The sequence below is a fragment of the Myripristis murdjan genome, chromosome 12, assembly GCF_902150065.1.
Source record: "Myripristis murdjan chromosome 12, fMyrMur1.1, whole genome shotgun sequence".
In the NCBI taxonomy this organism is placed as follows: Eukaryota; Metazoa; Chordata; class Actinopteri; order Holocentriformes; family Holocentridae; genus Myripristis; species Myripristis murdjan.
In genome coordinates this window covers 7865434-7979548 of record NC_043991.1, presented here as the reverse complement: position 1 = coordinate 7979548, position 114115 = coordinate 7865434, and the positions used below count along the sequence as shown (strand labels likewise).

Sequence of the window (114115 nt, the reverse complement as noted above, 5' to 3'; positions counted from 1 at the left end):
TTTATTTGGCCAGGAAGGTCCCACTGAGCTGCAAGATCTCTTCTTCCAGGGAGTCAGGCTGGCAGTAATTTTAATAAACAATCCATAAACAACACATTCAGTGCTTCTTACAGGCAAATACATCAATAAATCAATATTTCATTCTGAAAGGAATCATTTGTCACAATGACTATTTTGACTTGAATGTTTTACATCTATACTGTTATCTAAGTAACATTTTCAGTACAAGACTTTTACTTTAAAAGTAGTATTATTACTTAGTTTTCCACCACTGCTGGTGAATACAGGTAGGCCAGTCAGGGCTGTACTGGGGCTGCAGAGGTGTCTTGTCTGAAACTGCCTATTGGGTTTGTCGTGACAAGAAATGACTGTAATGTGCCGACATGAAACATTCATGAGCGTTAATTCCAAGAGTGAATTCGGTTCACTGCTCACCACATCACTAAATAAGTCAAGACAGAGCACATACAGTACATGCTTCTGTGCATGTATGCAGAGAGAGGAGCAGAAATTATTAATGTCTTCAAAAATAGAGGCGCTGAGGGAACTGGACAGGGAAAAACTGAAATATAGGTTATGTGACATGGGTGATGCAGGCAGCAGAATGACTTTATTACTCTGCCTCAGATGCACTGTGATGACACCCCTCTCCTGTGGCCTTGTGTACATTTTTTTTTTTTTTTTTTTTTTTAAGCCTGCTTACTCACTCAGTTTTTTTTTTTAAGGATCTGGAAATAAAAATAGTTTGCATTCACACACGAGTGCACCATCTCTGTTCCTCATACTCGTGGCTGTGTTTGGCGTTCGAGATGCACGGCTGAGACGGTGTAGTGACAGATTGGCTGCCATGGTTACTACTACCATCGCTGCCCTCGGGCACGTGCTGTTGTCACGGTAACTGCTGCTCTCACAACGGCACACGTGACTCATAGGTGAGAATCACTGATCTATAATCAAAACTACTTTAGTCATAAGCTATTGCATTATTACAATACAGACTAAATGACCATATTGTAGTGAGAATGCATTATTATGTACTATCATTATGTACTATTCATTGAATTTGAATTAGAAAAACATTGTGACCCATAATGTTATTGTGCACCTGCCCTGTCTACTACACCATGGTCCCGTCCTGGATGTCATGCCACCCCCACCCCCCACCCCCCCAAAAAAGCAAAAATGCTGATCTGATGTTTTTCTGTCCTGCCACCATAGTCCATAACCATATCTATATCACCTCCTAACTTGAGTTATATAGTGATTTTTCTTTTGCATTTTATTTCAGCTGAAGGATTTCATGCACCTCTCTGTGTTGGCAATGTTATACAACCCTCAGGCTGAGCTCAAAAAGAAAGAAAGAAAACAAGAGAAAGAAAGAGAGAGAGAAAGAAAGAGAGAAAGAGCATGTGATCTCTGAATGGGACAGAGCCATCTGTGTTTCTGTCTGTGTGTGTGGACACAACCTACTTTTGAAGTCAAGAACAACACAGAACACAAACTTCATAACAGCAATTATTCATATATTAAACGGTGATCTGATTAGATTTTGAGGCCCCTTGTTTAAATGCACAAATTAATGAAGAGAAGCTACTTTTTAAACTTCTAAAACTCCCTAATACTTCAAAAGTTACCCCACTCTAATTCTACTTATGCATGCCATTATAATTAATTGTCTCATTAGCATGACTGTTAATAACAGGCCTAGCAGGAAATTTGACAGCTCAAGTGCCTCTTAATTAATCCAGATTTCAGTGAGATTTAAATGGTGCTGTTTGCCCATTTAGTGTTACAGGTCAAATTTAAAGAGTTAGAGAGCACATTGGCTAAGTTTTACCTGACCTTTGTAATAGATAAATAAATAAAATTAAATAAAATTAAATAAAATAAAATTAAATTAATTTAAAAAAAAATAAAATAAAATAAAAACATTAAATTAAATTAAATTAAATTAAAAAGTCACATAAGAGTATATGTTTGAACAGATTTAATGCCCAATTTGTGATAAATGACATTTACACCTGTGAAATTTGGTTTATTGGCAAATGTAACATAAGGGGGATCAAGCATGTGAAAACCTTTGTTTTACACGTAGAAAAATATTTTGAACTGTAAATTTAAGTCAAAACAATGTGAAAGCAAAGTTTCCACCATGTGTTTTAAATCGACATGTGACTCCCAGGTGACTCCACTGGGAGGAGACTGGTGGGCCCACATAAAACTTCTTAACTCCAGTCTCACGAACCAGGTCTGCTGAGTAAAGGCCTATAATATGCAAATTTGTGCAAGAGGGCCCAGTGAGACCTCTGTGGTGCGCGGCCCCGAGGCGAGCCGTGCACGCACCTTTACAGGAGAGGACGCACGCCGAACAGTTGCAGCCTGTTTTACTCTTACAGGTGTTTTTGGTTTCGGACAGCCTGCACCTTTGCAGTGTGGAGGATTCTCACGGTTTAGAGTAACAGCGACACCACAGTCAATCCGCGAAAAAAAAAAAAAAAAAAAAAAAAAAGTGGTGCAATCAACGACAACTGAGTAGCAGGGGGAGGAGGAGGAGAAGGAGGAGGAGGTGATAAATACGCACACCACAAACGGCTATGTAAATGTACATTGCGGGCCTGTAGCGGCAGTGTTTAAAGGCGCTTTGTGCATCAGTAATCCTCTCTGATGTCACGGTGCGGAGGGAGGGGCTGAGCGCTCCGCTTTAATCCGTGCAAGTTGTCGGAGGGGGACACGCAGGGCTCAGGAGATGGAGATGTGGCTGTGGACTGCAGCAGAGCGACCCTCCCCTCTCCACTGACATGCAGGTAGGAGGAATATGTCTCCCCCCCCACTGTAGCGGGTACGGGACATTAATGCCAGGCAGGAGGGGTGGGCGAATTAAGACGCCGGGAGCCCGTTCGGTCGCCGTTTGGTCGGTCGCTTGTCACCGCGCTGGCGTGCTGATGGCGGATCCTGCACCTGCTGGGATTTAATCCCGATGGTTTCCCACTCAGGGCTCCTCCGGTGGTGAGACAGGTGACGGGCTGCGGTCTCGTTTCCTACCGTGTTTATCTCCCTGAATATTTGTGCAGGCCTACATTTTGCCCGCTTTACCACTGCGGCTGTCCCGCGTCGGAATAGGCTGACAGCGTGTAATTCCAAGGCTGTGGCTGTGTGCACATAATATTTAGTGAGTTACATGATAATTACTTGCGAAATAAGTAATTGTAAGGGGGAACGTGGAGGCTTGATCGGCGAATGATTGTGAATAACATCCTATAAGGGAGAGACTAATTGTTTTTTTGTTTTTTTTTTTAATTCTCTGTAACGTGTACAGGTCATTATATATATATATATATATATATATATATATATATATATATATATATATATATATATATATATATATATATATATATTGTCCTACCTCGAGGCACGTACCTTCAGAATAAAAGCATCGGCCGGCTTGACGTAGGGTAAATGTAAGCACTACACACATCTGAACACTGACCACGCCTGCTGAGCGGGTTTGAGTCACTGTGTGTGTGTGTGTGTGTGTGTGTGTGTGTGTGTGTGTGTGTGTGTGAATATGTGTGGGCGTGTGTGTGTGTGTGTGTGTGTGTGTGTGTGTGTGTATATGTCCTCTATGTATGTATAAAGTCCTACCCCCTGGCATGGACCTTCAGAATACACATCACATTACACACATCCGATCATGCCACGCCTGCAGAGCGGGTTTGAGTCACTGTGTGTGTGTGTGTGTGTGTGTGTGTGTGTGTGTGTGTCTAACTGTATTTACCGAGACCAAACACCCTCATAAGCACAGGCAGACAAAGACAACTCCCCCAAAAGTTATCTGGTTTCTGGGGCCTGTGTCAAGTTTAGATTGTGGCTTCTGTGTTTTGGATAGAATGAGGATTAGGATTAGGTTTAGGTTAGTGCTGTGGTTCTCAGCCTTGGTCAGACAGAAGAGGCCAGAGCCCTGCTGGTCGTCTATTTTATGTGGTAGCTGACTACATTCACCTGTTATCCCACATGCCATTCAGCTCCTGGGGGACTCTGAGTGGATAAAAGCACCAGGGAGAGCAGAAAACCAAAGACACAGAACCAAGTGGGACAGGATTAAAGTTAGGCATACAGTGGACAGGGCTTAGGTTTGGTGCAACACAGTGTGTGCCATGGTATCCAATCAGGGGTGATTGTGGAATTTATGTTATCGTGACATCCATAATAAACTGGCTTAGTGTAAAGAGACAATCTGAGGCCTCTTCCCTTCGCAAAATGTAACATTTGGGACGATTGCTGGAATAAACTTTGAGCTGCAAAGACAATGTTATTTTTTTAATTAAAAAAATGGACATGACTTTGCCACACCCGTTGCATCACTGAGGAGAAACAATTGGGCTATTGGTGAGAAACCTAAAAAATCAAGAAGTCAAAGAGTCGGGAATGATGCTTCTGATGGTATTGTTAGTGACGGCTCCGTAATTATCTTGTGTTTTAATCAGAGATCGCATTTACATTGAAACCCTCCTGCCACCGCCTCATTTAACATTTTAGTTTTTGAGTTGCAGCAGCTGACATATCGTGCCTTTCGACAGATGACTGTCGTAATCAAAGGTCCCGATGCCTTAATAATACAAACTTCTCTGTGTGTTTGTTGTTTTCTTGTATTTCCAGAATTACCAGCAACTAAATGTCCTCTCAAGAATAAAAAAGATGAACAAAATTCTCCAAAGGCAGCTTCTGAATTTGAAGAGGCTACTTTAAGTTTAAGACTTAAGAATTTAATGTTAGAATTAATTAAGTGTAGATTAAGTTAAGGTTGGTTTAGGACTTGGATTTTAGGGTTAGGGTTAGGATTACAGTAGATTTAGGGTGAGGGTTCAAGTCTAAGCATGTAGTGCAGACGGTTAATGTTGTTCTTAGAGTTTAGGGGATGAATCTAATCAATGACAGTCAACACAAGTATCCTCCAGCGATACAAACGTGTGTGAACGTCTCTCAGTGTGCGCTTGTGGCTCAGTGTGTGTGTTTGTCTGTCGGTGTAAGATCAGCGAGTTAATGGGCTAGTAAATCCTCCACCCTGTGGCTTTCACTGCAACTTGACAGATGGAGGTGCAGCACTCAGCTCACAGCTCTGAGAGGCCTGGTCCAGCTCTGATGCTCTGCCAGACCATCTGTGACCCGGGCAAACCCCCTCCCGCCACCGCGCCGCCCACCAACACCCCCGCGACCCCTTCCCCAGGCACTCACCCATTAAACGTCCAGTCTGCAGCCGCGGGCAGAGAGGGAAATTGGCTGCCCTCACTCTTTAAGCTCAGGTTACTAGTTGAAAATGCCAGACTACATTAACCTCTACCCTTTTCTGTGCTCTGAATCTCCATTTTACTCGAATTCAAAGTCTAGAATTGATTCATCTGCTCGTATTAGATGACAAAAACACGGAGAGATCAGAAACAATCGCAGACAGCAGGTGAGAAAACAGAACATTTATCTTGACATAATCTGTCAAAATAAACCAGGCGAGGTTTGCATATCTTCTGCTTCCTCCCATTTCGGCATCAAAAACATGTTCGATTCAAGATGAGACCCACTGAACTGCTGAATCGACACTTCCATGAGTTCCCCTGATTACTGAGGTCAAACAAATAACTTTCCCCAATGTAAGCAGCTTATACAAGGCATATGGGAAGGCCATAACAAACAAACCAAAAAAATAGCTTTTTAGCTTTTTTGCATAAACAATCTAAATGAACAGTACACCTATTTTCACTGAGCACCTCTACTTTTAGTATTTTTAATTGTCTTTGATGTGTCTTTGTCTTTGTGATACTGTATGGGCTGCGATATTTCGTTTTTTATGTACACAAGGACATAAGAAATGACAAATAAAGAAATCTCGAATCTTCTGCGAGTGATAATGAAAATACCGTAAGAACACATTGTGGTGTCCTTTTCAATTCACTGACCTCAGACACTGAAGTCTTTGAACAGGTGATAACTGATGGATTCTCTGATAGTCTTGTCATATTAAATACACATCAAAACTACACTTACAACTCAGAGAGGGCATTAAGCATTCAGATCGCTGCCCTATCCATCTCTCTGTGTCAGGTCTTATCTGATATCAGAGCCAAGTCCCTCCCTTTCCTTCTCCCCCAACCTCTTCTTCCTCCTCATCCTCCTCATCGTCTCTCTAACTCTCTCTCTCTCTCTCAATCCTTTTTACTCCTCCCATCCTGTGCCATCTGCCAGCTGCTGGAGGAAGCTGGTAGAGGGTGAATGCGGTGCAGATTAAAGTGCGCACCCAAATCAATCCCAGCGGATTTCAGTTTTGCTATTAGCAGTGTGGAGATACAGAGACCCTGGATTGATGCATTACGTATCTATAGCTATCATGTTTTCTCTCAGTGCTGCAGCATCCTTTTTGTGTGTGCATGTGTGCAAGTTGAATGTTGCGGGAGTGTGTGGCCGGATTTTAACGTTCAACTTGTGAACTTTCTAACTAAAGGACCCGCAATTTTGAAAAAAAAAAAATGAAAGCATCAACACTTCAGCAAGCACGGCTGTAAAAGCAGCCCCGCCAAAGTGGATGTTCATTCCACTAGAGGGATGGATTATCAAGTTAGTATTAATACTTGATGTTCACATTTTAAGTTTATGAATTGAAAAATGCAGCTTAGTCGACCTGGAACCGTCAGATCCCCTGTAATCGTTGTTATTATCGATCCAAAGCTGCACAAATTACTCATAAAACGGGGGACTTTGTGCTGATGTGTGCCTCGCTCGGCCAAATGCTGGCTTAATGTTGTTAACTTGTGAATGTTTTATAAGTTCCCCACTGACACACATTATGCCTGCTGTTATGCAAGACGTCATGTTTTCTGAGTAGAGGGAGGATACTGGCAGGACTGGCAGACAGGAGGATTCTGGGAAGATACCGACTCAGATGAAGATGATAAAACATCAGTTCTTTCAAATTTGTAACATAATGAAACCAATTCAGCTGATCTGTGTCCTCCAGTATCCAACTTCATACTACGGCCTTGTCCTGAGAAGCACGCGGTGCCCATCTCTACTGACAGTTTACACCAGAGCTAAATGTTTATATTGCTAATGGAGTGATCAGTTATTTCTTGGAGCATTCAATTCGTCATTTAGTCAATAATAATGTCAAAAATAATCACAAACGCTCGTTCCAAAGAGATGCCTTGGAGTTGCTACCTCAGGCCCGAGGTTACATGCAAATCTTTTTCATGTCATGTGGTTGCATGCAGCCGAGTTGTTTTGGAGTCCCATCCAATGAAAATCATGAACTGGGATTGCATCGTCATTTGGATTGTTCCATTTAAAAAAAAAAATAAATAAATAAATAATAATTACATCATGCAACAAATTGTGTGTAAGTCAGCAGAACATTTGGTATTATTACTTGATGAATAACTAAAATGATGAATTATCAAAATTGTAATTGATTAAGTTTCTGTTGACATGTTTTCTGTTTGTCTCTTATATGAAAGATATGAAATTGTCATTAAATACCATGGTGTCGTATTGTGTGGTTTGGCTTTACATTGTACAATATCACAAAATAAACAGTGACATTAATGTTATGCTGCCGCTTGCCCAGCTTGATGATCAGCTCTCATGCGTCCTCACGTTCATCCTTTGCTGGTTTGACCTATTTGACTTTTTCTGTTTACACCCCTGCCCTGTCTGTCCCAGGCGGTGCTGTGAGGGGGGGTTTCCTCGGAGATATGAGGAGCATGTTCTGAAACTCGGAGTCAGATTGCGCCCCAGCCATGAGCCACAAGTATCAGGGAGAAGGGTCGGGCGACGCATCGGAGGAACCGAAGGTGAGCTCAGCGCCTCCCCGGAGTCGGCAACCCAATGGGACTCCATCAGGAGACGCCCCTGCCAGACGGTCCTGGAGGCCCTGTCAGATGCTCAACCAGGACGGAGAGATGAATCCCCACCACCATCATCATCATCACCATCCTCACCATCATCATCACCCTCCTCACCACCACCACCACCAACCCACAGGTCGTGGAGCGCCAAGGCACCGCAGGCGGCCTCCCTCAGGTCATGGGCACAGTCAAAACCAGGGTCAGGGCCTGGTGCCGGTCCTGGTTGCATCCAGGCAGGAGCTGGGAGAAGGTCCAGACATGGAGCCTCGTCCCATTCAACATCCCCGCCCCGGTGTTACCCGCTATCGCCGCCAGGGTGACCCCAACCCCAGGCTCAGAGCTCACAGACAGAGGCAACCAATCGGAGAGATGCAGGATCCCTCTGCGCCTCAGCAGCGGTCGCCCGGTGCAGCTGAGAGAGAGGGTCCTGCCAAGGTGCAGCCACAGCAGCAGCAGCGTTCATCACCTGTTCCTGCGTCGGACCAATCAAAGGACAGAGAGTCTCCTGATGAGACTCCAGCTGCTGTTGTCGCCCCCGCAGAGCTGATGCCTGACACTCCCCCGCCTGACCTGCAGCCTCACCGTGAACACACTCCGTCTCCTGAGGCGGTGGAGAGCGAGGACAGGAACGTGGAGGAGGATGGAGAGGACGCTGAAGAAGAAGAAGAGGAGGAGGAGATACAGCAGCAAAAGGGAGACGTAGATTGTCAGTCAGCTGCAGGCCACTCTGACTGTAGTCATGGCAACATGCAGACAGGTGATGATGATGGAGGGGAGGAGCAAGCAGAAGGAGTGGAGGGGATGGAGGACGAGCGGGAGGAAGTGATGGATGATGGGGCTGAAGGGAACGTGGACGAGGGAGCTGAAGTCGTCGATCTGTGCTCCGACACCGAGAGCGCTGCGTCACTCAGCATGGACGGGCCCCTCCACAGCCCGCCGCCCCTCCAGTCGCCAACCCCCCCCTCCTCCCCAGACATACCCCCATTCCCCCAGCTGGACCAATTCAGTGAGGACCCCAGCACCAGCCCTCCGCCGCTTGACAGCGACCCGTTACCTGAAGACGATGAGGGCTGCTCTGATTCCTGCTCGCTGTCCTACTCCACATCCAACTCCGAATCTTACCCGAAAACCTATGCAGACTTTTATACAGAGTCCCACCAAAAGTCTTACCCAGAACCTCTCTGCGAGCCGAACCCTGAACCCAACACAAAATCCCATCCTAGCTCCTTTCCCGAGCCCCTAAAGGTATCCTACCCAGAGCTACACAGAGAACCTCGCAGAAGATCTGGCAGGAGGACTGAGCCCTGTGACGCCCACCAGGAGCCCTGCCAAGAGCCCTATTCCAGCCATAGACAGGAGAATGTACAAAAAGGGGCTCCAACCTCCCCTGCCAAGTGCTCCCCTCATGCCCCCCCTGCCCCGCATACCCCCTCTGCCCCCAGACCGGGCAGAGAGCGCGTTTCGCATCAGACCCCCGCCGGCCAAGTCCGCTCAGTCGGCTGCAGATTGCACCACTATGACGGTCAGTCTGACGGAGAGGGTGACAGCGCCAACGGAGGCCCCTGTTCGAGCCACGGGCAGGCAGCCAAGCATACGCACACAGACACCCAAGTGAAAAGCCCCTCATCTGGGCAGAGCAGCTCAGGCGAGGCCCAGGACAAGCAGGCCAGGATGGGTCTGTCCGGGGAGGAGAGCGCGAAGGGCTCAGGAGATGCCATCAGTCTGGCGATTAAAGACATCAAGGAGGCGATTGAGGAGGTGAAGACTAAGACGATACGCTCCCCCTACACCCCTGATCAGCCTGTGGAGCCTATTTGGGTGATGAGGCAGGAGGTCAGCCCCACAGAGGACGGATATCCGCAGCAGACGTCGGCCTGCCAGGTTAGTATGACTTCAATTTACTTTAATGGCATTTCTGCTTTTTGTTTTGTCACAGTAATGATACAATAACAGCAACTTTAACAAACGAGCATTAACAAAATATAACCCAGAACACTCATTATTTTATATTATATATCTTATATACTGGATAGCAGTGTTATGAATCTGCAGCACCAGAGACTGAAGTAGCAGTACCGCAGTTTTAGGACCGTAAGCAATGTGACGGACCATGTTGCTTCATGTCGGTGAACCATGTCCTTTTTCTGGTTTTGGTGCCTAAACCCAACCCAAGTGGTTGGTAGCGTCTGGAGCCTCTGGTGCTGCAGACAGATAATATTGCGCCCAAGAACACTCCCTTTATAATCAATGACGTTGTTTAGCTTGTGGAGCGATTTTTCTATTTTAATAGAAATAGCGATTTAATAGCGATTAAATTTCTATTTTTGATAGACTTATTAGCCGTTTCACTAATGCTCATGCAATTTGTTTTTGCTAAAGTCATATATCCCGAATCTTGCACTTATAATTTATTGGTACACAGTTTGTTTGCATTTTGATTTTACATGCAGACTTCATGTTTGCAGTGTAGACAGCATCAATCTGTCGGGAAAGTGCACAGATGCTGTCCGGACAAGGCGGTAGGGCAGTGTTGAGGTTGTGTCAGCAGTGTTGCAGTGATTACATTGAATTTTATTGATCTGTCTGAAGAAGCATCCAAACAGATTTACAACCCTGACTCTCTCTGTTGGCAGGATTATTGCCCAAAACATGCCTCTTCTACAACCTAGGTGGTGACTGTGTCTGACTGAATTGTGGAATATGTCTTTCAGATTAAAAAAAAAGTGATTTTTCTCATTTTCATTCTCTCTTCCTCCCTCAGTCTGTTCCTCAATCCCCCTCTCAGTCAGTGTCTGAGTCGCCGTCTTGCTACACCTCAGCTCCGGTCCGGGAGCCCGTCAGGAGTCCGGCGAGGGCCGAGTCGTCCAGAGCGCACCATCACCAACGCCAACACCAACACCAACACCATCCCCAACCGCAACAACACAAGCAGCAACACCAAGGCCACCAGTCCCAGAACAGGGACACCGCGAGGCTGCCGCAACCGTGTGCACAACCACAACCGTACGCGCACACGCTGCCCAATCAGCATCAGCACCAACAGCGTCAACATCAACATCAACATCCACATCAACATCAACATCAACATCAACATCAGCGTCAACATCAACAGCCGCCGTCTCAGCAGCCACGGCCACAAGCCCAACCACAGTCGCCTCCACAGCCGCAGCTGCCATCTGTCCAAGAGGTAAGCACATGCACTTTACTTGAGAATAATTTGTGTGTATAATAAGTATGTACCCGAACCCGAATACGATATTCGGAAGTACACAGATAATGCTTTGATCCCCAATAGTTTTTCTGTCCGAAGTTTCTCCTCGTTATTCAGGAGCTTTTTTCTAAAGAAAAAAATGTTTGGATGCGTGTTTTGAGCATGATTTTGAGCCAATTACACGGGATTAAAACAAAATGTAACAAAAAACATGTTGGTGCGTGTTTTGAGCCAATCACATCCATCATGTGATGCACTGTGGCCCAAAAAGCATTTTTCTCATAGACAATAACAGGAAAAGAAGTGGCTACAACCCCCGCGAAGCGACTCGTTTCACCAGCAGAATTTGATCCATTCAGTCCGATTACATTTGGAAAGTCTAGAAGAGCCGCACGATTCAATTATTTTATTCCCGTTCTAGTTAGCTGAGAGCTAAACCGGAAGTTAGCCGGCTAGCTCGGCGGAAGTCTCTAGTGCACCCACTTCCGGTTTCTTCCTGAATCCGAATAATGAATCTGAATTTTTTTTTCAAAGCCCGAATCCGAACCCGAATACAAATAGTGCAATGGCTGTACACCCCTCGTGTATAATGTGCACTCTAGTCGGCTTTAGTGTGTGACACAGGGAAAATGTCATAACTCCAATATGTAATGTTTTTACTTGAATCAACACTTTATATTGTTACTTGCAGCTCAAGCCTCTGAAACCCATTCAGCTTTAATAAAATAAAATAAAATAAAAAAAAATGCATGGTTGTCAATTTGAGAATAAACTTCCTTTACAAATCGGCCAGCAACTAAACAGCCGACAGCTAAAAAAACAAAAAAAAATGAAAAACACTGTTGGAGAAAAGGTTGCATATACGTCTATAAATATAAGGATGCTGATGTACTTTCCCTTTTATTTTCCTCTCCAGATGCGCAGATCTCTGCCTCCGTTTCCCACATATGTGGATGGTGAGTGGCTCTTACATAACAAACGGATACTTCAGTCCTCATCCTGACCTTTATATTATTCGTCTGATGAAATGCACTATTTCGAAAGTTGTGCCGTCTCACTGCCACTCTGTTTACATTTTACAATCTGTGTGTGTGTGTGTGTATTGTATTTGTGGGTGTGTGCATGCAGGTTCCACTCTCATATCAAATACACACTTTGTTATCTGATGAAATTCAATATTGTTGAATTTTAGGGTGTAGTAATATTACGCCACCACTTTTGCATAATCTGTATTTGTGCGTTTGTGTATTCATTCTCTGCAGTCCCTGGACCATGTGACCCTGAAGACTTGATTGACGGCATCATTTTTGCAGCGAGCTACCTTGGCTCCACCCACCTGCTGTCGGAGAGGACGCCCACGAAGAGCGCCCGCATGCAGCAGGCGCAGGAGGCCATGAGCCGCGTCAGGGTGAGAATACATTTCAGTGTTTTTTTTGTTTTTTTTTTGGTTTAGTGCTGTGTTCAGCTTGAATATATTCATGTGTTTAACTGATTCCAACATCCACATCCAAACCAACAAACTGATGTTTATTCATGAATTTAAAGTCAAGCATAAAGTCCTGTCAACAGTCCTGGTAGAAACCGAGATTGCTTAATTTGGAAACACAATGGCACACCAAAACTCAAATTTTTACAAATACGATTTTTCCATTTGGGACATTTTTCAGTCCTAATATGGAATCAGTACTTTTTCAAGTATTATTGATAGAGAGGGATTGAGACCCCTCTTCAAACTTAAGAATATATATATATATATAACTTACCTGGTTCAACCTTTTTCTTTTATTTTCAAATTCAAAATGCTATGAAAACATATGGTGTCCCTCCAGGGTCAAGCATACATTTTTTTAAACTTATGAAACACAAATGATAATTGAATGTAACTGATCATTAGGATTTTCTTTAACATGGACTCTTGGCCTCAGCTGATTGACTTGCACAATTCATAAATGTGGGCAAAACTGGAACCCAAAAAAGTGTCATTTGTCCTACGTCCAATCAGTGCTAGGACGCATTTTTGAGCATCTTCTCTTTCACTGGCAGCTCCTAGTTTCTGTAAATCCAACATGACATGAACAAGCACAAGAACGGCTAGAAAAGATTGTCTGATTTACATTTCCAGAATTTGTCAGATGCTTTCATCCAACGTGATGCATCTTCTGACGCAGCTGAACATGCCATCAGTGACACAACCCAGCTTGTGTGTTAACGCATCATCCGCAGATCATTGCTCTTGGTCTAAAGCCCAATGTACGAGTCTTTTCTTTCACTTGGGTGGATGTTTTGGAGACTGTGCTCTCACGCAGGCCTGTGATGTTCAGGACATCGGAGGCCCTGCAGAGAAACCTCATCAAACATGTCTTCATACTTGTGGCTTTAACATTTAACATTGACATATCAGACATTTATCGGATGATGTAATAGGTGCGACAGCAGAACAAGCCTGTTTCCTAAATCAAAAAAGGAGCCGAGCAGCCACAAGGATTTTCTTCTTCGTTAAGAGCAAACTACAAGCACAGGATTTTATACGTACAAAGATTTATGATTCAGTTGAGAAAAAGACATTTTGAGGTATTTGTTCACTCGCTGAGTTTTTGGCCGACAGTGAGACTCCGTCAGACTGTTCAAAGACGAGAGAGAGAAGATCTACGGGGAGAAAGAGAGCGATGGAAATCCTGGGCTGAAATCAAACCCAGGTCATTGTGTTCAGAATAATTGAGTGCAGATGGACCGATAACCAGATTATCAGGATTACAAGGAGGGAGGAGTTAAAGAGACAGCCTTGAACTGTTTACATCCATGTTTGTTTCCTACTGACCTGTGATTTTTTTTTCTTTTACTCTGCTCTTATCTTAATTAATTTTGATTTGATTTCATGAACTGTCTGTATTTGATCAAAGCTAGTAATTCCCCACCCGGCTCCCGGCTCACTGTAAGGTCTGTGAAGGTTCAGTTTAGTTCAGGAGGTTTTATTTTGTTCTCTAGAAACTGTGGACCTATGAACTTGAACTTGAACAGAATGAGATTAAAGCGTCGACTTAAGTGAAATTATTACCTACCGACAACATTGCAGGTGAATAGAAAATAACAGATGTAGCTTTAAAAAAAAAAAAAAAACCCTGAACTATCCCTTTAAGAGGTCTGTAGCGATGCAGTACATAGCGGAGTGCAGCATTTCGGACCGCGGCCAGGTGAACTGAGGCCACAGATGCCTCAGCAGCCGGGCCAAGCGATGAAGGAGGCAGTGGCTGATCTGACTGTGAGAGCCGACTGCAGGAGCCATAACTGAGAAGTGATGTCGGTGCTCTGTTTTGTAGAAACTGCAGTTTGTTTTTGAGTGATAAAGTCCTGTGGCTGCTGCGCTTTGCTGGATATCTCTGTTGGATGTGATGTCTGCAGAGCGGCACCATCTCTGATCGTGATTAACATGTTGCTGTAACTAATTATTTGATCAGCAAACCATCAAAATGAAGTCAACAGCAGCAACAACAACATCAATAATAATTATAGTAACAATAATATTCATTTGTCTAGCACTTTTCATACAAGAAATGCAGCTCAAAGTGCTTTACAATACAGACATGACATGCATCGAGTGATTCATGTGTAAATAAACTTTTCTTCAGTACTGTATCCTCATTTAACAACAAAATCTCTTAATGCATAAAATCAAAACATTAAAAAAAACATGCACCAGCAGTAAAAAGCTGCAGCAGCATCACAAGTCTCCACACTTTTAAAGGAAAACCCCGGAAGTATTTCACCTTGTAAACCCTTTTCCCGCCGTTTAAATAGCAAGAGTGGGCTTGGACACACCCTGAATGCACCGTGCTCTTCAGATTGTGCACTTAGATTGTTAATATACATCCCCACAGATTATTGTAGACTCGGAAGGGGCGTGACCTGCAGAGCGCCGACACACCAACATCAGCAGGCCTTCAGAGATCAGTAGAGTCTGCAAGATCGACGGGAGGAAACTACTTACTGTTGCTCCTGACTGGTGACTAGATGGACGAATATTGGAGAAGAAAAAGGAGTTAAATTGTTAAATTTGATTGATTTAAACAATACTAGTCTGCACTTTCTACCTACTTGCATTTGCAGCAGCACCAAATGGCCTATAAAATGATCTAAATTTTATTATCAGGCCTTCTTAGCTTGGAAATTATGTTAAATGCATAACTTTTCCCCACATAAAACTATCTTATGGAATAATGAAGACATTACTGTTTGAAAAAAAAATCTATATTCAAGCATTTTTTATTAGACTTTATTCTACAGAATACAAACAGAAATGCAATAATACAACTAAGACATTCACATACAAGCAAACAAAGACAAAAAGAGAGAGAAAAAAAAATGTAGTCGTGCATTCCTAACCCCTTCCTAAACCAAATTACAAATATAATCAACCTCTCGTGAACAGTTTCCCTCAAACAGCACCAGTCCAAAACAAAAAGAATTTCCATATTTTTCTTCACAGTGACATTAAAATGTTTCAGCAGACCGCCATGTTTCAGCAAATTCAAAGTTACTATCCTGTCGAAGAAAAAGTGAAATGTCCAGCTCGACTTGTCACCGGTTTTTCTTCGATGAATAAACCGGAGCTGCTCGTCAAACAAAATTTGTTAGCCATTATTTCCCCTCTTCTGCATTTTTAAGATATCACCTCCTCCTCTTTGCTCTTCTCCCGCCTCCTGAATCTATTTTATTTCATGCATCTCCTGCCTGGAGTGGCTGCTTCTCATGGCTTGTTTCCTGTGGATCTGTCTGACTAGGCGAGGCTTGAAAGTAATTTTGCGATCATCGAGACCCGCTGCCCTCTGGATAAATAATTTCACCAGCCAGTTTAATGTCTTAGCTGTCAAGTCCTTCTGTTTTTAGCAAGAAAAGACTGATTGGAGGCTCATCGGCTAACTGGCTCAAAGGGATGACAAACTTCCCAGGCACAGATAGCAGTTTTCATCCTTAGTAGTGAGCATGTAGAAAACCCTGATTTTGCAGCGGACAGAAAATTGTGAAAAATGTTGTGTTGATCATCGGCGAGGTAAGAATAGAGTCAAGGGCAGATTCATCACTGCACTTATAATTTATTTAATCCTTGACTTTTAATATTTTCAGTACTTTTTTAAACAGAATACTGATATTGTGCAGTTCAGGCTTTGGCAGAAAACTATATAAAAAATGATTATTATAGTGGCTGTTGGTGTTGTTTCGAACTTTTCAAAGCGCTTTGCAGAAAAACATAAAAAGAGAAACTGTGACCTTGGAATTATAAGATTCTATCTGACTGTTTTTTTTTTTCTTTTGATCCAGACTGAGTTATTCACATATTCATGATCTTTGAATGAACCCCCATCCTTGAGCGGTCGTTACTTGAAAAAGATAAACTTTTGGGGTTGAATAATTTCTGTTTAATGCCGTTTTTGATGCTCCAAATCAAAGACCTGCTCTCCTCACAGATACAAACTGAGGAGTCTGAGCTCACAAAGTAATAAAAACACTGCATGAAACAGAATGACAGAGTAACACAACAGCCAAATACAACAAATATTAAATAAGTATAATAAATTGCATTGTCTGTCAAAATGTGCTTTATAAAAGATTATACTGAAAAAATATACACAGGTTGTTTCAATAAAGTCCAGGAAAATAAAGATTTATTCACAATTAATCTTGACTTTAGACGTTGAAATGAACTTGAGGGTGTTGCTGATTATAAATACTGGTTGTAAAAAAGTGATATGTTGTACTTACATAAATAAAAGCATGTGCCAAAATTCAAAATAGTATTATAAGGCACAGAGACGAGTCAAAACTGAGAGTGACGCCGCAATTAAAGAACCACACCAGTGATTTTTGCACGTTTGAGCGTGATATCTACAAAATGTGTATTCTTTAATTTTCTGCTAAGCTCTGCCCAAAGCAAGCAGCATATTTTAAAACCCTGATGTCATTTTTCATTCCTTTTCTCCAGCCGTCGGTTTCCATTCATTCCACTACGATATGAAAATGAACCTCCAGAGACATCAAACTTTCTTCACACCAGTATTCAGTGCTATAATGAAGTTCTCCACATTAGTTTTCCTGAAAGCAGCAGCACTTGTAGTGTTTTGGTGACTTGAAATTGGGCGGAGTGATACGCTCCCTCCGCCGGGGAAAATAGTCCCCAGGGAAAGGTTTACTTCCACAGCCGGTCATCAGTTCTGTGGTTTTTGAATGTTGACGGCGATGTTTGCCACAGAAGCAGAATATTATAGAGTGCGTGTTTCAAGCAAAAATTGAAATTTGAATATGGAGGGATTAGGATTTTACACTGGGAAATCTTTTGTGAACCTGCATGATTTGCAAAATGGTTTGTTGCACTGGAAAATATCTGCAAATTTAACAAACATTCAAAATCACTGAGATGGTTTAACAGAAGGAGGGTGATAATGACGACGCCCAGCGCAGGTCGGTCAGACTGGACTCGACGTGGCTGCACGAGTCGCCCCTGGTGACACACAACAGGCATGAAACGGGACTCTATGAATAGCCAGACATGTTCGCTGCAGGCCCACGAGACGTGTCAGCCTGCGTCTCCAGAGTCCAGTGTTTCCCCCGGAATATTCTATATAAAAGGGTGTCTAATATAAAATGGTCTCTGAAACAGCCGTGGAAACCATGTGACACGTCTCCATTCAGCCACGTGCAAATCAAATGTGTTCAGGCAGGGTGACAGCTGCAGAGGTTGGAGTGGCCCCCGCTGCCTTTTTAGTTCGGAGCGGATGTAGTTTTGCACCATGCCTTGCTCAAAATGCAAGCTCCCCCCAAAAACCTCCAATCTGAGGACCAAGGAAAAATAAAGCTTGCACGAATCCTGCAGCAAACGTTGACGATGAATAGATTCAAACTGCCAGTGGACGTTCACCGGACGAATTAATTAGCACATTTTTCTGCCTCACCCGCCCTGAACCCTGTTAGGTGAATTTACGGCTCGGACAGGTCCTGTGGCAGCCCCCCCGGCAAGAGCAGGAGATTTATTATTTTGTCTCGGCGCACGAGGGGCCGTCTGCCAGTCAGCGAGCCAAACGCGACCTGAAGAGAGACAAACAGCATCCCCGCCACACATTCACCTCGTACCAACTCATCTTGAGACGCCTCTTTGGACCAAAACAGCGATAACAGCTGAGGTTACATGATTTGTGTGTGCAGGAACTTTTTTTTTGCAGCAGCGATGCGTGCCAGTGAGGAGGCATGAGAAGGCATTTTGGATCAAAGTGTCCGCTAAAAGGCAAAACTGTTTTGTTTCCATGCAGAGACAAATAACAGGCGCCATTTGAAGCAGTGACCCAAATGCATTATGATTGCATGTTTATTTAGTGACTATAAATAGCGTACACTAAGAGCACGAAATATTAGGGACACCTCTGCTTAAATTAAATAAAATACTGTATTGTACTGCATTGCATGCATGTAAAAAGCTATGATCCCTTTTGTATTTTTGCATGATAGAATAAATAATCTAATAATCACATTTTTTTTTTTTAAAGATGAAAGTGAGCAGACAGATTGAAGCCTGGCGACAACAGAGACATGATTTAACAAAAATATTCTGAAGATGTTCCTCTTTCATGGCGAGCACAAATACTGATTTGTAGTGCGACATCTGCCAATAAAACACACACACACACACACACACGCACACACACACACACACACACACAGAGTCTGTTTGTATCTCCAGGGTTATTTGTGTCACATTGATCAAGAAGAAACTTTTGATAATGTTTGATTCGTTCGGCCTCTGGCAGGGTACTTTTGTCAGATGTGATAGACAGTGAAACATCACTGCCCACCCACCCACACACACACACACACACACACACACACACACACACGCACGCACACACGCACCTTAAAGGTCCTTTGTCCCTTAATATGGCATTTGGAATGGAGACTGTCCACAGTGAGTGAGCCAATCCTGTTTCCTCCACCCACCCAAAAGCCAGTTTTGCCTCGTGTGTGTGAGTGTCGCCTTGATTGCCCTCTTCCTGAGTCTGATTTCTCTCTGATCACTGCAGGCGGCTCAAAAGCAGGCAAAGAACAGGAAAAAGGTAAGGTGCTTTCATCTGCTCTTTCCTTAGTCATAATTGCAAACATTTATGCAAAAAAAAGAAAATCTGCTCTCTGTATAGAAATGAGTATTTATATGTTGGTTAACATTAATCAGACTTTCTGTGAAGAATTCTTTGTGAAATGAATTCTTGCAATTCTTGCTTTAAACTCATGAACTTTCCCCTGCTGCTACAGCGTGTGTGTGTGTGTGTGTGTGTGTGTGTGTGTGTGTTGTTTCCTCATTAAGCTGATGTGTGTTTGTGCACTTGATGACTTAAGTGCTCATTATTCTAATTAAAAATATTGTTTCTCACAGCCATACACATAGTTACCAAACAGACCCAGACGCTTTTAGACAAAAACACCAAATTATTTACTTCGTACTTTAAGACAGCAGAAGATTATGGATTTTTGTAAGAAGGAACTAGTGCTGATTTTTAGAGAGATTATCAGATAATTTCATCATGATTCAGATAATTTTTTTTTTTTTTTTTTTTTTTTTTTTTTTGGAAAATACAGTTATTGGCTTAAGTTTGCTTGTTTGTAATTCATTATATTTTGGTGTGGATGTTTGATTTGGTCATTAGTGGTAGAGTCTATTTAAAGCTATCATAATGAATTAAGATTTTTCCAGATTAAAAAAAAAAAAAAAAAAAAAAATCTGAGCTCCTGAAATGTCAGTTCAGCTTTGTATTTCCATTTTGGTGAATTTTGATGTCATCACAGCACATGACTTTTTTTTCTTTTTTTTTTTAATGAAACTAATCAGGATCAATTAATGCTGCAGCTTGTACACAGAACTCTTTATGATTTTATCTGAGCTCAGAAACAAATCAACAAGCCACATAATCCAACCAAAGCACTAACCAAAAGGCTGAAACATGATTTCCATCAGATTTGTCAGAATTATTATAGAGAAATAGCATTTTGTGTGAGTCCTTTAAAGGAGTATGACACTGTAAAATCACCTTTTTTCCAGCTTTTAATCAACGTTAATGACACCTTTATGATGAATTTGGTGTTTCTTGGTCATAATCTTGACTTTATTTTCTTACTATTTCCACCCGGCAGCTGATGAACCTTTCACAGTCTAGCGTCCTTACGCTGCTCACCTTTTTCAAAATCAAACCGAATCCCTTGCTAAAGTTTCATTTCACACTGCAGAAGCGCCTCGGGCGTTTGAGAGCGACAGCTGCTGCCACTGTCACTGAAATGACTTACTTCCAACACCATGCAACCTAATTATCAGCCACATCCACCAATTACTGCTCAGTTAACCCTCGTTTTATTAACTAACCCATTAATTAGTCATCCTCTACTTTAAATAATGTTTAATAGGTTCTGCTCTCTGGATATTTCTCAGCTGTGGCTCACAGATTGTAACGAGAGGCCTGTGTTTTGATGAATTCAGCTTCTGAAAATCCCCTGTGGATATTTTTTGGTTGAGCTTTCCTCTGCTTTCTTTCTCTCTCTCTCACTTATTTTTGTGTTCTGTTTTGTTTTTGGTCCGGCTGCGTCTGTGCAGAGCCCTGACGGCGAGGCTCCGTCCACAGTGGAGGTGGATCTCTTCATGTCCACGCAGAGGATCAAAGTCCTCAATGCAGACACTCAGGTAAGGATCCCGAGGACGAGTTAATGATGTGCCTCTCACCTGGGCTCAACTCCAGCTGTTTAACCCTCTGTGGTCTTGACAGAGGATGTTTTACATGTTTTTATGATTAATTTCTTGCTTTAACGTCTTAGAGACGATTGATGAAACAGCATCGAGAGTGTAGATCTTCATCTTTTAAAGGCAGAACGAGTCGGGTTTGGTTGCGATTTGTAATTTGAACATTCAAAGTTGGCCCTTCTTCCTTGGATGTTTTCGTTTCCTAGGATGGTGATGGAAAGAAACAACTGGCGTACTGTAACGTCACCATCCTAGGAAAAAAATTTGGCACGCTCTTCATCCTCATCCTCATCCTTTTCCACTTGGCATTTCTCCTCGCTCTTTTTCCTTTTTTATGCCGTCTGCATTCGCGATTTTCGTAGCTTCCTATTGGATGTTGTGCATCAATCTGGCACTGTGCTGCGCTGTGATTGGCTGGGAGCTTCACGCCCACTGCATAAAGGCCGACCCCAGAAGAGTCCCGAGCTCAGCAAAACAAGAAAATCCAGGCAGAGAGCAGGGACTCTGCAGACACACACACACCAACACACACTGCTAGTGGCTCACAAGTGATGACTGAGAGGGATTAATTTTGTATGAGTCTACATAATATTTTTTAGGAGAATCTTACTCATTCTGCCTTTATTCAAGTGCTCATTGAAATCTGTAGATCAATTATCACTGGACAAACACAACAGGTTTTGCATGGAAAATCTCATTTTGGACAAATGGCAAACAGACTCCTACATTTATTTCCATCCATATTTTTATGCTCATGTGATGTGCAAAAAAAAAAAAAAAAAAAAAAAAAGCTGTGGAAGGTGTGGACTCTTTTACACCTTTAATGCATTCCCTATTCAAACCTACTGTTGGAAGTGGAGCTGCACACAAAGGGATCGATCAAATGAGAAGTTTGGGGTTCAAGCCGAAAAGCAGGAACGGGGGCAATGCAGAGCAAAATCACAAGAATGAGATTAGATCCCAAAGCGCTGAAAACTGCAGCTGAAAACTTTTTAATACTTAGGAGAGAAAAGAAGAAGAAGACGACGGTGGTTCAGTGACGCCTCCATCGCTCCCTTTAGGATTAATCAGGAGAGCCTCGTGTGTTTTTTTTTTTTTTTTCTTTTCTGCCAACAGGAGTCGATAATGGACCTGCCGCTGAGGACGATCTCCTACATCGCAGACATCGGCAACATGGTGGTGCTGATGGCCCGGGGCAAGATGGTGCGGTCCCGCAGCGCGCAGGACCAGCTGGACCGCACGGCCGAGCACCACACCACCATGAGCCACGACGACAGGCGCCTGTACAGGATGATCTGCCACGTCTTCGAGTCGGAGGATGTAAGTGTGTGAGCGTGTGTGTGTGTGTGTGATTCTGTCATCAGAGTAGTTTCCCTTTAAACACACTTGGTTTTGTTCACATTGCAAATGTCACAAAACACATGGAGTGTGTCCCTGAAGCCAAAGATCAGAGTCATTTATTGCCATTTCAGCGAGCGCCGATGGGAATTTGGACAATATAATTACAATTAGAAGACCTTGGACCTTAGTAAATAATAATAATAATAATAATAATAATAATAGCAAGCTTTATACAGGCAAGTCCCTTTGAGATCATATTCTCATTTTAAAACGAGATCTGAATACACTGCATCAACAAAAAATCATTTATAATGTTTAAGAGCAATTATGATAATTACAATAATGCCATAATAGTAACACAATAAGAATAAAAATCAAGATAATGATAATAAGGACAAAAAAATCACAGTAGTATAATAAGTCAATAATAAGTCACAGCCTGAGTCAGTCAGAGTTTTGAATCGATTTCTGAATTGACCCGTTGGAACCAGAGTCCATGTGTGTTAATGTGTGTTAATGTGTGTATTTAAAAAAAAAACAAAGTAAACAAACTGCACAGTAGCACGGTGAGTGTTAGGCCGTGGCTGAGTGCTGCTGTGAGCCGTTGGCAGGATGAGAAGGACGCTTTGTTATTTTTCAGATCCAGATCAGGCAGGAGTTATGGATTCCAGAGATGAACTTTGACTCCCGTCTGATAATCTTTTTCTTCTAAAATCTTTCCTGTCCTCAGCCGAAGAGTTGCACCACGCCCTGATAGAGACTGTAATCATTTAATAAGTAATAAATCTGTTGAATAAGTGTCCTTTGCCTCCAAAGACAATTTACAAAGACTTATTTTGGAGTATTTTAAACACGTATATGCATGTGTAATATTTCAGCCCTGTGCTCATGACCTGGTTTTCTTGGTGTGTGTTACAGCGCCCCTGGAGGTTAAAAACGACATTAACGATCTTTAAGTTACTACCAGTCCTCAGCTGTTTGCATACAAATTCATAGCATTCTGGAACTGGTATTAATTGTACAAATAATAAACAAACCACATTTTTCTGTATTTTTTTTTTTTTTTTTTATGCCCCTAGAATGTATAGTACTTTGGAATGAACCACATTTTGTGTGTGGGTGTGTGTGTGTGAGAGAGAGTGTGTGTGATAATGGGATTCAAATAACCCCTTGAACTAACTTTGCACTCAATCTGCTGAATAAATAATCCCTTAGAGAATAAAAGTTGCAGTTACTCATGTGCTGTGAAACATTCATGTCTCATTCCCCCATGTGCTATTGACCCACTCAACTCTTTCTCACCCCTTGTCTCCACACACACGCACACACACACATACATACACACACACACACACACGCAGGCCCAGCTGATAGCCCAGTCTATAGGCCAGTCTTTCAGCGTGGCCTACCAGGAGTTCCTCCGGGCCAACGGCATCGACCCTGACGACCTGAGCCAGAGGGAGTACAGCGACCTGCTCAACACTCAGGACATGTACAACGACGACCTCATACACTTCTCCAAGTCGGAGAACTGCAGAGATGTGAGTAAAGCAGCGGAGGGCGCCAAGGGTGACGGGGCGAAAAACAACAAACACAAAAATCACTTCCATCAGACGAGAACAAACAAAAAAACCTTCCTCTCACACTGATCATCATGTCTCTCGCTCTGGGAGGTTTTCTCTTGTCCACTAAGCTTAGGCAAGGTTATAATTTTAACATGCTATTTTTTTTTCTCACTGATTTTCTTTGTACACTTTGTCACAGCTTTTTGCATCCTTGATTACGACTTAGATCTGGGCTTTCTTATTCTCTGTAAAGTCATATGAGACGCTCTTTTGAGATGAAGGGCCATGCAAAATATACATGACTTGATATGAAAAAACAAACACAAACAAATAAAAAAGAGCCTCATGAAGTTTTCCTGTGATTGCAACATTAATGAAGGAATGCAGTAGTGCTTGACGTCCTCTGACAGGTTAAAGACGTCGACTGCTGCTAAGTCTCTGCCCTCTGTGGAAGAGCACGGCCTGTTTAACATGCCCCCCTTCGCTCGGCTGTGTTTCAGGTTTACATAGAGAAGCAGAAAGGGGAGATCCTCGGCGTGGTGATCGTGGAGTCGGGATGGGGTTCAATCCTCCCCACCGTCATCATCGCCAGCATGATGCACGCCGGGCCGGCGGAAAAGTCCGGGCGGCTCAACATCGGAGACCAGATCATGACCATCAACGGGACGAGCCTGGTCGGGCTGCCGCTCAACACCTGCCAGAGCATCATCAAGGTGCGCCGCAGCGGGACTGTCCCGACTCACAGTGTCTTCACAGTATTTTAATAAGACAATTCCACTGTTACCCAATAGTTCACCCTCCTGCAGTCCCCCAGTTTATTCATTCTATTGATTGTTCTTCTAACAGTTGGATTTTTTTTTGCCAATATCCAGTATTTCCAACTCTTTTGGCCAATGCTAATACCATATGCACATTTTTTTTTCCACCTAATTGCAGAGAACATCAAGTTTTATTATGCCTGCTCTTATTGTGAAGGCCCACTGGCAAAGGCAGACATAAAATTCATTACTTTTCAAAATGAACACATTCACTGGGCAAAATAAAGAAAGATAGTACAACTTAGGTTACGTAAAATTTTCACATTTGGGCCTGTCATATTGGCTGTAATTTTCATTTTGAGCCGATACCGATATTTGATTCTAAAGCTGATATCAGCCAATGTGTGCCAATATTATCGTGCATCCCCCCCCCCCCAAAAAAAAAAATTCCCATTCACTATTGCGATATATTTCCAGTGCATTTTTAAGACAATGTGTCTTCTTTTATTGTCATTGCAATGTCCAGTAACTGTTAAAAAAAGAAAAAGAAAAAAGAAAACATGACTCCTCGACAGGATGGTCCTCCTCGGCCATGAGAAGGGAACCATAGCGCTTTTCCCAATTCAGAGTTCCCTCAGTCGAATCAGTTTCAGCTGCTCAATACATCGAGTCAATTATTTCTGTCTTTAATTGTCTTTCTGGCAATCAGAAAACCGACCGGGACAACTTTCAACGTCCGTAGACCGCATTAACAATAATCAAAGCAGTCATAATCGCTCATAATAAGCCGTGCACCAGAGTCGTGCAAACATCGCCGAGCCTTTAAAAATCGAAACCAGCCGCATAAAGATTTTAATTGCCCGTTTGTTTGAGTTTGCGATGCAGCTTTGTTGGAATAATGAGACGGAATAATGAGAGCGCAGGAGGATGTGTCCGGTCAGATGAAGCTCTTTTTAAGTCACTGCTTTATTTCTTTATCTGTGTGTCACTGAAACAGAGAGGCTGCCCTCCGCCGAGCTACAGTTGTGGTCTCTTCACTTTTAATTAGCTGCTTTTCCTTTTCCTGCAAGAAGGAGAGAGCCTTGCTTATGAATGAAATGCATTTACTGATCCATAAGACACTCAGTAATATAGTAGATTTTATATTAATAAATCATAGCAACACATCATCTGACAAACACACCACCGTTTTACAAAATAGTTAATTGCAATTAAGTGAAATAGATAAAATGACTTAACCCTAGGCTTGGAAATAAGGACACTTATATATACTGGATCCTGTATATTTTATAGACATTGCATGAGACGCTGCACAGGAAGCCTTCATTAGACAGCAGCAGAGATGCAGCAGTATTTATGCACCAGAGACAAAAGGAGAGGAGGCATAGGCTGATTGCTGTTGATTGATGTGAAATATTTTGATTGCTTGTGTTTTGTTTTATTGTATTATGTTTGGGATTTTTGCACGCTGCACTGCGTCTTTTTGTTTTGTGATGGTGGATTGGTCGCGTCCAGGCGGGCTTGTTCTCTGTAAAGTCCTTCGAAACATGCTTTCTGATGAATTATATACGACTGGAAAACACTTGAGCTAAAAATTGAAGAGCGTCTCCGTAATCAGAATTTGATATTTTGAATAATCTCAATTTAAAGGGATACTTCAGTCGTAATTATTGATATTTGTAAGTATTCACCATGTGCTGCCTTGAATCCCTGACAAAGAGAGCCTTGTCAAGCTCATTTTCAAAAAATGCCAGCCATCTCTGATTCAGTGGAAAAAAAGAGGGCCCATGATTTTGAACAGCAAAACGAAATCAAAAATTCAGATTAAAAAGCTAACACTCATCATGCCGTATAATCCAGGTGTCTAATATCCAATTTTCCACCATTTGTGACTTCTTATTAGACATATTTTCAATTAGGAGCAGCAATTTTATTAGTAAAGTGAAAACGGTGAGCAAACGAATACAGACTACTGCCACCTGCTGGTATGGAGAGTTATCTCTTCTCTTCCAGGTTCAGAACTTAGAAATATCATTAATTATGGGTGGAGTATCATCTGTTGTCTTTGTGGTGAGTTCAAGTGCAACTTTTTGGCTCCAACTTTTTGGCATTTGTCGCCACTAGCTCTTTGATGCCAGTTTGGTGTGTCTAGGCCTTAAACAGTTGCACACACAGGCAAAATCCTCTGGTGTGTGGTCATGTGGTGTGTGTGGGAAGCAATTGACATAACGTCTTTTTCCACTGCATCAGAGATGGCTAGCGTTTTTTTGGAATATAAGTAACCATGCACGATATACATATCATGCATTATGGTTGGAGGACCTCTTTAAATAAACATGACTTTTGATGGAAATGTTGTGGCCCCCATAGACACTGAATGACAAATTTAAATTAAGGATGTTTCTCCATAATGGATATGTGGCACTTCTTATTGCACTGCATCTCTGTTTTTTTTTCACTGCTTTTTGTACGTTCAACCTCACTCTGTCCTCCCTCAGGGTCTCAAGTCCCAGTCCAGGATCAAGATGAACATTGTCAGGTGCCCGCCCGTCACCATGGTGCTCATCCGCAGGCCAGACCTCAGATACCAGTTGGGCTTCAGCGTACAGAACGGCATCGTGAGTACCACTGTAGCACATTTTAAAAAAAAGAAATGGGAAGGATTTGATCAAGTAGTACCTCTCATATGATATTTTTTAATTAAAACAGCGTCATCCATGGATATCCTCTCAACATGTAACAGCTAAAAATAACCAACTTTTTAATCAGTGGCTCCCCCTCCAACCTAAAAGGCTGCAAAAATGGTCCCAAATACCCAATCACAATCACTTTGACCAGTTAGTACATTCATAATTGAAAGAAAACAAAACAAAACAGGGAATATGAAGGACTGTTTGAATTTTATATGTAAAAATAACATCTGCGGGTGCTCTTTGGAAGAAAAAAAAAAACTCTGGTAATATTAACCACAATGCAGTGACCTGGAGATGTTTCATGTTCTGATTAAAGTGTTAAGATTTCATATTAATAGCAGAGCCACCCTATGTTTTTTGGCTGAGATTCATCATTATCGCGAGGACGCCGGCACGTCTGCAGCTTCCCATTTGCCAACTCTGTCACTGATAGCAGTTTGAAGGCTTCATGTTTTCAGCTGAGCTCCTTTGTTTGTCCTCCAGATCTGCAGCCTGATGAGGGGGGGCATCGCGGAGAGGGGCGGCGTCCGGGTCGGTCACCGCATCATAGAGATCAACAGCCAGAGCGTCGTGGCCACGCCTCACGAGAAGATCGTCCAGATTCTGTCCAACGCCATGGGAGAGGTAGGAGAGCCGTGGAGTCCCATCATGATATGACATCATGCAGCAAAAGCCCATTCACATGAAAAATAGGCTAATTTATTTATTTATTTTCAGGCAATGGTGACTTCATACCTCCCTTCCTTCACAAATGTTGCTTTATAATTTTATTGATTTATTTATTTTCCCAGCTGCAACACATTGCCTGCACTCTGCTATTTGAAACCATCTTTATAAAGACTAAAAAGCAATTAAAAGGCATGTTTCCACCAGGATGCTCAGGAAAAAAAGAGAAACTAATCTTTATGGTTGGAAACACTGATTCCTGTTGCACTAAGTAAAGAACAGGCCTGAACAACAGATCACTGATGTTCAGTATCTATGAACATCCTTATCGGTGACTGCAAGTATACAGTTATCAGCTGTACCTGTACAATCTAATGCAGTTCAATCCAACAGCTCTGCCATAAATTCTACCTTTTAACAAAGTTTATAATGTTCAGGTTTTGTTCACGTGGTGGAAAATGTGTAAATTTAATTCTGTGTTTATTACTGAGGTTGTAGTTTGCAGAGGTCTTGCACTGGACTGCATTATACTGAGAGGTGTTTCTGATTTTTTGTCCTCCCTATTTATATACAATGCTAGGGACAAAATAGTGGAAACACCTCTCAGTAAAATGCAGTCCGGTGCAACAGCAGCACTCACTATGAGCTCAATGTCAAACATAGAAGTGAATGAACACCTCTGTTACCGTGACAAAAAGAAAACCTGAGCATTATAGGCAGCAGAAAAGGAAACTTTATGGCACAACAGTTGGATTGGATTGGATTAGATTGTACAGGTGGAGCTGATCAAGTGGCCACTGAGTGTAGCTTCCACTTGTCACAGCAGCTCATTGTGGATCATCAAAAGTCACAGGACAGTTGATTTTATTTTGAGTAGGGAGTCATTGGCCTATTTTAAAAAATAATACATACCCTTTTATTGACTTACTCAGACTGAGATAAGATATTTAATACCATTTTCACCTCTGTACGTCCACTGGTTTGGTTTTGCCCAAAATGTCGGAGTGCTCCTTTAATGCTGCTGCGTCTGCGTGTCTTTCTGCTCCAGATCCACATGAAGACGATGCCCGCGGCCATGTACCGTCTGCTCACCGCACAAGAACAGCCTGTCTACATCTGACCAACGTGGCTCTCACCCTCACCTTTTCCCGCCGTCCATTTATTACCAATCACGCATTTTATTATATTTATTAGTTGTCTACTCACATTTTGATTCGTTGAAAATACCTTTCTCCTTCCTGTACCTTGTTTGATATCACACGTATTTTGATCTCATCAGCACTGACTTGCCTTAATCTGTACAGTAATCTGTCGTACCAACATGGAGATCTACAGTATGGCAGCAGAAGACACAGATTATCCCACTAGGCGGAGTGTTAGTGTGACATGTTTTATGTATAACCAAAGACAATTGTGAATTTATTTGTGCATATCTAGGTGGTATATAGAGTAAAGAATACCTTTGATTTAAATATTTATAATAACTGAATGTACTTTAAGGGATGATGGACCTAAACTGTCTTTCTTGTAGAAGGGCGACCCACACGATGAAGTCTAAAGCGGTCGAGCTGTAGGGGAATGCATGTAACAATCTACTGAATAAACTCTGACGCCGAGGTAGTGGCTCCATACATAACGCTGTTGTTTTTACTCTACATGATTGGGGAAAATCTGTTTTTTGTTGCTATTTATTCAGAAAGTTAAAGCCATGATCGACATCCTTTGCAAAACTGGATTTTCTGTGGAATCTGGTGAAGCTCGGTTACGTCTTCTGACTCCTGAGCTCGTACGACTTCACGACTTTTGCTCATGGTTTTGATTCTCTGCACTCTAAGTGACATTAAAAAGGTGGCTTGGATGAACCATGGCAATTGTTGGTATTTGTTGGTGTGAGAATAACCCAAAAAATAAAGGGGGGGAAAAAAACAAGCAAAAAAAAAAAAAAAAGAGGAAATTACCTTAAATTAAGCAACAAGAACAACAAAAAATGTCCTGAAAATATTTAAAAAAAGAAAAAAAAGAAAGATAAAAGAAAAAAGAAATTAATTATTAGAAAATATGTTTTTGTTGTAATATAATGTTAATTTAATCTTATTTAATGAATAATTGTAAAAATAATTTTCTGGAATTTCTTTCCTTTTTAAAAATAATTTTCTGATAATTTTCCTCTCTTTTACGTCGTTTTCAACTCATTTAACTTTTCTTGCTAACGTTTGGGTCATTTCTTGTTAAGTTGATCTTTTTTTTTCCATGTTTCTGGAAGAAATCAAGTCAGTTTGTTCAGGTTTCAAGGTTTTGGGTTTCAGGTTCTCTGGATCCATGTTTCAAATGGTTAAACATGAAAACTTCTGGCAGCCAGTCTCTCACAGCCGCACACGAGAAAGCAGCGACTTAATGAATCCAAACACATGAATTGTAAAACCAATTTTTAAACATTATTTATTTGAATTTCAGATCACTCTCCCAGGAGTCACAAGACTTGGTTTTCACTGTCAGGGAGATCACAAACGAACAAAGAAACAAACAAACAAAAAAAGAAAATCATTTACTAAGAGACAATTAGAGCAAAACGAGTGACATGATTGTCATCACATTTCCCAATATCCCCTTGTACAAAAAGACTTGAGAGAGTTGACTGTATATGCCATAAAAAATATATATGCAGTATAAATGTGATTATTACTGGCTGTAAGCAGCTAAGAAAGAGAAATATACGGAGGTACAAAACATTTGGAACATCTTAATGTTGACTTTTAGCCTCTTTTCACTCGACCTGTGTTTCAGCTGCCTGAGAAATACTTTAGTCTGTCTTTTCTCCTCATTTATAGATCCTGTTCATGGTCACTTTTATCAGCAAAGTCAATACAACAACAGGTTTTCATACAAATTTACCAGGTCAGCTCACTTCAGGCGACTTAAATTAAATAACCACAGCACAGGCAGCCTGCACATCAATCATTTTTTAAAATTGTATATTGAGAGAAGTCAGGATACAATTTAAGAAGTTTACTAGTCTGAATGGGGACTGATAAAGACACAATAAATTGAAATTAAAATAAAAAGCATGTGTTCCTAATGTTTTGTACACAGTGTAATCCGGCTTTGTTTTACCCATCACCTCTTTGAGAGCCAAGTGCCGCCTGCTGATCTTTTCTGTGAAGTGAAATCAGAGCTACAAGGCACTTGAAAATATGCTGCTTCCCAGGGCTCGCGCACACACACACATATATGTACACACACACACACACATCCAGTTAGGAATGTAGAGGCATACAACAAATCAGAGATCATATGACATGATTACAAAAGAAGGGAATCGCCACCAAACACTAAAACCTAATAGCTGCAGTTATAAAAACGGTCTATCGTTTTGTTTTTTTTTTCCTGTTTCACAACTCTAACCTGTTTTTCCATCACACTTTGCACAAAGGTTTTCTCCAGGTATGCCAGAGGAAAGGTAGCAAAAGCTTGTATCTATTATGTCGTGTTAATGTGATGGAAAAACGGTGCCCTAATGTAACAAAAACCTCTTAAAACACACCAGTATAAAGAATATATACACTGAAATATCAGGCCTATGAAAAGGGAAGGTACTGGAGAGAAACCAAAGCGTTTTGCTCCGTGCGGGGAGTGCAGGAGTGACGGTAAACTCTTTAAAAGGATGTGTCGTTTTCAGCTGATTTGTGCGCGTCAACACACACCTGAGCTACTTTCCATACGCAAAGTCATGCTTAGCACAGCACGCGATAAGTTACACACACACGTCCCGTCCCCGACTTGGCACACAGATCCAGCATTAAAAAAAAATGACATCTTTTTAAAGAATGATAACTACCTACAAACAATTAAAATGTCTCGAGGGGTTAAAATCGACTTCAAGACTTAACTTGGTCGTACTGAGATGAGCTGTTACCAAGGCAACAACCAGCGTGTGCTTGTTGGTCCCGGTTTGCGGCGCTCCGGCTCGTCCTACAGCTCGGTGTCGTTGTATTTCTGTGGGTTGTAGTAGCCTCGCTTGGTCTGGTCGGCCAGCTGCCTGCGGTACTCCTCCTCATCGTCTTCATCGCGACAGTGGCCCCTCGTCTCTGCGTACGGAGGTCTGGAGGGAGTCTGGGGCTCCGGGTTGGAGCTTGAACTGAACACACACACACACACACACGATGAGAGTATACTGAGCAGATGTGTGGTATTTTGCATTAATTTTCAAAAGTAGCACAGCTTTGTTTTTTTTGTTTTTTTTCCTTTTTCTTGTGCAAACGGCGAGGAGAGGCGACGAGTTTTTGGTACGTTGGCGGTTTTCAGCAGCTTCAACGGGTTCTCAACAAAATGAGGAATAGTTTAATAACACCATAATTAACTATAAAATATGACACAAAATGTGATTAGAGTGATTACGTAAATGTGTTTTCATTTCATCACTTTGAATCTGTTTGTCCGTGTTCAAGCATGACATCTTTACAGTTTAACACTTTGCTTCAGCTTTTGCTTTGTATATCAATCTGTGGGGTTAAGCTATGGAACAGTCTGGAGGCGACGCTCAGGGAATGTCCAAGCATGTATCAGTTTAAAAAAAAGATTTAAAGAAATGATCTTCACAAGGTACAGAATTGAGGAGGGTGTTTGAATATCAGTGGGTGTTTAGTATTTATTTATTTTTCATTTCTTTTTTGTTTGTTTTTGTTTGTCTGCTTGTTTGATGTTTTTTTTTTTAGTTTATCATTCAGGTATCTTTGTGTTGTATTCAAGGTATGTGTGTTATATGTCTGTGTGTGAGATGCATATATGTACATGTGTTTATTGTGTGTATGCGTTTATTGTTCTGTGATATCAACAGGTGGGGATATAATATAGTGTTTTTTTGGATGGATTATTAAGAGAGGGTGGGATCAGATAAGTGGGATCTATGTCTTTTTTTTTTCTATTTCTGTTTTTTTTTTTTTTTTTTTTGTCTTTTCATTAATGCATAATAATCTTGTTTTTTCACATGTCTGAAATAAACAAACTAAACTAAACTAAACTAAACAAAGGATCCCTGGAGCAAGATCAGCTCAGATGGGGGTCTGTGGATTAGTTCAACTCAACTTGGGGCTCAGCGGGTTCCCAAATTAACTTTTGTCTCATCTGCAAATGCCCGATAAACTGAGAAAATTTACCAGCCAAAAGTATTTGTTGGTGGCCACACCGCTGCATCATGCATTATTTTTTCCATCCTGTGCTTGTGAGCCTCATATTTTATCAAGGACCTCGGGGCTCCTCCTGCAGTGAACAGCAGCAATAGCAGCAGGCAGCTGTGATCTGATTGGCTGACAGGTGTGTCACACAGTGAGAGTCACATGAGTCTCAGCTGGTGCACATAAAAACACACAGTGATGCAAACCTGGCCCTGCACTGTAATTCCAATTTATTTACCGGCCACCTGGCTGGTGACCCCAATTTATTTACTCACCAAAAACCGACTAAATATGGCTGATTCGTTAATGCCGGGGAAAAAGCTTAACGCTCTTACCCTATTGGCTGTGGACGGTTGAGGTTGGGCTTTGGCAGTTTCACCGGGACGGCGTAGATGTCCGGGTGCTTCTGAGCTATTTCCAGCTGTGTAGAGAGAACCAGAGCACACAGCCTTTACAAACATGCACACTGCACAACGAGCCCAATGATAATGATAAGATTAACACTGTGGTAGAGGTAGCAGCATCAGTAACAGTAATGATAATAGTGAAAGCACTGACTCGAGCATTCTCTGCTTGTTGCAGCTCCAGCATCCTCTGGGCTCTGGCCAGATGGTCCATCTGCTCAAACGCCTTCACCTTAAGGAAGAATACATTCGTGTTAATCATCAACCCGTCTTTGATGACTGATAATACATGCATTCATACGGCATGGGTCATATGACGGAACAAAGTGAACAAACAGATGATAATGATAATAAACTGAAAAGAAGAAAGCGTAACACCATGACAATGGGTGAGCAAGTACAAATGTGTGTAAACCAGGGACACAGTGTGCTTTAGACACCGAAATGTACACATTCAGTTACCTGTTCACCCAGTTTCTGTTTCAGAGACAGAGGCAAGAGAGTGGGAAAAAACACAAATTCAATAAAACGCTTTGTTTACCGACAGCAGAAGAAAAAAGTTGAGTAAAAGCTCTTCTTAAATGTATTTATATATATTGTATGTATTTATATACAGTTGTCCCTCGCTATAACACGGTTCACCTTTCGCGGTCTCGCAGTTTCGCGGATTTTTTTTTAGTGCAATTTTGCACGCTTTTTTTTTTACTGGACTTATTTTTCTATGAAGGTTTGAACTTTGAGAGTGTTTAAACAAGAGAGAAAAGTGAGAAAATGTTAATGTCTGTCTGAGAAAAGTGTATAAAGTGTGTAGTGAGGGGTTTTACAGCCTTAAAACATCTATAATATATAATATATAATAACTCTTGTGCAAATTCCCTCTGTGCAATAATCCATATTCAATATCATACTTATGTGCAATAACCTATAGTGCAGGGTTCCCCAATTAGTTTTCCTTGGGGGCCAAATTATGTCAAGGATGCCAAGTCAAGGGCCAAATTTTCCGTTTCTTTTTTTTCTCCATTGGACCAGCAACCATTGTTTGTTATGTGCAGATAATGTTGCTTCTAGTATTATTATCAGTGATATTACTTGTATAGTAGCAGTAGCACTCTCATTAATCATAGCTTGTGCTGTGGGTCACACAAGATAAAAAAACAAACAAAAAAAAAAAAAACACAGTCTTAAAGCAAATTAAGTCTGACATCAACAATTTAATTGCTTAAATACCTCTGGACAATACTCTGTTCAACCTAGGAACCAGTGGGCAACAACTGCTCATCAACAGCTCATCAGCACATAGTGCAAAACAGAAAAAGGTTATTCTGATGCAAAGATAACTGTCACCTTTTCAACATAGGCCTGAAATATTTTTGTATACCAACATCACTAATACTGACTGTTAAGCAGTGAACTCATCTGCAAAATCTCCAAACAGCTTTACACAGAGACAGCTGTCAGCAGCATTTCTACAACCATGTCCACCTCAAGGGAACAAGTGATACTGTGTGCCAACAGTCAGGGTGGAGGACATCAGAACCAGCAAACCCATTCACACTCGCACATACTCACTCTCTCTCTCTCTCTCTCTCTCTCTCTCTCTGTCTCACTCACTCACTCACTCACTCACTCACACACTCACACACTCACACACTCACACACTCACACACTCACACACTCACACACTCACACACTCACACACACACACACACACACACACACACACACACACACACACACTCCTAGATGTGTATTGGAGAGTCTGTTTCTGTCCTGGCTCTTGTTAGCGTTCATTGAAGAAAATGAGGACTCACATATGTATGTGGAGGGGAACATGGTGAGTAGGAGCACTGCAAAAGCTCTGGTGTTGCAGTGATGCGACTGTTGCGTTTTCTTGTGCCGATGTTGATTTTGTCATGGTAGAAACGGACTGCTGGTATGACGTTAGCATGCTTGCTATTTTGTGCTTACGTTGATCTGATTTGGAAGGGTAGCTGGCATTGAAGCTGGCAGCATGCACAGCGTTGAAGTGCCTCCTGAGGTTCTCTGCCTTGCTGACAGCTACAGTCTTCATGCATATTAAGCATGTCGGCTTGGCGTTGGCCCGGTCCGGTAAAATAAAACAAAAATGTTCTGTCCAGTCTGACTTGAACTGGCGATTCTCCTGGTCCACCTTTCGCTTCTTCGCGAAGGCCATGTTGCGTTTAGTTTGCTGAATCTTGCCTACCTACTCGGGCTCATTAGTTTCGGTGGCGGGCGGCCGGCTGGCGGGAGACTGACCCCTGGTGTTAAGCATGTGGCTACGGAACGCATCATGGCCAAGCGGGCACATACATGTCAAGTGTATGGTGTGGGATGAGGTCAAAAAATCATGGAGCGCGCGCAGTCGTGGCCAAGCGGGCGCACAAGGGTCAAGTGTATGGTGTGGGATGAGGTCAAAAAATTAGTGGAGCATCAATTACCCACATTATTTCACTTAATGACAGATGATGAAACAGTGTCACTGGATCACTGCGGGCCAGACATAGGGCTCTCGCGGACCGGATCTGGCCCGCGGGCCGCTAATTGGGGTTGGCTGCTATAGTGCAATAACTCCTGTCCATGTTTGCACTTGTACATATATTTTTTCTTTCTTTTTATTCTATATATATTTATATTTATATTCCTTTCTTTATTTTTCTTGACTAATTGCTCTTTTTACTTTACACTTTGAGTGGGAGTTGTTATTGTAACATAAAGTAATTTCCCCCTGGGGATCAATAAAGTATTCTGATTCTGATTCTGATAAAAAAAATAAAGATGACTACTTCGCGGATTTCGCCTATTGCAGGTTATTTTTAGAGCGTAACTCCCGCGATAAACGAGGGACCACTGTATATATATATATATATATAAAAAAAAAAAAACCTCAAAGAGAAAAGGGAGTTTTAACTGCTGGACAAATACGATATATTTTTAAAAACAAGTTTGATGCAGAACAAGGCTGTTAGAGGGATCTGTGGAACGTAAAAGCTCATTGCGCCACTCTAGAAACGCAAGAGAGGATAATAATATTAATGAAAAAGGTGTTTGGGTAATAACCTTGCCCAGGAAGGAGCGGCTGGCAGGGTCCTCCTCTGGCCCCGCCTGGCCCTGCTCCTCTGACGACTGGCTGAGGCGGCCGGGGAGGCTGGGCTTCAGGGCCACGGGAGGCGGGAGCGGCTTGTTGCCCCCGGCTGCGTCGCTGCTGATGGTGCTGCTGGAGTGTGAGTCATAACCTCGCGATGAATCATTACGGGTCTGAGCCCGCACCTGTCAGACGAGAGGGTAATTTGGTATATTAGGATCCTTTTAATAACCTTTTACTCGGCGAGGGGAGGGTTTTGGTTAGCATCTGTCACATCCACGCTCAAGGGCACGTCAACAGGCTGCCGTTTGAGATGGAGGGAAGGGCGTTGCTCATTTAGTTTCCCCTCACTCAGTCTGTGTGAATGTTTTTACATCTGCTGCTGGAGTACAACAAGTATCACAGGGGCTTTTTAGATATCCGTGCAAGGACATTTTCCGGTTTTGATAAAAGTGCCTCTTTTTTCCTTTCCACAGGATTTTGAGTTTGCCAGTCTGCGGCGCCTCGTCATGATTATTGTACTGTTCTCAAACTGAGCTTGTTTGGCCAAAATGTTTTAGTTATTTTTAGATTCTCGCTGAGAAATAGTTAAGGGTTTCAAAATGCAGCCAAGAAAATGATCAACCACCTACACAGCAAAACACAGCAGACGAGGGAAGGAACCTGCAGCCATGGTGTAACTCAAAACTTATCAGGCTTTTTTTTTTGTCACATTAACATCAGATATTCTTTTGTTCTTTCTTTTTCATCTGAAGACACACACACACACACACAAAAAACAACAACACATTAATGTGGTCCAGTGTAAACCGTGCATCTCGAGTCGGTTTCTCAGTGAATAAGAAAAAAAATCTCTTAAATAAAAACAAGATTTTTTTCTTCTTTTTTTATGCACCTAATGAAGGTGTAAAAACCTGCCTGCCTCAGCGAAATGCCTTTTTTTTTTTTTTTTTTTTAAATCAAATATTTCAAATCAGAGCTCATATCAAGTGTGCGGATTCTACTTTTTTCTCCAGTTTTTAATGTCCTGTCCTGCACCTGACTGATGCCTTTTTGCATGTGCTTGTTTTATTCTCCTTTATAGAAACAACATACGGACAAATACTTCATTCCTTCTAGCCCTGCACAGCAAATCTTTTCTTCTTGTGTATTTAACGACAGCGGGGAAGAAGTGACAGCGTGGCTCGTCAGGTGAGCCGTCTTTGGGGAGGAGGGACATGATCTCACCTTCGGGGGTTCGGGGACAAAAGAAGGGGGCGGGCTGGGTTCTCTGTTGAGCACCTCCCTGCTCCCTGACCTCCTCATGCGGGCCCGGGGCTCGGGGTAAGGCTTCTACACACAGGAGAGGGACGGTGACAAAACACACAGAGATGATCACAAACTTACAGCAAACACCTGAAAATACTTTACAACAACAACGGGTTAATAATAAGTGAATGAAAGATGTTAAAGGGATGATTTTAGATTAATGGACCTGCTGGCCACTGGTGATGCAGGGACAGTATTTCCCATGGTTGGACTTGTGGCTAATTGATGGATGGCAGTCAACAGGATCAGCTAACGGCGAACATTTTAGGCTACGAAAAGCTAAACGCTCACTACAAATGTTTAAACCACGCACAATAAAATATAAACGCAGAATCCTGCAGGGATCCTGATTTGCGTTCGACAACCGCCCCCTATCTTTCACATCACTTCCGTTACTGAGCCGATCATCAGGACAGATTCTGTTTCACAAGGCCGACCCATCGCGAATAAATTGTTTCAAACTAAGTCCCCTTATAGGCCAAGTAGTCGATAATTTGCTATTTTGATAAACTGGCAACAGACCATTCTAATTATGTACCATTTATGTCATTTTGGCCACAAATAACTCAATACAGTCTCGGATTTCAGATTTCAGTCTTGGAGAGATGAGCACTGTAATTCATTACTGTTGCTGCATTTCGCTGCAGACGGGTTTAATATTTTTTAGAGAGCCGCACTCAGGAAAAAAATATGTTCGTCTCTGATTTATTTTTCAACGCGATGCACATGATACGCAGCCAGATGTTTCGTCTTCAGCGCTCTTCGGTCGCTGCATGTCAGCTGTTTGGACTCAGTGCCACTTTCTGTCCCTCACATGTCGCTCTTACACCGACATGTGAGCTCACATCTCCGTCAACACAGTCCACTGCTCTGTACATAAAACCACATCATTAACCAAAGTACTTACATCTTGGTCAAATAAACATGGGAGCTTAGTTAAAGGCCATTTCTGACTTCAGCATATGATGTAAATACATGATGCTGAGACGTCTGCATATCATGTGTATCACGTTGAAAAACACATAACAGATGAACATATTTTCCCTGAGTGTGGCTCATATTGGACTTTACTGAAGTCTCTTTGTTATGGAGTGATCCAGCACTGGACTGAATTAAAAAGAGTTTTGTCTGTGGTTGATCACGCTGGTTCTAAAACAGCGTGGCTTAAAATATTAGCCATGAGCTGAAATTATCGACTGACATTCATTTGACCACAGCGACCGCCTTTTCCATGCATCAATAGTTGTGGTGACCAGTAATTGATGCCAACTTGTGTCGATAAAGCCGAACTATCCCTTTAAGAGCGACTGAGATGTCCAGTGTGGTTTGCAGCTCAGATGTTACAGGAACGACCGAGTGTTTGTTGGTACTGAAAAGGCAGAAGCAGCCGAGTATCTGAGTAAAAACCATCATCGCCATCATCAGCCGCTCACACACTGGTGTTCAGTGTTGTAATGTAACGAAGTACAAATACTTCGTTACTGTACTTAAGTAGAATTTTCACATATCTGTACTTTACTTCGTTATTTATATTTCTGACAACTTTTACTTTTACTCCACTACATTTCCGAAATAAAATGTGTACTTTTACTCCGATACATTTCTCTTAACCACCTTCGTTACTCGTTACTTCAAAATAAAAGTTGAGTTGGTGACGTAATTCCTGTTTGTCATCGTTTCAACCGTGGCCGCCAAGTGCGAAGAAGAAGCTCCGCCACCGGACACAGTGGGTAACCGGCTGCCCATATATGAATCGCCGCAGGCTTTCTATGTTTTTTCGGCAGCATCTTTGTGATTTTTTGTGCATTCGTTCAAAGACAGGGTGACATATTTTAGGCCATTTTCGTCGTGGTGAGTGCTGAAGGAGTCGGTCTTTAATTCGCGGTTGCCCTCGTTCGCCCTGCGTCCCATATGAAGCTGCACATCAAACCAGACTTTACAGACAAGCCCCCAAGGTGTGTCTGAGCTTCGTGCCTGAAAGTGCTTCATCTTCTGGCAGTCTGCCTCGGTTATGGCTTGGTGGTGGGAAGATTTGTCACGTCGTTCTCGGCAGAGTTTCTTTACCACACCGGTGAAAACATTGTTGCTGGTGGTGAATTCAGCGTCTTTTAACAGACACCAAGCAGCTCCTCCAACCACTCATCCAGGCTCAGGCCACCCAGCAAATCAAAATTCACTACAAAGTCTGACATTTTGTTGACAAAAGTCTTGAAACAAATGTGACCTAACGAGGAAGTGGAGCGCAGAGTAGTTGGTTGCTAGGCAACGCTATGTCCGTTTACACTGGTGCAGGGATATTTCGTGCTGCGGTCTGCCAGCGGGTTACCCTGATTTTACAACGGCATGGAACGCGGCTCAGCCAATCACATTTAAGGATGGGAAGCAGCCGTTTTATAATTTCAAATAATAACTGGCTCTCATGACAGTTGTTGCCAGGTGCCAAGTTCAGTTTGTCCAAACAGGGAGGCTGAAAGACAGAGAAAGCTGTTGATGGTGACAGAAGTTTAACAGTAATGTTAAAAAGTTGAAGCTTTTTTCTCCTGTACCCGGGTTGCTTTTACTGTAAGGAAGCCACAATAAATTCATTATCAAAATTCTAACCGCTCACTTTGTTTAAATACTTTTACTTTTACTTCTAATACTTAAGTACAGAAAATATCAGAAAATTACTTTTGATACTTAAGTACAATAAATGTCAGGTACTTTAAGACTTTTACTCAAGTAATATTCTAAAAGGTGACTTTAACTTCTACCAAAGTCATTTTCTGGTGAGATACTTGTACTTTTACTCAAGTATCGCTTTCAAATACTTTATACAAGACTGCTGGTGTTACTGTGTTTCCTGTCTACGGTGGCGGCAGCGCCTACCTCCTCCGGCAGCACGGGCTCCGACGACCGACTGATGGCGGAGACCGGCTGGGGCTCGTCCAGCGGCTCGTCCAGCTCGTTGTCGGTGTAAGCCCCGCCCTCGTCCGCCGTGTCCTCGTAGTCGCTGGTCAGCCGGCTGTCCATGCTCAGGTAGTCGGCGCTCATGGCCGACAGGTAGGACATGCGGTCGTCATGGAGATCCAGGTCCTCCTCCGAGCCGTCCAGCTGGGAGGGAGAGGGAGATGCAGAGAGGAAGACGAAGAGTTAATGTGTGTGTGTGTCAAACCAAACACTGTGTGTGTAACAACTCACTTATTCCTTGTTGCCCTGTCACACTTCTTATTATTACTCCAACAGATGAAAAAAATAAGACTCAGTTTCCCTGTTCCTAGTTTTGCTTGTCTCCTTAATTCCTTTTTTGTTTTGTTTGGGTAAGACCTTGTGCTGAAACGATTTGTCAATCAATTAGCTCTATTATGATAATCAATAACTTGTTTTAGTTAGTAAAAAATAGTCATTAAAACCAACCAACCAAGTCATTAAAAAATACCAAACATTTGCTGATTACAGCCTGACTAGGATCACAAGATGTCAAGATTTTCTTACTTTTCTCTGTTCACATCATCATGAAATTAATACTTTGAGTCGTTTTGGCTGCTGGTCAGACAGGAAACAACTTGAAGGCATCTTTTTTTTTTTTTTTTTTGCTTTGCTAACTTCCCATTAACTAACCATCAATGGAAGTAATCATTAGGTGAATCGCGATGCTGAGGTACTGCTCACCTTGTGACAGGTCTTTCTTTTTCCCTCCTCTTCTTGCTCCCTCTCTCCTGATCTAACCTTTCTCTTATGCTCCTTCCTTCCCTCTTCCTCGCACTCAGATACCAATTTAGGCCTCAATCACCTGAGAGTTTTCATTGATCGGTACGTTTTGTTTTACTTTTTTACTAATTTTCAGTTGCAAAGAGCTCCAGCTGTCAATGGATTATCCCTGATCAGAAGTATTTGTAAACATTCTTCTCTGTGAGTAAGACTTCAGTTTTTCAAGACACGTTCTGGACAGCTGACTTAGTTAGGAGACTTCATCTCAAGTTCTGCTCTAAGCCCAAAGAATAGGGCATCTAAAACAAACAAACAAACAAACAAAAGGGAATTAAAATAAGTCTTTTAACTGTTTGAGTCTTACTTCTGTCCTTGCTTTTGATGCTAATGACTAGTCTGAGGCAGAGCCAAGGCTTTTTATGATTGTTCTTCATCTCTTTGTTCTTCCCTCTTGATTTATTTCAGAAAATCCTTGAGGCCAATTAAACCCATCTAAAAAAAAATCTTGAGTTCATAAAGCATAAAAAAAAAACATTTCTTTTAAAACACAGTCTGACAGCAGCTTTACTTGTCCACGAGTTTGTCACCAAAGCTCACCTTGCCCTCGCACACCCAGACGGCTCTCTCCTGCTGTTCCCGAATCGAATCTTTCACGCTGCCGTACCACGCGTCATTGGCCGAGTTCAGGTCGATGGTCGCTAAACGTGCACAAGCGAAACAACGTGAGACAAGTGAGGTCATGAACCTTCAACAGCGTGTCACTTAGCTGGTATTAATCTTATTATCCATCATTTATAATCATTCATATCCCAAAAAGACAAAAGCAAAACGTGAGCAGCTCCTCAGTGCCTGACCTACCGGTGAAAAGGTGCGAGCACGTCTTCCTCAGCTTGACCGCCTGCTCGTACAGTTTACGGGAGCTGCGGTTGGAGCCGGGCACGAGCCGGTTCCTCATGGCCTTGATGCCTTGCTTGCTGTCGGGGTTCAGGAAGATCACGATGGGATACCACTGGGTGTAGTTCAGGGTGTCGACCGCCTTGGGAGTCACATCCAGCAGAGCGTGGAGGTCCTGAGGAAACATCGCAGGGTGAGAAGTCACGGTGAAAGGGTGCATGGTACGGACCTTAGTAGCAGATTTGAGAAACGGCTCTACACAAGAGTTTCTCTGTAGCTGGTACCGTTTTCAATATCACAGAGCTTTTACACCACATTTATTAGCGGTGTACGGTGGCCGAGAAGTGCAAACCAACATTACAAAATGTGAAACACTTTTACAAAGTTTGAGACAAATTTACATTTTGGAAAATATGTTTACATATCACAAAACAAAACTACATTACCAAAACACTTTTACCAGTCCTGAAACAAATTTACGTTTCGGAAAACAAGTTTAAAAGACGCAAAACACTTTTACAAGTGCTGAAACAAATTTACAAATTACACAAACCGGAAAGGGAATGTACCAAAGCCCTGATTGACACGGACTTGACACGGAAGTGAAAAAGTGCCCGGTCAATTTTGGTTTTTGTCGTCAGTGGCAGTGGATTTCATCATATTTCATGGCCACCCAATATGGACAGCGACCGGGTGCTCTTTTGTCCGTATTGTGGACAATATGTGAACTAATGGAGTCAGTTTTGTTTTTCATGTGGACGGGGTTTAAGGCCTGTATCACGAAGTGGGATTAAGGCGTTATCCTGAAAGCTAGCCTGCTAGCGGTGGGAACAAAAATCGCTTCGGTATCCTGTGCTACGTTGTCGGCGAGGGGACTAAATATCGCTCCAACGTTAGGCTAAATTTTGGCGAGGGAAAAAACTGGCATTTTGAAGGGGGTCCCTTGATGAAAATGGGTTCTCTGGGCACCCACGACTCTCCCCTTTGCAGACATGCCCACCTCATGCTAATCCCATGCAGTTTGGGCCACAAACCCTGCAGTCCACATGTGTTCTTGTGGCCTGTTGTAAAATGGTGTGTTTGTGCAGACTGGGGCCTAAACAGTCTTGGAGTTGCATCAATTGGCTTTGACTGGAAAGCTGAGACTCTCGTGGATTCAATGAGCCACATTTGATTCATGTGTGATGATGTTAGCCCCCATAGCAGCACTGTTGTGAGTTCACGGTATGAAATGACTTATTGTGACCTTCAAGAGAAACTTTACATCCACAAACAAGAGGATAATTTTAAAAAATTGCAAAGAATTGTAATATTGAATGGCAATCGCAATAGAATCAGATTACTTAAGAACAGCAATACTTATGAAATCAGCACCCAAGTATCATGACAGTAACAAATCGTAAAGATGTATGAACTTCACTTTTCAAAGCTGATACCGAATAACAATCCAGTCCATTACTTTGTGATTTTTGATTTTGTCCAAGTCGAGGCTTGGAGCTTAAGTCACTGCACAAAATAACTGATGTAAAAAATATTATTAGTGTCAGCCTGACAAGATGACAAAGGGGGATGAAAGACGACTCGGTCAGAGGAGTCAGTGTGAGAGAAGGTGAGCCATGGAAATGTGGGAAGGTTTTTATTAAAGCAGAAGCGCTGCAAAGTCAGTTTGTGGGCACGAGTCAGAGGTAATAAGAGGAAGAGAGCATGGTGGGATATTCTGGGAACGAGGCCGATGGTGAAGTGCCAGAGGGCGGAGAGGAGCAAATCACTTGAGTCATCGCGGTGTGTGTGTGTGTGATGAAAATAACTAACGAGGTTACAGTGAGAGAGGACAAGCAAAGGTGAGTAACAGCAAAAAAAAAAAAAATGTTTTGGTAATGGAGCAATGCAGCAATGAGAATAGAGTGGGATACAGTTATGTAACATGACAAGAGTTAAAGTAAGATGAGCAAAATTTTACATTTTCCACGGCATTTTTATATCTATTTCTAAGGAAATTCACCTTTAATGCGCAGAAAATATGAGGATGTAGGGAGGCAGCGAATGTTGAAAGTCATGAACCTGTTTCCTACCTGTTCAATGATTTGCCGGATGGTGTTCAGTCTCACCACTCCAGACGATTTCTCAGTGCCGGCATCTTTGGGCTCCGTTTCTGAAAGATTAGATAAAGTTATGATTAGAAAAAACTATCCACGACAAGATAATATAGATGCCTTTACAGAAACATAATCGCAACTCTAAGAATAACACAGTGGATTGTGATTTGTGGTGCAAGTCTCTGTCATGTCAGTCCACAAATACACATCGCTACATACTGTGCATTAGAAAATGTTGCCGAGTAAAATCTGAGTTCAAACAGCTTTTCACTTTTCTGATCTGGCAGCGATGACAGTACTTACTGGCGATGACAAACTCGTTCGGCAGATCGTTGGCCAGTTTCTCATTGACGGCATCAGAAATGGGCCCGAATATCACCACGGGTCTTTTGAAACCAGCTGAAACACACCAGCCAACCGGACACACACATTCAATCACAGACGTTTAGGAAAACACAGCAGCAATACACCTCTTGTGAAACTGCATTATTTATTATTTATTATCTGGTGAATATCCAAAGCACCTCACAGGATGGAAACTGAAGCCCTGAGCCTGTTATTGGTACTAAATCCTTCCTCTACTCATTAAGCTATGCTGCTGAACAGTGACTCTAAACTTTTTTGCTGTCAAGGACCTCCAAACTGATGCAAATCAGCCTGTGGAAATGTATTTGATAAGATGTAATCTCAAAGATCTCCATCTGATGAGATTTAGTTATTCCATAACTGTCTACACTGCAGATTGGCAGATTAGCAGTGAAGAGTGTGAAACCTACAGAGCAGTCATTCTTACACATTCTCTCATTGGGCTAAATTCGAGACAATGAAAAAAAATAGTGAAATTAAAATTTTCCCAATTTTCCTGGGGTCCCTCAGGAACCCCATCAAGGACCCCTGCAGGTCCTGGGACCCAGGTTGAGAACCACTGCTGTAGAAGACCACAGTACTTTTTGTACTAGATGTCCTTTGGACTAATAATCATGGCTGTAGGCTCAGGCAATATCCATATACATAATCTAATATTTGTGGCATTTTTCGATATTTTCACCAAAGTCACCAGATCAAAGCAGAACAACTATACAATATACATCTTATGCTCAATTTTTCTGTCAGTAGGAGCAATTCTTAAACATCTAGTAAAAGGATTAATTATCTTATCGCAATCGTTGCACTTACATGCTTATCTGATTTAATATTGATTTGTGTTTCTGACTTATCTGTGTACTGTATGTTTAATTGAAAATTGTTAAATCCCTGCCTCTGCAGCTTGAACTGAAGCAAAAAGTTACAAAAACAACATGCGTAGGTAACTTTGATTAATGTGCAACTTGTGTACATAAAACATTTCATTTAGGAGACTTTTTTGAATTAAAAAAAATAGAGAATTCTTGGCTTGATGCCTGGTTGTTAGGTTGTAGCAGGGCTGGGGGGAGAGGAACATCAAATTTTGCATTTGTTTGACAGGCCAATATCACACTATTAAATTCTTAAGTCCACATGGCAGCACGGCAGCGGAGAGCGCCGGGTTTACCTTCACGTAGGACGACGCGCTCGTACGCAGGGAATCGCGTGGTGACCGGCGTGGCGCTCAGGTCCTCCCGGCTCTTGCGGAGATCTTTCTTCTTCGCCGCCCTTTGACCTCTCAGCCTCCAGAAGTCTCCTCTGTCGTTGCCTGATGCGGCTCGCTGGGCGTTCTGGACATTCGCCATTTGCTCGGCTCTGTGGAGCAAAGCAACATGGATATAATCCTCACTTATTCCCAATCCAATTTATTGTGAAAGTGTTTTTTTTTTTTTTTTAAGTTAAAAAATATATGACCTACATGATTCAAATATGCATAAAGGCTTATGCTTTTGGATTTAGAGGATTATTTACTTTTTTGCCTACTTATATCAAATCCCTGATAGGTATTTTTTGCTTGCACGAAGTTGGGTGATAAGGACAAAATCAAATATCACAATAAAATCAAATCAAATATCACAATATCTTTGACCAATATCTTTATCAATACTGCCACAGCACACAGTGTAGGGATGACTGCTTTCACATGATAACACACAAGAGATTTTGGATAAACAATCAATAGTAACATTAATAAGATAACTAAGCAGCTAGAGGAAAATAACAGAACACTCCTTTACTGTGATGCAGCCTTTAAAACCGGGAAAAGACCAAATCAACATTTTACAATATCCAAAGTGTCATTGTTGTCACATTAAAAATTGAATTTCAACTTGCGATTTTCATGTTTTTAACTTGAATTGAAGGATTACATGCTCCTGTTTGGACTGACAAGTTTCTCTGAGGCCTCCTAAAGCTTTTTTCAAACTTCACTGGATGAAACTTATATAAAAAAAAAATGCATGGTGGTCCACCAAAAACCAAGGATGATATTCTTTGTTCCTGAAAACTTGACATTCTGGAGTTTTTGGGGTTTTTTTTTTGAACGACAGGCGCAATATGTGTTCTTTTGCTTTCTCTTCAACTCAGCTTCTCTCTATTTCTCTTGCATAGTATATCATACACACTCCTCTGACACACACACACACACACACCTGCTCTTGTTAGGGATGATGCCCTTCTCCAGCAGCTGGTTGTCTTTGTCAGAGCGGACTGCCAACCAGTTGCCCAGCTTGCCGTCGTAAAGCGTGTCGGTCACTTTGAAGATCTGTCCTCTGGAGAAAGGGAGACTCTGCGGAGCCTCCTTCTCGTACTCAAAGTGGGTCCTGATGAAGAAAGAGTCTCCTCTTCCTGAGGCTAAAATATCCTTGTACACTGCATCAGGAAGCAAAGCAGAAAATGACACCCGTTATACTCGTCAGCGTCACCAGAACAGAGATGTTCCTGGATTAGATTACAGGCGTCTGCTCCAGGATCCCACTCTGAATCTGATTAGTGCACATTCTCCAAGAGCCGGTCTACAAAAAAAAAAAATAATAAATCTTCATCCTGTTCAATCCCACTCTCTCTGAAGTCATACATCAGGGATTAAACTGAAGCCATGTTTTGTCACTAAAATCTGGCCTGTTAACAATAACAATGACACGGTGCTTTACATGAGCAAATTAGATTAAAAACACCTCAGGACTAAAACAAAAAGACGACGACAGAAACAGAAACATTTATCTATGCAGACTTTACTGCAACATTAGTTTAGGTTAAAATTCTGACACAGTAAGAGTAAAATATGAAAAGCAATAATTGTGTTACTTTGCAAAATGATCTCCTGACCCCAGAATGAGAACCACTTTTGAACTTCAGAAATGTCTGAGGCTTCTGATGGCAGTTCCCCTAAGTGAGTTAAAAATTTTCAGGTAATGGCCATTTATAACTGTTTAGTGCTGCACTTTAGTGTAATGTTTAGTGTGCTTTACTTCTTGCTTAATTACTTATTTGTACTAAATTGCTTATACTTCTGTGGTTTTTATTGCCGTGTTTCTCTGTTTCTACTTTTTGTGCCTGATTTTGTGCAACTAGAATGCATTGTTATTCTTGGCCAGGACTCTCTCAGTCTCAAGAGACTAAAAAAATTTGTTTTGAATAAATAAAAAGACATCGCAAGGACACTCTGAGGAATATGCATGCACCTTAAGTCAGTTTCTGCCAGTGAACATGGGCTGAATACTGACTCAAATCATTATACCCTTTTTATCACACCTGTGATAAGGCGATGAATGATTTCTATGGAGATAACTCATTATATTAGGCTTTTATATGTTTTTTTTAACCTATTTTATTGGCTGTAGAGCGCTTTCTGCCTATTTCTTCAGTTTGTTTGCAAAGGCAGTTGAAGTCTGCATTAGTATTCGCAGCAGCATTATTCATGTCGTACCTTCAGGTTTGCTCTGAGCCAGGATGGTGACATCCTCTCCTTTGGGAATCTCCAGCAGGTACAGCACAGCGTCCTCTCGCACCATCCCTCTGAAGTCCATGTTGTTCACCTGAGACACACAGAACACCAAAACACACACACACAAACAACAAACAAACAAAAAAAAAAAACAATAATATTAAAACACAGTATATAATAACCTCTTGAACCTTTAAGTTTTACCTAAAGGTTCCGCTACACTGCAGATATTGACTGAACTCCCCCTTTAACTCTCCCTGATGGCCGGCGCTTGCATTTATTTTATTATGAGAAAGGGAAATTATTAATAAATAAAGTTACACATTAATTTGGATGTTAAAACAAACAGGACTGAACACTATAGAGCCTAGTGTAAGATAAAGGTACATATTAGAGTTTAAACGCAGATTAATAATACCTATTTCTTGTGTTTTCTTTCCCTCTGAAACAAATTTTACACGATGACTGTCTGGAAAAAAAAAAAAAAACGTCAGCATCTTCCTTCCAGATGATGCTGTGCTGCACCCGGTGCTCGAGTAGCAGGTGCACCTTCACGCTGATGCCGAGGCGACGTGCTTCTTCTGATGCAGCTCCTCCGCGGGGAAAACATCATCACTTGCAAAATTCAAGTCGCAGCTATGTGTTTATGTTACATCATATCCTTCTCTGTTAGTTTAATTTCCCCCTTTTCTTTTCAAACCATTTCTGTTTCCATATCCCGCTAATACTGCAAAACAACATATTAACAAGCTATTTAGTCTCCAAAACCAAGTGAAAAAATCTGCCAGCAGGGTGAGATAATCCCACTTGTTTCCAGCAGTTTGTTTGAATCAAGTGTCATTCTCTTATTGGGCTAATCTGCCTTATTCTTATTTTCATCATATTTAGTTAAATTCCTTAAACACGTGAGCATGGATTGGAAAAAAGTTTCCTTGTTTGAGGAAAAACAAGATGTAAAGACTGAATATGACAATAACAGACTTGTTAAGATGGAGACATTTGCAGTGTTTACTCCAATACTCAGTGATGCTTATGGGCATTAATAAGCTGTCTGGATCACTGGGACTTCCCTGTGTTTTGTTTTTGGATAGAAACTTTACCTTCATGATCTGATCGCCAACGCGGAGACCCTCCTGTTCAGCGGCGCTGTCCTCCTGAACGCCGGCGATGAAGATGCCGACATCGTTCCCTCCCGCCAGCCTCAGGCCCACGCTGTCGCCCTTCTGGAACTGCACCATCACTGTGTTGGGCCTGGACGACACCGGCAGCACAGTTTCATCAACCAAGGCAACCAAGACGGGAAGAAGAAAGGAGGAAGTTTTAGCTCTGCGAGTTCCAGAGAGCTTGAACGAACACGTGTGTGGTCAAGTCAGTAGGAAAAAAAAAAAACTATGAGTGATGAATATACAAACCCGTATATTTCCTGCTCCTCTATGCTTGGCTTCGCTGGCACTTTTGGTGGAGCGTGAACTTTGGGGGCCACAGCGACTGCAGGGACTGTAGAAATTAACATGAAAATTAACAACTGTGACTGCAATAAAGTCCATTATAATTACCATTAAGGTGTTTCTAAGAGTAAAACACCTAATATACCAACCTACCTGAATGGTCGGCTCATTTTAACTTACTCAGAATAAGAACATTGGCTAAATGTCTAAATTATAAATTATTTATACGTATATTATAATTATCATCACTGCTACTGTTGCTTACACTGAAAAATATATAAAAAATTGAAGGTGCACTCAGACTCAAGTGATAAAAAACCTGGAATAAGCATAATTTGATGGTTGACTCTGCATGGTTCTCATTGACTGATTGATGGATTAGGTGCTTAATTCACATTTTATGCCAGATGAGTTGAAAGGGTCCTCACTTCAATCTAGCCTTTGGCAATTGTGCATAGTGCACCTTTAATCTCAATAAGTGTTTTAATTGAATTTCCAGTCTTATATAACTAGCTATTTTTAAGACAAAAACATGTTTTTGTTTTGTCTCCATCCCCCCAAAAGTGGAGTTACATAATTTCATTTGTTGAACATGCGACTCAACTCAAGTCACATCATCTTTCAAACCTTTCAAAACAAGAAAAACTGCACAAGAAACAAAAGAAAAAACCCTCTGAAGAATGCAATCACTTATATTTTGACAGTAAATTTTGCCCCAATAGACACATAAGGGCAACACAATTTTAGGAATGAAACTCCCAAAGTAGAACAGCTGATTCAGTTACAGTATATAATATTGTTGCAGTGTGTGTATGTATGTGCAGTAGCAGACACGTGTTTACACAGGTTTACCTGGCGGTGTTTCTGGTCGGTGCTCCTCCCTCTCTGCCTGCGGAGGCGGCGAGTCTGCAGCCCGGTCTGCAGCTCGGTCTGCAGCTCGGTCTGGAGCTCTGAACGGTGTTGGCATGGCACCCATTTTTGCCAGCCTGTTGGGTGGGTCCTCCCTAGTAACACCACAGATTAAAAAAAAAAACATAATCAACAATTCAAACTTAAAAGTAGTCATGCATGCTGGGTGGATGCTCCTTAAGACAGCAGATTCCAAGATGAGAAACCTACATATCACTGAGAAATGATATTTGATTAAATGGAGCTTCATCACACTTCAGTAGGCATTATCCTGCATTATCCTGACTTTTTAAATTTGATTTTATTAAGTCAAAAAACACACTGTTCATTGATAAAATCACTGAGGATGTCAACGTCAAACTTATTTTTATTGTGAATTTCATAATCTGAAAACGGGGCTGTGTAGAAAAATACATGAGCATCAACATGAGTCATAATATAAGAGGATAGGATATAAGAATATATAAGAGTTTATATTAAAAAAATACCTGTATAGTCATTACCACAGATTTTGCATGGCAGTGAAGACTTTTCAGAGGGAGACAGGAGCCATGAACGCCTTTAAACAATTATTTTAAAAGTAACTTTGCCTGGCTCCTGAACGCAACACGGTACAGAGGAGTTAAGTGTTTAGGTGTGCCTGTCCCTCCCAAACGTTCATGTGCCATGAGCCAAGTCATGTGACAGCAGCTTGATTGACAGCTCACCTGGGCTTCTCTCTCAGCCTCTCGTTGGAGGAGTGTGAGGACAGATCGGAGTGGTGGCCTCGCCTGTCGTCCTGCGGCGAGTAGGAGCGGTACGACTCGATCTCAGAGATATCTGAAACAGACGATCACACACACACAGGTTACGACTCGGCGTCACCTCTCCACAAAACCGGTGTGTACAGCGTCATTTGACTCACAAAAGAATGATTATTTTCCCCTTGTTTTTTTTTTTTTTTTTTTTTGTGTGTGTTTTTCTCATTGCATAATACAGTTTTAACAGGATTCCACAGCCTGAAGGTCATGAAAACTCAACACATTAACTGGCCATTCAAAGTTTCTGCGTGTTGAATGTGATGGCAGTGATACACTCTGTAAGATTATGATTACAGGTAATCAGGGAACAAATTGGAGCAGATGCACTTCATGTGTGATTTAAAGCTGGCAGAGGTGAGCCGACAACCCCAAAACACTTGCTGACACGCAGTCGATCCCTATTGTTCTCAACGCCCTTTCTCTCTCTCTCTGACGGCAGAATCCAGACGGCTGGGAGGTGCGGACCATAAACATAATGAAATTCTGTTTTCATCCAATGGTCGGATTACGATGGTGGATTAGATCACCACCGCTGAAGGCCAGTGAGCATTCTCTCTCACACACACACACACACACACACACGCATGCACACAGACACACACAGTCCCTAAACCAGACAAAATGGGTCACAAGTCTCCCAGGCATGTGACGACGCCCCCCTGCAGAGGGCTCGGTCAGCAAACGGCGTAATGTTCTATTTGGACTGACGTCGGCCAATCACAGCCTACTATCTGGTCATGTGACATATATATATAAAAAAGTAAACATAAAAACGAGTGAGCAGTGAGAGAGTGGAGGAATAATTTTGCTCTGTGTTGCATAAAGCAATGCAAGAATTGCTTTTTATCTGAATATTAATGTAAGGTAATACTAATGTAGAGGCTATTTTTTATTATTATTTTTTTTTAAAGCAAAGTGCTAATTCCAGCTGTGTGAAATATTTGTATACATGACTTGCTTTGTGAAGGGTTGAGTACAGAAAAACTGAGGTGTCAGTAAAGTTTTTATTTTATGAAGGGAAAACAGGTTTAAGGGACAAATTGTACACATACAAAACAGAGAAGCAACAACAACATCAGTGCAAAAAAAAAAAAAAAAAAGAAAACATGTTTACAATTAACTTCTTTGGTGCACACAAGGTTCTCGTGCGGTGGGTTCACATACAGTAAGTTAACAGGCAGACTGTCCGTTAAATTGGGTAGGACCTGCTGGTTTTGAGTTTGGACACTCTCTCACCATCGAGCTCGGAGTCGCTGTCGGCCATCGGCGGGATTCGGATCAGCACCTGCCTCCTGTCCCTCTGCACCACCAGCTGGAGCCGCCCTCGCGACTTCTCGATCAGCTTCCCCGCATCACCGAGGGACAGGTTCTCTGTCACTGTGCCATTAATCTGAGAAAGATTAAGAGGAGGAAAGGGAGGGGGAGATAGACTTTCAGTGTTAGTGTGAAGGAAGCAATCGCAGTGGTTATATTTCCCAAATTGCTATTGCACAGAACAAAATGAAAAAAGCGATAATACATATTTGCATCACATTTTGCATTACAGAAAGCCTTTAGTGAAACACGACAGACACAATAACGTAACACTATGAAACAAAACAATATTCCTTTGACTGTACATAGTTAGGAGCTGCGAATGATGCTGCTATCAAGTCAATCAATTAATTAGACTTTATTTCTATAGCACTTTTCAAACAAATACATGTAATACAAAGTGTTTCACACAAAAAAATACAATAATAAAAATGGGAACTAAAGGTTTCTCACAGTCGGCCCAAGTCACCAATAAATTAACTGTTAATGCCTAATTTTAGCAATTTCAGTTATTGCAGCTTTCGATTTTTTTGTACGTGGAAAAGTGTGAGGGTGTAATTTATGACAAAAAGCTGATTCCAGATCTGCACTTCTCCGAGATACTGTGAGCGTATTTTCAGCCTACCTTCAGGATGATGTCGCCTTCCTGCAGGTTTCCGTCTCTGCTGGCAAGACCTGTGCTGGTCATCTCCTTGATGAAGAGCTGACTGCCCAGGCGAAGGCCGTACTCTGCAAATAAGACAAAAAAAAAAAAAAAATGAATCATCATTACAGCATCATCACAACACTATGCTGATGCAATTCTGTACGTCATCACATGTGGCCCTGACTAATGAGTTTTACTGAGGCGTAATCTCACTCTGACATTCTACAGTTATGTATATTTTGGAGAAGAAAAAAAACTTTCTAGAGAGCAAAGTGTCACACGTACAGTTTTCCATCTGTAAAAAGAAAATATCTTAAAATCAGAGGATCCAATCAGCAAAAGTATTAGCATTTTGTTAACTGAGGATTTTACCTACTAAAAAACTAAACCTCACCTTATTGCATTTAATTTATTTCTCATTGTTTGTGAAGCATTTTGTTTTGAAAAGTGCCGCAACAATTTAGTTTGTTAGACTGCTGAAGGACAGACAAGATGCTTATTTAGGTCTTTCCTTTTTTTTATATATATATTTTTATTGCAGGATTGCACAAAAAGTTGATTCATATTCCATTACAACATTACACATGTACAAAACATTTTACGTTTTTTTTTGTTTTTAGACACTAGTGCGGTCCCACAAAGTTTACGTATTTTGTGGTGAGAAACAACAGGGAAAAAAAAAAAAAAAAGGTAAATCAAAAATAAACAAAAGAAAGCGATAAAAGGAAACTGAAAAAGAAAAGAAAAAGCAAATATAGTAAAATAGGAAAAAAAAAAAAAATAGGTTTTTCCTAATGCAGTGACCTGTGAGAAGAGGTAGTTTTGTTGCTGGGTTTTGTTTCTCACCTTCATTGGGCCGGTGCTTCAGCAGCAGGACACTCAGCGGCTTCTCAAGGGGCTCCTGGTCCCGTGGAGGGCGGGCCAAAGGGATGGGCATGGCGGCGGGTGACGGCGAGCGGTCTAGACGGTCTCTGCTCCCGCTGCGCCTCAGTGGCTCTTCATACTTCCTGTGGTCCCGGTCGCTGGGGATGCGTTCGCGGCCCCGGTCGAAGCTGTGGTCGCTCCCGTGGCCGCGGCCCGGGCTGTGGCCGCCCCCTCTGTAGCGCAGGTCGGGGCTGTTGGTGCGGTCCAGCGTGCGGTCGCTGCGGTAGCGCAGGTCCGGGCTGTGGTCCCGGTCGAGGGCTCGCTCGCTGCGGTAGCGCCGATCTGGGCTGGGGTCTCGGTGTAACGCCCGCTCGCTGCGGTACCTTCTGTCCGGGCTGTAGTCGCGGTCCAGCATGTGGTCGCTCCTGAAGCGGCGATCCGGGCTGCGCTCTCGGTCCAAAGTCCGACCTTTGCTGCCGTCTCTCCTGTACTGCCTGTCTGGGCTGAGGTCTCGCTCCATACTCCTGCCGCGCTCCCCCCGGTCGTAGTCTCTGTCGTAGTCGCGCTCGCGTGTTTGGTAGCCGGAGTCCACGTAGCCTCCTCGCTCCCTCTCCAGGCTGTGGTCCCGCCCTCCTCCGCTCCGGCCGCTGTACACGCTGCGGCGGTCCTGGTCGTAGTTGTAGTCGTCGTTGAAGTCGTTGTTGAAGACTCGGTCATCTGGTGACGGGGGGCGGTTCAGCAGGTTGACTGGAACCTTCCTGGGTCTCTTGACTGTCTGTTGAACAATGAGCAACACGTTTCAGTAAAATCATGAAGGCCAAATGATCAGAGGTTACATTTAAGGGTGATGCAGACTAAATGAGTGATATCAATATCATCACTTGTGTGTCTGAGTAATTATCTCTACCCTATGCCTGTAGGAAACTGGTATTGTCTAAAATGAGAAGACAGACCCTGGCAATCCATAGTTGGTGTTGTCTTTTTTTTTTTTTTTTTTTTTTTTTTTTAAATTCTTGTTACATTAAGGATATGTTGCCCAACAGGCCAGTTTCCCATAAAGTGTAGTATTTAAAAGGAACACTTCACGTGAAAATCATATATTCTGTATCACTGACTCACTCCAAGTTGTGTTGAATGTTTGACAAAACTTTTTTTTTTTTAAACACCATGACTTCCAGGGAATACAGGTTCCAAATCTGTAGCTATCTTTATAACAACGTCCCCCATTATGAGCGTCTGTTCTGTTCGTGCATGAAGTACTTTCCAGAAGTGGTTTATGTGTGTTTTAGCAAAAGTGCATTTGTTTTGGATGTATTGAACATAAAAATGAAGAGTCAAGTCACTTGGATTATGTTGCACAGCGAGTGTGAGAATTTGAAATGCAAGTTTCTGTATCCTTTTTGCTGTTGTTTTCTTAATTTTTTGGACATTTTAGCCAACTTTGGGTACAAATACATACAAAACATATATTTATTTAAGTGTGACGTATTCCTTTAACCAACATAACTTGCCATATATCTTCTTTATTTACTAAGTAACAAAATAGCAAAACAAACCAAATTCTTTACTTACAATTTTTGCCACTTTGCCACACTTCCTGAGGGTTTGGACGGCAAAGGAGTGCACCACTCCCTCCATGGAGATCGCATTCACCTGCACCACCCGGTCATTCTCACTAAACACAACCACAAGACAGTGTTAACTAAACACTGTAACAACCAGACAACAGACTTATCTATTATTTCAACTCTCATCAGGGATTCTCCAGCCTGGATCCAGCCCCCATGAAAAGTCACGTTCACATTTTTGGATTGCGTTAGAGCCTCCTGAGGTCTGGAACCGCGCTCATCCCTGGAGGGCAGATCTGACCAGAATCTGTGTGAGATGTATGATCGCCGGCCGACAAACTCTCTGATGATGTCTTCACTTCAGACAAGTAAACAAACATGGCAGCGGCCGTGAAGAGTTGTGATGTTACCGACAACAAGCGAGACTTAGCGATTATTTCTGTTCTCGAGAAACATTAGGGCATCGATTAAAAGATAAACAATTAGCCTGATTCTTAGTACTCTGAGTGTAAAGTTTAATTCCCAAAAAACCTAAAAAAAAAATTGGTTGGATATGCCTATTTTATATTTCAAAAAAAGTCCAATGACTCTGTCTCATTTGGACACCGGCTAACAAAGAACTTACCTATAAAAGGACCTTGTTTGGGGAGCAGAGAAATTAAGCTTTTTGAGAAAGGCAGCCTTTCTAAGCAAAGCCATGTGACTGTAGTTAATATTACACCTTGCCAACAGTCAGTATAATCAAAATGCATTAGAAGACACACCTAAAAATATGCTGGCTGGCTTTATGTAGTGTGAAAATGACACAAAAGAATATGCCATGTTTTTATATGTTCAGTGGACACAGCACAGCCTGTTAGTTATAGTGATTAATTTAAGTTAACTAATTTAAGCAACATTCCTTCTAGAAATAATTCATCATAATGAAATGATTACCTTTTGACATTTTTCAAACAATGGGATTAAAATAGATTTTTGATGATCTCATGTTTGCTTTGGGAAACTTCTCATTCGTCTTTGCTGATCTTTACAAAGTGCTATGGTAATTCCTACAATGTTTAAAGATCCTTCAAAATCCATATGTATGCAACCTGAATAAGACAGTACAGCTTCGGAAAAAAAGAGGAAAATTGTAACCACAAAAAATGGGTGAAAAATGGCACCAACAACCCAGGTCCAGGCACTCAAGTGAATGGAAAAAGTTAAAAGACTTATTTTTGAAGACTGCATTTTTGTTCATTGGTTTGTGCCCATTTTTTTAGTGTCGATTATGTGTCAAGACACCCCGTGCCATACAGTTATGCCAATACATGTTGGTGCATCTTTAACCATGTGGCTTTCCAAATGAAGAGAGCCACATGGTCACTTTGGTGATCACAGTTTTCCACCTTTTTCTTTAGTAGTCTCCCTCTTCAGTCGTGCACCAAGAGCCCCAGCGGTTGCGTGGACACCAGGGTCTCAGACAGTCCAACATTAAAAACTCTGATTTCCTGCCTAAAAATGAAGCTTCCTTGGGTTTGAAACAGGGCCAATGTGTTATGACAGACCAGCAGTCTTGAGGTTTTGATTAACAACCCCAATCTGTTAAATGTTGACAGATTTATATAAAAAAAAAAGACGATACGCACAACAACAAGCCGTCGGCGGGCCCTCCTTGCAGAACATCAGACACCACAATGGAGGTCTCCCCACTTTCCTCATTTGGGTTGTCCCGTCCTCCTGAAACTGCGATGCCAAAGCCCATCTTTGAATCCTACGGGGGAAAAAAAGGAAAATGTACACAATGTCCAGTTTTCTGTCTGTCATGTGTCTGGCATCGCCCCGTCGCGACATGTGTGTGAGGTCCTAAAATCCTTGCGCAGCGTGTGTCAATATGGTCTGTATTACAGGGCCTGTATGATTATTATAAATGGTGATTAAACAGAGTCTGTCTCTAATTAGAGCGATGCATATTGGGGCCAAGTCTGAGCGTGCAGCAGTTGATGTATGCGGGAAAGCTTTTGGAGTTCAGCGCCAACGCGTAGATCCTCTGACACTTCATTGCGTGTATCACTGTGCGATTAACTTTATGCTGCTAATCCTGGCTTGACAACCATCTCAAGTGTGTCTGTGTTCATGTGTCTGTGTATGACAGCGTATACTACAATGCTTGTTCCATGTTTTTTTCTTTTTTTCCCCCCCATGATTCAACATTTAAAGAACTGGAACAATTTTAAGGACCCTTGCCTCTTGTAAATATGTTTAGGCTCTAAATTATTATACCTGCCACTGCTCCACTTTCCCCAGATGAGATTAGACTAGAGATTTGATGACTCTCTTTATCCCCCTCCCTCCCTCTCTTCCATCTGTACTACAAAAAAAATAAATAAATAAATAAAATACCACTTCTACCAGATGGCCATACAGAAAGAGGGAGGGAGACAGTGGTGTCAGAGAGAAAGAAACACAACGAAGAGACATCAGAACAGCAGATACACACTGGAAAAATGTCTCTAATGTGGACCAGTGGACAGTCTTTTTCTCTCTGTGAAATATATTTACATTAAATATAAAATTAAGTTTAAAAAGAAAATGAGAAATGGAAAAAAGAGCTAGAAAGATATTTATATTCATGCTGATTTTTCACCATCAAGTGTAAAGATCAAGTGAAGGTTTGCAAGTTAATCGTTGAAATTACTGGGAAGGTGAAATCCCGTTGTCTCCAAAATGTCAACTTTATGGAAAACAGTTCAAGCCTCTGATGTTTGATGTTGTTACTGTCCGGCTGGCTCTCAAAGGGGTTCACAAGCTCAAGATGTCAGAGAATTTCCTCAATGCAAAGAGGAAAAATGAAATGCAACAAGTGAAAACATGAAAACTGCCACGTTGGAGTTGCAGGATTTTCACACAGCGGCACTACAAAGTCACAAGCCAAAGTCAAGTGCCATAAATTGTTGGACATGGTATTGTGAATTAGGTTTAAGTGTGGTGTAGTACAGATGAATCCACCCACCTGACAGCCACACCAACAGACGCGCCCTCACCCCCTCCATTTTTCTCCTACATCCAAGATTTTTTGTTTCCGCATGTACACATTGTTCTAGATTAGGACCAGGATCATTACATCAGGTCCTGTGTTTTTGTACAGTCAAGACTCTCTGCTTTGAGCTGCACAAAACTCATGCACGTCTTGAGCTGTTGAGCTGAATTAATACGTTTATGCAGCATGTATGAGACAGGGCTCCTTGTCAGTCCTGTCATGGAGGTAATCCTAATATTTTCCAGAAAAAAATGTAAATTTTCTTGCTCCTATTTCGAGTTTAGACTGCAGTGGTGAGGATGATTGTTATAGAAAATTATCCAGAGGCTGGTGGTTCGAAAAGCAGGACAAAACTATATTGTACTCTGCTGTGTTGTGTTGTATATGTTTTGTTGAAACGCTTTTTAACAGTTACAAAAGTTATTGTTCCTGAATGTCTGCACTCTGCAATATACTGCCTGCAATCATAAAAGAAATCTGTTCAGCTCTGGTTTAATATGAAGCCTTATTTTAAACTGTCTTTATGTTACACTAGAAGATGATCTCTCATCTCAGACTGGCTGTGTGAGACCTGACAGTGTCTGCACAACAAGTGAAGATCCATTATTTTACATAACACTACAAAAGACTTAAATTAACTTAGTCTATGTCATTTATGCAAGGAAGAACACCTCTAGACCAAAGAGCTGCCAGGTGAAATGTTTTCTGCCACCTGGATTTTAAGGGCATTTATCAGGTGAAACTCCATGGTAGTTGTGAAAGGAGAGGAAAACATTATGCATGCGCTTTTCCGGACTGTCTTTTTCACTTAGTAAGGCAGGTTGGAAACGCTACGGGGAGAGCAGGGCACACAGGCAGGCTGGCAGAGTAAAACGCATTTTGGTTTGACAAAAAGGGAGACGAGGGAGAAGTAGATGGATGAGGTGTAAAGCGAGGTCATGACAGGCGACAGCTGGTTGTGGCGGGGGTAAAAAGTTGAGGTCAGAGGTATCAGGGGACCTTTTAGCACTAAAGCTGCTTATCACTTTCACTTCTGGCTCAGCTGAAACACGGCACGAGACAATGAGCTCATCATGATGATTATTTAAGAGCAGCTGGAAACGGCGCTCACGCAGCAATAAATATTTTTTAAGATGTGCAATTGAATAATGTGCCTCTCTTGACTTGTGGCATGCAGCTTTTCTCTGCTGCACGTGATGCATCTGAACTGAAACGAGCTGTGCTGAAGCATGGGTGTGCTTCGTAACGCGACGTCGTTCTGAGCTGCCAAACTGGCCAAAGTAGCAGTTAAAGATGAGTCAAGAAGAAAAAGGAGGCATCTGAGCACTTATTGGGTGTGTGGCATCCTGTGTTTTTTTTTTTTTTTAAAAAAGGATACCAGTTTAAAGAGCAGTACTCTTTCAAAGGCACTCAGAGGATTAAAATGCCTTTGCTGCACAGTGGGCATTGTTACATTAAAAACATAAAACCAGCCTGCAGGGATCTGCGCATTGTGACTAAAGAGCCTTCATCAGGGGGGTAGTGAAACATATTCCTTTTTTTTTTTTTTTTTTAATTTAGTTTATCAAAAGCTCTTGAGAAATGGTCTAAAAAGACAATTAATTCTAACACTGAAACTGATAAAACGCTGAAAAATGTTCTACCTTTCAGCCTGGCTCTTATACCTTCCTGCATCACCTCTCTATCAGGGGACACGGGAATATATATGTGACATCTATACTTTGCCAGTGGCTGCTTGTAATGTGGTGATCTAATAACTTTAATGCACTCACTGTGAGTCACTCTGGATAACAGCGCTGCCCTTATACTTAAAATGTAAATGATGTAAATGTAATGACATCAAGAGCTTTTCAGCCCCGGGACGGCTGGACTCACCCTCTGCAGGGTTACTGTGTATTGTTCCCACACTGTCTCCTCCATGACTGGGTTCTGTCGAGAGAGAAAGACAGAAAGAGAGAGAGAGAGAGAGAGAAGATTATCATCATTGGTTACATTTCACTGAACAGATTAATAATGTACTAAGTGATGTAACAATAGTTACATCACTTAATACAAAGCTTGTTCATTATACTGTCTTTATACAACCCAACTTAAGCATTCAGTGGACTGACAATATGCCTTTGGTTCAGAACAAGCTGTCCGATTAACAAATAGTACTAAGCAAACTTGCAAGCATGCACCATTCACAACAGCAAAAATAAAACTTGCTCTGACTGAATGCTGCAAGAAATCATCCCACCAACACAAAAAATAAACATTCAAGCAAACCTATTAAACTGTTAGAGCAGTTACAAACACAAACAACTAAAAAATGGAAACCTAAAGTCTAAATTAACTTTTCTCTAGAGAACCGTATCATCCAAATGGAGAGTTAATTGTCAAGATTTTAAATTAAAAAAAAAAAAAAAACCTGAATACATCAACGCTATAGAGCTACCAGTCAGTAAAAATGTCACAGTTTTTGTCAACAGCGTACTTACGTTATCTTCTACCCTTAAAAAAAATACCATTTGCTTTGATTCCATCCTATTAATCAATCTGCAAGAGCTGGTGCCACTTCTTTCCAAAAGGTGGATACCTCATTATAGAGCAACTCTCTTCAACTTGACTCATTACAGAAACACTTGGCCCCCGCTGCCTGGCTGAACCTGCACCTGGCCAAAGATCTCAGGTCAAATGTGAGCTGATGTGGTGGAATCACACTCACGAGTCCCTGAAGGATGCGTATGGTCTTGACCGCGTGGGCCCATTTCCTGTGCAGGCTGAGTACGGTCTTCATGCCTGGCGTTCTCTGTCTTTTCCAATTTGTGTCTCTCCCTCTTCACCGCCAGTGGTGCTCCGCTAAACTGAGATGCGCCACAGTCTCCTCCATGGCCACGGCGGCAGAACCACAACCAACTCTCCCCTGCATCTGTCTGTCTGCCTGCCTGCCTGCCTGCCTGCCTGCCTTTGACGTAAGAGGGATTCTGCTGGCCTACATTCAGCGCAAATCCCACCGTCTGCAGACAGTGTAAACATACAGACACGCTAACTCCTGCACAGGCGCGCGCACACGTTGATTAAATACCCAAGTGTTCATGCAGCAACATCCGCAAACACAGTCACAAAGGGCACAAAGCGCTGTGTTGCATTTACTTGTTTATCCTTGCACACTACAATTTAAATGACACACTTCCCAAATTTTGGAGATTATTTACAAATCTGCACAAACAGACACACAGCCACTGCCAGCTGTGCATAAACAGCAACTCGGAGCGAGAGTGGGATTGTGTCAGCGCACCGGTTGGGATTTTAAGTTCAACATTTTTTTTGGGAGGTGAACTATCTGTGCTGCTGACATCTCGGGCCCGGGCTTAGTGAAACAGGGGCATGACAGCAAACCCATCATAACCCACTTTTTTGATCTTCTGCGCTGGCCTGTGAAGGAAACCAGATGACCAGCAGTTGTGCAGGCTGTGTAGATTAAAAAAATGCACAAAGGGAATGTACAAAGTCTGGTGAGGATGAGATTTGTGATGTGGCTGGCACTGAGTTTAAACTTTCTTAAAAAAGCAGAAAAAAACACAGATGTCAAGAAATTTTCTTTTAATTTAATTTTATCTTAAAGCCAAGGGAGTTATCTGTCTTTCAATGTACTGCTGTGTGTTTGAAAAAATGCTAATATTTGAGACAGTTAAATTATTTGCAGTTGTTTTTCCATATAAACAGGATCTTAAGAATGCATACAAGATTTAACTTGCCTGTTAAGATGAATATTTCTTTTCTGCACTGTACGCTTTATCCATCTCTCAAAAAACACTACCATGCATTCCTTGTGCCAAGAGCTGCTTCCTAAACAAAATCTTCCATGGAGTAATGCCCTTGCTGTGTCTGGGGCATACAGCTAATACAAGAGATTATAATTTATAGCCAGAGATTATAATTTATAGCCATGGGATAAGCAGCTTGCATAATTACAGTGCAGTGCTGCAGGGCTGATGGGACTAGGGATGGAAATCAAAAAGCAATATCAAGTGCCGTAGCAGTTTTTGCTGCAAATAGATCCCCGCCTGTGAACAACTTGACTTAGGATTAAGAAGTGAGGATATTAAAACGCTGCGTAACAAGATTTGTTTGAAAAAAAAAAAAAAAAATCCTTCTGTTTTATCAAGTAAATCCCAATGTGGGGCTGCAAAAGAGAACAGTGCCCCATCTCTTCTAATAGATGCTCCATGTAATTCTCCCCATTCTCCAAATTAAATTCTAGTAAAGGGTGCAGACACTTCTCTGCCCAGAGAAAGTGACAAATAAAATCTTAAAAGTGACATGCAAATGTCTGACCTCACGTCCAGAGAAAACTGGTCTCACCAGCGTTTGGTATTTTGCCTCTCTCATCTTTTAGGTATAAGACAATGAGAGGCCTGCTGAGCTGGTAAACATGAATGTGCTGTGTGCAGTTTCTGACGTCACATTAAGTGACTTCTGTGCACTGAAGAAGTTCAAATTTGTTCCAGCAGCTGCCTCTTGCTGTCATTTGAAGCCACCGCTGTTGCAAAGTTTCCTGGCGCAGCTTAAAAAAATTGAGCCATCGCATATCCTGTGATCCAAAAATAAACCGGAAATGTAGCGCAGTGAAAGATTTGAGGTAGCTCTGATGCGCAGATCAGATTGGGATTTCTCAAAGCACTCAGACATACAGAAACAAATCCATACAAGTCAAAAAACACTGAGAAAAAGGTAACCCACTGCAGAATCAGCATCACCTGGTACACTTCTCAGCTTTTACAAAACAGAAAATTCATTGAAGACTGGTTTCTTAAAAAGGGATCACAGATGGCAGGACTTCAGCGCTGATTCAGTTATTCCCCTGCTGATGGTCCTGTGTGTCTCACTGGGTGGGGCGTGAAAACCAAAAAGCCAGGGTTGGGTGCACGCATACAGAAAAAAGCACACCCATGGTGCCCACACGAAAAGGCAGTACAAAAAAAAAAATCTGTTCCCAATGCACCAGAAATAGAAAACTGGGACACTGTGTAATGCAAAAAACCGCCAATAAATTTATTTGCTATCATTAGTGCTACAAATTATAAGAACTTCAAAGCAAACTAGAAAACACTCAGAGTGCTTATCTGCACCAGCACCATGCAAGTGTAAAGATAAGCCAGTTCCACATGTTGGATATTCACCAAAAGTTAACCAAACCCACCGCCACACCACTCTCTTTGGCCAATCAGTGTGCAAAGTTAACCAGATCGTCCTTGACCAACGTGGCCCACCTTTCCACCAAGTTTCGTACAAAACTGTCTTGAGATATCCTGCTAACAAACAAACAAACAGACACACGTAACGGGGTGCAAACATAACCCCTGTCGAGATCAATCGCTGGAGGAAGTGTACACGAAGTTTCCCCAAAATCGAAGCAAAACCAGCAGCTTTTTTTTTAGGACAACTCCGGACGACTTCTGGTGACGGCACGGATGTTTCAGCTTATTTCTGTGTCGTCTCAGCTCGTATCAAGAAGTGGCCGATGAGAGGCCTACAGGCGAAGCCACACCAGTTAATCTGACCGTCTTCTTGTACGATCTGATGTGACTGTAATGGCTGCTCACGGGCAGGCCTGCTGGCGAAGTCCCGGTCTCCTGAGAGTCGGCTATTACGTAACAAAACACAAACACGTTTCCTCTGATGAGAATGGAAGTTGAAATACTGGGTCATCCTCGCAGAATGACGCTTTAAAAAAAAAAAACAACAACAACAAATTATTGAAAGGATAAGTTATTCCTCATTACTTCTACGGTCTAGGCCAGTCCAATTCATCTCTGTGAAAATGACTGTTTTCTGAGGCGTGACGCCTATAATCTGTGGGTAAGTTTTATTGATTTATTTATTTCAATACCCAGAACTTTGAAAAGTGCATTAGGATAAAGCCCATATGGGTAAACAAGCCAAAACATTATGCTAGCTCATTAAATCAGTCTCTTATTTGTTGTCTACGTCACTTTTCATGACATAATGTTGGGTGGGGCCGGGGGGGTTGAAGTCGATGTATTAGATAGGAAAGAAACATGTTTTTATCATTCAAATGTATTATCACGTATAATTTTCTGTTTTTTTCCCCCTTATGCTTGTAAAACACAATTGTTTTCGGATTCCTCTTATAATAAATGAAAAGAAAAGAAAACAAGACAAGAGAAAATACTTTGTTTTCACCACTGTGCATGTGCCGGCTGTGATGAAGGGGTCAGACGCTGGTTATCACTTCATTTCAGGGGATCAGGAGGAGCCAAAAAAAGCCGTCAGGCAAGCTGCTGAGACCCGAGCGCCTATAGAAACAGCTGCAGACTTCATATCCGATCAGAGCTGCATGTTTAAGTCTTAGTTCTTCGGTTTCTGGCTGTCAAAGAGGATTGTTCCTCTTCATGAGAACAGATGCTGGAAAGAGCGTAACACCATTTGCAAACGGACTTCGGCCTTCAAATCTAAATCAGTAAAAACAACGAACCATGCAGCACCCAGCGCAGACACTAGCACAAGAACTTTCTTGTATCAAAAGGCAATTTGTGAGTGATTTCTGATGTAGTCTGGAGACATAAAGGACAAACAACAAACTAAACTGGAAGGAGACACACTAAAAAAGTCACTTAATTTCACTATTAAGTTTGATGGTAACGACTGTCTCTGTAACCAGAAGGTCAAATCCCCACTGATAATGTTAGAATTAGGTCATATGAGCAAGATTATGCCAGTTATATCAATTTAAAACACTGGATGACTTATTCAAAATCGCATGTTAGGTATGCAAAATGAATATAATATAATTCAGCACAATGTATAACATTAAACGGTATTGTACAGCGCAATAAAACGGATTTTCAATCAGGGTCGATAATTTGTTTGATAATTTTACATAAGATTTTAAGCAGTGCTTGCTTTGTATCATGAATTTTGTCAGGAAAATTAAGTATTATGTTGATTCAATATCACTGTTTTGTCGCAAATATCATTCTACTGACAGATGATACATGACAATATTGAGCTACTGCCCTCTCCTGAGCCACATCTCCCTCTGCATCTCTCTTCGGCTGCAGCACAGGTCGTATTTTATGGCCGGACGACAGGAAGCGAGATACACTTCCACCTCAAACATCAACTGAGGCAATGAAAATGATCACACTTGGATGGTGCATTGAAAGAATTTGTGGTTGAATCGCTGGAGGTTTCCTGTTGCAATTTACAGCCTGACATTTTCTTGTAAGAAATCAAACCTAAAAGTACTTTTTTTTAATGTGTAAATCTCTCCTTAAGGTTCCCAAATGTTGAAATCCATGGTGAGACGGGAAAAAAATACTCAACAGTTTATCTTGGCAAACAGCTGAAATAATAAGACTGTCTTGTCAATATAAATTTATGCAGGAATCCTCCACAGACTCTGCATGTGTGTTTAGTTGTTGCCGCAAAAAGGAAAAGTTGCGCTAGTCTGCCCCCTACTGGCGAACACATAAAGTTACATTGGAAGGGAAAGACCATTGTGTAAGTAAAGTTAAACCTTACACAAAAAAAGCACACTTTGGTGTTTAACATCTGTTATAGCAAGAGTGTTGCTGCATGAGAAAACAACATGTTTTACTTTGAAGGGAGATTCAGCATCCGGTTTCCAAACGCATGAAAACAAAGTTGCCTGAGCTGCAGGCCAGTCACACGACAGCCACATCACCGCGGCCAGATTAACTACAACATCCATCAAATATCACCATAGTCGATACATCCGCAATAGTTACAACTTCAAAAACAGCCCAAAGCGAGATCATCAACTTTGTACATTTATGTTCTGCAGGGGAAAAAAACAGCGCTGGCAGCAGGTGCAGGGATGCAACAGGCGCAGAGGATAAATAAGTTTGATTTTCCCTCATAAAGAAAACATCCCACACAAACACACACCAGCTACATCTACTCTAGAAGGACACTGAGATCCATCGCTTTGAGCAGATATCGATATTTTCCAGCAGTCTGCTTTACTTACTTGAAAGTACTGAGTTGCATATCTGCTGAGAGAGAGCAGCCCAGCTCCGTTTACGGGCATCACGCACTTTGAACTGGACTTGCGCTCAACAATGGGGGGAAAAAATGGCCAAATAATAATTTTAATAATAAAATAAAAATGCAATAAATAGTTACTGATCAGATGCAACGTCAGGTCTAAGAAGTCCACTCGCCTACATGGCTTAAAATTTCACATCTGACTGAAAAAAGAAAACGTCAAGATTAGATTATTACGGCAAAAATTAGCGCCGAGTTCCTTGAGGTTTAGATTATACCAAATGGAAACGGGGGGTTCATTTAACGTCAATCTAATGCACATGAACTATACGGAATTAGTAGCCCTGTACGAATATGCAAAAGAATTAAAACAGCGCTAAAAACGATATTTGCGCACACTGATTATAAAAATGACCTTAATGGCGCTTTGTTCAAAAACACACACGGGTCGTGTTTGCTCGTCTGATCTTGTCGAGGTGGATCCGTCCAAAGTCGCACTGATTTTTCAAGGATCCCGCTGAGAGACTCCCAGACATTTACAACCTGCTGCAAAACACACACATCTGACTGACATGCAGGAAATTGGAAATTAAAGGCGTAGCTGCTTCATTCAATCTACATTTTGAGATTTCTTTTATTTTTCTTCTTAAAAACATTTGCAGATGCAGCAGCTCTACAAACTGCCCTACAAACAGCAAGCAGCTACTTTTGTATGTTAAAAACATTAAAAGGTCCTAAAAATGGTTTAGAGTCCATACGATCAACAATTAAACCCATTAAATAAATAAAATCCACACCAATACTCTTAACAAGGCAAGAGATTAACTTTTTTTTTGACTGGCTATGTAGTTAATAGGCTATAGAAGGGTGCCTTGAAAATAAAAGTATTTTTGGCATCAGAAGAATGTCACCTATATGTGCACAACACTTTTTTTCAGGAATTTTGAAACATATCTCAAAACAAATTTCACAATAAGAGCATAAGGGAGGAAGAGTTTGAAAACCAGCTGAAGCAAAAGTCTGGAAAAACTAGACCAGGATGTGCAGCTGTCCAACAATAATCTATTGTTAGTGTGTGTGTGTGTGTGTGTGTGTGTGTGTGTGTGTGTGTGTGTGTGTGTGTGTGTGTGTGTGTGTGTGTGTGTGTGTGTGGTGTGTGTGCGCAATGCTACCCCATTCAAGCCAAGGCCCCTGTTCTGCTGCTTTTATCAACCCCAGACAAAGCAGACATGACAGCAACCAGCTAACCTCTAACCTTTAAAATACAGTAAAATTATTATCAAAACTCTAAATGCAACTGAACCAATATTCACTGTTTACATGTATATGTATATATATCTATATCTATATCTATATATAGATAGATAGATAGATAGATATATAGATATAGATAGATAGATATAGATATAGATATATAAAAGTAGTCACTGTTATAAAGACACAACACACAATGAAGCTCTGCAAAACTTCCTGGCCAACTTGAAACCATTACTTTCTGAGAGGTAACACTTTGAAGATGAATATTAACTAATAAGACTTGAGAAAAGCTTTTTTTTAATTGCTTTAAAAAATATCTCCAGTCAAGTTCAATCAAGTGAAATCACAGCATCTCAGAACTGAAGTATGTGGTTAGCCATTCTAATGCAAAGCAGCCCCGCTGGCCTGGATGATTTGTGCGACCATGTGGCAAAAACAGCGACGATGCCTCAGTGACATCACGCGTATCTCTGCCGTTCATCATCCTGGAGGCAGGAGGGGGTCAGCGTGCAAGAGGACAAGAGGCCCGCGGACACAAAGCCTCGCCGTGAAAACCCTGTGCATCTCCAATGTGTCAACTTGTCACAAAGCTGACAAGAAAAATAAAAAATCTGCCTCGTTTCTACTTGGACGGTCATGTATTTTTGAGTTTATCCTGTTAGATCTTATAGGGTTTCAAAGACTTTTCTGAGAACCACAGAGGAGCATGTAATCCTCTGAAGTTAAAACATGAAAACTCACTAATACTGGAATTATAAGGTTTTCACTTTAAAATAGTGACAGGCAACATGAATCAATCTAGAAATGTAGCGAGGAAAACAGTTTTTTTTGTTTGTTGGTTTTCTGTTTGCTTTTTTCTTGTGTTAAAATGTAGGAAAGATGGACAAGAATGCAGGAGAAGTGGGTCATTTTTGTTGGATGGCTTGGTATTTAGGTTAGGATGTATGTGTAAATTCATATATACATGTATATTTAGCATATTCCATTTATGTTGATGAGATATGAAGACATTGAGCTTGAGCTGGTTTGTTTATGTGGTAAATGTGTGTTGCTGTGGTAAATTTTAATTTTCTTTTCATTGAGTTAGTTTGGTTCAATTTTGTTAAGATTGCGAGGTTATTTGTGGATGTATATATTGAGAAATCTCAATCTCTGTGCTGCAGTGAGTAATTCAGAATATGTACAACAAATTTCACACATCAGCTTATATTTATAATTTCACAGCTCTGAACATTTCACTGTCCTGCAGTCCCTTTCCGATGGGTCTGTATCAGAATCACGATCAAATTACTTGTTGAATAAGATAAATATAGAGGAATTTGCCTTGGTGAAATTGGTGCAGTCATGTTGATTTCAAACTGCTTCGTTGTAAGCTAAATTATGTTTTACCTGCACACTAACAGTGATGGAGTTCATCACACTAGAAAGACTTGACTGTCATTTCAATCCAGACTACAAAAAAAAACGTAAATAAATGTCAAAGGTCATGTAGGCACCATGACTCAGTGAGCGAGAGGTTTTCCAGCAGCCTGCGCCCTGAGACGCGTGGTGGAGGGACTCACGTGCGGTGCAAAGAGCGACTGTAAGGCCGCAGACAAACATTTCAATACACACACGCAGGGTCAACGCGCCACACTGTGTCAACAACATACCATCATGATAGCGGAGTAGCTGCGAGAAGAGAGGCGGCGAAGACACAAGTACTGCGCTTCCCTCGTCCAACAGAACCTGTCCCAGGAGCGACTGGACTTCAGAAGGTCTGTGCCGGACTGGTCGGTGCCGGGCTGGTCCCTGCCAGGAGACAGAGAAAACACTTTCAGCTGCCAGCAATAAGACAATCAGTCAGGCCAATGATGTCAAAAATGCCACATGACACAACAAACTGTGCTAATGATGGGTGTAAGGATGAAGCAGGCAGAGGTGGGACTGGGCACCGTTCAGACATTTTCAATATCGGTACCGGTGCTGATACTTTGACTTGGATACCAATTCCTGAATGATGCTTTTTGATTCTGATTTTATAAAATTTTGTGATAAAACTCAATTTTATGACATCTGAGTATAACGTAGTGTCTCTACTTCTTGTAACATTAGCCAATCATTAGATGTTGGTACAAACATGCTGCATACTTACTGGCTCAATGAAGCTGATGAGTTTTACTCCTTAGGCCATTCGGTACTAACTTTCAGTAGCTTGGCATTTTTTGATCCTCAATTATCCATAGTATCGAAGCAATTCAGTCGGTGCCATAAATGTATCTATGTTCGGTACTCAGACCTTGGCAGAGCCATGAAAAATATGAAATACCTTAAAAAAATACCATATATGCCTGTCTCTAAAATCAGGGCTCCCACTCTTTTGAGGAAGTCATTTTCAAGGATTTTTCCCCATATTCAATGGCTTGCATATGTATCAGCTGTTCCTCACAGAAAGTCATCTAAGAACAGTTAAATATGGACCAAGTGTCCAAGTGTCAAAGTCAAATTCACAAATTACGCATTGTCAACATGTTGTTTATGTGTTACAAAGATAAGAATGGTGCCAACACGCTAAGAGTGCACAAATGTGTTGATAACGTGCTAAAGGTGTGCTGTTTCCGCTCAAACACCGTGTTGATAAAAAGTTAGTTTTGCTTGTTGATGACTTGTTTGGGCTTCCGTACACGTGACACTGCAAAACGCCAAAACATGACAGCCGGGTGTGACCGGGCACTGAAACGGGGGTCAGTGGCTAAAAATATGCAAAATGTCTGAATATGTGATCTCAGCCGAACTTTATACTCTTCCAGGATCTCACTAATATCCCCATGACATCTTATCAGCTTTTGCCTTTTCCAAATGTATTCCATGATTGGAAAACCAGCCTAGAAATTTCCAGGTTTCCCAGATTTTCCAGGATGCATGGGAACTCTGAAGATGCACATTTAAGATGCAATTTGAGAAATGATACAGACTTTACCCAACAGTCACTGTGATCTCTTGGGCACAATGCAAACTAAGCAAATCACCTTTTTAGTCTTGAGCCTCAACGTCAGAAAAACTAAAATTGTCCACTGGAGGATCAACAGTCTCACTCTTAATCTCTACCTTTTTTCATCTTTTCAAAATTTGTCAAATAGATGGAGTGTGTTTCATGAACTGTTTGAGATCATCTGTACATCTTTTACAAGAGAGAGCGGTGTAAAAAAAAAAAAAAAAAGGAGCATGAATAAGACAGTGTGTGCACATTACTTCCCATGAGTCATCTTTAAAATGGAAGCTGTGACCTTGAAATTTAGTCATTTTGAGATAATGACTTCAGATGTGTGCATAGATACATACAGATACAAAATTAAACTAATATATGCTCTTAATGTTTCATTTTTTTCACACTGTACAACATTTTCAAAACCCAACTTCACTGACATGTAAAGCTGCACTTACAGTGTTACATTATAATTAGTTTTTGACCAAAATGTCAGATGGAACGTGGAAATTCCAACATAATGAGCCGAAAACAAAAGGAGGGTAAAACTGTGAAAGCGGTCAAAGCTCAAGCCGAGTGCTTGTGGTTCAGTGATTCATCCTGTTCCGGGAAATACAAAAGAGTGTCTGACCTGCTCATCACCCCCATCAGCAACACTTACAAGACCCAAAGACAACAAACAAACTCACATTATCATGCAAATGTGCACAATCAGAGACAGATGCATGGGCCAAATTACTGTCAGCGCTTTATCATCCAAAACTCAAAGTTAGCCAAGATCAGTTTTCCAAAATGATGTCATCATGGAAAGTTATCATGAACCACATGTCATTTGTACATTTTTAACTGTGATTTTCTCTCACAGTGTCTGGGATCTGTTTGGGTTTTGGACAGTCCAGTTAAAACCCAGTTTACCAAGACCAAGCAGTAAATACATGGTAACATATTTAAACAAGGCATAGACAGATGTAAATATCAAAATACACACCAGAGAATCACATCTGTACAAATCCCTCAGACAGCATTGTGTTAAATGTCTACTAAACTTTCACTTTTAGATGTCTACATCCATTTTAAACACTCAATTAATTAACCCTTCCAGGGTGTGTATGTCTACATGCTAGTCAATTATCTCATTTTCATGACCAATGAAAATAGCTCTCACTTGTGGAAACTCTAATAATGTTCATAAACTCGCCTCCTATTCACTTTAAGTGCACCAGACCTCAGATTTTGCCTCTATTTCCGTTTTGTTTTTGTTTTTTTCATAAAAAAAATAACATTGCACATGATTTGTCCAAGGTCAAACAAGAAAGCCAGCAGACCCGAAAGCTGCTTTTGGGTGTATTTTCGTTTTAAGCTCCGATATATTTGAGAAGGAATACAGAAGTGCTTATCTGTCACAAGGACACCATCAATTTCAGGGGCAAATTGCAGATTACAAACAACCATTTCCCTTAATGGGGGAGTCGGAACGACAACCAAAGCCCCGATAGATAGATGATGGGATAGAAAACAAACATTTCAAAGAATTAAGCTGCCTGCCTTGGCTCAACATAATGCAACGTCTGGGTCAGATGAGGGGAGCAGGGCCGGACCTAAACTGTCTACTATAAATGGCGAATGAAATAAGCCAAGTGTTTTAAAGAATTAAGCCACCAGTGTATAAATAATGCTAGGTTACCTAAGGAAATCAGGCTTATGCTGGTACTACCTACTATAATACTATAATCTGCAGACTCAGTCAAAGTGCAGCATCTCTGACCTGATTGCTAAAAACATGTTTGAACATGTGGTGTTCCCTGCGAAGCAAAAATATCTTCTTCTTTTTTTTTTTCCCTGACATCATGGCAGTGATTCAGAAATGAGGTTTTGACACATTCAAATCATTTGAACGGATACACGCTGGGGCATTGTGCAGAGAACAAAGACAGTGCATGATTACACATGTTGGATTTCACAAATTACACGTGGACCGCGATGGGCAGCGTTGAAGAAAGCGGTCTGAGATGAGGAAGCGATTTGTGTGTTTCCCATGTGTTTGGGAAACTTGGCAGTGGGTGGTAAAATCTGGAAGGAGCATGCAGGAGTCCTGGGGGTTTGACCAGTGGTCGTAACAAGTGACAACAGAATTGATCCCCAATTACACCGCAAGACGTAAAAAAAAGATCAAAACTAGGAGTGGGACAAAATAACGATAAATCGCGATATTTCGTCTTGTGATATTTTATTGATACACTTGTGCCAAGTATCATTATTTGAGTTTTCAACTTTTATGTGTTTTAACTGGACCTGTTCTGTCATGTCCATGTTGCAAGCAATGAAAAACACAACTGATTATGCTGCTTATTGGAAAATCATTTTGCCTTTTCTCAGGTCTTTTCTCCTTCTTCAGTTACAGATATTGTGACTGATCATAATATATACAACATATCACATATCGCAGAATCACCTGTGTCACGACACCATTGTTATCATGGGAAAATATTGTGATAGTGTTGTATCACCCAGTTATGCTGACCGCCAATCAAAACCAGACCTCTATTCTTCCTGCTGTATCCACAAATACATGCAAGGCTTCCCAGAGATCATTTTAACTTACCACGCTGCTAATTCGTGATTAATTAATTAATCAAAGTAATGATATTTACCAAGCAATGAGAAGAAGAATTGTCATATCTGAGTCTCAAATATCATGTAGGCACAAAGCCACCATGTATCAGGTATCAGTGTAGTAAACCAAAACTTTTGAGTGTTGCGTTCAGGAGTTCGTATGGAGGTCTCACCTGGACCGCACTCACACAACCTTAACAGCTTAACATGAATGTGATTTAGTCTGGCTGGGAATAAAAGGCCACACAAGGATCTGTTTGTAAAACTAGAGCCCACATGAGGGAGTGTAGGCAATAATTTACACAAAAGCAGCAAAAGTAGCCTACAAAGCTGAGAGGAGAATTTAGGGCAAACATTACACATAGCGATGGAGAATTTGAAGGAAAATGCAGTTTGTAGTAGAGCTGCTAAATTACAGCAAAAACCATAATCACAATTATTTTTGATTGTTTAACACGATTGCTCATTGACTTTAGAAGCATCCTGCATTTACTCAACTTTAACTTGTCTTATTAACAGTGGATTTAAATATAGACATGACACAGCCTGGCTGAGAGTGAGTTTGGGCTTTTAGGGACACGCAAAAGCTGCAAATGAGAGGCGGTGAGCGGTGACCACCAGACAAAAAATGGGAGAAATCATTGCCAAAGGGGACGTCGCACACCAGTTGTTTTACCTTAATTATCTTGTTTTCATCATCATCGCAAGCCAAAATTGTAATTTAAAATAAAATCTCATCAATCACTCTGCCCTAGTTTGTAGTTAAGCCTATCTCATTAACCTATAATCTAAAATAAGTTAACTACTTTGGAAAAAGCTAAATGTAGTTAAAATGGTTATGAAGTTGTCCAACACTGAATGACAGACATAAAGTTTCTGTAGTTTCAGTGCTTAAAAACAATACACAAACATGGTCGCATGATCTGTTTTGTATTTTCGTTACTTTATAAGGACAAATACATTTTGTTAGCTCCAAAACAACAGGCCTAAAGGAAGCCAGCTACTGAAAACACTAGTCTGAATCTTGTTTAACGATAAACTGCTGCAACTTTAACTGGCATTTGAACCACATGCAGTTTACTGTTCCCCAGCACGTTACACACTCTGGCATGTGTGCGTTTAAATAAGCTTCAGCTCACGTTAAGCTAATGACTCTTATATAAACATACACAAACAGAAAGATAAAACTCTTTGCACCACTTAAGCACTTCGCTCGCTCGGATGGAAAATAAAATAAATAAATCTCTTCTGGAGAGCTCCGCTTGTGAGCTGGAGGGTCCTCACACCCTTCCTGTCTTAAATCCACTCAGTGACCAAAGTGCAGGACCCCTCTCCTTAGTTGTTATTATTGTGCAAACTCTCTCACTCACACACACACAGTCATCTAACTCACCCTGGAGGTCTCCACAATTTCCTGCCAGGGGGTAGAAGCTCCCGTTTGTTCAGGGGTACGACCCCCATAGCCGCTTGCATGATGGTGATGAACTTCTTAAACTTCATCTTCTTCGAGACCTCTACTGTTAAATTTGCTCTCACAGCAGCATTACGTGGAGTCCGACCATCTGACCACTGCTACACTACCACCACTCATTCTCCATCTTGTAGCGCGTCACCTAACAGCCAGAAACAGACTTCAAACCGGGTCGTTTCACGCACGCTTCCTCCCGCTGCTGCGCGTTCACTGCTCAGCTCCGGTCTCATACTGCATCGGCAACACTATGAAACTAGTCTTTCAGAGCATCTCTCTCTCTCTCTCTGCTCCTCCTCACCCCCTCGCCGCTCAGTCGCTCCACCCAATGAGCTACAGCCCCAGCGGCCACAAGCCCGTGCACCGAGCTTCCCGTGTTGTGGCACAACAAAGTCCCGTCCCCGACCACCAACTCTGACAGATGTCCTTTTGGCTTTCTGAGGGCGGGAGGAAAAAGAAAACAACGGCCACGTTACCACCAGGCAGAGGGTAGGCCTGGAGGGGATGACAGCACGTCACTCTTACGTAATTCTGAAGATGCTCTGGACATTACACTAATGAAAATGCTGCCTCTGCCACCACTGCTGCAGCAGCCACTGGGATAATTGTGGTACTAAGCCCTGACAGATCATGAATGCTCCCCGCCCCCTTCTCCTATAATCCCCCTGTCCAAGCTTAGTCTTCTCACCATTTACACCCAGACCCCATCTTCAGCTTCACACACACACACACACATCCCCGGAAGAGTAAACCCACCCTCAAAAAACATCCCCAAACTGCGAGCACACCACTCCACTCACACGCTCATTCAAGCCTGAACCGCGGATTACATGTCTAGTCGTTCCAAGTCACCAGCCGACAGCACGCTGTCATGTCCCGTGCGCAGAGAAATAAATAAATAATCTCTGCGGTACGCCGTTGAGCTGCCAGCCAATGCAAACTCCGGACAGGAATTATATTCCAGCAGCTTGGACGTCTGGATTACGGCTCTGGATGGCCGTGGCATGAGAGCAGCAGATTTCACTGCCAGAGAGCAGGGCAGCAGAAATCCCTCATCACTGCGAGGGACCAAAAACCAGAAGCACAACCGGCGAGATACAGACATAACAAACTCTATTTATAAAATGTTAGGTAACAGCGACACAGACCAAGGGAGGCTCTCAAACTTTGCCTTGTCTGTCGTCTTTGTCACAGAATCCAGGGGAGCCAAGATTAGGAGCCTCAACTGGGCGGAAAGAATTGAGGTGACCAAACCACTAAGCTTGCAATATTCGCTCAGCAGCATGACATTTTGGAGGCGGTTTTACCATAATCCAACACCTTACAATATTCTTATAATACCGGCTTATCCTTCCAAGACTCTACCCATCCAGTGAAATGTGTGTGTGTGTGGGCGGAAGAGAGCACACAGATGCACATATGCACACACACACACCTAAGGATACCACAAGACTGATACTTCGCTACCAAGTGAACACCAAAATGTTGAAAAAGATGCCAATACTAGTGCCATTTTTTTTTTTTTTTGGTAATCCTGACACAACTTGATTCTTCACTCTGTGTTGTCATTCCAATGTAGCCGTAGCCTCCATGTTTAAATAATGAAACATTTAAAGTTGCAGTCACGCTTACATGACTGTAATTCAAAGCGAGAGCAGAGCATTTCAGAAAGCTCCTCTGACATGAATTAATATTTGACTGGGCTGCTTTGCGCTCTACATTAAGAAAAGGACAATGTTGCATTAGTAACTCAATGCCTAGATATGGAAATATGTGAAACAAATAAAGTTTCTGTTTACTTGTTTATGTTTACACAGAGGGGGTGATGGATCGAGTTTCTGTTTTTGTTGTCAGATCAACTCACATACTAAGAGTCACGTTTTTTTAAAGCTTTTGGTATAAACTAGCAAAACTCTGGTATCGGGACATCCTTCCATGTAATACATGTGGTGTTACACACCATTATACCTGTACACACACACACACACACACACACACGCTTTGTGCTTGACAGGTGAAGCTGTCAGCAAAACTTAACTGGCCAGCCTGCAAATTCTCTCTATTTTTCAAGTCATGTTTTTCGCCTTTTATGGAAAGTGTGCTTCAAATGACTTCACACACCACATCATATCACTATACAGGCCTATGCAGACTACACACATCATTCTACACCGATACAGTACATATAACACCCTCACATTCACGTTCACACCTATGGGTAATTTATCACCAATTCACTTGACCTGCATGTCTTTGGACTGTGTGAGGAAATCTACAAAAACATGAGAACATAAAATATAAAGAGATCGTTAAAACTCAACACAATAATGATGAGGCCTAAAATTTGAACCCAAAACCTTCTTGCAGTGAGGAAACAGCTCTGAAAAACTGAGCCACTGTGCATGATGAGAACACAGCTGGTCAAAATGATTTGTCTCCCTAAACCACAGAAATGGATAATATACCACACATTCATTTAAGTCTGTTTAACCATATTCTCCCTTTAAACGTAATTTCCAACACTTTCAATAGCTCCAACGCAGCCATAATCTGAAGGAATACATTTTTACTGCTTTACTACAACTGCGTAACAATATGATGAAATCCTGTCTCCCACTCAGTTTCACAGTGCGGACAATCCCTTCTGCCAGGTAATATAACTCAACCTGTGACTAAACAGACACTCCCCATCCCCACTGTTTCACTTGCTGATTGCATAAATGAAAAAAATAACCTTTTACAGTCAAGCAGATGGGAGCAGCTGTGTAATTATTCATATATCAAAATGAAAGAAACCCAAATAACCACAAGAACTGCAAAAACGGACAGTAGAAACATGTCTTGGAGCAAACGCTTCTATACTAAATTTACCACTGCCTCCTTCTTCTTTGGTAACTCCACGGCTCTCGTCCACTGTGTGATAACTTAATTCGCCTGAAACCGTCTGAAAACCAGCCAAAAGTTAGAAAAATATTTGTTACTACATATTTATATTATGGTCACACTCAAGTCCATGAGTTCTTTGTCTTAAATCTGCTCTATCCAGGGCCTGCACGATCTGAATTCACAAGTCATCACAAGCCACAAGCATCTGAATTGTGCAAACTTGCCTGGGGCTTTCACTTTTTCACCAACTCTCATGCTTGAATGATTTCATATTAGTAGGTGAGATGCAGTGTGATGGCAGGAAAAGTGTGACTGTAGAAGAGACACACATAAGACTCTTCCAGCTAATTTTTTTTTATCACTACAGCACTCTCAGAAAAAAACAGCAAACTACAGCGAGCAAATGTAGGAGTTGTTACGCCTCGTTATTTGGCCGTATTAATGCTTTTACATAAGAGGTTTGTTCCTCTGGTCCAAGTCGTTTTCCCATGTGCAGTAACACTGTAGTAGTAATGCATTGCTCGCTGCCTGAGGACATTATGCAATGTCCATATGCAATGCATGTGCGGGCCAGATGGAGGGACACATGCCACTCAAGTCTGTGATGTGTGTGCTGATGTGTGTGTGAGAGAGAGAGAGAGAGGACAGAGAATGGCCACCGTGTGTGCATATGCCTTCCATAGGTATAATCTGTACCGTCACGCTGCGATCTGGAGAGTCACAGCAGAAATAAAGATTAGTTAGTGCCATAATCTGACGTTTGGTAACAGCAGCTGGACAAACAGAACATGAAAGCGCCATTAAAATTCTCGAGGCGCAATTACAATTTCACAGGAGACAAAAGGTTGTGCTCCCTCCTGCTGTTTTTCCAAAGCATCCGGTGAAACGGGCGAGCTCAGGATTCAGCGCACTGCACCGAGCAGACCTCTGCTCAGCCAGTCTATCCCTCCAAGCTAAATCCCAACCACATGAGTATGACTCACACTAATGCTTGTGCATGCTTCATTTAAAAATTTAATTGAAATAAACAAACAAACATTTCTTTCATGTTTTTTTTTTTTGGCACAAAAGAGCATCAGAAGACTTGTATTTGGCTTTATTTGATGTTCCTAAGTTTTGTTTTGCCTAGCCCATAGGTTTATAAGTCATAAGCAATGAGTGAATTTTAACTTCACTTATTTTTTTGAAAGTACCACATCATCAGAGCCAAGTTTTGTGTATCAAATTGCATCCTGAGCATAGCTTATTATTTAAACTAGGGCCCCAACAATATAGCCATTTGTTAGCCTTTAGCAGATACTTTTATATCAGAAAGTATTCCAGGGATAATGCACCAATAAACTTACCAATAAGCATACAATTTAATGATTTGTCACTTCGTGCTTGTCTTTGCATTCATATTTACCACAGTACACAACAACTTCACTCAAATTTATTTAAGACGGTCATTTTTTTTTGAAGGGGTGACACACATGAAATTTAAATGATATTCCTGAGAGAAAGTATTTTAGTTTAAAACGGCATTAACAGAAAAATCCCTGTTACATGAAGCTTGAATTCAACCAAATGTCACTGTCATCTTCACATGAGATGTTTTTGATGTGATCCCCCCAAAAAAAACATATATCAGCACTAAGAATTAACTCTAATAACTCATCACACACTAATTCTGGTGTGTGTAATATGAGCACAAAAGTAGGGAATATGCTCCTTGTATTGTTTATTTACAGTCTTGTCTTATTACAGACTATATTATACTTCTATTTATTTATTATAGTCTTTCATGTGTAAGTGTTTTCACGTGATCCAATGGAGAAACTGATTCCGTTGTACACTGTGCAATGACAATCAAAGCATTGAAATTAATTGAACTGAACTTTACCGATGCACCGATGCTATTGAACTACAGAATAGGAGCCGTCCACGATAAAATGAGGACAGATGAGACGAAATATCCCCGGGGGTCGTCTGAGTTCTCATCATCTGTCTGCGTTTCTTGAATTAGGCCCAAAACACTTTAAAATATCTCAATCCTGTAATGGGCCAGGCCCCGACTGAAAATCCTATTATTCCACTGCTCTGTCAAGTCAACACACCATTTACAAATTGCAATGTAGGCTCCTTTTTATGGCATCGTAATACCAGAATAACACAGCCTAACCTCTGTATTTGAGCGGGATCACATCATTGACAGTATTACTGTAAAACTTCTTAAAGGCTACAAAAGCAAATCGGACTAACACTGGGATTTTTGAAGGCAGAGTATGTCATTTAAAATAGGAAAGCATGGCACTTTGCTCATGTTGAGGATGAGGAAGGATGAAACCCCTCAGGTTCATGCAAAGACTGCCAACACGCAGAATCAACATATAACACATTTAAATGTCTGTCCTGAATCTAATATTTTGGTGTGATATGAGCACAAAAACATAAACAATTGATATATATTTTGGGTTATGACAGGGTAAAGACGTTTAAGGCATTTCTAAGTTATATTATTTTGAGAATTAAGTGCCTTTCATCATTTTTTTAGCCACATCATAACAAGGTGGGATGACCTCCCTTATACATAACTGCATAGTGTGGCTTCAAAACAGGTTCAATTTCAAAAATCAAGACTTTTTTCAAGAACATACTCTGCGTTTTTGGACTTCATTACACCCACTCCACTAACTCTGCCACAAACCACGACTGTCCACATACAGATTATTCCTCAGAGCAACAAATATCAGAATATATGAACTCACAAGAGACCGAAACCACAGAAAAATGCCTATTCACATGAACAGCATTATACTTTTGTGCACTTTCCAAGCAAATCAAGACCTGGACAATGTTTTTTTTAAAAAAATGACAAACCCTTTGCAGATATGACACACCACACGAGCCTAAGCACTTTTCCCCAACCCCAATGTTGTGTAAATTAATGTGAAACTCAACAGGGTTTGCCCATAAGGCTCAGTGCAACACCTGTTAGCCCAGCTAGGCTAACATTCAGCCTGATTTCAGTGCGGACTAACTAACAAGTAATAACTTAGTGACTGATATCGAGTCATATCTCGAATGATAACTTTTGAGGCAGGTTACATGTTGAAGGTTGAAGCTGGTAACACAATATCCACAGGCAGGCAGCAACAAAGAGCCGACAACACTGACTGAGGCCTAAACAACAATGTAGGTCACGTTTAGCGTTTGTGTAGCGAGACAAAACATCAAATAAAAGCATTAATAACTGGAGGTATGTCTTATATCTTAGGTTTGTTAGACAAAAGGTGAATGTAGACTGGTTTGGGGCTTGGTAACTGTATACATTCAAGCCACCACACGCCTCCATAGGCAACAATGAATGTCCTTATATGGCACTCTGCGCTATAACGCGTAATAAAAAAAATAAATAAGTTAGACCACAAGACCGACTTACCAGGTGAAAACCTCCGCGTATTTCCTCCTGTTGTGTCACCCAGCTGCGTATAAAATCGTAATATATGAACAGAGAAAAGTGGGTTCGTTTTATAGGATGATTTCTTTTTTTTAGGTATTTCGCCCGCTTCAGAAACCTTGATTTCCTGGTCGTCGCAGGTGTGGGCGTGGCTTAGGAGCCGCAGGTGTTGCGCCCAGTTTCACATGTGACTCCTTTCTGGGCGGAGTGGGGGTTAAATGTAACACCGTGACTCAGTTATGTGTCAAGAAAAAAAATGTAATTATTAACTGGTTACTTACTTACCGATGCTGTCACTCATCCTCTGACAAAAGAATGTGAAGCGACGCGTTCCTGCCACTTGTTCACACATTTTCAGTTTCCAAAAATGAAAAAATACACTCATATCTAGCATTCAGGGTATTAACAAATATTGCTTTTAGCTGCAATTGTGGTATGACTAAGATTCAGGTTTCAGGTCTTTCTTTGCTCTCATCCTGTGTTTCTTCAACTTGATTTTTTTTTTTTTTTTGGGGGGGGGTCTTTTTTTCCCTTTCTTTCCCTCAGATCAGTGTGAATGCCAACGTCATTACTCACACTGACACCAACAGCACTGTTTGTGGAGAGAGCGTCCCACCTGCCGACACAAATTAACATCAAATAAATGTGTCCCATTTGATGTAAATGTCACCCTGCCCCCCCCAAGCCGTCCCCCTGTCCACCTCCACCTCCACCTCACCCCGTCCCACTCACACAAACACACACCCCAAATCATTTCATCTTGAATTTGTATATGAAAAAAAAAATCAAAACAAAATATATGATTACCAGAGTGTCAGAGGAAATATTTTATCATAAATATGTCACTACATTGATTCCTTTCTCTGTTTTTTCCTACTCAGTCAAGCGTGAGGTTTGATTTTAACTCTGGTCAGACTGGTCCAACCTGTTCCAGGTAAAGACCCTCTGGCATGTCTGCGGCTGCAAACACAGAGGCCTTTTTGAAAACTGTGGCGCTCTGCAGTTACTGTGCCTGCTGGGAAACCTGACTCAGTGTCAGGAGCCGGATAAAGAGCCTGCTGGTTAAAAAAACACATGATCCCACAACTGGACAGCCACAGCTTTGATCCCTGAGCAGCCAGCGTGTCCGTCCCTGATAAAAAGTTTTGAAGCTACACACTGAGTGCCCTGCTTTATGTGTGTGTGTGTGTGTGGGACTCTGAGCAGCCTCAACTCAACTCAACTCAGCTTTATTTATATAGCACTTTAAAACAACCACAGCTGAAACAAAGTGCTGTACACAAATGATAATAAAACAACAAAACAGTAAGAACAGTAGAAAGAATAAAAACAATCAAACAAATTAAAACAGAGCAATGTCTCATGCTTGAATTGAAAGTCAATGTCCTGATGAAATGTGTAAATGTACACGTGAGAGATATGTGGAAAAATCAAAATAACACTGTGTGTATATTAAATCCATGAAATCTAATACACTCAAGTGATGTTTGGTTTCCACTGTCCCATAAGTTAAACAGATCAGCTGTTTTCAAAGCCTTTTGTGCCATCGTGACCCAGAAAGACCTTTAGCGTCCTGCTGAACCAAGGCGATCAGTGAAAGTAGCGTTTCCAGCAGCAAAGTCTGAAGTTTAACATCATCTTTTGGCAAACTCTTTCACCCAAATGGACTTGGAGGGGCAGATAAGCCCCCTTATTTCTGGTGTGGACGGGTTATTAAACCTCTAACCACGGCAGCAATGCGTCTCCATGCTCTGCTGAAAGAGCAACGTACAGCCACAACAAAAACACAAGGCTGTTTTATCGCAGAGCCAAATTAAATTGAGTGACGCCAGTCTTATAAATTCAAATTTAATACATTTGAACACACAAAATCCATTCATTACATACCCAGTACCCATGGGAATTATAATATGAATCAGACATTATGATTATACATCTGTCTGAGATCTACATCTATTCTATAGATATATTGCATTTGATATATTTCATTATATATTTAGCCTATGCCAAACTTTAAAGGTGAAAGCTCTATAGATAGGCTATTCTAAATATATATTTTTATATTTTATTACTCTTACAGGTTATTCAAATGTTTTTTTTTTTCTTATATTCCTTGTATTGGTCCACTTTATTTATTATTTGTTGTGTTTATTTTTCTGCTATATATTTCTCTCCTCCAGCTGCACTGTGTACATAAAAAGGACAGAAAACATGAGTCCAGTCTCCTTCCATGCTGCGCCCCCTTGTGACGAAGTAAAAGAATTACAATGAATGCCAAATGTGTAAACTACACAAAATAGTATTTTATTTTTACAAATAGAGTTTTGCTATAATACAGTGATACACCTCACATACAGTAAAAGCACTGATTATGAAATTCATGTGGACACAAAAGGAAGACATTTAAAACAACACAAATTATTGTCATTTATACTCATCAGGAATCATAATAGTTTGAAACAGGATTTTTTTTTTTTTTAATTAAATCCCAATGAAGATAGAAGTAGCTGGTGCAATATGTCTTTCAATAAGTTTGGCTAAAACTGAATCGTCACAGAACAGCATCACACTTCACGACGTGCAAATACATGTGAATGCATCAGCGCATAAACTGGCATTTCTCCTCCTTCAGTCCTGTGAAACCGGAAAGATCCCGGAACAGTTCTCTATAAATATAGTTCGATCTGAAAACAGCAAACAAACAAACAAACAAACAAACAAACAAAACGTTTCTTCCATACTGAATCATGTAAATAGAATCGGTCTTTCAAAGAGCCAGCCTCTGAGAGATGTGAACATGTCACAGAAGATCAGAAAATCAAACAGCACACATGCACTTCAAAGCAAGAGCAAAGAAAAGTGGTTGGATGAACTAAAATTTGAGGCACAAATGTTCCCGACCACCGTCACTGTTCTTAAATTAGCAGCAAAGTGTACAACAACAGGACAAGAAGCAGCTCCATAGTGTTATGTATTAACCCGCTGGCACAGTGGTCTTATCTTACATAAACACAGCCTATAACCCCATTTATTTTTGATGGGATTTCTGCAGAGGAACGATGCATTTACTAATCAATGTAAACTGCCATGTTTTGCTTGACTCAAAGCTACATTATGCAATGCTGCAAAATATGCACATAGCGATGTATACATGATGGAGAGTGGCACGACCAGTGTGTCTCGCACTAACACTGCTGTGATGTCCCGAGGTCTAAAATGTGTAACCGTGCACACTTTTGTTCATATGTCTCTGCACCAAAGTCACCAAGTCAAATGTGCATGGTGAGTTAATCGACCCTGATTCTTGCTGCGATTTCACTTTCCGAATATGTAGCCAAAAGTGTCCATCGGCAGCAGAATAAGTGCCGTGTTTTGTTGTGAAGCTGATGGCTGGGAGGTTAAAGGCCTTTATCTTCTAGGTGTGCAGTTGCTCTGGAGGGGCACCCCATGGTCATTTTTCTTCACTAGAAAAAAGAGAGAGGGATTTTTTTCTTTGTCATTAAGCACAACAGGTGGAAAATAATTGATATGGGAACTATTTTGTACTAAGACTTCATGTATTTCTTTATAAGGATGAGGACAGTACTGTATCACTTATACTTTATAGTTTGTATTTGGTCAGTGCAGTGGATATTCAACAAATGCTTCATGTATAACCTTAATTTCTTTTAATGACCGAAGCTCACGCATTGCTTCATAACTTTAGCAAAAAAAAAAAAAAAAAAAAACATTGTCATGCTTGTTTGAATTAGTAGAAAAGAATGTGCTGTTAAGCCAAGGAGAAAACTAAAAACTAGTGTTTTGACCATGCTTTACTGTATTTTATCTCAGCAAAACTAACATCCTTATAGTTGCATATGAACTATATTATTTGGGGGGTCAGCAGTTAAAAATAGCTTGAAATACACAGAGAAAAACTGCAGTAGAAGTTAGTGTTAGCTGCAAACTGGAGGGCATGGCATCTATCAGGGCAGCTAGTCAGGAATTAGTGTCATAGCTGAAGTCAGAGGACAAATGAAGGTTATCAAATAAATGCGTGGCCTAGATTTACCTTCTCGTGGCCCTTACTAGTTTATGAATCCTGACGAGTCCTGTCAGAGTCTTTGAGATTAGATTAACCACGATGTCTGCAGGCTTACCACAAAGCCTTAGTAGCATTGCTTAGTACGGGCTTGAAGAACAGCGTCAGAGGCCTGAATGAATGAGGATTTTGTGGTTATGTAAGAGAAGTGCCACAGCAAAAGGGCCCTACGGTTTCTCCGGCTGACACAGAAGTAAGAACTGTGTGGAAGCAGAAGGAGTGGGATGCAGTTGAGAAGGCTGAGTCATTGCTGAGTCACAGCGTAGCTGCCGGGGCAAATGGGACCTGAAAGCAGCCAACACCAAGCAATCCGAGAATAAGCTGCATGCAAGGATAAGTGAGGACAGACAACAAGCAGCAAGGAGGTGGACAGGAAGATGTAAGCAGGTAATGGACCGTTAAATCTCTCGGTGAAAGGTTTGGCAGGCCGAGCATCAGAGTACCAAGTTCATGATTCATTCATTGTCCTCCTTGTGCAGGGTTACGTCCGAGTCATCGCAATGTCCCATATGCCTCTGCTGACGAATGATGAAGCATGCCAACTGATCCTATCAAACTGGACAGTGGGTTGCTTTTGTTGGTGATGCAACCCTGTGGTGAAATCTGCAGAAACATCACCTACTGTTCATGGCACAAGCGCAGAAAAGCATGCCACTGTTTCTTTTTAAATGTGTGTATATGTGCGTGTGTGTGTGTATGTATGGGGGTAGATGGGAGACGACGTGAACATCAAAAGACTGACAAGCTGATGGCTGACCTTTAAAAGCAGTTCAAATAGCCAGAAACCATCACAGCGGCCACACATAGGTCAGACACTGTGCTGCTCTCTGACACACAAAGACAAGTGGGGGATGTTTTCACTGATGACTGGAATTGGGGGGGAATCGGGAAACAAAAGCCACCAAGAGGAAGACGACCAACGAAAACATGGATGAGTGGATGAGGGCCACAGACAGCGGTGGCATGCAGAACGATTCACATACAGGTCTCTCTGCAGGGCTACCAGTCAGTCTCCCGTGCACCTCAAGCACAAGACAAAGTCCATCAAAACCACCATAAGGTTTGCAGAGAGGCCTCGAGATACTTGACCAACAAGAGGAACGATCTACGGACGTCGCTTGCTACTCAGACACAAGACGAGCGCTTATCAACTCCAGCTGGGTCGCCTGGGCGAGACTGTCTGATGCTGAAAATGTACAAGACATCCAGTGACACCGAGTTACCAAGGTACATCAGAAGATGCACCGTATGCATAATAAACAGCTGGCTCACTAAACATGCTGAGCCCAATTCAAGCAGCGTGTTGCTGGTGTGATAACAATAACATATCATGATGACGATAATCCGAATTTCACTTGACTAAATCCTCAGCGAGATCAGAAAAAGTCGTAAAAGCAGGCTGAAAATCGCTAAAAATACGATACAATAGTGTAAACACAGCAACATTCTCATGCACGTGTGCAATGTTGCGATTTCTGCAGCTATAATTATAATTTAAAAAACTACAAAATGAATAAATATAGTAGTAACGGAGCAGTAGTTTTGAGCAGATTATTAACTTTAGACAATGTAAGAGAGAAAGCTATCCATACTGATTATATAAAGTAATTCATACCAAGTAGACGTCCAGTTCGGAGTCTGACCCGCTTCTGCTGAGGGGGGGCAGGGTGTCGTCCAGAGCAATCGTGGAACTTGAGGCACGCCGGTCTTCACTGTGGAGGAGCATACGAGTCATAATTAGCAGCAATTAAGGTAATCAACACTGTAACTATGTATGAGAATTTGTTTGTGGAATGCAGTTGCCTAAGTTGAGAATATTGTTTGTAAAGAAAAAGGATCCAGGATAAAAATTCAAATGAATATGGAGCAAATATTATATATGATGCCTCCAAATGCAATGTCAGCAAGAGCAATGTATTGCTACAAACAAAACCTTGTAGATCCAGTTTTATGATTTTCATGTTTTTACTTGTATTGGAGACTGATATGTTCATTCATAGGTTTTATGACCTTAGGTTTTATTCAGATCCTATGGTGGAACTTCAAATGCTTTAGCCTCAGTTTAACCCTCCTGTTATGCTCAAATTTACGAACATCTTGTATGTTTGGGGTCAATTTGACCTCAGCAGTTTAAACCTCCACAAAATTATTATAATTGTAATTGTTACCTAAGTTTGTGTGTCATGTACTTTATGTTTCTTTGTTGACAACCTAAATAGCCCTTTAAATAAAACATAACCCCCCTCCCACCCCCACTTATACATCCAGTATTTCTATTACGCAACTATGGAAAAATCATAAAATCTCACTGATTGACCTAAAATTGGAAAGAAATATTAGTTTTTAGTGTTTTAATTATTTCTAAGTATAGATTTTTGTTATTTATAACCGATGCGTTACAAAGTGTGTACAGGACATTGAAAACATGTCATCATGTGAATTTCATGTTTACCTGGTAGTACCCATTACATTAGGAGAAGTCATTAAATATGAAGCAAAAAAAAAAAAAAAATGATGTTACTCATTTATTTAGAGACGTTAAAAATTGAATGAGGTCAAATTGACCCCAAACATAATAGGAGAGTTAAAAGCAAAGTTATATTTCAAAATGTTAGAAAAACTGACAAGGGTTTGATCTGACGACTGAAGACACGCTACCTGTTTCCAAGGTCTGCTTCATCTTTTTTGCTGGACTCAAAAGACACAGAGTGACTCAGCTCAGCAGATCTCGGGACGAGGTCTGGGTGCTTGGAGGAACTAAACACTGTTGTAAAAAGCAGATCCTGCGTCAATCAAAAGACCATAACATGTGGCAAACGATGGAGTAACATTTTGAATTTATATTGCAGACGTCATTACAGATAACTGACTTGAACACCAGCTAACTGCCTTTAAAAATGAGTCATTATCTCAAGAGGAACAACCTGAACGATTAACCCCTTGAACTCTGGTTTTCAAAGTTATATTTTTTTTTTCATACTTTATTACAACAGCACATGCATGGTCTGTATCTGTTGGTTGAAACGCTTCACTGACGTCAATTCACACTTACACTGAGTGAAATATTCACACCCAGGATGCCATTTATAGCTGCACCATTTCACCATATAGAAAATATCTACATCTCTTGTGCATCATGATGCTAATCTTCACATAATGGTAAATATACTGTTGCACTATTTAGAAGTTGTTCTGGAGAAACAGCATCTGCAAAATGCCTAAAATAAGTTTTTTTCCCCCTTTAATCGTACATTTTGCATCCAGGTTGTCCATGCTCTGCGTCTTCTTTTCCTCCTTCTGCTCCTCCTTCAGAGGGGACAGGAACTCCTGAGAGGAAGACTTTAATACATGCAGGGATCCCCTCTTCCTCTTTGAAGATGCTCCTCTCAAAGCTGAGCAAAAGAGAGGGAGAGAGAGAGAGAGAGAGAGAGAGAGAATAACTCACTAAATCTGACGACACATTAGCACTACCCACCTCATGCAGGAGTTACGTTAGGGGCAACTTACGATGAATCTTTTTGAATACAGTCGAGCCCATGAACTTCAGAAATCTGTCTGCATAGAAACATGGCCTGTGAACCGACACTGTGTCCTGAAAAAAAAGAGAGATCACAATGGGTATCACTCACTAACACACACATACACACACTCACACACATTACACACACAGTGACATACCCCGTCATGTACGAGGGCTTTCCAGGAATGCTCCATCTTTTTGATGAACCTGAGAAAACAACATAACATCATAAATTCATGAATAGTACACATCACTCATGAACTGTTTTAATTACTTGTGCACATATGATTCACTTAATTGATAAGGGACTGGCTGCCCCCACGCTCCAGGCCATGTGATGAAGTGCAAACATGTCTCATTTCAATTCACACTGGAGAAAAAAATGCCTGCATGTTCTCTAAAATTAAAACAAAAAACAAAAACAAAAACCATGCCACACATCTTACCTGTATGACTGCAGGATATCAATTATTCCTAAAAAGATGAGCAACTTCTCATCTTTGTGTTTGGCAGGGATCCCACCCATTCTGAAAAAAAGATGAGAAAGGTACAGTTTTAGAGTTTCGAGTAATAGTGTCTACTCGGTACAGTGTGTGAGTGTGTACACAGATGTGCACATGAGCGAGCGGGATTATGCATGACAAGAGAAGATGAAAGAGAGATAAACAAAGACAGGCTTTGTGAAAAAAAAGACTTCAAAATGCGAGAATCATTTCAATCTGCATCTTAAAGCTGTCACATCTGCACTTTCAGGGGTATTAAAAATATTTTACTTTGAAACACTGTGAATTCATTTGGAAACCATCCACAAACCATCCAAGGTGTGTTAACAGTCATCATTGTTGGTTGTAAAAACACCACTGTGAAACATTTTCAAACAACATTAAGGCTGATGTTTTGAGAAAGCATAAGAATGTGCTCTTTGCAGTGTTTATTTTTCCTTGTTGCAGGTCCTACAAAGCCAACAAGAGTTTACCCTGTCAACAAAAAGAGAAAGAAACGGTGTGCAAAAGTTTTCTCACGTGTCATCATCAGCCACTGGTTCAGGGTCCTTGACGCTGCCCTGGATGGACTCCAGGGCCGTCGAGTAGAGGACTTTCCCTCCTCTTCTGCTGTCACCTCGACATCCTCTGCCCAGCTTCTTCTGGTCCAGCACGTGGATCCCCAGCAGGAGACTGTAGTCCATGATCTTGAAGCTCTCCAGGACCTGACAGAGACATAAACAGTCAAATTAAATCAGTGTAGTGTCTTATATGTCACTACACGATCACCATGATCCTCAGGGGGAAATAAAAGGTCAACTGCAGATGTCAAATAGAAGTGATAAATATCACCTGAAAGCTGGGAATCTGAAGATTGATTTGAGATGCTGCTCAGCACTGTGCGTCAAGTTATTACAGCCATAAAGTTGTGATAAACACTGTGTTTTGTTTTGTTTTTTTTTACTTAAATTGAATAAGGGCTAGAACATTATCATGGGAGCAGCAATTTGTGGGTTGATACCATTTGTTATACAGATTTTGGTGCAAAATTTAACCATTTTTGACTACTTGAGAAATTCATAAAAATGGCCAAAATACCTCCAAAATACTACATTAGGACACCAAGACGTTGGGGAACACCACAGAACAATTCATGCTGTGATTTCGTGTCAAAAACTTTCGGCATTTGGAGATTTCTGGAAGAATTGCATTTTTCGGCAATTGGATGGTGGGCAATCTGTTCTGGAAATTGCTCAGACACTGACAATAAAAGGTCTCTTATTATCCTAGAGGTCACAATGGGTCATTTTATACAGTGACGTCAAGTTTCAAAAAATAATATCACAACAAATGGCTCCTATGGGGGCTAACATCATCACACATGAATAAAAGTGGACACACTGAATCCACAAGAGTCTCAGCTTTCCAGTCAAACCCAATTTATGCAACTCCGAGACTGTTTAGGCCCCAGTCTGCACAAATACACCATTTAAGAATAGGAGAAAATAGCACATTAGTAATGCATGCAAAAAACTGCTGTGGGAAGTTTAGGGGGTTAAAAGAAAATGGGCAGCAACATGGAATTGATACTGTGATGGACTAGAGACTACAACAAAGAAGGTACTGTGGTCGGCATTGCTCCTGTGCTAGCTTTGTTAGTGTACCAGCAAAAAGTTCGCCAACCTCGTAAAATGACTCCTTGGACTGCATCATTAGACTTTCAGCCATTGCAACTTGAAAGGCTTGAAAGCTAAGTGGCTGGCGGCTTAGACTACCGATCCCACATTAATCCCACCAAGTCAAAAATCATCTGTAACCATGATAACACTGCCAGTTGGCACTGTGTAACCTGACACCATGATCAATATTATAACTGGGTATCGGCTTAAATGGATGTGACATGTGAATGGTGAAAATATTCATAAATAGTAAACATGTCTAAAACAAGCTCACAGGTGACCTCAGGTGGCAGTAAAATGGGCTAAATCTGGATCTGCAAATTAAGCATACAGTACAACATCAGCCTCAATCCCCCCCTGACTAAATGCTGATGTCATGTAGCAACTCCTGTAAACAAAAAAGCCTTTCCATCCCACTGAGTTACCTAATACTCAAACCGAGGGCATGCCACGGCCCGATAACAGCACATTACGCCCAGATCGGCTATTTTCTGCTTCTGGGTCCAGTTCATAAGCCGGGTAATATGAGTCAGGTGCTCTGCTCTGCTGGAGGTAATCCTGGATGAGGAGGCCACTGTTATTTCCCACTAATCAAATAACAGGCAGGCACTAACGAGGTCACGAGCGGGACGGAGGGAAGGGGGCTCGGCTGATGGAGAAGGGCTGTCATGCTTACATAATTTTATTAGAGGGCAGAGGTGTGCAGGGTTCACCAGCAGAATCCAGTTCTGCTGGTGAATCCAGGATCCAGAATCCAGGCTGCGTCAAAAAGACAGATTAAAGCCTAATGTGATGCCTGAGTAGTTTTATTCCAAATAACTTAATGGGTTGCTATTTTGACATTATGCCACGGTGGTCTAAAATACAGCATGCTTTCACAAATAAAAACCACAGTGCAGGCGAGGTGACGCGGATTTTTATATAGATATTGTGCCAAAATATTAAAGATGATTATTGGTGCTTTCACGGGGTATTTACGCATGATGTGGATATGATGACCAGGGTATTTTGGACTAACAAGTTCAGACATGTGCGTCATTTTGCTTTAATGCTGTCTTTCAAACAAGGAAAAGACAACAATTATGCTATATCACAATATCACAGTATCCAAAATTTCAAATCATATGTAGTTTCATTCATATTGCCCAGTTGCACCTGCAGATTTGTTTAAACATGTTTTATAGACACCCTGTGATACCGGATTGGATCATTTTGGCCATTCCAATTTTGATCAGAAATTTGTTGCTGACAGAGAAATAATGATGCTCCCTGGCAAAGACAAATGTCTGAAATATCTGCTAACATCATGCAAAACAAAGAAAAACTGCACTTTATCTATCTCCGACATGAACGTACCCGACAGTCTCTCTGCAGGGTCTTCATCAGGGCGTTGTAGGTGTCGGCATCAAAGTGCAGGCCGTCGTGCATCTCCTGGAAGTCCAGGTCTTTGAACGTGGGCGAGGACTTGGCGCGCTCTTTGCGTGAGGCGCGGCGCTTGTAGGTGGATCCCTTCAGGTCGTACTTGTAGTGCATCTTCATGGCGCGCGGCAGCACGTTGTTCATCACCACCACGCGGATGTTGACGCCGCTGCACTGGATGCAGTAAAGGCCGTAAAACTTGGGCAGCAATGTTCTTGGGTTCTGGTTCAGGTTCTGAAATAATAAGAATTAGCAGAAAAAAAAACAGATATGATTGATGGGAAACAAAATATAGCTAATGATTTTGCTTTTGAACGTTTCATGTAAAAGAATAAATACTATCAACATTAGAGTTGTGCAAAAAAAAATCAATACAGCTGAGTATTACAATATTAGTTTTTGCAAAGCTGCATTTTTTCTCTTGCCCAGTGATTTTCCACTGGTGGGTCACAGGCACGCAAATGCTTTCTGTGCAAAACATAAAATGAAGAAATAAATAAATTAAAGTAATTTTGAAATACGAAAATACGAAAATGAAATACAATATCCATAGCACAGGCTCTTAAAAATGTGTCTTTTAAAATTAAAATAAATAAAAATATTTTTATTTACAGAACAAAAGTAAAATAACAACAAAGGAAATAAAAACATAAAACTGAAAAGAAAAATAATAAATTATTAAAACCTTTGAAACATAAAAAAAAAACAAATACTTTGAAATTAGCCATCAAAAAGCAAAAAAAAAAAACAACAACAACTATAGAGCATTTCAATGCATATATTTGTTCTTTAGATGAGGGTTTGTGTTTAAATATTTTTGGAAAGAAATAATAAAGGGAATTTCATTTATCTTTCATAGCAGAATAAAAACAGCACATGCTCAAGCCCCTTGTATCAATATCTAACCTCATTTCCATAAGACGCCACGACATCTACAAAGTGAACTGTGAACTGTGCCTGGTGCTAATTCTGTTTTAGTGAACTGGAATGGTAACTTTGAATTAAATTGTTTCGAGTCAGCTTGTCACCTTATTTATCATATAATATGTTGCATATATTATTATTCTACCTGGCTTTTATGCCAGAAGCTGTATTTAAAACACATTTTCAGTCAGCTCTGTTGAGTATTGCAGTGTATCGTGATAACAATACCATGCCCTAGTCAATATAGTTGAAGCTGATATGGATATTATGCTTTAAAGTTTCAATATTCAGCCCAACAATGTGAGCAGAGCGAACCTAAAAATCATTCTGGGGCAAAGTAAAGTCATAAAAGTCATTAAAGTCATAGATTAATTATAGTTATTAATTTGGCTTCTTACCACGGAGTTAAACTTGTGAGTCAAACCTCTTTTATTTACATTTAAGTCCTGAATTTTAAAAAATTTAATTAAGAATTTTGAGCTAACAATTTCACGTTTTTTTTAATATTTATTTTTTATTTTTTTTTTTTCAAAAAGCTTTACAGTGCATTAGCTATTGCAAGCCAAAGTGATAAAGACCATAAGCTTGTACTGTTGCATCACTTTCAGTTTAGCTCAGCTGCCACTGTGCTGCCAAGGCACACAGATCCGGGGCATTAATCCCGAATTAGTCAATTTAACGTCACCATTTTTTCATGCCTGCTGGATTTTGCCAGCCATGCAGGCCTGTATATGTTTAATAAACAGTGGCAACTTGTGCTCTGACTTTCATGACTGTATCTCTTCACAATTTCCCCGATGTGACTCAAATTGCACATCATATTAAGCGATCTGCAGCTGCAGAACACATTAGAAAATGACACCACCACTGGCACCCTGCTCATATTTCTGGCTGAGGCTTGAGATAGAGGCTTAGTACCAGATGAAATCCCTGTAGCTCCAGTGCTGGTGACTTTCTTTCAAAATGTACAGACGAGCAAACTGTTTATGAGTTGCGGAAGTTTTTTAGTCACTTTAAGTTCCTATGAAATGACCTGACATGACTTCTACTTTCTGTAAAACAGTATTGTAAAGTGTGACATCATCCTGCACTAGTGGGTGTACATTCAAATTTCAACCAATAAAACCTCCACAAATCTTTAAACATCCTCTCTCAACCCCCATCCACCAAATATCTTATTGGGTTAGGCTTAGGGTTTGGTTTGTCCTGTTGGTTTGCACTTGTGAATGAACCTTCCCTGCACCATGTCCTGCCCAACCATCCTGTTTCAACAGGAAATACATCAAGTCAAGAGAGTAAGAGTCCATTTCACGGGGCCCTAATCTAAAAAATACACTTGTTATCAGCCTAGAAGGAAGCCCGTCTTTCTTCATTCCTGATAAACTGACAGTTTTTAACATACAAGGTTTTCATCTGTCAGCAGCGATGTACATACACACAATATCTCCGAGTTGCATGTATGTCTGCAGCTGCTATTGACAAGCGGATGTACTGGTACTGATGAAAGGTCAACAGCATTGTGTTTGCACTGGAGGGAGAGGCTCACCATGTAGTAACCAGGAAGCAGTTTCTGCAGGAACTCGGCCTCTTTGTGCTGCACGGTCTTGATGATGAACTCGTCGTCGCTGGTAAGGTAGAACCAGGAGCTGCTGGCGCCGGGGTTGGACAACTCGATCAAAGGCTCATTGCAGATGGAGTACTGCAAGTCAAACAGCGGAAAACAGGCTTCATGGAACAACGTTTTGCAACAAAATCAACTGAAATTCTCATCAGATGGTGCTGATTCACAATGACAGGCATTTTTGATTGTGTAATCTCATTATTAGTCACAGTGTGCGTATTTATGTATGTGCATGTCACTATATTATTTATTTAACTCCTTTTTTCTGCTTTATTTGGCAGAAATAATAGTAGACAACCACCAGGGCGCCCCCGTATGTGTCAGTACTGTCCTTGCGAGATGCGCCCCAACACTGACCAGATAGTCGTCCGGTTTGATGCCAAACAGCTCCCTGAAGTAGCGAAAGGCCAGAGGTGCGTAGGTTTTCAGGCGGAAATCTGGGAAATGGTGCGCTGGAGTCAGGTTGCTTCCCTCACTGGAGACCAAAGCAAAACAACAACAAAAAAAAATTTGAACAGAAGAGAAACAGCAACGTACAATGAGAAAAATGGTTACCTTTGCACGACTGTTTAGTGACTGCTGGCAAAACAATATCTGTTAAAAATATAGCCATTTACCATGAAAATCACTCTGAATATGTGCATTAAATGAAAGCCAAAAGCAGAAATGTGTGTAAACCAGCAGGTACCTGGGTAGGAAGACACTCTCCACCACAGAGAAGTCCTGCATGAGAACGTCTCTGTCTGGTTTGGAGCTGAGGTTGCCCACGGCATAGCCAATGCCCAGCTGGATGGCACCTTTCAGTGCAGCCGCTGTGGGCTGCAACCACAAACAGCAAAACAAATAAGCTCTGATATGACCTCTGACGAAAGAGAAACCAACTCTCATTAAAGTAAAACATTCAAACTATCAGCTGTCTTAAGACTGCTGAACACTGAATTCTGACATTTCTGAGGATAGACAGTTCTTTAATTTTGAAACACTGAATAAGAGAATTCAGGCAACTTTTTAAAATCCTCTATAGTTTTGGAGTTAAACATTTTTTTACAGAAAGAGACACTCATGATCCAGCATTTTCTGATGCAGACGTGATAGCTGGCATTACTGTGTAATTAATCAAGAGACCTCTGGTTCTCTGGTTTTGGTAAGTCTGGAAACACAAAACCACAACCACGGCTTCTGGATCCACAGTGCCACATCATTACTATGGACCAAACCAAGCTCGTTTCAATGCACGGTTGATTTCTCGCTGTTAACATTATGCAACAAAATTGTATTAATGTGCAAAATATAATACTGACAACACTTTCTCTTGCTGAAGTTATTTTCAGTGCCACAGCAATTTTGTGACTGCTGAAAATGTGAGCCTGTATAGTTTTAACACAGTTTGCAGTGTAACAGACTGCCTTTTTTTTTTTTTTTTTTTTTTCTGGGACAGAGAAACCATGGTGAGAATTAGAAGGCGACACTAGAAGGTGCAAAAACTGGCAACTTTAGTGAAGATATCTCTTCTACTGGTATTTTTGAATCACACTGTGCAGTTTGGCGATGAAAATGAAGTTACTTTTAACAGCAAAAGAAGTTAACAGAAATCATTATAAAAAAAAAAAAAAAAGCAATAACAAAATTAAGCAAATTACAGTAAGTACTTTGGTACCACTGATGTAGTAATTTTATACTAGACATGCCATTTTCATTAACTAGACGCTGCAGTGATTAATATATAATTTTTTTAATCATTCCTAATTTTTCAGAAAAATTAATAAAAAATAAAATCCTCTGATGATCAAACTGGACTGATCTGGTCAAGTCCAGGATTTCTCCTCAGTTAAACTGCACTGCAGTCAAATCTCTGTGTAAGCCCGACGCTGAGGCTGATCCAGCTAATCGCGTCGTTCACCAGCTCTCTGCCTCCTCCATCACCAGATACCACCGTTACATAACGCAGCCGGGAAACAAGAAACGTGCAGCTGCAGTTTAGGTCTCTTTTTCCTCCTCCAGCCTAAATTTTGTGGAATCATTTCTCCAGTGAAGGACTCCCATGTCCGTTGCACCCTTGAAACCTTTTTAAACCTCACAGAATAATATAAAAAATACATGGAACTCAGTGAGAAAACAAAAGCCTTTTCTTCCTTTTCCTCCTTCCGTCTACATTTTTTTTCCATCTGAATTTTGGTAAAAGAGCTGAGGGAAGGAAAAGCAGGTAAAAGTCCCATTGTATTGCAGTATAATAACCATTACGTCCAGTTTGACCACTGATGTACAAATGGAGGGTTGTCAGTATCCCATTATCAGCCTTTTATTATTATCCCATTATCCCAAAGCAATTTATTTAGTCTTATGCTTGAATAAATTTCAATAAATCTTCATCTTGACATCAGCAAGCCTTTTCTAATAGTACATGTACCTTTTATTCCCAAATGGGGAAGATCTTGCTATTGTACATCTTTTATAGAGCAATAAATAAATAAATAAAACTGAAATGATTTTTCTGATGGTGGCTGGTTGAATGACGGCTTACCTTTTTGTAGTCTTTTGAGGTTTTGGTTCCCCCTCCTGCACTGTCCATAGTTGTGGTTGACATCTTTTTGGACAGAGAGAATTGAATTAAAGGAAGTGGTAGATGTTGTTCCTCTGACTGTGGCCTGTAGATGAAGTGCTGGCTGAGTTCCTTTTCCCTCAACGATGAATTAAAAATGCAGTTGTTTACCTTGACTCGATTCTACTGAAACCGCATATCCCAGTCACGCAGCGTCCTACAGAGAAGATGGAGAGAAGTTAGGCAGTGAAGGAACAATGGAAAGCACATCTGAGTGGGTGAGAAGTAAATAGCTCGAGGTGTATCAGCATCTCATCCACACAAGCAGAGAGTAACACAATCCCTTCCACTCTTAATTCTCCAGAAAGGTTTAACAGTTTGTTCGTCTAGTTTACATTTCCTCTGTACCTTTCAGGCCGGGGCACCTCTGTGCTCTGGGACCCTTTGGTGGCTGTGTGGGTCTTTAACTCAAACTCCTCCAACAGGATGCCTTGCTCCAACCCTTGATCCCAACTAAGACGGATTGGAAAACTATTACATACCAAATCTCCCCCCTTTTAGAACATTCCACAGGGAGAAATGCTTTCTCACTTATGTACTGTATTCATCCCGGCACAATTAATCATCTGACATCCGCATTGTACTTGTAATATTCACCTGATCACTGCATAGTGTTAATGTTATGTTGATGTGTACACATGTCTATTGGGCTATGCCAAGCTGAAACCAGTTACTTATCTGGAACAATAGTGCTTGTTGAACTTGGAAATGGCAGCACAAACAGTATTAGTAGTGAGAACACAAAATAAATGAATACTTTGTTAAGGTACCTGTGCTGTCAAAAATTATTGTGACCTTATTAACGAGTGATGAAACAAATTAAGTGGAAAAATGTTCACTTGGGTTACTTTGTAATGACATGCAGCTGAGCTGGTTAAATGTACACTCCTTCCACATGAGTGTATGAAAAATGTAGTTTACACTTCTAATAAAAAATATATATATTTACATAAACCTATAAAGTTATCACTGTCCTGCCCTGCAAATGTTCATTCTGGGTGGGAAAGCTGTCCGTGTGCTATGCACTGCTGTGTACTACCACCAACTTACAGTGGAATATAGGAATATGTACTGTAAACTTTTTAGTAGTCAGTGTGTCGCAATATCATCAAGACAAATTCCTGTGCATTTAATGTACTGATTTAAATAATTTTGATTCCATACGGCTGCTGGTTGAACTTGTTTCAGGATGTGGTGGTTTGGTCTGACAACCCAGCAACTCCAGGAAGAAAACTGTTTCATAAGAGAGAAGGCTTGAGACAAGAAAAGTTTCTTCTCTCTCAATGATCTCTCTTGCAGAGTTGCTGAGTGGAGGCCTAGGGGACCAAAAGCCAGAGTCCAATATGTTTATGATTTCTTTTCATAACAGTTAATAGGTTAGTATACTAATTGGGGTTAATTATACAGTCTGTTTCCGGAGTTCACCTCAGGATTTCTGTGCTCTGCTCTGCATATGACATAACAGTCGGGCTGCAGCACAACGTGGTCAAAAACGTGCTCGGTTTAACGGTCCCAAGTGCATTAGTTCGCCTTCTGCTGGGGTAAAGAGATTAGGTGGACGGCTTCCCGATCAAAACAATGACGCAAAACAAGTTCTTGGCGAGTCGGACTGCTGAGTAAGAATAAAAGATCAAATGCGAGAGTGGTGAAGTGCGTATGTGAAAGTTGCAGTTGTGTGTCGCTGTGCAGGCCATGGATTAGAGGTTCAGTTCCCACCAGGGCCACCCGTAATAAAGAGGGGTATTATGATTTTGTACCGAAACTGAAAACTCTTGCACTCTAAGGTTCAGTGCACCATATGTATGTGGTGGACTGGGTTTTTCTTAGTTTTTATCATTATTACAGCTCTTGCACATGAGGGGTTTTCTTCATACAGCGTAACTTTACAGCAAAGATATTCGTAATGCAGACCGTCTAACCATGCCTTTGATTAATAATAGTATCAGGCCCAATAAATGAGCTCTCTATGAATTACGTGCAATGAGATTCTGCTGCTGCAGTGCACAACCTTTCCAGAACATTGGCCCAATCCCATTTTCTGTGTTTAAGTTAAAAAGAAAGAACTTGACTTCTGAGGCAGTTAAAAAATGTGATACAGATCAAACCATGACTATTTTTTAAAATAAACAAGATACCAAATGATCCATGAAAAGGCTGAACGGTTACACCCCCAACAGTAAACATGCATGTACACAGGGAACAGCAGTCATGTTCTCTTGGCATATATTTATGTTAAAAATTAGATGCCTCTTTTGAGAATTGGGGGAAAACCTGTATGCAAATAGGCTTCATCTGCTCTGCTACAACCCAACTGTTTACAGAGGATCAACCTGTGAAAGCCTACAGGTTTTCAGTCCAGCTCAACTGTACATCAGGTGATTTCACTGACACACCTTCAGCCAGAGCAGAAGAGCTAATCCATGAAATATCAGGCGGTGTCGGCGTCGTGTTTGCCTCCAACAAAAGCCTGCATACGCTCGAAGGTTTGATGCCTCTGTAGGGCCAAATAGCTGAGATGGCAGTAAAGCAGAGAGGTTTGTGTTTAGAGGAGAGCAAAAAATGATGCAATTTAATCCTCACGCTGGAACAAGTGGCATGCAGGATTGTGGTGTAGGTAGCTGCAGTACTGGGAAGAACCAGAACGAATATACCTGAGTGGAAGCTCGAGAAACAGCCCCTCATTTTGATTCTTAGTCTTTCTGAATACCTCGATAATGTTGTCAGCTACACTGTGACTTGCTCTTGCATTTGCAATATAAATGCTATACAGTGAGGCACGCTTAACCATGGTGCAACTGTAAATCCAGCTTCAGCTCCATGCAGGTTGGTTGTTATGGAGTCCTGCAGGGGAGCCATCCAATGAAAATCAAGAATTAGGCTTGCATCATGGTTTGGGTTGTTAAGGGTGAGTTTGCACCAGTGGAAGTTTTCATTTGCATTTTGCACCTAATTGTATGCAAGTTGCATCGTTTAAAACCTGCAGATTATGTTTTTATAATTCATTTGTTTGCATGAAAACTGCAAACAAGCTGTTAACACGCCTGCTGTGTGGACACTTTACTCCTTAGGCCAATGTCAGATAATACCAATTTTACAAACTACGCTTTTGGTATTGACAATAGACTAAATTCAAACAGGAACTATGAGTAGTTAATGATTGATACACAACAGCCTGACAGTCTTAAGGCTTATTTGCATGACTGTAAACACTGACATCCCGTTCCACCTCATTACTGACAGAGATAATACTTTCGCTGACGCTTAAGGGAAGTCGAGTTGATTTCCTCTTGTGGTAGAAATCATCAAGTCATCTTCCTGACACACAAAGCGCAGCTGTACGTGTCAAAAAAAAAAAAAAAAAAAGACTGACAGTGAACGAGGCTTCAGCACATAGGTCTACAAATAGCCTAAGCGGCAAACACACACACATAAACCGGCACATAGGAATACGAAAAAAACAACCCTGGTAATAAACGTGTCCGCGCTCGGGGCTTTGTGAGAGGATGCGACGGCAGGTGGCACTATAATCCAGCGCACACAGGTGGATTCAAGAGTGAGAATAAAGTTCAAGGTTAAAAATAAGGCTCGTTAGAGTAGAAACGCTTACCTTGGCCAGACACCGAAGGTCAGCACCAGGTAGACAAAGAGCGACGCGCGGTGATGGAAAACTCTCTCGGCGGCGCGGTGACTTTTAGCAAAATGCGCCAGCAGCAAGGAGGACTGCGGCTCAGCATCCTCACCACTTCCTCTCTCTCTCTCTCTCTCTCTCTCTCTCTCTCTCTCTCTCTCTCTCTCTCTCTCTCTCACTCTCTCTCCGCCTACCTGTGGGCTGCTGCCTTGGTCCCTGTCCTATATTTAGTTGCACTTTGAGTTGCTGCCCGCCTTGAGTTGTTTGTTTCTTTATTTATTTATTTGTTGCAATGGATTATTATTATTTTTTTTTTTTTTTTTAAGCCTGTCAGCCTTCTCGTACAAACCTGCTGCTGCTCTGTTGCCTCTGCCTCACACCGGAGTAAAATCCAAGTAAAAAGGCCCATGAACAGTTAATATGATAAACTTTATGTTGTACAGTGAACAAATCTCATTAGGCTACATGATTTCTATTATTGTAACACAGTGAGTTAATTAAAAGGAGAAGGCCTAAAATACAAGAAGCACAACAAAGTAACAATGTGCATGATAATGTATGGCGTCACAGTAGATAGCATGAGGTGCTGATCTTGCATTGTGGCAGGAAGGTGCAGCTGCAAATTCCCCTGCAAGCTGACCAGAACAAATGTCTTCTCCAGTAGTGGCTCAAACTAGTTCATAGCATTTGTGCACTCAAGAAAATTTGCCTTTTATTTATTGAATTTGGAAAGGAACTCTGCACTTACTTGCTTATATTTTGGACATATGGAAAAAAAATCTTGTTCCACATTGGAGACAAACCCTTTTTTCTTCTTCTCACCACTATTTCTAATGATTGTCTGTCTCAGCTGCAGGTTTATTATCACTAGATAGCATCTGTGCAGCTTTTGTGCAGTTTTTTTTTTTTTTTTTTTTTTTTATTATTATCTTTATTCTCATTATTAGTTGGGCTCAAAATGATGCCAGTAATTAATGCATTGTAATTTATGTATGTATTGAGTTTTATTTTATTTATTTTTTTTTTTCACTATAGAAAATATCTCAATGTTACCTACTTGATTTTCATATGAGAATAGGGTCATTTTCATATCCTCAGTTATCACTTTGAGGATTCTGTGCTTGTGATGTGGCAGATACTTAACTAAATTTAATTAGGAGGGGAGGTTGTCCTCGTTCTGCCCTCCATCTGTGGTTCAGACAGTTTCAGTAAATGCTGATGCTTTTTTTTTTTTTTTTTTTTTTTTTTTTTTCAAACCTTACAGCGTACCTGAAGTGTTTTTCTTTAGGCTAATCAATGAACCACTTGAGTAATAACTTCAGTAATGATGACATTTTTATGTTAAATCTTTACTGAGAGCCCTAGAAATCCAATTTTCTGTTGAATGTTCCCTTTAGTAGCTTACAAAAAAAAAAAAAAAAAAAAAATCTGTATTGTACCACATGGAGTTCCTGTATCTACTGGTTGCAACGATTCACTGAAGCATTGAGAAAAAACATCCAAACTCAAGATGCGGTTGTTCAGTGGGTGCACCACATATCTTGTGCATCATTTCCTCCACATCTCCCAATCTCAAACCCACCCATGGGAACAGCCGAGCAGAAGAGGTTTATTTTGATAGTCAAAATGTTTAATCAATGGATGCATCATCTCACTTCCTCAGAGAGGGATCAGTTCAATAATGATGTGGAATTTTTAAAGTAAAATCTTTATTGCGCAATTTAATTTGTACGTGAATAATATACATTGTCTGAGTGTTATACATACTGGGCCTGCTGATGCTGATTCTCTCTCTCTCCCTCTCGCTCTCTTTCTTCTTCATCCTCTCTGTCTCTCTGTCTCTCTGTCTCTCTGTCTCTCTCTCTCTCTCTCTCTCTCTCTCTCTCTCTCTCTCTCTCTCTCCTCTAAGTGGGCCAAAGTTCGAGCTGTTTGAGTTTTGTTTGGGAACACCAGAGGGGACAGACTGTCGGCCCTTTGGCCGCCAAGACGTTGACTTGAGGCCATCAGATAGCACCTCAGTCCTCAAAGATTCAACACACAACCTTTGCCACATTTGGCAGGATGACAGCTGGGCGCATGCAGACTATGCTAATTTGGGTATGAGGAGGACTTGGAGTTACACATCCTCAGCACAATGCTGTACCTGAGTCTGCAGGGTTTTCATTTGGCTCACAGGGGAGAGCAAGGCACTAACACTGTCAGGGTTTGAGGTTCAATTCCCACTGAGCTTCCTCATAACAACAACGTCATGATAAAACAAGACCTAGTGGCCTCTGTTTTCGCCTGTGACCCTTCAAATGAAGCGATGCCTACATGCATATGCAGGGTTCAAGTAAAGAATGAATCTCTCTTTTGAGGTTGTTGAATCGGTTTACTTGCAGGAGGAGGCCTGTAAGTGCAAAACAATCCATTATTTCATGAGGGAAAAAGCCAAAAATAAAATAGACAAAAATAATAAACTGGTTTCAAAGATCTTTTTCTATTCCAAAATAAACTTGAGACCCATTGGGGTGTCCCAAACCTCAGATAGAGAACCACTGATCAAAGAACATTTTTTTTTTTTTTTTTTTTTAATTTTTTAAAGGTGTTTTCATTGTTTTATGTTATGTCCAACCACATGCCATGCCATGTTATTTTAGGTTATGTTATGTCTGTCACTGCGTGTATAAACAACTTATGATTCTGGTAATGCATTATTCCTGTTAGAGGATTACCAGGAGTACTTTAGAGCATATAAAAGTGCATTTTTAAGATCAAAATGACAGATAATTTTAAAGACCAAGCTGCAGCATAGCTCAGCTTTAAAATCCTAATCTTAATCCTTATAAATAGTTGAGTTTGTGTGTTTTCAGGTGGCATATCAGACTCACCAGTGCTAAGTAATATCATTGCAGCTAAGTAAATGGTCCAAAAATAGTGTTAAGTCTGGAGTCTGCAGCTGTCCAGAATCATTTTTTTTATGAGTGTGTTTATTTGGGTGTGTAAGGGGAATATCTTCACAAGGCTTTTCAATATCATCAACCACAACATTGTTCAAGACAGAGCCACAACACGGCAGGGTGACTCTCACCAGCTTTGCAAATATGTCTTGTTAACACACACACTCATGACATTTTTTTTTTTTTTTTTTAACTTGGGCACATGTTAAAAGCACTAATTACCGTAATACAGAATATTTCGTAATTGACAGATATGCTTTGCACTATCTAGACACACATTTGTTGAATGTGACACATACTTAAATGAGTGTGAGAGCAACATTACGCTTGTCATGGCCATCATAAATTCATTTCAAGTGTAGATGAAGTAGATCTGTTTTGCATCCGCGTGTTGATGCAGCTGCACTCTTGACAGACAACGGACACAGCCAGAGTCAGAATCTGCCCTCAACCCTGCTGGGACGCTTTCCCCCCTCTGATACTGGACACCTGAAACACACAAATACAGACACTCACAACAATGCATTGTGTTTAGAAACCATACATCATGCAACCTAATAGAATGCAGCTGGAATATTCAGCATGCAAATAACCATCCACACAATATACAATAATAATACAATAATACCAATTTTAAATGGCCCTATTGCTGTAAATAAGCTCAACAGGTCAGATGAGGTAAGGTGAAACCTTGATAAAGTCCCTGATGAAACTGGGTCATTGCAACAGCAGTAAAAGTGCATGAAGCAACAAAACTGGAATATAAATAACAAAATAGCAAAACAAGATGTATTACTTTACATAAACAACAGCTTCAGCACTTCAGCATTCAGTTATGTTTCCTTTATTTTATATATTTACATGTGTCTACAGCTGTGACACGCAGAGAATGTGCATTACCCACTCCTTGTGGTAGCACAGTGTTTACTGAAAGGTGACATTGTGCAAGATGCATGCACTGTAAAAGGGAAGCTACTGAACGAATGGTAGTCTTTGCACTGCAGAGCTATTTCCCTAAAAATGCGTCACTGTAAGTGTTGCATTACGTAAACAAGTCACTCAAAATGGTAGCACAGTGTCCAGCATATAAACTAACATAATTACATGAGTAAGAAGAGGAATAACAGAAATGTGAAAATGCAAAGCCAGAACCACAGGCTATGAATGTCTGTCTGTTTATATGTAAATGCATAATGCATACGTCTGTACAAGTACCTCTTTTGTGAATGCATAAATGAATGAATGAATGCATGAATGAATGAATGACTGCATGAATGTGTAAGGGTGTGACTGAATAATGTGAAGCCAAGAACAAATGAATAGAGCTAAGATCAAAAATATGAACACAAAATAATATGAAACATCAGAAACAAAAAAGGTTGTATCCGAATAAGGTATTTACAGGACAGAATATGTTCAAGAAAATGGGGTTTAGATGTCGTTATAAGACTATAATTCCAATAATAAAAATCACTAGCATCATAATGACATACTTTATTGATTTCTATGAGAACATTTTCTTGCGCTTGTTCCTATTCAGAGAGATCAGAGCTCATGGTAAGCTGTAAAACGCCTCTCCTGTGTCTTGCTCAGTGACGCTTCGGCAGTGGATGCTTGCTGGCACACAAGCCAAATCCTCTGATCTCTCTCTTTAACCACGAGGTGAGCCGGCGGCCCTCATAGGTGTTATGTTTTCAAAATTGAGTATATCTTATTTTGGAATGACCTCTTCAGTCATATCAGAGTGTGAGATTCGAGCATCGAAACTGAAAGCACCATACCTGTTTTTCCAGGTGTTCAATGTGCTGCAGACGTCTGTCAATCATTCTCTCTCGGGCTGTAACCTCTGAGGCCAAGCTGGCGAGCCGTCTCGCCTGCTTATCCACAATAACCTGTCACATGTCGGCGATATCAAAGTCCAGAGCATTCAAGTTAGTCCAAGAGACAGACAGCTGTCCTTCAGATCAGATAATGTTGCACATTATCACAGTAAGAATTTCCCAGTTTTGGATCAGCAAAGTAAATCTATCTATCTATGTCTACATACAGCTATATCCAGGGGCGCCGTATATGGGGGAAAAGTTAAGACAATTCCAAGGGCCCTTGCCTGACAGGGGCCCCAAAAAATAGGTAAAAACTAATATAAAATTATTAAACCATCATCGAGTATATATATATATATATATATATATATATATATATATATATATATATATATATATATATATATATATATGTATTTTTTATTTTTTTTTTTATGGGGCCCAAAATTCCTGGCGGTGCCCCTGGCTATATCAGACTAAAAAAATGTATATTCATTTTTATTTGAAAGTTTAATTTGCTACTTCAAGTTTGATCATTGTTGATTTTGACACTGACTGGTCCGCTTTGTCCTTGCTGTTGTGTGTGTAATCTGTTTGTTTTCTGTTGTCGCCTGTCTATTGTTTAGTCTATCTCATTATTGACTGGCTAATTTTAGATTTTGGTTATTATCTGTAAAGTCCTTTGAGACTTGTTTTTGATGATAACAGGTTACATGAATAAATGAACTTGAAGTCTTGTCAATGTGTGTATGTGATCAAACGTGGGTAGACTGTTTTTAACCACAAAATCAAATAAAACTATCACACAAATCAAGACAGTATACCAAAAGGAAATTATAAACACCAAATCCATAGGTGTGAGTCTTTGTAGAAATGCAGGCATGTCACATTTTCTATTCAGTAGAACTTCCTTATGATATATTGGATCACAGTAATCCACTGCTGGTCTCTCCCTACACTTCCTTCTACAGCCACAGCCCACTTTTATTGCACTTTCCAGTCAGAGCGACTCTGATTCTGCTACCGTACTGTCATGTCAGAAAAATGCAAATACAAATGAGTCACCGTTAACACTGTTTTTAAATATCAAAAGACTCCAGGATGCCATCACTATGATCTTGAGGACAAATGAATCTCTATTTCATCTATTTATCATGGAAGAAGAGTGAAATGAGAGACGTGGTGATGCTTCATTCTGATGCTCTTCATCAGAGAAGTCATATTTTATTCAAACATGTGGTTTGCACAGCTGTACATACTGTAAGTGCAGCTCACCTTCATAAGGCTCATGTTAAGCTGTGTTTGACTCCCTGACGCCGGCTCTGACACACTCATCACTCTCTGGAGGATTTGGCTCATCCTGAGCTCCATGGCTCCCTGCTCTGCCACCAGATCCCTAAGCCCCCTCTGCAGGTCCTGGACCACCCTCTCCAGCCTGTCCCCCTTGGCACTCAGCATCTGTAGGTCCTTCCTCACCTGGCAAATGTTACATCACATTCTTTCACTATGTTTTAGGCAATGACATAATGCTCCTTTGATTAAATGCAGTGGAAATCAGTGGATTATGGGATACTGAACTTAAAAATGTATCCCTAGATTATCAGAGTGAAACTGATATTTCACTTAAGCAATGACATAATGTTCCTTTGATTAAATGCATTAAATCAGTGGATTATGGGACACTAAACTTAAAAGTGTATCCGTAGATTATCAAAGTGAAACTGATATTTCAAGCTACTGGTAATAATTTGTTGGCGTAATCTCACCAAGAGCCAAAAATGGAAAGTTGGCTGCATGAAATGCTATAGGCCTGTGGATTAGACATCTGAAAAAAAAGTGCAGACCTCATATGATTGGCTTTCTCAGTAGCTCAAAAAATGATTTTTATTCCTTTGTAAAATGTGGGCCCTTCAAAAAAAAGTTTGAAAAACACTGCATCAGTTCATTATGTGATTGTCAGTGATCCTTTCTTACCTGCCTGTGAGTCCTGCCTGCTTGTACACCCTGCTTATGAAGATTTTCCAGAGTCTTGGCAGCCCCGTCCAGCTCTGTTGTCACTTGCTCTACCTGCCTCCCCACACGCCCAGAGTTCTCCTCCACCCCCTGGAGCAGGTGACCCAGGCCCAGCGAGAGCATCTTCACGTGGGACATGGGAACCTGACCTGCCTCCTGTGTGGAGGAGTGTGTGGCAGGCGATGGAGTGTGGCGGGCCAGACAGAGGCCCACAAGCAAAATGGACAACTGTAGCACTCGGCTAACCTTCATAACCTGCAACTCTGGGATCCTCGGCTGTTCACCTTTGATGGACCAAGACTCAAAGTCCCTCTCTGTAACGTGGCTCAGGCGGGTCTAGATCTTAAGACAGGTCATATCAGATCTGTAGCCCTAGACGGCGGCTGCTTACGCTCAGAAGTTGCATGCCGTGTAGTTAAATCCACATCTGCCAGACCTCCAGTGTCCTGGATGTGCTTCAGATGTGTCCTGAGGAGGTGTGAAGCTCAGAGTGGTGAGGGACACGGAGATGAGGAGAGGGAGGAGAGCGGGACGGAGAAATGGGGGGGAGTTCCCAGACTCACAGACGCCTGCCTTGTATAAACTAAAAAAAATATAAATGTACCAGAGTTGTGCACCATTATTAATTACTTTATTATATTATAGTTAGATGGATGTAATTACTACACTTAAAACTTACTTGTTTATTTTTGATTATGCTCCACCACACATGTATAGACATAAATAAACCTTTGAATTTAGGGATTTATGAAAATAGGAACAGGAGCAACAGGTCCAATTTAAGAAGTGAGGCAATGTCTTTTACTGTGATAATGGCATAAATTTAACTAAATACTGCAAGTTTTACAGATATTAATATTCTGCTGAACTTTTTTTTTTCCTTCACAGTCAAGTTACTTTTACACATAAACGTAAAACAAGACAGCCATCTGCTGGCCATTTGAGGAGTTGCACACATCTCTCCCCTCTCCTGGGTTATAATATGTTTCTATATTGTTCTCTCTATAGCATCATAACTGTAACACAGAACTGATAGGTTTGTCAGACATGCATGCTTTTTCTCTCACCAACACCTGCTTGTCACTCTCACAGTTTCACAGATTGACACCTTGCTGCCCTGCACAGCTACAATCTGCTGTGTCTCTGCAGCTGATCAGTCCCGTTGAAGCAGCCTGGGGTTACATGCTTTGCTCAGGGGCACCTCAGTTGTTGAGGACAGGAAGAGCCCTGCTTATCCAGTTACCCCTTCTAGATGTTTCCAGACAGTCTGGAGATTTGAATCAGGGACCTTCAGGTCACAAGTCCTCTCTCTCCTGACCTCTGGCTTACCTCTACTGCCAATTACATTTACCTATTACTAATTCCATTTAGGGAAAAAAAAAAAAAAAAAAAAACGGATTCAAGGAAGATTTTGTTGCGCAACTTAAATAAAACATATTCAATAATGTCTGATTTGACCAACACAGACTTTGAGAGAGAGAGAGAGAGAGAGAGAGAGAGAGAGAGAGAGAGAGAGAGAGAGAGAGAGGGGAAGAAAAAGGAGGTACAAAACATGACTTCCTACACACAGCGACAAGCTGAAAGGGCTGCTTTGTGTAAAAGGGGGAGAGACCAACAAACTGCTCTTTGAATTGTTTTGGAGTTAGGGTAATGCACAAACGACACTATGTCAACTCATAAAGCCTGATTTATAAAGGAGTGAAAGGCGTCAGTCTCAGCCCACTCCTTCCTCCTGCATGTGGCATTCTGGTCCCAGAGGAAAGCAGTGAGAGGTTACTGTGCGACGCATGTGGGACCATTCGAAGAGACCACGTTGTGTCTGCGCGCACAGAGATGATGGTAAGCAAACATTTCTAATGTTTCTATTTAACTTTAAGAGGAATTTTAAGGTGCTCCAGTCACCATGTTTGAGACGGCAAAATAAGGAATTTGCTTCTGTGCATATTCCTCTGAGATACACATTTATCAGAGGAAAACAGGCTTACTTTTAGCTTTTTATCTCTACCTGTAATTATTTTCTCTTTGTGTGTGTGTGTGTGTGTGTGTGTGTGTGTGTGTGTGTGTGTGTGTGTTGGGGGAGTGGTCAGCAGAACTTGCACAACCCACAGCAAATCCTTAAAGTTAAAACTTCACTCACTGAAATTGGAGTTAAGAGGTTTCACCAGTGGGATGCTTGTGGTATATATCCTGTGTAGCAGTCAGCAGGTACTGGGTTCACTGTCTTTGACTGTTTTGAGGATCAGACTTCTGTACTGGCTGGTGTGTAGAGCTGTGGTTCCCTGTGGTCTTTTTGTCACATGACCCCTCAAAACAAACCAGTGCCTACTTGTGACCCCCTGTCTCAGGCTGCATATGCAGGGAGGTGAATAGTCCAGTGACCACCTGTTCAAGTTGTTGCATTTGCTTAATTATCAGAGCAGGCCTTGCCATTTTAAAACCACTCAATATTTCACAAGAAAACAGAAAAAATAATAAAATATAAAAAATAATCAAAATGCAAAAGAATATGTTTTTTTCTTTCCCTTATGTCTTAATCATCTTGTCAACCCCACCAAAATTATGTCATGTCGGAGGGTTCCAACCCCCAGATTGAGAACCACTGTTTTGATTCCCACTCCTATCATCCATGCTCAAATCTATCCTGCAAGGCATCTGGATTAAAGCATCCCCCAGACGGATCATGTTATGTGTTGATGTGTGAATTATTGGCGACTTCATTACTTAGAACTTAAAAGTCCTGTCGCTGGCGTTGCCTCGACATGTCACTTGTTAAAAAAGTGAGCGAGGCTGACACCAGGCACCATGTGTGGGAGGGCAGGGGGCCGTGAAGAGATGTCAGCCCAGGCCACGCTGCTACCTCAAATGAGACTGAACAACTCCTCAGTGAGCCCGTAAAGTGCAGAGCCAACGCATGACGAGAACATTTGGAGATTGTGACAGATCCTTTGTGGGGAAATAGGGAGGAATTCTGATTTTGTCGGCTGATCTGTCCGGTCACACTTTTCTGTTTTCCTTTTGCTACATTTTTTCCTTTCTGTCCATTCTTTCTCACAAGTACAACAGCCATTCTGTATTCCCCAAGGGAAACAGCTTGGATAGAAAGGGTTTTATGGCTTTTTGATCATTCCGCAAAAACAACTTCAGCGATGACTCACGTTGCTGGTATATCATCTTATACCTTACTATTAAGGCGTTTCCGCTTTGTTGAAAACACTATAAAGAGTGTTTTTTGGACAGGAGTGATGGGAGGGAGAGCGATGATGAGCAACAAGAAGGTCTCAAGCTGGCTTTGAGCACACCACTTCACACGCAAGATTTGTGTTTTAACCTGCTGGGCCACAGGACACCTGCTGAGATTTGCTCTGTGTGGGCTGGGTAGTCACAGATGTTTCAAAGTTATTGGGCTTTGGAAAACAGGAAGTGGATTAATTCAGTGAGTCAGCCACACAGGAAGTGAAGTCTCATTTGTGCTTTGTACAGAAGCCATTGGTTCAGCAGGGGGTGAAACAGGCCGGGACACACACACCCAGAAAGGCTGCTTGCAGTAAGGCCCAAACTGCAAAGACATGAATGCTTTGTGTGTTCAGATTCAAAGGCTTGCACGCATGTGTGTGTCTGTGAACGCATGCCCAGGATGTGTGTGCATGCCCGACATCAGACACAGAGCGGGGTGTTGAACATTAGCAAGGGGAGTGCATAGAGAGCAGTGGGGCCCGAGCGCAGCCTTGTATGTGCTGATCAAAAGGGCTTTCACATGATCCCATGCCGCCCACAGGGCCCACTCATGAGTGCAGCGCGGTGCTTCTGGTGTCATGCGTTCAGGTTGGACGCTCTTCACTTTTGGGGGAGGGGAGGCTGAAGGGAAACGTCTGGACTGTGTTCGAATTGCAGTGTTTATTTCCACAACATTATGTAACCAATGAAAAAACTCGTCTTTGAATAGATGTTTCAATATCCCCATGATTTAATTCCAGTCAGTGCAAGTGGTATCATTTTGTTAGCCAGTAACTTATACTGAAATATATATTGAGTCATTGTAATTGTGTGCTTTTCTTTCACATGGAAAAAAAACTCCTCCGTTGTATAAAATCCCATTCCTGCACATCCTCGTAAGTCTCTTCAAGCTTGAAGCTGCAAGGGTGCAATAAAAAGGTACTGCCAAGTGACACTGAGAGCTAAAAGTCCTCTCACCCCACAAGAAGAAAGACTGGTATTATTGAAATGGTATCTGTTACAGCCATTTTAAGGTCATGGTAACTTTCATACTGCAAAAAAGAAATAATAATAATAATAATAATAATAATAATATAAAAATCGCCATCTTAACAAGGACTTCAATCTCATACTCAGCCTTAAACATCATTTAAAAAAATGTTTTTCTTTAAAATAGTGAGAAAAATCTGACAGTGGGATGAGGTAATACCACTTGTCTCCAATGCAGTTTCACTCGCCTCAAGAATTTTTCTGGGAACTGATGAACTGATGAAAATGACACTTAATAAAAATAAAAAAAAAAACCCATGTTGGAAGAAAAACATGATTTTTAATATTAAATATGAGCCTGGATGACTTGTTCAAATGGATATATATTTTTTTTTTTTCCAGCGAATGCTTACATTTCTTAATAACAGTTGCTGGTGCTGCAGCCACTGTCAATCAGCCTCATGCTTGAAGTACGATGCTTCAGCCCAGCTCACCAAATGAATAATGATTTGACTTTGGGTCGAGATGGCTGACCAGCTGGTGGGGGTCACATGCCAATATCATGCGAGGTATGTCAAGCAACGCCATGCCTCTCAGGATCAGACGTGTAAAAAGTGAAACCCCGGCAGCAGGATCTAGAGTGTTATTGTAGTGTGATTCCCATTAGACAAGCTCCAGCACACACACACACACGCACACACCAGTAACCATGCAATGCAGCACAGGATCACGTTAAATTTCAGCATCAGCCCAAGCATGTTGTGTTAACTCTAAGCTTGAGCGTGTTCAAACTCCGATCATGATTTCTCACAGGGATTGAGAAAGACTTGAGGATTTATCACTGAAACCATTTATGTGACATGAGAAACGGCGTGAGTGATAGGTTTACTAGGCAGATCTGGAGCACTGCCACAAGCCATGACTCAGCTGTGATTGGCTGATGAGGTAATTTATACACTTTTGGCTCCAGCGACACTTGTTATTCGTGAGTCTTCAATAACTTTCAGATGCATCAGCTGAGATTTAGCCATTGTTCAATATAAGAACACTACTGCCACATTCACAGGATTGCATACAGTAAAGAGTCAGGCTCAATCGTATGAACTCTAGCCTGCAGAGCCAATTATTTAAAATGCATGACAATTAGTTTCAGGCCCAGACGAATAATTACATGATTACATCCCGGGAGATCACTATCAACCCTGCAGGGTCATGTCTTCCCTCAAATCCTGCTTTGCTCTTGTGTGTCAGCACCCATGTGTATGTGCTTCAGTGTTGGTGCCGGGGTGTGTTTTTACTTGCACGCATTTACGTAATATGCGGGGCTATTTGAAAGTTGAAAGAGCGCATTTATCCACCACTATAACACATACTACGTACCAGAATTGAGCCAAATAGTAAAAGAAAATAATTCTTAGGGTTTGTTCTCATGTGCTCGCAGCGCCAGATGGGTGAGGTAAACCGCCATGGGAAAATTTAGATGTCATCTGAGTTGTCAGTCAAGAAGAGGCCACAAAAGGTGAATTTCCTGCGATTGTTTTCTTTAAATTTTGTGTTGTCCTGT

The 114115-nt window shown here is 41.2% G+C and overlaps 4 protein-coding genes across 6 annotated transcripts; 1 reads left to right on the top strand and 3 right to left on the bottom strand.

Annotated features, from left to right (window-relative positions):
- Window positions 1-2640: 2640 nt before the first annotated feature.
- On the top strand, window positions 2641-29759 carry LOC115369538 (amyloid-beta A4 precursor protein-binding family A member 1-like). The gene is made up of 13 exons (XM_030066172.1): window positions 2641-2804; window positions 7708-9773; window positions 10654-11079; window positions 12020-12059; window positions 12366-12511; window positions 19167-19199; window positions 20726-20812; window positions 21986-22189; window positions 23572-23751; window positions 24276-24488; window positions 27032-27151; window positions 27710-27850; window positions 28941-29759. The coding sequence occupies exons 2-13, from the start codon at window positions 7785-7787 to the stop codon at window positions 29010-29012; spliced, it is 3651 nt and encodes a 1216-aa protein (XP_029922032.1). The 5' UTR covers window positions 2641-2804; window positions 7708-7784; the 3' UTR covers window positions 29013-29759.
- A 546-nt stretch (window positions 29760-30305) lies between these two features.
- tjp2a (tight junction protein 2a (zona occludens 2)) lies at window positions 30306-81757 on the bottom strand. 3 transcript variants are annotated; one of them, XM_030066171.1, is made up of 25 exons: window positions 81603-81757; window positions 69902-70040; window positions 60852-60905; window positions 57586-57710; window positions 55962-56064; window positions 54372-55164; window positions 53505-53608; window positions 52802-52955; window positions 51473-51584; window positions 50709-50860; window positions 49821-49905; window positions 49509-49659; window positions 48391-48499; window positions 47114-47333; window positions 46090-46277; window positions 44862-44957; window positions 44535-44614; window positions 42427-42637; window positions 42166-42266; window positions 40747-40971; window positions 37798-37902; window positions 36546-36755; window positions 33622-33699; window positions 33399-33484; window positions 30306-32027 (listed from the first exon to the last, which is right to left on the bottom strand). In XM_030066171.1, exons 2-25 carry the CDS (start codon window positions 69905-69907, stop codon window positions 31862-31864), a joined length of 3714 nt encoding a protein of 1237 aa, XP_029922031.1. In that variant the 5' UTR covers window positions 69908-70040; window positions 81603-81757; the 3' UTR covers window positions 30306-31861. The 3 variants fall into 3 exon arrangements, with proteins under 3 accessions (XP_029922031.1, XP_029922030.1, XP_029922029.1); XM_030066170.1 differs by lacking the exons at window positions 69902-70040; window positions 81603-81757 and adding an exon at window positions 66976-67185; XM_030066169.1 differs by lacking the exons at window positions 69902-70040; window positions 81603-81757 and adding an exon at window positions 61684-61882.
- A 2146-nt stretch (window positions 81758-83903) lies between these two features.
- pip5k1ba (phosphatidylinositol-4-phosphate 5-kinase, type I, beta a) lies at window positions 83904-101669 on the bottom strand. Its single transcript, XM_030065750.1, has 15 exons — window positions 101553-101669; window positions 98057-98102; window positions 97868-97930; window positions 96035-96165; window positions 95704-95821; window positions 95272-95424; window positions 92739-93035; window positions 90244-90428; window positions 89668-89748; window positions 89380-89428; window positions 89209-89293; window positions 88953-89093; window positions 88360-88465; window positions 87317-87413; window positions 83904-85084 (listed from the first exon to the last, which is right to left on the bottom strand). Exons 3-15 carry the CDS (start codon window positions 97928-97930, stop codon window positions 85082-85084), a joined length of 1509 nt encoding a protein of 502 aa, XP_029921610.1. The 5' UTR covers window positions 98057-98102; window positions 101553-101669; the 3' UTR covers window positions 83904-85081.
- A 2961-nt stretch (window positions 101670-104630) lies between these two features.
- LOC115369115 (uncharacterized) lies at window positions 104631-108815 on the bottom strand. The gene is made up of 4 exons (XM_030065676.1): window positions 108310-108815; window positions 107611-107811; window positions 106294-106404; window positions 104631-105001 (listed from the first exon to the last, which is right to left on the bottom strand). Exons 1-4 carry the CDS (start codon window positions 108598-108600, stop codon window positions 104960-104962), a joined length of 645 nt encoding a protein of 214 aa, XP_029921536.1. The 5' UTR covers window positions 108601-108815; the 3' UTR covers window positions 104631-104959.
- Window positions 108816-114115: the final 5300 nt, after the last annotated feature.

Bases quoted from the DNA above. Each gene is read 5' to 3' on its own strand.
- pip5k1ba (XM_030065750.1), bottom strand. From the start codon at position 97,930: ATGTCAACCACAACTATGGACAGTGCAGGAGGGGGAACCAAAACCTCA. The intron at 89,294-89,379 runs GTATGTCACTGT...CTTTTTTTTCAG, and splicing joins AAGCCCTCGTACATGACGGG to GACACAGTGTCGGTTCACAG. The intron at 88,466-88,952 runs GTACGATTAAAG...TTTTTACAACAG, and splicing joins GGACAACCTGGATGCAAAAT to TGTTTAGTTCCTCCAAGCAC.
- tjp2a (XM_030066169.1), bottom strand. From the start codon at position 61,755: ATGAAGACCGTACTCAGCCTGCACAGGAAATGGGCCCACGCGGTCAAG. The intron at 49,660-49,820 runs GTTTGTATATTC...GGTGTCGTCCAG, and splicing joins GAGGAGCAGGAAATATACGG to GCCCAACACAGTGATGGTGC. The intron at 37,903-40,746 runs GTAGGCGCTGCC...TCCTGTGTGTAG, and splicing joins AGCCCGTGCTGCCGGAGGAG to AAGCCTTACCCCGAGCCCCG.
- LOC115369115 (XM_030065676.1), bottom strand. From the start codon at position 108,600: ATGAAGGTTAGCCGAGTGCTACAGTTGTCCATTTTGCTTGTGGGCCTC. The intron at 106,405-107,610 runs GTGAGCTGCACT...GACATGTGACAG, and splicing joins TTAACATGAGCCTTATGAAG to GTTATTGTGGATAAGCAGGC. The intron at 105,002-106,293 runs GTATGGTGCTTT...TGTGTGTTTCAG, and splicing joins TTGAACACCTGGAAAAACAG to GTGTCCAGTATCAGAGGGGG.
- LOC115369538 (XM_030066172.1), top strand. From the start codon at position 7,785: ATGAGCCACAAGTATCAGGGAGAAGGGTCGGGCGACGCATCGGAGGAA. The intron at 11,080-12,019 runs GTAAGCACATGC...TTTCCTCTCCAG, and splicing joins AGCTGCCATCTGTCCAAGAG to ATGCGCAGATCTCTGCCTCC. The intron at 23,752-24,275 runs GTGAGTAAAGCA...GCTGTGTTTCAG, and splicing joins AGTCGGAGAACTGCAGAGAT to GTTTACATAGAGAAGCAGAA.